Source organism: Macrosteles quadrilineatus, unplaced genomic scaffold (genome assembly GCF_028750875.1).
Source record: "Macrosteles quadrilineatus isolate MER2022 unplaced genomic scaffold, UCM_ALF_1.0 Scaffold_2__2_contigs__length_208266976, whole genome shotgun sequence".
In the NCBI taxonomy this organism is placed as follows: domain Eukaryota; kingdom Metazoa; phylum Arthropoda; class Insecta; order Hemiptera; family Cicadellidae; genus Macrosteles; species Macrosteles quadrilineatus.
Window position 1 is genome coordinate 20,200,580 of NW_026542595.1, and position 132,573 is coordinate 20,333,152.

The window sequence follows — 132,573 nt, forward strand, 5'->3', positions numbered from 1 at the left end:
AATTGGAGAAATCCAAGAACTTTCTTCAGCAGAAGACTGAAAATGGGTCCCCACAAAATTGAACCCTGCCGACTATGCAACTAGAAGCATGAAAAGGTTCAAGTCTGACATTTAAAACATATGGCTCCATGGTCCCCAATTTCTATCTTTAAACTGTGAACACTGGCCCACACAACCACCGAATCTACAAGTGAAAGAAGACCATGAAACCAAACGCCAGTTTACCGGCTTACATGCAGATGACGAAGCAAAAATAATTGACATTTCAAAGTTTTCGTTATGGGAGAAACCGACTAGAATTGTTGCTTGGATTTTGAGATATGTCAATAACTTAAAATCGAGGTGCAAATCAAACGACAAAACTCAACTTCAATTTGGACCAATAGAATCAGGCGCTAATTTAATTTCAGAATCAGATGTTAATTTTTACCAACAGCATCGTTGAGCTGGAACCTAAAGAACTGAAAGCTGCCGAAGAAATTCTTTTAAAATCTGCACAGGATGAAACCGTTGGTGAAGAAAGGAAACTTGTGATGAGAAAGAAGTCCATTCCGAAGTCAAGCCGCATTTATTCACTCTCCCCATATTTCGATTGTAACAACATTTTAAGAATGTCATCAAGAACCTCAAACTCACCCGAACTGACGGAAGATCAGAAAAATCTTATAATATTAGATGGCCGACACTTTACTTCGAGATTGATAGGACAAATGTATCATAATGAATGTTTCCATCAAGGTCTCGAGACAGTTGGGTGCAAGATAAGAGAAAAATTCTGGATAACAAATCTACGACCACTTCTAAAGAAAATTAAGAAAGAATGCATGAGGAAGAAGCCTGTTCCCCCCCACAAATGGCGCCTCTACCAGAATTCAGAGTAACAAGAACTAGCCACCCGTTCTTCTACACTGGAGTAGATTACTTCGGACCGATAGAAGTAACTGTAGGGAGGAGACACGAGAAACGTTGGGGAGTTTTGTTCACATGTTTGACAACTAGAGCTGTCCACTTGGAAGTTGCACATTCTTTGAACACAGAAAGTTGTATCATGGCAATCCAACGTTTCATTAGCCGAAGACCCTGTCCATCGGAGATGTTTTCGGACAATGGGACAAACTTTGTTGGGAGTGACAAAGAACTCAGGAATGCTACTAAGTGTTTAAACAATGTCCACATTCAGAGGGTCATATCCAGACAAGGTATCAAATGGAACTTTATTCCTCCTCGAGCCCCACATATGGGCGGATGCTGGGAGAGACTCATCAGATCAGTTAAAACCGCGTTAAAATTTGTCATGCGTTCCCAGTATCCTAAGGATGAAGAACTTCAAACCGAAAGGGAAATTGTTCGAATAGAGTTTATCATCAATTCAAGACCACTGACTAATGTACCAATTGACCCACTCGATCCAGACCCGCTCACTCCAAACCATTTCCTTAGAGACACCTTCAAAATAGATATCAATGAAGACAAACTTTGCAGAAGGCAGCTAACTCGAGTTAAGACCCTACTGGACAACTTTTGGAAAAGGTGGATTCATGAGTATTTACCCTGCTTGACAAGGAGGTGCAAATGGCATAAAAGAACTGTTCCGCCTGAAGTCGACGACATGGCAATAATCGTAGACGAAGACAATGCACGAAACACCTGGCCCTTTGGAAGAATATCTGCCCTATACCATTTACTATATAACACTACTAGATTGAAGACTATGCGGGAGGACGCGTGAACAGGAAATTTCTACAATGTACTGTGTTGTGCACGGTGGATGCACGTAGTACTGACCCCTCTACTTAGATCGCAGCACCGTCACCACGAAGTTCATGGAACCGTCGCCTGGCGCGCTGCAGTTGCTGCCAACTGGACTGGACTGAGCTAAGCGGCGGACTAGACTAGACTAAACTGTTGGACTAGACTCGGCAATGCGGAGTGAACGATTGCCCGCGCTCGCGATGTACTTGGCGGCGGCGGCGCAGCTGTGTGAATGCGATGTAGGTCATTGCTCCTGATGTAGTAGGCTACTGCTGCGCGCGCGATACCGCGTTTTGTTTACTCATTTGCACGTACCGTCCGTATGCTTGGTACGGTACGAGTTTATTCAGGAGGGTATAGCAAATCTTTGACAACTTATTTTTAATTTCTCCCCATATTAGTTAGTACATAGATAAAGTATTGTTTACCCCAAAATTTTCGAGTATGAGTTTTGAGTGGATATATCCACTGAATTGATGTCCGAAATCACCGAACGATTTTGAAAAAATAGTTCTGTAGTATGTTGTAACCCTTTAAATTCAAAACAAAATAGTATAACTCCAATTTCTGTAAAAATTACGGTTAAAATTCCATTATAAATTATGGTATTTCAACAAAATATCCCTTAATACAAGAAAAAATCTTAATTTCTAAAGAAAACCCCTGTTTTTATTGAATTAAGTACTCGTATGTGATAATCCTTTTTATTCTTAAAAACATCTAGTGCAGCCCCATATTCCAGTAAAAATTACGGTTCAAAAGTTCTTGAAACTTATTTTATTTTCCCATAAAACTATGACAAAACTGAGAAATGGATTTAAAAAAAAATAATTCTGATTGAAATTCTTCTGGGATGGTCCTTATAATTCTAAAGCAAATTGTGCAAAATGTATTCATTATAAAAATTGTCATCGTAAAAATCTTAAAAATTAACAACGCTTAGTGAAGGTTAGTAATTTCTTTACTCCAAACAAATAATCGAAAGATAAATTGAATTAACAGAAAAATGATTTCTTATTTGCTTATGTACAATACAAAAAAAACTTGTTGAGTCCAAACTGTTGTTTGGATCTCCCAGACTGTAAAAACACCCCCGCTGCATAGTCAATGCCCACAGGGACGTGACCGCGAGGATATCTCGGCTTTTGTAAGCTGGGGTACGGTGAAAGTTTACGATCCCTCGTTTATGGCCCTATGATTTAGCAAATGAAGACCCCACATCGGCAGCTACAGACAACCCAATGTATAAAAATATAAAACACCCTGGTCAAAAATTTGGTTCTGCTGTATACAAATAAATGCTTGTTAAATGCGTTAAAAGAAAATATTCTCCTGCATATGCTGGGGTTCTCGTTATTTGGTTTGAAAAATAATGTGACAAATCTGCATTGCAAAATAATTCATTACACTTTTTACAAAGTGATGTGATACTTAAATTGAAATAGTGGTAAATGAAATTAAATAAATTGTGTAAAAATAATATTTATTACGTATAACCATGAATATAATTAGTGTAAATAGTAATGAAAAAGTATAAATAATAGCATGCACAAAGAACAAAGCACATATCTACAGTTACTAAAAGCAAAAAAATAGTGAATCAACGATTGAATAATTTAAATCGAGAATATAGTTTATATTGTAGACAATTTTTTATATTTTAGGCACTGAGGAGGTTAGTTGAATTGGCTTATAATTTTTAAATAATTGTATTATTAATACCATGCATTTGTGTTTATTTAATGAAATTAAATGTGTTACCTAAAGTAAAATATGTGAATATTTTTTTAAATTAAGCCCATAAAGTTTAATACGTATACTGTAACACCTCTGAAAGATAACTGAGGCTTATAAAAAACAAAAAAAAACAAATACAGGTCTTGCCGCGATAAGAAAACGTAAAGTACAAATTATTAGATGTGTTTAGATGTGTGTTACTAAAACTTTAAAAGTAAACAAATTTTACTTAATTGCGTAGTTTTTCAAAGTGCATTCATTGAGATATAGTACGATATAAGTTGTATTTGAATATAATATTACAAGAAGTAACATTATCAACACAAGTATTGTTAATTGGCCACATAACATATATATATAAATATATGTATATAGTACTGTTTTAACCCATTAAGTCACGAATAATACAAATGTAACAACCATAATACTAAGCCTTATCTAACGGGCCAGCTTTGAAATAAGAATTTGGTTAAGAACTCAAATAATTTTAACTTAACCTCCAAACAATATTGAAACTTTAGCAATAATGTACTTTACCAATGAAATAAATAGATTTATGCTTAAGCGTTTATACTCAAAATTGTTGAAATAGTAATAATTAAAATAGTTAAACCTATTAATGAAAAAGTAATAACATTCAAAACAATCAGGAGCAACCATTAAAATACTTTTTGCAAAACAATTTAAGAAAAAAACGTTTTAACGTGGCAACAACGTTTGTCATTTTTTGTAAATACAAACGAAACGACCAAGTAACTTTATACCTTAATGGGTATACATAACAAACTACCGAGAAATGGATGCTGTTTTAATGTCCAGTGTAGTAATGGTAAGTTTTACTTTTAAATAGTTTTAAACCATAAATAAGTGCCGTATATTTTACTTTGTTAACCTACTAAATAACATCGAACTATGCTCGGTCCCCTACTGTTCAGTCTAATTACAGTACTGTCACAAATTGCAGTACTGTACCTTAATATAAATGAAAAGAACTGAACAACCTCTTAACTGAACAACAAAGTAATGCTCGGCCCCTTAACGTTAAGCCTAATCGCCGTCACAAATGGCACTACTAAACAAATTAACTAAAATAAATTAACTAAACAACCTCTTAGCTGTACAACAAAATAATATACATACATAATTTAAATAATATACATTATGTACAAGGAAAGATCATTTCAGTACAGCAGAGCCTCACGAAAATTGTCGGTTTTCATTCTATCAATATTTATTATTTAGTCTATAATAGGCTATGTATGTAAAAACACAGTCAGTCCAGCAGTTGTAAAGGTAGTGGCCAAGGATTAAGTATTTTCTTTGTTTAAATAACAAGATATTATGTAATTTTTTGTTAGTTAGTGTCTAAATATTTTAGTTAAATACAAGAACTGAAATTGTCATTTATTAAAATTACTGCCGCAAACTTATAATACTTTTACTTTATAATCACGCACGGCATTGTGACTGACTAAGCTGTTTAATGAAACCGAATAAATTATGCATTGTGTTGTGACATGTAAATAAAAATGACTGCTACTTTTTGGTATTTATTTGTTAGACAGATTCTTTACTTTTTGTGATGTGATTGATTTTCTGTAACTCTGAACTCTAAATTCGCGGGATTCCCAAAGAGTGTGCTTTAGCAGCTTCAGCCTGATTGCCCTGTCAAGGATGAACTCTCTATGGATATTACAAGGTGTGTCTGATGCGAGCCACTCTCTTTGATTCCTGTTCACGGCTGCCCTGGCCAGGTCCATCAGTGATCTCTTGATGTGGTAATTATGTTTCAACTTATAGTAATATTGTTGAAAAACTAAAAGGATATTTTCAGTGGCTGTGACCATTGCTGGAGAAGGTGCGGTTAGATGACTCAGCCCCTCTTTGGTCGCATATGTGCGGTGAAGGATGAGCAGTTCGTTTGGGTTGTCCAGCGACACATCTGTTGTCAGGAATGTCTTGCAGGTGTCACACTGATACTTCTTTAGTGCGACCATAGCTAAATATCCAGCAACATGTCTTCAGTTATATATAGATATATATGTATACTAGCTGACCCGGCGAACTTCGTATCGCCTAAGTTATAGGTTTCCCCTAAGACAGACCGATGGAAAGAAAGTACCGTTACGTTTAATTTTCAAGATGATCTCGTTCGCATCGCTCAATCACGTCCTGGTTGAAGTTCGTTCGCTACGCTCACTCACCTTTGGGTTGGAGCTCGTTCGCTACGCTCACTCACCTTTAGGTTGGAGCTCGTTCGCTGCGCTCACTTGCCTTCAGGTTAGCTCGTTCGCTACGCTAACTCGCCTCCAGGTTGAAGTTCGTTCGCTACGCTCACTCACCTTTTGGTTGCAAATTAGCTGTTATCATAAATGTAAAAGAAATAATAGTGCTGCATCCTGTTGGTAATCCTTGTAACTTTAATGCTATTGAACATCATAGAACAGAACCAACTTGTTTAATTGAAACAGCTGTTAAGATTCAATAATTCCATTTCTCATAAGGTTAACATGGGAAACTCCAGAGCCACTGGGGCGGAGCCCTTTTAAGAATTTCGAAACGGGAAATAGTTTACGTCCGATTCGCATACCTACAGAATTTACACACCAAATTTCATAACGATCGGTGAAGTCGTTCCAGAGGAGTTTGCAGACAAACACTGTGACACGAGAATTTTATATATTAGATATATATATTGTTGTAGTTATGGTGGTAATGTAAAACAGTAGTGGAGGTTAACAAAAAAGAAGAAGTTAACGAGTTATTTAGCTGTACGTAAAACGTATTGTGATGATTTTATAACATTCATCAGTAAAAAAAGGAGACTTTATGCGACTTCTCAATAACAAACATTACATGAGAAATAACAGCGGTTAGGTTCCAACAAATATATCAGCAAATTAAGAAGTAAGAAGACTCGGGATAATTTTTTGTCAAGTTTAAATGTTAATGCATTGCATTTTGATTTCATTGAACTGCTCCATATGTTTGATCAACACCTATGATAAAAAACTTAAGACGATATCTTTTGTAGTACTTTAGTAGTATTTTCTTTTACCAAACAGATAATATTACTGACAGAAGTTTGGAGGGTTTTGCTGGGGGTTGTACATTGCAGGGTGACTGTATCGACAAAAAAAGTTCGGTGGATTGAGTGACAGGGGACAGGGACGACGACACATTAGTTTAGTATCCCACATTAGTATAGTAGTAGTAAAAAATGTTATTTTAGTATCCCGGTTCACAGTTAAATCAGACTCTAAAACAAAACCAAATACAGGTACTTGATGAGTTCACAAAGTACTCGATTAGGTCACTAATCACTTGATCCGGCTCCTAATTACTTAATCCCGACACTACCTACTCGGAAAGTACACAAGGTAACCTACCGACCACAAATCGCACTCGCACCAACTCTCGATTCAAGAAACTGAACTCTCGATAATAGTGTACGATAATATGTAGTAAACGGCTCGACAACTCAAACAAAACTAAACTAATGTGTCGTCGTCCCTGTCCCCTGTCACTCAATCCACCGAACTTTTTTTGTCGATACAGTCACCCTGCAATGTACAACCCCCAGCAAAACCCTCCAAACTTCTGTCAGTAATATTATCTGTTTGGTAAAAGAAAATACTACTAAAGTACTACAAAAGATATCGTCTTAAGTTTTTTATCATAGGTGTTGATCAAACATATGTAAATATATTTAAGCATTAACTGAAAAGTTAACATTTAACAGATGCTACTTTTCTTGTACGGCAATAACAGCTGTGTTTCAAAGGTGTCTCCAGTAACTCAAGTATATACTATAGTACTTTAATACTTTTCAATCAATTAAAAAAAATAAATGTTTGTATTTTAGTCTTAAAAATGCTAATAATTATCTTATTACTAAAATATAATATGATATATTGCTGTATTGGATTTAAGAGTAAAATGAAGACGTTATGTAGTGATAATCGTGTCTGTCTAGAGTTATCAAAACATGAGATAGATGAACTATTGAGTTGTATTGTTCATTGTTCAGTATAATGACTGTTAATTGTCAAACTTATTTCGGTAATATCATTGACTATATAACACTACATTTTATATATGTAGTGTTATATAGTGAATGGTAATATGTTTTATTTTCTATTTTTTACAATATTCAGGTTTTACATTTAATTCAGGAATTTACGATAATCATTCAGCTAGGACCACTTGTCATTCAGCTAGGGCTTTTAGCAGGGTAATAAAAGTTTCTCTTCTGTGAACGCTTCCCTCGCCAGTCCTTGGAAATTTGTAATCCCAATCTTGGGTGAGCGAGGTTTCTTTTTCAAAGCGTAAAAAGATTAGCATGCAAGAATGATGCAAGTGTTTTATTTTTTATTGTTATACGAACGATGGTTAAAAAAATAAAGAATTGTAAATGTTGTTCTGCTGTATGTACACAGTGGAGAAGTATACATGCGAAATGTCAATTCTATCTCTGAAATCACCAAACAAAGGATATTGTTTAGGTAATGAACTTCAATTATGTATGAAACACACTTGTGATATAATAAATCACCATGTTGGGGGGTGAAGGTCGTTTCGGATTTTTAATAGTTTGTAATATATTCCCGCTGTTAAAAATTTCAAATAACCATTTTGGTTATTTTTTCCCATTGATTTGTGAACATTTATAAACATCTAGTATTATAAAAGGCTGTGTATTTTGAAGGCTATTTCAATTATACGCAGTGTAAATTTGATATCACAATATCAAAATCGTTCAAAACACAGAGACTTTGTACAGTTCCCTACTGGTTTCGTAAACAAATATTCACAAGACTATTGTTACACCATTATTATTATTTGAACTTCATCAATGTTTCTTGTGTTCTAAATTAAAACTGAGGCTTACCATAGGCCTATCAAATATTTAACCCCGTTTTACAGCAGCAATGTCTCATATTACAGTCCACTCTTGGTAATTCAAACACTTGATAATTCAAAACTTTCGATAATTCAAAATGAAGGCTCAGTCCCTAGAGAATCTCTCAATATTTCAAATTTTTACCATGCATTTTGATACACTCGGTATTTCAAAGTCCAAATAGAGGGCAGGTCAATTTGTAACACACAGTAATTCAAAGTTTCGTCGGAAAAACACTCTATAATTCGAAGTAACTCAGTAATTCGAAGTTTCGTCGGTTAACACTCTATAATTCGAAGTCATGCTGTAATTAGAAGTTTCGTCAAAAAACACTCTATAAATCAAAGTCACGCAGTAATTCGAAGTTTAGTCGGCAAAACACTCTATAATTCGAAGTGATCTCTTCCTGTTATAACAGGAAACTATACAGTACAGTACATCCTGTTCCCATGGTAGGCTGGTGTTGGATGTTTTGATGTTTGTTTAGTTAGAGCAGTAGTCTGAGTTAGTTCGCTGACTTGTTTTTCTAAGTTGGCAATCCGATCTCTAGATTGCGCGAAATCTCCTTGAGCACAAATGTAGTTGTCGACAGCTGATGGTTCAGCTATTGGCAAAATATATGGCGCTAAATAATAGATTTCTTTCCAACTACAGTATCTGAAAAATAAGCCGTTGATTGTGTACTAGAATACGGTATGATGTTTTATTATAACGTGCTGTACCTTTGTATGTATTAAACAAATGAACTCTCTGTAATTCGAATGGTTTATTTTTCTCCCGATAAATCGAACTCTTGATAATTCAAAACTCTTGATAATTCAAAACTCTTGATAATTCAAATTTTCATGCTTGGCCCACCAATTTCGAATTATCAAGAGTCTACTGTACTGACAAATCAACTGGTGCCTGTTTCCCTATAGCAGACAGATGTTGTAAATCATAGTGTAGCCAAGGGGTTGTCGGGTATTGTGTGAAGGCAATGCCCTTATACCCGAACTGAACGACTGCCACCCCCCATGTTCTGTCATTTCACTTTCTCTTTTCTCTGAGCACCTTTTGCAGTTTTTATTTGCTTTGGGCGTTTTGTGTGGTCTTTATTTCAAGCTCGTTCACTAGTTCCAAAGTGTTAGGTGGATGTATTCTACTATACTTAATAGATTAAAATTTAATTGTGATATGTGGATAAATCAATTTATTTATTTATTGATAAAATATCACACTTTCTTAATTCCAATTAAATATTTGATTATAAATTCTTACAACAAAACATTTACAACATGACGGGTTTGATTACGCAAATTTGTATTTAAGTTATTCTCATCGGCGTTTTAAATTTGATTAGATAGGAAATTGACACATATCTACAGGACATCTTTTTTATCATTCAAATTCACTAACCACTAAAATATCACGATAAATATTAGGATACGAGTCCCTGTCTAATATCTCAGATTCTTAGCGAAGCAGTTAAATTAATGATCAGTCGCGCTTCACCTCTAACAACACGAATTCGAGGCGAGCGGGGAGCGGATGTGCAGTTCCGGCAAGTCACGTGGGCGCGGGTAGCATGGCTCAGCTGTCGGCTGTCTGTACATTGCGTCGTAACAGCAGACAGCACTATGTTTTCATTGCCCGCCACATCGTGGCAGCACCTACTGGTCGGTGACGTCAGCGCTATGATCGCCCCTTCCCGCCAGAGTGTGCTGATTGCTTGTTCACATCCAAATGCATGGGGCTTTCAATCTAGTAGTGTTATATCGTCAATGCCTATACCCTGGTCGAGATGGACAAGTAAGAGTTGTTGACACTACAACACCAAAAGGTACTTTTCGGCATCCGATGACAAAAATTGCCATTCTACCTGAGGAGGGGAAAGATGTTAACGACTAATTTCATATATATGTATGACCATTGATTAATCCTTATATTTCTGTTGTATGATTTATTTGTGAAGATAAATTACCACATGTTTTAATAATGTTAAATAATGAGTAAATAAATAGTGATGGAAATGTTGTACTGAAATTGACTATTCTTATTAGCGAATTTCCCTATAGGGAAGTAGCTATTACCGTAGGTCTCATGGTAAGACCTAAGCCCGGGACCGATTTACTTTTTCATTTTGATGTCCCCAGAGGCCAAAAACACCATTCGTTCAAATTTTTATATATCTATATATAGATATATATATATATATATATATATATATATATATATATATATGTGTGTGTCCATCCGCACGATAACTTGAGTAATTTTTGTCCGATTTTGATAAAATTTGGTGTGAAGGTGTAAGGCGGGATAAACTTGAATGAGTTCGCGAACCAGCATGATCGGACTATGGGAACGGGGGTTTATGGGGGGTTTTATGGGGGGTTTTATGGGGTAAAAATGGGTTTTTCGCATTTTTGACCCTAAAAACACAAAATTTCACAATTTCTTTTTAAACCATTTTGTAGAGCTTAAAAAAACAAATAATTTAGTATGTTGAAGCGTTATTATGCGCCTAATTGTTACGGAGAAAATAAAAAAAAATTGTAATTTTAAAATTTCCATGTTATTCTTATGGAGAATAAAGTCAACTGTTGTAGTTTGCTTGTTTATGAACATATTTTGATCAAATTTGGAAAATTCATTAATTTCTTACTAAACCACAGTACCTTTAAACATTTTACATAAAAACAACTCTTTTACCCTCCCTGTTGCAGCAAACCTAAGTACTCATTAAACTAATTCTGTTTAAATAGGGAATAAATGTGATATTTTTAAGGAGACATTTTAGTCTAAATCCAATCAGGCAAATGGAAATTCGCTAAGTCTGCAGGTTTGCTGCGGCGGGAGTATTTTGACTTTGATAATTGACAATTTAATAAATGGTTACATAAAAACTAGATTTATTATTCTAAGTCATCTGAGAGAAATAAAACTGATGGTATCACACGATACATTATTTCACCATTTTTATAGTACAGGGCACTGACTAATAGATTATGTTAGAAGTTAATAGATTATGTCAAATTGTTTCCAAAATAACAATCAATAGATTTTGATGTTTTCAGCACAACATTATAAATTTGATTATTAGTAGTGTCAAACAATTAGTTTTTTAACTAATATAATTTATTTAAAAATACAGTCAATAATAAACTAAAATAATACAAACCCTTCAAACAAATGGCCATCAATTCTGCTAAGATGGCACATGAAATTTCTGCTACTTGTCTCAAAGATGTGTTAAAGCTGTTAAGTTCTTCTGGTACAGACCTGACAGTGTACATGCCATAATACTCTACAAAATGTGCAACAGTTGGCTGGGCCAATGCAAAGTTATGGAAAGAGAGAACCATAGCTTCAATTTTCATAAAATCATTGTTCCTGTAACGAAACCCATCAAATTTGTTTAATTCTGATATTGATGGTACCTTGTACTCAACTTCCTCAAATTTTGCTGAAACAAAAAGAAAAAATTTAAAATTCATTGAGTATAACAGAAGCAAGCAAATATGAAATATTACAGTCAGAATGGATTGAAATAAAATTAAAAATAACTAAATAAACCAATAATACAAACTTGATAAGAAATAAACATAAACAAACGGGAAATAACTGTATAAGAATAAGAATAAGAATAAGAAAGTGTATTGCCGTTGACCAGGTTGTATACAGGAATAGGCATTGTCAAATTACAAACAAAATATCAACAAGTATGTTATATCTATAGCTAACAAAGATTGAAAATTCCTAACTTACAGTGTGAATGATTCCATTGTAATTTTATGTTTCAAAAAGTCCTTGACTGAATAGAACGGATTTGCTACAAGCCAGTTGTACTAAGCTAACTAAGCTGGGCTCAACACCATATAGCCTACACAACTCATGGATAGCTGGCTCAGTGTTGGCCATGCGGTCTAGCTTCCCCCACTCATGACTGGTAGAAGCCCCTGCAGCTTATACACTCACCATTATAAAACGTACCTTTTCGCTGTTGCGTGTATGTTGAAATATATAGAAATAATATATTCTATATATTATTATATATATTTCTATATATATATTCTATATATATTCTATATATATATTCTATATATATATTCTATATATATTCTATATATTCTAACGCATGTAAAACTCTTTTTACTATTCAAAAGCTTTATGTCTGTTTTTTAAATAAGCCAATTATAACTAATACTAATATTCGGGTAGTTTATTAAAAAAGCGAGTTGAGTTGGTTTTGAAGGAGTCGCCCATTTTAGCCAGTCTATAAGGTTTTACTTTACTCGTCAATGAATACAGTTTTAACAAGGGTTTATCCATAGGAACTTACCTGCTAACATTATGCACACGAGAGCAACACATTGAAGCCGATCCGGGTCAATTGAATGATTGTCCATAAACATATCAAGTAAAAAAACTCCAAGATGGACTGTTTTGTGACTAAGTTTGATTTGTTCACAAACATGGATGAGCCACTCTATCAACTGCCTTCGACATTTGAGCTGAAATAAAAACACATGCATACCAAGAGTAGCAAAACCAATTTCAATAATGAAAACAAATTATCCTATTCCTAGTATTCTAGTAGGCCTGAAGGCTACGATTATACTAGGACGCTGGCGAAATGGGGGCGAGTAGACAAGGGATGCCAGTATTGGATGCTAAAAAAACCACCGAATGCTCCATTTTAAGCATCCCAGCTGGGACGCTGAAATTCACGTGTCCAGTGACTTTTTGTCTCCCGGGATGCATTTCGGACTCCAGCCTCCTAGTATAATCTTAGCCTATAGTTCAGGCCGCTTAGAAAGTGACCTCCTCTAGCATTGGTTAGGAGGTCGCTTTCTAAGCGGCCGAACTATAATAGCAGTACAAACTACAGTAGATAACGAGGCCAGTCCGGATAACGGGTTTTCCGGTTAAACCGACGTTCCCAAAAACTCTATAAAACGGACTGTTTACTGTGATATTCGACTTAAATTTATGAGAGCATTGTATTTACACACGTGATCACTGGTCTCAAATATTTCCCACGAGAACAGTCGTTTCAGTACTGCCCACTATCTCCCTGGCACACTTGTTCAAAGGTCGGATATCTCTGTAACATGAACTGGCGGCAACAGACTGAATTGGGTCATGACTGCTGTGAATTGTATTAGGCGTATTGGATAAAATTTCAATCAATTCGTGGTTGTTTAAATCCAGTAAACAACAATTGGAATTTTGTCTGATTGGCGATGGTTCGTGGTTGTTTGCGATCAGCAAACAACAATCGGGATTTTGTCTACTCGGTGTGACATTGTGACATTATGACATTGTGACATGATCGTTCGTAGCATTTATGTCAATTGATTGCTCTAAATTCCTTCTTTCCATTCGAACACGTCTGGCTGTCGTATTATATTCGGGCCCAAATTGTCGCGGCATTTTCTCGCTAGGTAACAATTACAATTGACGTTAAATAGATCTCTGTTTTACGAAAAATAATACTTCACGACGACGAACGACAATTGACAGTGATTCACAACACAATACACAATAACAATAACAATAAAACTTTCTAACAATTCAAACAACTTCAGTGAATCACACAGAATCAAACAATACCAGGAAATCACGCGATGATATCGTTTATTTGTAAAGAAAAATAAAAATATTTATTTGTAAAGAAAAATAAAAAGGCTCCGACTTATATATTTAAATATATATAACTCTCCTTGCAATACTCTCAATGATTAATTCTTTACAAATCTTGGTTGCCCCTGGGTTGGAAGAACAAGAGAACAATAATAAACAACAGAGCGTTGGCAGTGGAAGTTTGATGTTGATAAATATTGAGTGGGCCCTGTAGAATAAAATTATTTCCAGAGATCCTTAGGGGACGTCCCTGGTACTGTTTGAAGTTCTTCCAGATTTGGAAACAAACTTAAATATACACTGACTCTACTTTGCGCACTACCACACTAATGTTTAGTGTTGCATTTAAATGTGAATCTTTTGTAGTGGCTTCTTATATATAATAAATACCAAACTCTTTTGAATGAATTTGTTCTACCAAGAATGAAATACCAAGGTTATTGGAAACTCTGAAAATATATAACAATTTGATTTATTGCGCTGTACTACATAAATAAAAAGTACACTGGTTTCTTTATGTAATTAAAATATTTCGACAAACATTTGAAAGTAGATAAGATATTAACGATCTCTTTGAAACCTTGAATGCCATCGCTATTGATATCTTTATTTTACTAAAAATTACAGAAACAACCCCTTGAAAGGAGAAGCGTTTGACACGGTTACAATTTGATCACGGCAATGGCAATGGAGTGTGAATTAATCTAATTTTGAGATGACCAGTACTACTAATCCTTCTCGTTGGCCAACGAATATTAATTGAAGATCATAATCTCGTAGTCCAACTTGTTAGACAGTATAACTGTTTGTAACTCAGTAAAACGTGTTGAAAGATTATTTATTATTTATGGCTAAACAGTACTATGGCGGTTTATCTATTGTAAAACACACACGACCCCATGTGACACTGTCCCACCTCCTCGAACCTGCTATCTATACCTCAACTTCCAGTTAAAAATTTTCTAGACTATAACAGTTTTTGCGCCTCCCTAAGCCCTGCGGCCCAATGCTCCGCAATTGGTTGCATTGGCGTTAGTTAGGCAACTGTGCGGGAGAGTTGGAAGGTCTGGATTAAACAAGTATTCTGACTATGTACTAATTCTACACTGAACTAACAAGGTTCTCAATATTATCAGCCAACTTTTATAGATTGCATTCATCAGGTCTATTAAACTTCACCTTAAACTGATTCTAATTTTTTCAAACCAAGTATTTATTAGTGTCTGGTCTTCCAATCAGGGTGTCTAGTTTATTTCCATTATAAAATTCAAGACTAATTCCAGACTTTTCAAGACTAATTCCAAATTTTTCAAGACTAGTTTTTCAACAATTAGTGGGTGTTGATACCAAAACGTATCGATTCTCAATTCTTGGTACTGATACAAATTTTTATAGCTTAACCAAATTTTCTAAATAATACTACACCAACCCCTGCCTTTGTCATAAAGTAGTATTATGATAATGTTGTGTTTTCAAGTAAAGAAATAATGCAGCAATAAAAAATTCTAACTAGCAAATTTGGTTTTTTTATCATGAAATCTTCCACGTACCGTACGTTTAGACATCATCATTGACTGCAGCGGTTACAGAAACGTGATCGTCGTCGTACGCGATCACGGCAAAATCATGAATATTTCCCGCGGCCGAGCATATATCATCGTCGTCTCCCGCGGTCACGGAAACGTCATCGTCGTCGTCCGCGATCGCGACAAAATCAAGAACAATTCCCGCGGCCGAGCAGATATCATCGTCGTCTCCCGCGGTCACGGAAACGTCATCGTCGTCTCCCGCGGTCACGGAAACATCATCGTCATCTCCCGCGGTCACGGAAACATAATCGTCATCTCCCGCGGTCACGGAAACGTCATCGTCATCTCCCGCGGTCACGGCAAAATCATGAACATTTCCCGCGCCTGTGTAGACATCATCGTCGTCTCCCGCGGTCACAGAAACGTCATCGTCATCTCCCGCGGTCACGGAAACGTCATCACCATCGTCCGCGATAGCGACAAAATAATGAAAATTCCTTGCGGCCGTGTAGACATCATCATTGACTCCCACGGCCACGGAAACGTCATCGTCGTCCCCAGCGGTCACGGAAACGTAATCGTCGTCGTCCGCGATCGCGATAAAATCATGAACAATTCCCGCGGCCAAGCAAGATATCATCGTCGTCTCCCGCGGTCACGGAAAGGTCATCGTCGTCTCCCGCGGTCACGGAAACGTCATCGTCATCTCCCGCGGTCACGGAAACGTCATCGTCGTCGTCCGAGATCGCGGACAATTCATGAACATTTCCTGCGGCTGTTTAGACATCACCGTCATCTCTCGTGGTCACGGAAACGTTATCGTCATCGTCCGCGATCACGGCAAAATCATGAACATTTCCCGCGCCTGTGTAGACATCATCGTCGTCTCCCGCGGTCACAGAAACGTCATCGTCATCTCCCGCGGTCACGGAAACGTCATCACCGTCGTCCGCGATAGCGACAAAATAATGAAAATTCCTTGCGGCCGTGTAGACATCATCATTGACTCCCACGGCCACGGAAACGTCATCGGCGTCTCCCGCGGTCACGGTAACGTCATCGTCGTCCCCAGCGGTCACGGAAACGTAATCGTCGTCGTCCGCGATCGCGATAAAATCATGAACAATTCCCGCGGCCGAGCAGATATCATCATTGACTCCCACGGCCACGGAAACGTCATCGGCGTCTCCCGCGGTCACGGAAACGTCATTGTCATCTCCTGCGGTCACGGAAACGTCATCGTTGACTCTCGTGGTCACGGAAACGTCATCGTCATCTCCTGCGGTCACGGAAACGTCATCGTTGACTCTCGTGGTCACGGAAACGTTATCGTCGTATCCCGCGGTCTCGGTAACGTCATCGTCGTCCCCAGCGGTCACGGAAACGTTATCGTCGTCCCCAGCGGTCACGGAAACGTAATCGTCGTCGTCCGCGATCGCGATAAAATCATGAACAATTCCCGCGGCCGTGTAGACATCATCATTGACTCCCACGGCCACGGAAACGTCATCGGCGTCTCCCGCGGTCACGGAAACGTCATCGTCATCTCCCGCGGTCACGGAAACGTCATCGTCGTCGTCCACTATCGCGGCAAAATCGTGAATATTTCCCGAAGCCGTGTAGACATCATCATCGGCTTTCGCGGTTACGTAAACGTAAACGCAAGACGACGATCGCGGCAAAATCATGAAAATTCCCGACTTTGAAATCAAATTTAAGACTAAATCCCGACTTTTCAAGACCATTTTTAAATTCAATACTAATTCCCGACTTTCCCGATTTTCCCGACTACTAGACACCCTGTCCAATGTTTTTTTCTAAACAATTAAAAATGTAAGCCTAAATTACAAGGTACTATCAAAAGTGACACAATTCTCTAACAGTTCCATTTGCTTTTGGTTTAGGAATAGCACATTGTGAGAGATATGATCTGAATAAGCTACAGAATATGAAATGTACCTGTGGTGAAGCATGATTGTATTTTCGCCGTTGTATTTCCTTGCTTTTCCAATGTTCTTCTATTTCCCTGGCGTATTGGGAGAAAATTGTCTGATCAGCATCACTTCTAACTGACATCTGGAAAAGTACATTCTTTTATTAATAGCAGCCAGCAGCATCACTTCGTGACTTCAAGATCCGTGGTATATTTGAATTAATTTACAACTTTATATTGCTCTGAGTCTTCACAAAATCCTATCAAAACACTGTAGCATGGTTTGATTTCAAATAGAAATTTGAAAAGTTATTTTCTCAAATTTCTATTTGAAATTTTTAGCGAATTTCCCTATAGGGAAGTAGCTATTACCGTAGGTGGCACGGTAAGATCTAGACCCGGGACTGATTTACTTTTTCATTTTGATGTCCCCAGAGGCCAAAAACACCATTCGTTCAAATTTTTATAATTGTATATGTACGTCCTTGAACGCGATAACATGAATTAATTTTTGTCCGATTTTGATGAAGGTTTAAAGGTGTAAAGCGGGATAAACTTGAATGAGTTCAAAAAACCAGCATGATCAGACCATGGGAACGGGGCTTTACGGGGGGTTTTATGGGGTAAAAATTGGTTTTTCTCACTTTATACCCTCAAAACAAAAATCTTCCCAATTTCTCTTTAGACCTTTTTAAAGAGCTTAAAAAACTAGTAATTTAGTATATAAAATTATTTTTGTTCGGTTATTGGTAAGGGATAAAATTTAAAAAATTGTAAATTTAAAATTTCCATGTTATTCTTATGGAGAAGATTGTAAAATGTTGTAGTTTGCTTGTTTATATATATATTTTGATCACAATTGGCAAATTTTTTTTTATATTAAGCTATCAACATTTTACTAAAAAACACACACTTTATTAGTTTTCTTATGGCAGAAAACCTAGGTACTCGTTAAACCTAATGTTATTTATAATATACTAGCAGAGTACCCGTCCTTCGTACGGGGTTGGCATATAAGTTTAAATTGCTTATAGCAGTTATACTCAAGCTTTTCGTTTGCAATGGGGGAGGACAAAGTTTGATAAAATTTGCTTCTTTAAATTGACAGTATACTATGGTATTACACATCTACCATAGCCATAATGTTCTACCTCTTCACCTAAACAATAAAGAAAAATAAAGTATTACAAATTTAAAAAATCACAAATGTTTCATGACATTAAGAACATAAACATAACTGTAAACAATCCTACTTTGACAGTTCTCATTGCGTATCGCAGTCGTTTGTTGCTGCTTAGTTCAAATTAGCTGTTTACATAAATGCAAAATAAATATAGTGCTGCACCCTGTTGGGAAATCTTATAACTTTTTAATGCTTTTGTATATCATAGAACCAACTTTTTTAGTTGAAACAGCTGACTAAATTCTTTAATTTCCTTTAAATATGAATATTCATAAGGTTAACATGGGGAACTACAGAGCCACTGTGGCGGAGCCCGAAGGGATTTTTGAGATAAGAATATGCCTATATGTTACTCGGGAATGTGAGTTATCATCATGCCAAATTTCAGCCCAATCCATCCAGTGGCTTATGCGTGATTGACCCTTAAACACACAAACAAACAAACAAACACACATCCTACTAATGTTATAAATGAGAAAGTTTGGATGTATGGATGTATTTTTGTGACAAGTAAACGCAAAAAATACTGGTTGGATTGGGCTGAAATTTGGCATGATGATAGCTCACATCAGTGGCGTAACAGAAGGGCCCGCAGGGCCCGCAATGCGAGGGGGCCCGGGAGCTGAGGGGGCCCACGAATTGGTGAGTGGGATACGGTGAGCAGACATGCCCGTGAGACGAGTGGGGCCGAAAAATTGGAGTTCATTCTTATTTAAATGTATTATCATTCATTCAATAATTGTATTGAACAAGTAATAACATTGGTGTTATTAATATTATGTTGTTATCAGTAATCGTTTAATTTCGTTAGGCCTCTTCTTCAGTGATAACGAACTAGGGTAACAAATTTAACGTGTTATAACGTGGGTCTTTGATTATTATGCAATCTTACTTTCGTCGCCAAGAAATACTTTACTTCTCGGTGATTTTGTACACTGCTTAATGTCGTCTGCAAACATTCTGTTACTTTGGAGCCTGGAATCATGAACGTTGGGGCTTTTAATATTGTATCGTATCATTTTACATTTTAGTTTTGTCATGATATTGATTGCATTTTGTTAAATACGATATATACTGCTACTCTAATGACTGTGTTTGTTAGCCCGTATCTTATTTTACCTCCCAATTAACCAACGCTAAAGACATTTGTTGTAAGATAAACTCTTACAACATAATAAAACGCTTGAAATTCATACAAAGATAAAATAAAATATACCCCCGCCGCAGAAAACCTGCATACTAAGCGAATTTCCATTTGTCTGAGTTGATTTTTAATTAAATCTATTTAAATAACATAAGATTGAGTACCTAGGTTTGCTGCTACAAGGAAACTAATAAAACATATTTTTTTAGTAAAATGTACATAGCTTAGTATAAAATAAATAAATTTGCCAAGTTTGATCAAAATATATTCATAAACAAGCAAACAACAACATTTTACAATATTCTCCGGATAAAGAATAACATGGGAATTTTAAATTTACAATTTTTTGAATTTTCTCCGTTACCAATAATCGTACAAAAACACTTTAATATACTAAATTATTTGTTTTTTTAAGCTCTTTAAAAAGATCTAGAGAGAAATTGGGAAATTTTGTATTGAGAGGGTCAAAAATGAGAAAAACCATTTTTTACTTTATAAAACCCTCCGTAAAACCCCGTTCCCATGGTCCGATCATGCTGGTTCGCGAACTCATTCAAGTTTATCCGGCGTTACACCCTTAAACCAAATTTCATCAAAATCGGACAAAAATTACTCAAGTTATCACGTTCACGGACGTATATATATATATATATATATATAAATCTATATACAGGGTGTTCATTTGAACACTTTCCATATCTATTGTGTCCAAAGGTAAGGCTTTTAACTCTTGTTAGTTCTCATTTCCCCCTAATTTGGACATGCCAAATCCAATCAAATTATTTTCAATTTTGAAAAATGCCCCCATAGGGCCTAATTTGGGGGGTAGGGGTGCTTTTTGAGAAATTTTCAAATGTAAACATGGGTTGTATGATACACCAATTCAAAGGTCTAATCACCCTGATGATTTTGGTGCAAAAAAAATTTATTATCTTTAACTGTATTTACAGGTTAGGTCAAAACGTTTTAAAAAAGGACTTTGAAGTTGATTCTTTAGGATGCACCATACTACGGAGAAGATTGTATTCTTTCAAACTGTTCATCTACGGTCCTCAATTGTCCATCTAACTCACGTGATCGTCCAGACGCTAGCACAGTTACCCGTTACGGAAGGTCCATCAAGATACCGAGGCGGTACCATAAATAAAACATGTAGTAGATTTCTCATCCTTATGGAACAGCTGAAGACAATTTTATTGTTAGTTCATGTACGGTTTATGTAGAGGTTGTGTTTTGTTTACAATTTGTTTCCCGTTATTACAGCCAATTAAAACCTCGTTTAACCAAATAATACGATCTAATCATAAACAATAACTTGTCCCCTAGTTATATAACCAAACAGTAAAGCACAAATCAAGAAATTAACCCTAAAATAATGGAAACAAAGTTTCATCGACACTAGCGCCTTTGTGTTACGGACATGAACTAGACATGAAAAACGTGCTTCAAAATTTACAATGGGATGAGAAGTCTACTTGTGTTGGTTAGTCTATGGCGGTACCGAGCTTCATGAAGATGTAGACATCTTGAGGCGGGATTTTGTATTAAGTCTGTTCTTTTAGTCATATGATTTATTTGTGTTAAAATATCTTTTGTTGACAGATGATTTTTGTAAACATGTTTTTGTAAACATTGGTTTAGTTTGGAAATAGAGTTTGTTGAAACAAGATGTGTGTTTAATATTCTTAAATTAGAAATAGAACATGGTACCTTATTACCCTAACTACTGAATGGAAAAGGGCCAAATTTCTTTCCAAGCTTATTCTTGAGCTACTCTTTAAGATAAGTTGTAGTAAGGGCATTTTACATGTTATTTTCTAATTTTAAAAAATATCTCAAATTTGAAGAATAAAAGAAAGCTGAAAACTCAAAATTCTTAAATAGCAAGGTATAACAAATTTCATACCACGTGAAAGGTCCTTTTTTAACAAACATTTTATGTATTTAAGTTTTCTTTCTATCTCTTACCGTTTAAAAATTGCAGTAGAAAAACATAATTTTCTATGCTGAAATTGTAACTAGTCTATTCTATATATAATTAAAAAATCTTTGTACAACTAAATCTAGAGTTCTACTGGACCGATTTTATTAATTAATGGGTCGTTGGAAAGCTTAAGTCGTGTAGATTTGCAAATAATTAAAGTAATGAAAGTTTGTTTTTGTTATGATTTATGGTGATAAATTAAAGAAAACGTGTTTTCCATAAGAAATACATTGAAAACGGTGTTTTTCACACTTTTTATTTTGGCGCGACTTTTAGCTGCCATTTTTTTATATTTCCAAGAAGTGCATGGTATCAATTTGTAGGAAATTTTATTCTCTTTCAGAATATCACCTTCCACTTTAGTTGATTTCCTCACCATTTAAAAGTTATTTTCAAAAAAGCTAAGCAACCTCCGAATTTATAGTAATGAGAAAATATTGAGTTTGGGATATTTTTGTTAAACTTTGTACAACTAAATCTAGACTTCTGCTGGACCGATTTTGTTAACTAATGGGTCATTAGAAAGCCTAACCCATGTATATTTGCAAATAATTATAAAATCGTGATTTTATTAAATATTTGTGGTGAAAAATTAAAAATAACAAAAATACATTAAAAACTGGGTTTTTCAAGTTTCTGTTTTCAAGATTCTATTTGTAGCCAGCTTTTGGCTGCCTTTATTAAGTATTTTCAAGAATTGCATAGTAGTTATTTGTAGTAAATTGTATTCTCTTTCAGAATATTACATTCATTTTGGTCGATTTCCCCTCCATTTAAAAGATATTGGCAATAATCTAAGTGATCTCCAAATTTATAGTGGTGAGAAAATACTGAATTAGATATATTTTTGTTAAACTTTGTACAACTAAATCTAGACTTCTACCGGACCGATTTGGTTACTTAATAGGTCGTTGGAAAGCCTAATTTGTGTAGATTTGCAAATAATTATAAAAGTTTGATTTTATTAGTTATTTAAGGTAAAAAAATAAAAAATAAAAATAATACATTTAAAACTCCTTTTATTTCAGGTTTATATTTTCAATTTTATATTTGTAGCCAACTTTAGGCTGCCTTTATTGAGTATATTCGAGAAATTCTTAATAGTAATTTGTAGGAAATTTTATTCTCTTTCAGAATATGACCTTCCTTTTTGGTCGATTTCCTCGCCGTTTCAAAGTTATTTGCAAAAACGTTAAGCAGCCTCCAGGTTTATAGTAGTGAGAAAATACTGAATTAAAGATGTTGTTGTTAAATTTTGTACAATTAAATCTACAGTTCTACTGAACCGATTTTATTAATTAATAGGTCATTGGATAGCCTAATTTGTGAATATTTGCAAATAATTATGAATGTACTGTTGAGGTTGCAAGCAAGATCATTTGGCTATAAATCGATGATAAATAACTCCATTTTTTGAACAATTTGTGTTGGTCGTGATTTAGCTGCGTGCTTTAATGAAATGGAAGCTGGTATTTCAATGAGGGTTCTTAGGTCAAAAAAATAGAATAACGTAATTAGAATTAAGTAAATGTATCTAAAACTAAATTCCAAATCCAAGATATAATCAAATTTATATTTTCTGATTGAGCGATACAGTATCTTGAACTTAACTGATTAAAACTATCAATATCTCAAGTGAAAGCCTTTGAAGTATTTTAAGACCAAGACGTATGAAATAACTTAAATAAAAATAGAGTTACGTATCATTGATTGCAGATAGGTTACTAAAACTATTGTATTTATTGTTGATTCGTGATTCAGCAGTGTGCTTTAGGTAGTCCGATCTTAATAATCAATAGCTCAAATGAAAGCTGGTATTTCACTTAAGATGTTTAGACCAAAATGTATAATGTAATTAGAACTGCTGGAATACATCTTTAATTGAAGAGAAAACAAATTCTTTCGTCTATTAATACATTAGATAAATTAATGATGACGCTTGATGACAAATATGTGCTTGCATAGCATTATTTTAAGACCAAAATTATGAAAATCGGGCAGGTAGAAGAGCCCTCCTGTAAACCATCGCCCGCTTGCGAAACATTGAACTCGGAAAAACCAAAATTTAACTCCCATAAGAAATGTACAGGGAGGCAGTTTGAGCATAGCTCGAATTATACGTCAAAATGAATGCCGATGCTTGATGGTAAATCTGCGCAACGTCCATACCTTTAGTTTAAGGCCAATATTGTGAAAATCGGTCGGGTAGAAGAGCTAAACCGCCTGGGAAAAGAAAAACCAATTATTTTTATAGATGGCAATAATTGGTTTACCAGTATGCATAATCTAATCATACGAAACATGTGTTAATAATTCAACAGCTTATTGGTATATTGTTATCTAATTAATTTTTCTTTGATTAAATGTTGTTGTTAACAATTTGTATTTGTGTTTAAAGTGTGTTCCTTATGATAAATGTGTGATTCTAATGTTATGTGCTTAAACTGTACCATTAATATAAGTGAGTAAAGTGGTGTATGGATTTCATAACCATTACTTTACTAGAGAACGTTGTATTTAACCACAACGGGCACTGTTGCTAGTTTTATAATAAAACAGCCAAAATTCGTCTCTAGACACATTAAATGGTGCATTAACTGAAGTAAACAATTCATAATTATTGATAGACAGATAGAAAAACAAGTTACTACGTTTTACTTTTCGAAAAACAAGTCTTATACCTGATGAGAAAACCCCAAACGTGGGCCGCTTTCTGTAGTACCATTGACTTGTCAATGGTAGTACCTACTAATTTCAAAAGTACTATTTTCAGTAGTACCTAATCAAATATGGTGTACACTTAAAAAAATAGACTCTTTTACTTATTGGGCAGAACAAAAGTGTTCCAGGAAAACTTCAAAGTCTTTAACAATAAATATCCAGGTAAGACCTCTTGAGTCATATAGCTGTAAATGATTTAGTTAGGAAGTTTTCTGAAACTGGCTCAGTTACCAATGAGAAAAGAACAGGATGAAGGGTCCAAGATGAACTGACACAAGAAAAATTAGTTGATCAATTTGTTGAATACTACTACATCGTTGAGCAAAGTGCAATGTGTTTTATTAGAAAACTAGTTAAAATTTTACCATAGAAAATTATGTTTTTCTACTGCAATTTTTAAACGGTAAGAGATACAAAGAAAACTTAAATACGTAAAATGTTTGTTAAAAAAGGACTTTTCACAAGTTGTTATACCTTGCTATTTAAGAATTTTGAGTTTTCAGCTTTCTTTTATTCTTCAAATTTGAGATTTTTTAAAATTAGAAAATACAGTAGACCCCCCCTTAACCGACCCTAATGGGACCGGACCTAGGTCGGATGATTCAAAAGGTCGGATAAAACGGGCAATCCCTAAAATCATAACATAATAAAGTGCTATTCATTTGGAATTATATAATCATTATTTTGAAGTCATACTTGCATTATTTATAAAATAAACTACTCTTATCTCCTTTTTCATATTGATAGAAATGTCACAAATAAACACAAAACACGGTTAAATCAAATAGGCCTACTTTCAGTAGAATATATTATAATACTAGGCAAGAGTCAATAAAATTCCTATTTCAATAACTTTACTACTGTAATGTAATAATTAATGCTTTCCAAATACATCGTAATACAGTACAGAACCTTTTGTCGTCATTAAAGATACAAGCGACCATTTTGTTACAAGACAGGACGTTTATTTATAGCCTCTCACTGGAGGCTCGAGGCAAAAAAACTATCTTGACCTTGGAGTTGTTAACACCCCTTTCCTGCCCTCCCTACAAGTTGTGTTGTTTGTTTACTCCGGCGATAAGATAATCAGTAATCAGTTCTCAAAATCGTAACGCACTTTATGATGTTATAAATTTGCCGCACAGATAACAAATCAGATCAGATGTGCTCGAGCTACGTACGATGATGACAAACTGACAATAGGCTATGCTATATTTTTTGTGATCTTCACAAGATAACTTATTGTTAGTCATATCCTGTGGAGATAAGCGTATGGTTCAGTTCTCATTGCCCAGCGTGGGAGCGGAAATGCCGAGATTCCTAGAAAGCGGCGGTTAAACCGAGCTGCTCTCAAAGCAAGGTCGGTTAAAACAAACTGTATTATTTTACGATCAAAGGCGGATAATCCGATTATCGGTTAATACGAGGTCGGTTAAGAGGGGGTCTACTGTAACATGGAAAATGCCCTTACTACAACTTATCTTAAAGAGTAGCTCAAGAATAAGCTTGGAAAGAAATTTGGCCCTCTTCCATTCAGTAGTTAGGGTAATGAGGTACTTAACTTCAAAGTCCTTTTTTAAAACATTTTGACCTACCCTGTAAATAATGTTAAAGATAATTAAATTTTTTTGCACCAAAATCATCGGGGTGATTAGACCTTTAAATTGATGTATCATACAACCCATGTTTACATTTGAAAATTTCTCAAAAAGCAAACCTACCCCCCAAATTGGGCCCTTTGGGGGCATTTTTAAAAATTGAAAATAATTTTATTGGATTTGGCATGTCCAAATTAGGGGGAAATGAGAACTAACAAGTGTTAAAAGCCTTACCTTTGCACACAACAGATATGGAAAGTTTTTAAATGAACACCCTGTATATATATTACATACATATATACAAATTTTAACGAATGGTGTTTTTAGCCTCTGGGGACATCAAAATGAAAAAGTAAATCGATCCCGGGTCTAGATCTTACCGTGCCACCTACGGTAATAGCTACTTCCCTATAGGGAAATTCGCTAAAAATTTCAAATAGAAATTTGAGAAAATAACAATAGGCAATAGGCTATTTTAGCCTATGATAAAAGTATGTCAATCTATTAAATTCAGCTTAGTGTATGAGTTAATTATAACCAAAGAGTTAAACTAACCTAATAAATTAATTCTTTCTCATCCTTTCACTCATATTTGGGTTAAAATACGCACATAGTGGCGTCCCCATTTTAAATAATTGATTGATTGACTTTAATACTTTACTTTGAAATGGTGGCTATACCAAAGTAGGTACATTTTAAGCCAAGAATTAATGAAGATGAGTGTAGGATGAGTGGCCCAACCTTTTAGTTTTCAATGGGACTGAGGCCGATATATTCCTTAGACACAGATGTTAATTTTAACTAATAGCCAATACAGAAAAGGCAACCAAGGGGGTTAATAGGGGAATTCGAACCACGTCTTTGCCTTGTAATTAACGAATTAGTCCAATTATCAGAGTAACATACCAATTATCAGGATAACATGTGTGATAAATTAAATGTAAAATTTTTAACCTCCTTGATGTAAACATTCTGATAGACGGATGGAAAATAAGGTTTTTTATTTGATTTCAAAACTATTTACAAACACTAATATTGATATAATGATGTAGTGATGCACGACTGAAATACTTAACACACCCTTTTATAACCAACCCAAACCGGTAATTTAATATTTTAATTTTTAATTCAATATTTTTTCATAATTTATTTACCACTCTTTTTATGATTAATCTGTTTGATCATTGTATCGGTGTTCCAAAAATAACTCTGGGGGGGGGGGAGGGCTTTTGATTATGTTGTATCGGTGGTCTAAAAAAAACTCATAAGAGGGGGGCCCAAAAAATAGGTTTGCAGGGGGGCCCGTAAAAATTTGTTACGCCACTGGCTCACATTCCCGATTAACATATAGGCATATTCTTATTTCAAAAATCCTTTAGGGCTCCGCCCCAGTGGCTCTGCAGTTCCCCATGTTAACCTTATGAGTATTCATATTTAAAGGGAATTAAAGAATTTAGCCAGCTGATTCAACTAAAAGAGTTGGTTCTATGATATGCAAAAGCATTTCAAAGTTATAAGATTTACCTACAGGGTGCATCACTATTATTTTTTCATTATTTATGAAAACAGCTTATTTGAAATAAGCAGAAACAGTGGCGCGGTGCGGGGGGGCCCGCAAGCTAGGGGGGCCCGTGAGCATTGACCGGGATTTCGGTAACTTAAATTTTACCGGCACACGGGCCCGCAATAGTGTGACAGGCTCAGCCACACAGGTCCCCTATCATAAAAATATTTATATGAGGATTCAAATACGTTTTTTATTATGAAAATTTGTTCAAACCTATAGTTCAAGTAGTTTACAACAACTAAACTAACACTATTACTTGACCGATCGATATAGATTATCTACCAACCTAAGTAAAAGAATTGTCATCAGTCATGCGGTTGCATTAACTTTCCTCGTGGATTGTGTGAAGGTGCAGTCAAAATTGGTTGCATAATAATATAGGGCCGTATTTATAACCAATGTGGCCTCTGGCCTAGGAAGATAAAACATTAATGTTAATCCTCCTAACCCCCAGCGGGTGACACCATAGAGGATCCTCTATGCTGCTTCGACTAAATAAACTTGACAATTTAGTTACGACCAAATCGGCAAATTACCCTAGGTGGCTAGGCACTAGCTAATAAATAATTCTATTCTTTCATTGATGCTAAAGAAGGATTTTTATTTCATTTCATGTCTTACTATTAGGAGGCTGCCCTTTAGATTTTTTTACTTCGCACTTTAGATGTGTTTACATCGAGTCAGGTAAAAAATCTTACTTACAGAAGGGCCTCAGGCCAAATCAGATCGGTTCAAAATCGGGTTGCTTTGGAAACGGTTGATTTTTATAATAGGCCTATATAATGTTGATTTTCGAGCCTAGCAGAGCCTGGACTACAAGCTTGAGAGATCAAGCACAAAGTCAGAAAATCAAGCTCGAGCCGATTTTCTCAGTATTCAATACAATAATGCACAATTAAAAGTAAAAGCTCTTATATTCGTGAGGATCAAGCTCGCGTTATTGAAAGATTAGGCCTACGCTTTTGCCGCAATTGCGGATATCGACGAGAACATTTCCCCGCGGGTGACGATGACGATGTCTCTGCGGCGGCAGATGTTCAATATTTTGCCGCGATTGCGGAAGACGATAATGACGTTTCTTTTTTAGTGATAGGAGAGATATATCTAGGATTTAGCCGCGATTACGGAAAAATGACCGTCACTACTGACGGGTCGCGGGGAGATATTAGGCCGTGATTATAGATTGAGCCATGAACGCGGGAGACGATGATGCTGCTATCTAATGAATGATGCCATAGGTTTGGTTGCATTTGCAATCACGGTAAACTATGATAATGTTTCTTCCATGACTTATAACTACAGGAAGTATTTATGATTTTGCCTCGATCATGGAAGCCGATAATGACGCCTCTGGAGATGCCTTGTCAAGTTGCAAAATTACAAGTTTAGGCGGTAATACATGGGAAATGGTTTTAAAGATCATTGGGAGAGGGGGGCCCGGCGAACAAACTTGCGGGGGGGCCCGCGGGTTCTTATCGCCGCCACTGAGCAGAAATGCCACAGACCTAGTTGTCTTGGTGGGTTACCGATGCAGAAAAGGAGGTCTGTATAAGCTGAAGGTTCAAAATGTAAAACCAAGCGAGCCTATCCAAGTAAACTTACTAAGCAATAATGACAATCTTCTACAGGTGTATCATGAGCAGATGGGGCATCAAAACACGAAACATGTGAAAGCGACCATTGAGAGAGAGCTGGGAATAAAACTAACAGGAGATAAAGAGTTATGTGAAGGCTGCGTCTATGGAAAGAGTCACAGGTTGAAATTTGGCACTAGAGAACGAGCCACAACACCTGGGGAACGAATTCATACGGATGTGTGCGGACCTTTCCAGTCTTCAATGTCAGGCTACAAGTACTATGTTTTGTTTAAAGATGACTATTCCAGGTATCAAAATGTTCACTTCATGAAGGAGAAATCGGAAGTTTCTGAAAAACTGAAACTATTTCTGGCAGCAGCTAAAACTACTGGACATGTAGTTAAAGAAATGGTGAGTGACAATGGCGGAGAGTTTGATAACGGCGTAGTTAAGAGCATGTTGCAGAACAGAGGAATCAAGCACACCCTGACGATGCCCTACACACCGGAGCAGAACGGTTGCAGTGAGAAAGAAAATCTAACAATCGTGGAAACAGCTTGTGCTGTGATGCACTGCCATGAGTCCCTTCCACAAGGCTTATGGGCAGAGCTGATCAACTGTGCTGCTTACATCCTCAATCGCACCGGCCCTTCTTCAGAAGCTGACAAAACCCCGTACCGTACGAACTATGGCTTGGAAAAAGACCCAGTATCAAGCATCTAAGGATAATCGGAAGCGTCTGTTATCCGCATGTACCAAAACAAAAGAAGAAAAGATGCAGAAGAAAGCACAGAAAGGAATACTCGTTGGGTACGATGAATGTGGCTATCGTATCTGGGTCAAAGAAACTAACACACTGGTGAGATCGAGAGATGTGATTTTCAACAAAGAGCCCTTATTACAGAGAAAAGAATATCGAATCCCTTTGCCAAGTGAAACAAGTCAAGAAAACGACTGCCGAGGCTTAGAATACGACGTTGAAGATAACGTGGGGCAAGAACCGGAAGAAAATGAAGACGAGGAGGATGCTGACCTACCTGAGAGATCGAACATTTATGATCTACGAAACAGATCAGAAATCAATGTTCCGAAGAGGTTCGACGACTACATCATGACTGCAGTTACTAATGTTCAAGAACTGAATTAGCCTGAGTCATACACGGAGGCAATGAGAAGTGAAAAGGCTTCCTACCGGAAAGAAACGAAGGAAAGTGAAATGAAGTCGCACAAGGAAAACCAAACTTGGACCCTGGAGAAACTGCCTGCAGGAAAGAAATGTATAACATGCAAGTGGTTATACTACAAAGTAAAAACTAATCCTGACGGCTCAGTTGTCAGGTTTAAAGCAAGGTTGGTGGTTAGAGGTTTCTCGCAGAACAAAGGAGTGGACTTCAACCAGACTTTCAGCCCAGTAGCAAGACTCAGCACAATCAGGTCTCTACTGAGTGTAGCAGCTGTGGAACATTTGAGTTTAACACAATTTGATGTATCAACCGCATTCTTATACGGCCAAGTCGATGAAGTTATTTACATGACGCAGCCTGAAGGATACAAGGATGGTACAGATCGTGTGTGCAGGCTGAACAAGAGTCTCTACGGTTTGAAACAGGCACCTCGCTGTTGGAGTACCAGATTCAACAAATTCATGGAACTTGAAGGATTCAAGAAAGTAATGCTGATCCGTGTCTGTTCATAAAAGAAGATGGAAAAAGTAAACTGATTGTAGCGCTGTACGTAGATGACGGGCTTATAGCGACAAACAACACGGGAATGCTTCAGAACTTCATGGATCATCTGACGAAGGAGTTCAAAATCACATCCAAACCAGCATCTTCCTATTTAGGCCTAGAAATAGAACAGAAAAGTGACGGAAATGTTAGAATATCGCAGAAAACGTATACAAAGAAAATTCTTGAACGCTTTCAGATGAGTGACTGTAAACCAGCTCCAACACCCATCGTGAAAGAGAACGAAACGCAACCAGCAGGGAAAGCAGAGAGCTCAAGAGACAAGTTTTCATACACTGAAGCTGTAGGTGCTGTGATGTACCTGATGACAGCAACAAGGCCAGACATAGCCTATGCTGTGAGTAAAGCATCGCGTAATCTTGAAAACTTGTCTCACGAAGACTTCATAAGGGTGAAGAGGATACTGTGATACCTGAAAGGAACGATCGACTACAGAATAGAATACCAGTCCAAAGAAAACAACCATGTTTTGGAGTGCTTCAGCGATGCTGACCATGCTGGAGACTCATCGACCGGACATTCTACAACAGGAGTAGTCTGCAGTTTTGGAGGAGGAGTAATCGCCTGGCTTAGTCAGAAACAATCGAATGTGGCAATCTCAAGCACTGAAGCCGAAATTGTTGCAGCCAGTGAAGCCTGTCGTGAAATCGTTTGGCTGAAACGACTTTTGGAAGAGATAACTACACTGAAAAGTGTGCCAGTTCTCAACATCGACAACGAAGCAACAACACGGTTAGCTGAAAACCCTGAAAACCACAGAAGAACAAAGCAGGGTGAAGTGGGGTAAGTGTAACCACACTTTGGCATAGCTCAGCTTTGACCTCAAATTGCCATCTTGTTATACATGATATAGTTCTCAAAATTTTCATGCATAAACTTTGACTAATGGGCTTTAAAACATAATATGCATTGTAATTAAAAAATAAAATCTTTTTTTGATAAAAAAATGACTAAAAATTTTGCGTTTTGTGCCAGGGTTCGGGGCAAGTGTAACCCCTGCCTGTTAAAAATATATAAAACATTGAAAAAGAGACATGGGGCAAGTGGCCAGATTCCAAATCTTTTGCTGATTCCAAAACTTTTTAACTTATTAAAATATCTTAATTTTTACTCAAGTTACGAACTTTTTCGTGAACCTCTTCTCGCGTTTTGTGAAAAACACAAAACATGCAATTACGGAAAGATTACTGTTAAAACATAAAAAACACAACATTAAATGGTACTTATATAGTTTTTAATGTTGTTTAACATGTGTAGAATAAATCTCACAGTAATATTGTTTTTTTTTATTTACATTTGGGCAAGACAATCCTAAATTATAAAATGGGGTAAGTTTAACGTAAAAGTTATATAGCCTCATCACTTAAGCAGTTCACTCACAAACAATTATGTTTTTCTTCTCAGACCAACTTAAAACTCAGTAAAAATATGTGTAAAATTTTACCTTATCTTTTAAATTCCTATAATTTTATATTTAGGCCTACAACAAAGTTTTTTTTTTCTTTACTGGATATTATATGAATTACACCCTGGTTACACTTGCCCCGAATCCAAAAAGCCACTTGCCCCGACTGCAAAATTTCAGGGGTAAGTGTAACCACACTTGTAAAATCTAAACAATAGGAAATAGCACAGATCTGAAATTATATTCAGATTCTACATGCAAAAATTAGTTTGTAAACCAAAAACTGTCAAATTTACATTAAAAATGTGAGTATGAAAAATTGTTAAAGTTTGAGGTCGGCACTTGCCGATGGAGTGGAAATGTAAGCCTTTTTTTTAAACATTCTAAAACTATTACTTGCACATATTTTATATGCATTCAAGGCTAAATATAACAAAGGAAGGTCCAAATAACAGGATATGATAGTATTTAGGTCCAAAATTATCTTATCAGTTGAGTGATAAGCCATGGTTACACTAGCCCCCCAGTTAGGCCTACTCTTACCCCACTTCACCCCATATCAAAATTAGACATTTCTTCATCAGGGAGCTTGTAGTGGAAGGGCAAGTCAAGGTTAACCATGTACCAGCTGAGTTCCAACTGGCAGACTGTATGACCAAACCTCTCCACAAGCCAAGACTAAAGACTTTGTGGCAAGCTATGGGACTTAACTAGTGACTTTAAAAATTCTTTAAATGAGGGAAAGTGTTAAGATATGTAATTATCTGTCATTTCAATAATTTTGCTCTATGTTTTTTTTACAGCTGTGCTATTATTACTAATGCAGCTTTGTCATATAAACAAATAATATGAGTTTGTTTGATGTGAACATAACAAAAATGTCTAAATACAATTATTCTTTCCTGTATCAACAGTAGTTATTTTCTTTAATTTCAACAATATTTTACCAACTTATTGATAATAGTAGGCCTACTAAGTAATTGTGGAAATTGGAAATTTTTCAATTAAGTTAATTTATTTTTGGAAAAAAAGTTAAATTAAAATTTTACTTTATAAGTTATTTTGACAAAAACTTTTTTCATATGACCCATATTGTGTTGTATATTAACAGAAATAGCATAGAAAATACTGCAAAATGGCGCCTTTCCCAGCTCTCTATCTCATTTAGGACAGCTGTTAGAGCGATTTCAAACAAACATGGCTACCGATTTTTCACGTTTTTACGAAAGGTAACATAGCCATATTTTTAAAACCGTTTGAAAAAAAAAATTAATTTGGTATTTTTCTTTGTTTTAGTAAGTTACCCTCAGTGAGCACCAAATTTCAGCAAAATCTAAGATGGTGAGGTAAAATTGTTATCATAAGTGTGTTGATTTGACATGGAATGACCCCTCTTTCGTTAATACGACAAAGTTTTATAGTAAAATAACCAATAAAATCCATAATTAACTATCAACTCAATGTGAGATTAATAACCGACCTTGCTCTCATCTTAAATCTACACTGATAGACTGAGTAAGTTTAAAACGAGTCCGAACCAAGTCTGTCTGACTTCTGACTCGAGTAAAGACAAGATTCATTTCCAGAATTCACAGCAGAGCTTCAGTGCTATACAGGTCAGAATCGAGTCCAGTAATCACGTAGTTGCGGTATCAAGTCGAATTGACTCGAGTCAGGAGGGTACTCGACTCATCACATCACTACAAACCAGTTTCATTACCGTAAAGTTGTAACAGTTGTCATCAGCTGATCCATAACCCAAAGTTTATCTTTCACATATGCTACTTAGACCTGACTTCCCTAAATGAGTTATTGAGTTATTAAGTTATACTGTAACTTAGGTTAAAAAAGAGAGTAGGCTGACTCATGTTTTTTTTTTATGAGGAAATTACGGGTACAGTTTCTTAACTGGGCGATTGAAACTAACTTATCGATTCGATTAACTTAGTAGGCCTTCATGCAATTTTTTCACCATCAGCAAGTTTGGTTGGCTAGGTTAGGTTATGATAAATTAATTTTATAATAGATATTTTCAAAAATATTGATTATTAATCAATATTTCCAATTCGATAGTTTTAATCCATATTATTTTTTGAATTAGTTACCGCCTTTGGTCTTGCAGGATGAAGTTATAATTCTCTAATATATTTCACCACATGTGTGGCATCTTCAGGGAGTCTTGAAGTTCTATTTAGGCCTACATATTTACACAGTTTATACACGTATCACAAGATTGGCACGTTTACGTCACGGCGGCTTCGCGAAAGCCCGCGCTCGCGTTTGCGAAGCCGCCGTGACGTAAACGTGCCGATCTTGTGGTACGTGTATAATCTGTGTAAATATGTAAATAGAACTTCAAGACTCCCTGAAGATGCCACACATGTGGTGAAATATATTGGAGAATTATAACTTCATCCTGCAAGACCAAAGGCTTAAGTTAAGTTAAGGTAACTAATTCAAAAAATAAATAGGCTATTCTAGTTCTTGCCACTGGGAAAATACATAATATCATCAATCCATATTAGCAAGCCTAGCCCAGTTAAGAAACTTTACCCGAATTTACTTCTAGACGGATCTAAGTAACTTATATTTATAATCGGCCTAATTGCTATCAATGTCTTACCAAAAATAACTTAAGTCAAAAAGTGTTACCTATAGGCCTAGACCCTATGCCTAGGTTGGGAGATTAAGAAATTTCGTAAACTCTTAATTTAGGCTGGTAAGTAGAATTACGTTTTTCTACTGGAGCCTTGCTTACGCTAGGCCTATTATTTTTCCTAATGAAAGTAATATCTTTGTTTACTCAACTAACCTTTGCTTCAACGATTGTATCCAAACAATCAAAATACTGTACTGCTACTGCTTTCCCTGCTGTCCACTCACTTCCCTAACCTTGCTTCTATTACTATTACAACTTACTTTCATGGATTAGATAAGCAGGTTATTTTGCAATTTGCTGCATGTTTTGTTTGTTTACAAACAGAGAATGAGAATACAGAAATCGTCGAATTAAACCAAAATGGATCGGAAGAAAGAAGAAGAAATTAAGAATATAGAAGGAAGTTGTGTTGTAGTCGAGTACAAAACCATAGATAAAACATACTCCCTTAGGTCTATGACAAAACTTAGCGTTAAGCGGTTGGGTGTGGGGTTATGATGTAGCTTATAATCGGGAATTTGTTCCATTGCTTATAATCTTGAAAATATGGTATAACTTAGTTATAAGATTTGCCAAACTTTCACGAAAAATAATATGCTATTCCACGATTTCTCTTAAATGTTGTAAGGTATGAAATATTTACTTATAAGTTTAATGGTCAAATAGTGGCGCAGCTTTTATAATCCTGGTTTTAGCGAATTTCCCATATAGGGAATAAGCTATTTATGTTTTATCTATGGTAGTACCATAGATAAAACATACTCCCTTAGTAGATTTCCCATCCTTATGGAACAGCTGAAGCCAATTTTATTGTTAGTTCTCTACGGTTTTCTGTAGAGGTCGTGTTTTGTTTACAATTTGTTTCCCGTTATTACAGCCATTTAAAACCTCGTTTAACCAAATAATACGATCTAATCATAAACAATAAATTTTCCCCTAGTTATATAACCAAACAGTAAAGCACAAATCAAGAAATTAACCCTAAAATAATAGAAACAAAGTTTCGTCGACACTAGCGCCTTTGTGTCACGTAAATGAACTAGACACGAAAAACGTGCTTCAAAATTTACAATGGGATGAGAAGTCTACTTGTGTTGGTTAGTCTATGGTAGTACCATAGACTAACCAACACAACTATAAGGGAGTATGTTTTATCTATGGTAGTACCATGACCGCCAATAACTCCAAGCCGCGGCCATCGAAGTGGCAACGTCGCAAGGAGGGTTGTAACAGCTGTTTTGTTTTCTTTGGCAGCTAATGGTATTTTTGTGTATTTACGAAACTTTGGTTACTGGTCTATGAAAATATTGGCTACGCTCAAAATGTAAAGATATAGATATTTTATTAATATTGTTTCAGTTTTCAATTCAGTATGTTTTATTATCAATATTTTAATAAACATTTTAATCTTATGAAGTGGTAACCATTATTGAGCTAATAAATTAGCTAACTCATCAATGTTATGCTTATCTTACTTGTTCAAAGGTCAACATCAACTAAAGTTCTTATATGCAATGCAGGGTGTTTTTTTTAACTTGCTTTCTTATTTATATAAAAACTGCCAGGGATAGAAACATGCAGTTTGCTGAAATCATCTATTGACGTAGAGGCCACAATTGTTGAATTCAATGTGAAGTTCACATTCACTCCCCTTCTCCCCTACTTAAACTAAAATTTATTAATTAAACTTAAAAAATTTAAATTGCAAGGTACCCTTTTTGTTAAAAAATGAAAATGAATGGCGCAAACTAGAGGTATATACATCAATCCTATCAAAAGTTATGGCAGCTCAAAACTTTAATATCAAACCGCCACCTTTAACTTCTTCTTCTTTTTGGTGGCGGGTTGACGTGGTGCACGGTCACCTTCAACTCCAGGCCGCGGCCTGGGACCTATTGCCCATTTCATAATAAACTAAAAGTTAAAACTTGTAACTTGTAATTTCCATTAGATTTACATTGGGCAATCAGCTTATTACTAATTATATTAGTTTGTACTTTATTATGAAAAAAAACTCCTGGTGGAATTGGCTACGTCGCATGTAGGGCTTTTTATTGCCAGACGCCACATAAGATAACGTGGCAGACAGGTAGCATCAGCTCATTAATTCGCGATTTATTTATTTAAACTTAAATTTATGAACATAAATTTATTAAAATAGGTATTAAAAATAAAACATACAGAATTGAAAACTAAAACAATATGAATTGAAAATCTATATCTGTACATTTTAAAGTGGAGTTAGTTAGTCCAGTAACCAAGCTTTTGTAAATACACAAATACCATTAGCTGCTTCCCCAAACAAAAACAGCTGTTACAACCACGGCCGCCTTTAAATCCAGGCCGCGGCCTTCGAAGGGGCAACGTCGCAAGTAGGGTTGTAACAGCTGTTTTGTTTGGAAGCATCTAATAGTTTTTATGTGCTAACAAGAGCTTGGTTACTGTACTATGAAAATATTGACTCCTCTTTAAACGTACAGGTACTGTATAGATTTTCAATTCATAGTGCTTTAATTTTTAATTTGTTATGTTTTATTTTCAATATTATTTGTTTATAAATTTAAATTTAAATCAATAAAGTGTGAATTAAAGAGCTGATGTCACCTGTATGCCATTATATCTCATGGGACGTCTGACACTAAACAACCCTACTTGCGACGTTGGCAATTCTACCAGACCGCGGCCTGGAGTTAAGAGTCCTTGGAGGCTAGCGGCCATCTTGGATGATTCCAAACAGCTGCTGAAGAGTTATTTATAGTCAAAAATATTTTTTCAAACACCAAAGTAATTATAATTTAAATATCTAGTATACTGTGAGAATAGAAATGTTATTTGTAGTTTTGAATTTTTCTCCAATGGATTCCATGGAAGCTAACGGCCATCTTGGATTTGCCTGCCCTAAGAGCAATGTTAATTTCGTTACTTTCAAACAGGCGCTGAAGAGTTATTTACCGTCAAAAATATGTTTTCAAACACCAGAGTGATTGTAATTTAAATACTGTGAGATTAGAAATAGTCTTTGTAGTTATTTAATTGTTAGCGAATTTCCCATATAGGGAATAAGCTATTACCGTAGTACTCATGGTAAGACCTGGACCCGGGACCGATTTACTTTTTCGTTTTGAGGTCCCTAGAGGCCAAAAACACCATCCGTTCAAATTCATATATATATATTTATATTTATATATATATTTATATATATATATATATTTATATATGTGTCCGTTAGCGCGATAACTCGAGCAAAACTCATCCGATTTTGATGAATTTTGGTACAAACATGTAAACCCACGTTTATTTGAACGAGTTCGCGAATCAGCATGATCGGACTATGGGAACAGGTGTTTATGGGGTAAAAATTGGTTTTTCCCATTTTTAACCCTAAAAACTTAAAATTTAACATTTTCTTTCCAAACCATTTCGTAGAGCTTAAAAAAACAAATAATTTAGTATATTGAAGCGTTATTATGCGCCTATAATGGTTACGGAGAAAATTCCAAAAAACTGTAAATTTAAAATTCCCATGTTATTCTTATGGAGTAATGGAGAATAAGTAAACTGTTGTAGTTTGCTTGTTTATTAACATATTTTGATCAAATTTGGAAAATACATTCATTTCATTCTAAACTATTAACATTTTACATAAAAAAACACATTTTACCCTCCCTGTTGCAGCAAACCTAAGTACTCGTTAAATTAATGTTATTTAAATAGGGAATAAATGTGATATTTTTAAGGAGACATTTTTGTGTAAATCCAATCAAGCAAATGGAAATTCGCTTAGTCTGCAGGTTTGCTGTGGCGGGGGTATTTTATGAGTTAGAACGTCTAGGCTTCAAGGACTCTTAAAGGCGGCCGTGGTTACGACCCTACTTGCGACGTTGCCACTTCGTGGCCTGCAGTTAGAGACGGCCGTGCACCACCACGTCAACCAGCCACCACGCACGGCCGCCTTTAACTCCAGGCTGCGGCCTTCAAAGTGGCAACGTCACAAGTAGGGTTGTAACAGCTGTTTTGTTTGGATGCAGCTAATGGTATTTGTGTATTTATGAAAGCTTGGTTACTGGACTATGAAAATGTTGACACCGCTTTAAATGTACAGATATAGATTTTCAATTCTTTTTTTTTGTGTTTTAATTCTGTATGTTTTATTTTCAATATTTTAATAAACTCATCTTCATAAATTAAAATTTTAATCATTAAAGTGCGAATTAATGAGCTGATGTCACCTATCTGCCATGTTATATCAAGGGACGTCTGACACTAAACAACCCTACTTGCGACGTTGCAAATTCTACAAGGCCGTGGCCTGGGGCCCATTTCATAATGAAGTACAAACTAATATGCTAATATTATTAGTAAATCAGCTGATCGCCCAATGCAAATCTAATGGAAATTACAATAAGTTACAAGCTGTAACTTGTAATTTGTAGTTTATTATGAAATGGGCCCCTGGAGTTAAAGGTGGCCATGGATGGTGCCTTGACGTGTTCCTAAGTCAATACAGGATGTTGAACTTTTTGAACTAAGTTACCTTAAGCCTTTGTTCTAGCAGGATGAAGTTATAATTCTCCAATATATTTCACCACCGTGTGTGGCATCTTCAGGAAGTCTTGAAGTTCTATTCACATATTTATACAGTTTATACCTATCGTTATATATAGTATCACATATCACAAATTGGAACGTTTACGTCACGGCTACTTCGCGGACGCGAGCACGGGAGCGGACGTACCGGAACCACTGATCACACTAGCGCTGTCTTTGTCTTTGTTCACTGACAGTTACAGAAGACAAAAGTCCAGTGTAAACGTTCCAATTTGTGATGTATGTATAAACTGTATATAACGATAGGTATAAACTCTATAAATATGTAAATATAACTTCAAGACTCCCTGAAGATGCCACACACGGTGGTGAAATATATTGGAAAATTATATCTTCATCCTGCAAGAACAGAGACTTAAGGTATCTTAGTTCCGAAAATTAAATATTAGTTCTTGCCACTGGGAATCTCAATGGGGAAAATACATAAAATCATCGTAATAATGGATGATTATGGTATTGATTGAAAATCACCCGTAGATTATAAGTACGCCATACGAAAGGGCTTCCGCATAGGTCTCCCATGTATTCGTATAAATAATTTTATTTATTTGGTGCAACTTCTTAAAATATTCATTTTCAAACAAATGAAATCAAGAAAACTGTCCATTGTAAACTATTGCATTATTATTTCACTGCTCATGCTATGTTATACTAAATGAAATTAGAAGCTATGAACAGGCACGAAAGAAACCCTACTCCTTGCCATAAAAGGCTGGCTCGTCGTCGTCGTCTGTTCACCACTTGCTTGCAGCTTGTGTCAATGTCAATCTTTGAAGTGGTCAGAGGTAGAGTTAGTCTGTGAGTGGGTGTGGATATACATTTTTTGATTAATTCGTCAACAATGTCATATACAAACCGTGAGTATATTTTTAATTGTTTTAATATATTTTCAAAATTTATCATTTAAATATCCACATAAATATACAAATTTATGAAGTCACTTGCACTAAGTAAAATTTCGTCTCCTTATGGTGGTTGATGAACCGGCACTTGCTGGACCCAACTAGCATGACAACATGACTAAGTTTAATCATTAGATTTTTACTTGTCGAAGTTTATCATCATGCTATTGTGAAATTTTGTTAAAATTCTTAAAATACTATCCTAAGCCTCTTGTTCAGCATTGTTATTTACCTAGGCCCAGTCTAGAATATAGTTAACTTTAGGCTATCTACCCTAATAAGGTTATAGTTTGTGGAAAAGTTCAGGGCTAACTTAATATGTATTGCAAATTCGTCTACATCATGGTTCTCGCATTAACTGTCTCACATTGTCTAACCCAATGGAGAAAATGTAAAAACCATCTAATGTAGCCCTATACTGTCAAACGGGGCTAAGTTACTTGATACACAATTTTTTGAATTTTCTTAACACAGTTTTTATTTTATAAAGATGTTTTATTGGGATAAATGCTAATTGTCCGTATTTGTATAGGCTAACAAAATATGTAGGCCTAAGTGACAAAAACTCAGTGTTCATACCTACAGTAATAAAAAAAATTGAGTGTACTGTACAAAGTAAGTTACTTAGCCCAAGGATCAGGGCTACTTTGTAACAGTAAGTTTGTACAATGTTGCCCCGTTTGACAATAATTAAATCATGGACTAACTAGGCTTCCATCGCCTTTCTCCAACCTTATATAAGTTAGGTCTAAACTGACTTATCAGATGATAATAGTCTAAAAGGGAAATAAAAAGATTTTTAATTTGCATTACAACAAGATTAACCATGATCTAGGTACCTAAAAAATGTCAACAAATATTGTGGGCCAAGATGAGCTAAGGTAATTATTCAGTATCTAATAACTTACCTAACTAATGTAGGCTAACTTAAGTTATAGCCTAAACCAGGTGTAAGTTAAAGATTCAAAAAAGATTCAAAAGCTTTATTCACCATTCAATACAAAATGTACAATAGGCTTTATCTCATACATTAAATAACTTAACTGCTAAAATAAATAAATAAAATCATTCCAAATAATAAATTACAAAATGCAAACTCACACAGCAAACCATGCATAAAAAACAAATCAGCAAGCCAAGCAACACAAAAATAGAAACTTACATACCAGTTACAGGCAAAACCTTCCAGGTGAAATGGGCTTAGCCCTTATAGCCTCAAAGAAATCCTCAATTTTGTACAGAGGATTTAATACCAACCATTTTCTTATGACCGTACAAAATTTAGAGGCACACAAGGACCGTACTTCAATCGGTAGGCTGTTAAAAAATGTTATGCCTGAAACAGGAAAACATTTCTGAGTCAAACTTAGCCTATGACTAGTCAAATGTATGCTATTGGAGCTTTTTGTGTCATGTGTGTGTACCTCCTTGTTTAAAACAAAGCTAGACTCCTCAGACTTGATTGCAATTTAACATTGATAAATATACACATTTATGACTGTCATAGTCTGCAACTGTACAAACAATGGCTTACAGTGAGCATGATAGTGTGCCCCACATAGCCTATAACTCGCACTGCCTTTTTTTGCCATATCAGGATTCTCTGAACATGAGGGGAGTGACCCCAAAGCCTTGTCCCATACAAAATGTGGGACTGGAAAAAAGAGAAGAAAGCAAGTCTCACAAAATTAAGGGGAACTTCACACATGAGCCTCCTAAGCAAATAAATGACTCTACTAAGTTTTACGCAAAGGGCATCGTGGCATCGATGTGATCACTCCACCCAAGTTCAGAGTCCAAAGTGAAACCTAACAACTTTACTGTGTTCACCTCATGTACTTTCTTGCTTAGGCTAAAAAATATTCCTTGTGTTTTTCCCTCATTAAGTGCTAGCTTATTACCAGAAAACCAATCTGAGGCTGCATTAAACAGCACATCAACATTATTACACGCAATATAAGGATCAGGATGGTTCATAAACAAAGTAGTGTCATCCGCATACAACAACATGTCATGAGAAACACAATGATACAGATCATTCATGGCAACAATGAAAAGGAAGGGCCCCAACACTGAGCCCTGCGGGACTCCACATCTGACCTCAATGGCACTCGAGTTGCTACCATTCCAACTTACAATCTGAGATCTATTGTCTAGATAAGACTGCACCACCTTGAGGGCACTACCCCCAATGCTATACTTCTTGAATTTCTCAATTAAGTTGTCATGAGGAACAGAGTCAAACGCACAAGATAAATCGCACAAAAGAACGGCAGTTAACGACTTTTAATACTACTTTTACTTTTAAAGGCAGTAGGCCTACAGGTTACCTTGGTTTTTAACGAATTTAGTTAGTTTGGAAACCTCAAAATTTGGCGTAGAATTATGATTATGAATTATTAGATAGTGATTGAATGGTAATCATCCAGAGGTTTATCCAAGAAGGTGTGAAGGGATGGGTAGCAAGACCCCCTATGTAATTTTAAATCTAATATTGTTATCTGAGGTTACAACAATTCTAGGATTCGTCCCAAGCTCCCATTTAGGCTATACGATCCCATCTCTGGACACTCCAAAAACGATGCTAAGCGATTCTAGTACTAGCCTATAATAAGATATTACAACGAGAAAGATTTTATTAAATGTAGCAAAAATTATATTTTTAGCCTAATAAACGAAAGATGATAATGTGACAGATGTACATAGTCTTATTACAATTTAGCCTATTTTGAGAAAACGATTGGGAGTCCTCGTAGATTTCACCATATAAATTCTCTACTTCTCATCATTGCAATCTTAATAATAAGGATTCATTCCTTGCTCTTATTTTTCTTGTCACAAATGGTGTAATTGAGATAATAATCGTGCCCCTTGCAAGTCTTTCAGACAGTAGTGCATTCCCTGCATTTCAAAAGGAGCAAGATAATGTAAACCTTTTTTTACATGTACACAATAGTCGAGATAGGTAGACGGAGTTGTTCTTGTCGAAATGGTGGATTAGCCGTAGTGATGGGAGTTAATTGGCGTTAATTTTCCATACCCATCTCTCTGGATGGGGGCAGATTCTTCTTTAATCTTGCTTAATCTTGCCATCACAGCTCGCAATTAAGGTCACCACTTCCTTTTATTCTGCACAGTTTATGGTCATTATAGGCTTGCCTATTTCCGATTTTCTTGCAAGCTGTGCCTTTTTCACTATGCTTTGTAACAGTTGATGCTATCATATGGGATAACTCCTGAGCTGATTGACATGAGGGGACTATTTTCAGTAAATAGGTTGTGACACTGGAACCATTTGATGAATTTCTTTTTGATTCCACCGTATCCCTGGAGTTTATATTGTCAACTTGCTGATAATATGTTGAAGAGATGATCCCACACTATCCCTTAATTTGATGGGTAACATCCACTGCAATGGGCCTGCCAGCGAACCATCGGGCTAGATCCCTATCATTGATTCCCCTATCTCGGAAAAGCTCTCCACAATAAGACGTTGCTCTCATGAGCACTTACTTGTTCAATGGTCATATTACACCATAATCCGCAATTATGCTCTTTGTCTTGCTTTAATTGGTAAATATCATTGTTCAATAATACATGGATATTTAACATTAGCCAGTTTGCCATTCTAACTACAGACTGTACATTTTTTCTATAGCATGTGTTAGAAGATGTAAGCAAAAAACTGAAAGATGAACCCAGGGATAGATTGTATATAATGGGAGGTTGGGATGAATCCTAGAATTTTCGGAACCTCATACAACAATATTAGACTTAAAAAGGGGTTCTTACTCTCTTCACATCTTATTAGATAAACCTCTGGATGATCACCATGGAATAAACCACTATCTAATAATTCATAATCCATTTTAAGGACAGGATCTACATTGTTACCAATTTTAGTAAAATTTCCCAACTTTTTAACTTTAATACTTTTCTCAATGAAATGGCGACCATACAAAGTAGGTACCTAACAACCAATTGGCGTTATTGATTAATAAAGAAAAAAACATTACCTATATACGCAGAATTTTGTGTTTTCCAAACTAACTACAGGTGCATTTTTGTATAGCATGCGTCGATTTGGAGTTGTAAGCCGAAAACTGGTCAAATAATCAACTTTTTGGCCATGTTGATGAAAACGACCCAACTTTGAAAAGCTATAGCGGCCAAACGGTTTGGCTGATTTTAACGTATTTAACACCAATCGATGCAGAATTCAATGCACTTAAAGAACCCCTTAAACAACATTTTCCGTAGGATTCGTTATTTAGAAGTTATAAGCAAAAAACTGAAAAAAATTCAAAATTTTCATAGTTTTTCGACTTCCAAAACTTAAGCAGACGTTAGAATCCGTCGCAAACTCACAGGACTCTTATTAGGGACCCCCAAAAGGTATTAAAACACTTTCCAGCTTTAGAAGATTTTTTGGGGAACATATGTCTCATTTGCCTGGGCTATACTGTTATATTTTCCTGTAGATATTTTCCTGTAGGTGTGCAAAATCCCTTTAGGCCTATAAACTAAAATAGGCTCAAGAATTAGCACAACAAATTAATTTAAAATTCCCATTTTGTTGGTGGCAATATAACAACAAAATATAAACAAAAAAACAAAACAAATTGATGAAATTCCAATCACAAGTTTTATTTAGGACTATTACAGCGTGGGGTCATAATAGAGAAGTCTGCACAATTTTACCTGACCCAACAATTTACATGGGGTTAGGTACAATATTTTTCATTATCCATTTCACTCATCTTCTAACAGTAACGTTCTTTTACAAACAAAAGCTAGGTTAGGAAAATACTTTAAAGCATAACAATAACATTCAAGCGCACAGATGATTTCTAGCGTTGAACGTCGTTGGCTCCATAGAGGTATATTTTTTAAGTCAAGCACTCAATGTTATTTAAATGGGTTTCATTACCTCACCGAGTGAGTTTTTTCAACTTTACATCACTCGTGAACTAAAGAAGTTAAATACATCACGCTTGGGATAGGGAAGTTTAACATGGTGGGTTAGGTAATAGTATATTACGACTACCGGTAGTCCTGAAAATAAGTGTTTACCGGACGAGTGTGGTCGTTCCCGTGTGAGACGTAGTCGAGTACGAGATTACCATACGAGTCCGGTACACACATTTTGGACGAGTTACGTACGATAGTTTACACCATACTACTAAATCCGTACAAATCCTTTTAAACCACCAAGTTATGTTTTTTTTTATAACCACTCATTGCCACCTAAATACAGTATAATCAGCTGATTGGTGTCCGGTAAAACTCATTGCAGTACAGTAGCATAGACTAAGCAACACATGATTTATCTATGACAGTAGTACGCAATGAAACCCCATTTGAATAAGCTGGCGGCAAACAGCTGTTTTCTGGACTAAATCCTTGCGTGGGAAGTTCGTCAAAATAATGTAGTGTGGCGTAAAATACATTGATATGTTCGGTTGTTGTATGGTGTTATAAGTGGATTTTATATCATCCTAAAAACTAGAGAGTCTTTTTGTAGCTTATTAAAGAAAAGGTACGTTTAGATTTTAAAATCATAGCTTTTCCTCTTGGAAGCAAAGTGAATAACTGAACTTAAGGATTTCCTTTTAACATTTAACAAAATATAAACAATTTAACGACTCATTGAATAGGTAACTTATAGGGGGATATGGAAAATACATAATACCTTGAAAATAGCAGGTTTGTAAGATGTTAGAACCTCAAAATAAGGATGTTGAAGGTATTATGTCTAGTTTTTAACATGTCTTAATTATTTTCTGCTAGGCCTAGCTAAACGTAACTTTTGCCTACTATAAATTAAAGACCTTTTGAATTGCATTTTTTCAGAATACATCTTTGCCACTTTGCCAAGAACTCAGCGAGGACAGCCCATTGTCTTAGGAGGGGATCCTAAAGGGAAGAACTTTTTATACACTAATGGAAATAGTGTTATTATTAGAAACATTGATGTAAGTACATTGTTTTAATAGTACAATAGCCAGTTTCAATTTAAGCGTACTACTGTATTCATAATTTATATTGATGGAGAAATGTTTTTTGTGTATTATTTTTGTCTCTCGGCAAGTTAATGTGAATTGGTAATTTGAGAGATTTGGATCATATTGGATTACAGGGAACTATGGATTATTGCACTACATTCTTTAATTGTAATAGTGTTTCATAACTCAACCCTAGTCTGGAGAGAAAACCCGATGAAACTATAATACTTGGTTAAACACTGTTAAGATACCTTAAATATGCCTTTTCATGGCCATTTTTAAACTCCCTAACTCCCTACCCTGACTCATTGCATTATAGCCATAAACTTCAGTCATTTGGTGATAAATAAATAAAAATGTCTTTATGTGATGAATACTTGAAGCCAATATGTTTCTATCAATTAAAAACGTATCACTTAGGCCTACCTTATCTCGCATGTGGCAGAAGATTCAATCGGAAAAAAAAATTCAAGACACATAGCAAAGCGTATGCTTCAGCTACAAAGCTGCAAACGGCATTATTTTCTTCATAAATGATGCCATTAAGGAGCGAGCCACAACGTTGCGGGTACACAACACCCTCCACTACACCCCCACTATGCTCTTAGTTAAGAAACACCTCTTGTAATAACTCTTAAGATGGAATCACCTAGATTGATGACATATTTATGTGGCACTGTTTTGCAATATATTGCTTACACCATTTAGGTATTAATTAGCCGCTATAGTATCAGAATATGTAGTGTGTCAGCCTAAAACATATGAATCTATTGGGGTTTTCTTTACCTTGCTAAACCTTGGCTTTAAGCCCACATTGGTATGTAGTTAATAACTGCTGTCAAATTCACACAGGATCATTTGCGTACCAAGTTTTTTGTTTGTTCACATGAGACACTGGCTTGTCATGCTTTAGCAAACAATATAACCTAAAATGGTCTGTAGGAAGATTTAAACAGTGTTATTGGTTTTTTGATAAGTTTCAATGGTGTGACCCAATATTTTTCAGAATCCTGCTATCTCTGACGTATACACTGAACATTCTTGTGCTGTGAATGTTGCAAAGTACTCTCCTAGTGGTTTCTACATTGCCTCTGGAGGTAAGTTGTAGATAAGCCATACTATCATTTCACACATTTATCTGCTGGTGAAACTAGTTGTTATTTACACACATCGAAAAACAATAAACTAAGAAAGCTATTCAATAATAGAGGAACGTTCCCAATTGTCGTTGATTGCACACTTTCAATTAAGATGTACGTGTTCATCTCGCCAGTGACTGTGTCCAGCCATTACAGCGGAAGTGTTGAAGTTGTACTGTCTGTTGTTGCAATATCTGAGTAGAAAAGGTGTGCTGCAATTGAATATCTCCTTAGTGAGGTCTGTGATACAGTTTTTGTTGGCCAAGAACTTGAACAAAACCTATAGAAATTTATCGTAAAGTGTACGGAAACAACATAATAAAGGAAAGCTCTTTCTTGAAAGGGTGTGCATTCAGCAAAAAAATGACTGAATTGAAGTTGATGTCCAAAGATTGATTCTTGTATGACAATGCCTGACCTCAAAACGTAAATTGAACACAAGATCTCCTTCATTCATTTATATGGCAAATTTCCCCTCAACAACCCTTCAGTCCAGTCCTTACTCCAAGTGACTTTCACTGTTTCCAAAAATGAAGACTTTGTTACCACTTAGCAGTAGGCCTACCACACCTTGTTGACGATTAGGAGCTCCAATTGCTTGTCACTGAGTGATTAAGATTTCAGTGGGCAGAATTTTACAAAAAAATACAAAGGGGATTCAAAGCAAGTGCACCGCTACAATAAGTGCTTCAATTTGTTTGGCGACTATGTAGAAAAGTAATATTTTACATCTTTCAAAAGTATGTAATACATTTGCTGTCTTAATGTTCCTTACTTTATAAATAGGTAGCCCTCGTGCATAACTGAAGTTGCAATTGTTTCTATTTACTCTTTGTAACTTAGGAACTAGATACACTGGTAGTTAACTGGCTGTGTAGCTGGGTGTTTGTAGTGCTCCCCTAAAAATTAAAAGGTTCGACATTGATCCTGAGAAAAATCTGTAGCTTTTTGATGGTTCAAAACTAGACCCAGGTGTTCCTGATCATTGGACTTTAAATAATAAAACAGCTGATCTTAGTCGGTAACAAAGCTACAAAGATCATCTCACACCATTATTATACTCAACCTTCACTCATATATGGGTTAAATCAAGGCCCCACTAGAAAAACAGGCCATGCTGCAGGATCCATGACGTCACACTATTGGAAAGATTTATTGATAAATTCATTGCCATATCCCATATGTTTTAGGTAAATAAGCTGGCTGTTTGTCAGCTTTTAATGATAAGATTTTAGTACAACTATCCACCACTGTGACATAGTGTTGCTATGACCGCGCTGCAGCATGGCCTGTTTTTCTAGTGGGGACTTGGTCAAATGTAGGGGGAATCCCCATCTCAAAAGGATGATTGATAATTGATAAATGCAACATCTATATTTTAGTTATATATGACAATATCTTTAATATTTTTATAACTTTAACACAAATAATACAGACCTTTTCAAAACAGAACATTACTTATTCATTTGTCAATGTTAAAATAAATTATTGTATTTGAATCACAACTATAAGTTCTGAACTAATCTTGGGGTTTTCAGACCAATCAGGAAAAGTGAGGATCTGGGATACTGTCAACAAGGAACATCTTTTGAAAAATGAATTTCAACCGATTGGTGGCCCAATCAAAGACATTTCCTGGTCTATGGACAATCAGAGAATGGTTGTTGTTGGAGAGGGTAGAGAGAGGTATGGCGATAATTTACATTAACTTACTTTATATAGTATATTTTTTAGAAAGTATAAGCCTATCTTTTTTGTTATTTGTTGCAGTGGGCCAGAGGCGGATCCAGGACTTTTGTTGAGGGGGGTAGGCGCACTTAAATATTTACATATTGTGTGGACAAATTTTTGCTATAGGTATTATTGAGGGTTCAAATTAAAACCGATTTTTGAAGTTGGGTTCGATTTACTGGTATTTGTAAAAAACCTGATTTGGTGAAAAACGTTTTGGTTCGCAATAATTTTTTCAGGATCATGGAAGACGATAATGTCCCCGCGGTCGCGCGGGACGTGAAGATTTTGCCACGATTGTGAAACACAATGATGATCATTGCCACAATTGAAAAACACAATGAATATCTTTGCAAATTTGTGTGACAGTGTTTTTGGGTCGGTGTCATTTTGTTTGCACTGTCAAATAATTTCAAAGCACAGATAGTTCAATCGCTAGAAGTGGGTGAATCCAGGGTCGGTTTTTTGTGAACTTCGGAATGGTTATGGAGTTTTTGAGATGGGCTCAGTAGTGCAGCTTAAAATTACTATATCAATCTTGAGATTCCTTTATGCCCTTGCTGCTAAATCTCACATAATCCTCCCTAAGCAAAGGAATGATGTGGAAGCAATCAAGGAACAGCAAAAAGGTTGTCGACAAGGAATGGGTCGTAACTTTGCGGTACCTGTTTGGTGTCGAAAAGGATGTGATGTGAAGGTTTCCAAGGAATTGAGTGGTAACAGCCGAGGTTATATGGTAATTTTACAGGATTTATGGAAATGGTATTAGGATGGTTAGATAGGTTTAAACAACAGAATAAAGCAGTAGTTAGAATGATGCTATGTGAATACAGATTAAAATACAAACATCAAAATGCACAAGCAAGGTGGATAAGGTGTGATTATATGATCAAGATGGACATGGCAAATTTACGAATTAGCGATGCAAATAATCTGCTACTTATAAATCAAGCAATTCACAAAGCAATCAGAATTTACATGTCAACTTTTGATTAAATGCAACAATACTATAAATGTGCGATTCAAGTTTAAACCAAGCAAAATGCTACGGGATTATAATATCCAAATGATTTACAAAAGTTATTACAAAGCAATCAACGTTAAGTTAAATCAAGCAAGTATACTAGGTGACACCCGTCAAAATCGAAGCTAATTCATCTATCTACGATAAATAGAGTGAAATTATAAAAAATGGAGCATTTAGCATTTTTAAATGAGTAATAAATAAGTGTTAAAATAATAATGACTAGTTACAAAATATGGTTGATTATTCAATGAATAACATATTTCTTATACAGCACATAGGCTAATAGGAGTTATTGTTACTATTTTAGCTGGTTTCTCCTCTTTTGGAGGAATATATGAATAATGCTTTTGGAGGAATCTTTAAATAGTATTAAAATCGTATTGGTGGATCTTTTATGGTAAACACTTCCACAATTTCATCAGTGTTATGCAGATTTTTAAATCTATCCTTTTTTTCTAAAAAATATCTGTTTATTGAGAAGGCACGTTCTTAATTCAAACGGAGCCCAACCTTAAAGCTGTGTAAGTTTTATTTTTTCCTTTGTTACGTCATTCACCATATACCGTACTTCTGTGCAAATGAATAACCCTCTAGCATAATTTTGATTAATTGGTCGCTGGGTAAAACTGTTAAATCTGGAACTGCATGGCATGCGGATATCAGTTGTCTCAGCCCTATCAATTACATTAATTTTTAATTTTTCTTGAATGTTAGGTGTAGTGGAATATACTTGTAGTGAACCTGGCTTTTATTCTTGAACTGTTAGGGGTATTACAACTACACGTATCGTATATTACGTCCACTAACCTGTTACTCATTTGCTAGACTGCTTGTCTCCGACGTCGGGCTGTGACGTCAGCTGTTGTCGTCATCGGTGGTCAGTGTAGCCAATTCATAAACTTAAATTCCTCTTGCTACTTTACTTTAATAATATACTACACTCGCCCCAACTTAAAATCAAGCTCTTCCTTTAATAGGCCTAAATAATAATCCTAGGCCTAATACCAAAAATCCTTAACCAATTTCAAAGTCCATAGTTCATTGCATTTAACTTAAAACTTTTCTTCAAATAACTCAAAATAAAAATTACTTCTTCAGTTACACAGTCGACTGTTTACTTAAAGATCAAGCCTCCTCGGCTTACGAACGGCCCGTTGAGACCGTCTAAGAAGTTGCGGGCTTGACTGCACTTCATGTCTTTCTTCAAGTCTTGGTAGAGGGCTAGATGCTTCTGGCAGGCTTCGCCTCTGATGTGAGGGCGTTATCGCCGCTGGCTGAGGGCTAGGTATCTTCACTGGTGAAATAGGCCTAACCGGAGGTGATGCCTTGACTGGTGATGGCTGTGGAATTCGCCTATCCACCAAAGTCTCCTCTTCGTCTCCCAGAAGACTGGAACGCAGATGGTCCGCATGACAGAACCGGACCTTGCCTAACACACTTACAACATAAGTCGCAGGGCTTCTTTGCTCCATCACTTTTCCCGGAACCCAGGACACATGCTCCCCTCTGACCGTCTTCACCCACACCTTATCTCCTTTGCCAAAATATCTAGCACCACCTCGGATGCTGTTTGCAGCTGAACGTTGCTGTTCCTTCTTTTTATCAATCACTGACAACAAATTAGGCTTAAGTAGGGTTAATTTTGTTCTGGGTTTCCATTGGAGAAACAACTCGGCTGGTGAGAGTCCAGTTACTGTGCTGGGTGTGTTCCGGTACACAAACAGGAAGTTGTCTAATTTATGCTGTAAGGTAACACCTTCCAATTGACTTTCTATCACTTGCCTCTGCAGATTTTTCTTTACCTCTTGCACACATCTTTCGGCTGCGCCATTGGACGCAGGGTGATAGGGGGGTGACAAGGTGAATTTTATACCATTCCTACTCAGAAACTCCCTGAACTCGGCACTCGTAAAATTAGGTGCATTGTCACTTACCAGTTCTTCCGGCAACCCATAAGCAGCAAACAAGGTTCGTAATCTTTCAATGGTCTTGAATGATGTAGTTGATTTCATAAGAAATACTTCAAGCCATTTTGAAAAACTGTCAACTATAACTAACAGTTGTTGTCTAGTTTGCGGATCTTCCGCATAGTCAATATGAATTCTCTGCCATCTGTTGGTAGTTCTAGGCCATTGATACAATGGCACCTTAACGGCAGCATTTCTAGTGCACTGACAAACAGTGCAGGTAGACACTGTTTCCTCTATGTTTTTCTCAAGACCAGGCCACCAGACGTAGCTCCTGGCTAACATTTTCATACGCGATATTCCTGGATGCTGGTCATGTAGTAATCGGATTACAGCACTCCGAAGCTTTTCGGGCACGACTACTCGTGCTCCCCAAACGACACAATTGTTGTCAACCGACAGTTCATCCTTCCTTCTAAAATATGCAATTAACTCAGGTTCATCGGCCGAACGCCAACCGTGCCAAATAAAGTCCCTTACTTTTGATAACACAGGATCCCTATCAGTCAATCTAGCAATATCTTTAGCCGTAATAGGTGTGTCGTCACTCACCAATTTGTAGCAGCTAAATACTTCCACCACATTTTCCACGTGAGAGAGGTGATTGGCCTCCAATTCCATGGTCTCATCATTGGGCAGCGGCAATCTTGAAAGGGCATCAGCATGGGGGAGATCCACCCCTCGCCTGTACTTCACCTCGAAGTTATAGGCTGACAAAATCAATGCCCAGCGTTGCAGACGAGCCGCAGCTACACACGGCACTCCTCGCTTACTTCCAAAAATGGCAACCAAAGGCGCATGATCTGTCTGCAACACAACATTTGAACGACCATAAATGTATTTATGGAACTTTTTGACTCCAAACACAAGCGCCAATGCTTCTTTGTGAAGTTGAGAGTAATTCTTTTCACTTCCACTCAAAGATTTTGAGGCAAACGCAATTGGTTTTTCCACACCGTCAATGAGATGAGAAAGTACTGCTCCAACACCCCGTGGGCTCGCATCACATGTCAAAATCAAAGGTTTATGCACATCATAGTGAACCAATACATCAGTAGACAACACCCATTGTTTACTCTGCTGAAAAACCTCTGAACACCTTTTAGACCATACCCAAGGTTCGTCCTTTCTAAGTAGGTCATAGAAACAGCTTATTTTATCTGACAGGTTACAAATGAATTTACCATAATAGTTGATTAGGCCTACATAGGCCTTGAGCTCTTCCTTACACGTTGGTTCTGGAGCGTCACGGATCGCTTCCAAAATACCTTCCTGGGGACTAATTCCCTCTGAAGTCAAACAGTATCCCAGATATTGAACAGAAGGCTGTAAAAATTTACATTTGCTTTGGTTTACCTTAACTCCATAGCTTTGAAGTCGCTGCAGAACATGTTCCAATCTTGTTAGAGCCTCCTCTCGGGATGATCCACCAACCAACACATCATCCAGGTACGCCACTGTACCTGGGAGTCCTCCAATTATCTTGTCCATCGCCGCCTGGAAGAGGGCCGGGGCTGACGACAAGCCATATGGTAAGCGACGTAGCCGCACGAGACCTTTATGCGTCGCCAATGTCAAAAGTTCCTGAGACTCCTCTGCAACAGCAAGCTGGAGGTACGCCGCCTCCAAATCCAACACAGAAAAACATTTACAGCCTGCTAACGAGGCAAATATATCTTCGGGCTGCGGCAACGGATAATGTTCTGACTGTATAACCTGGTTCAGAGTAACTTTAAAGTCCCCGCACAAGCGGACGCCTTGTTTCTTTTGTATAACTACTATTGGGGTAGCCCACTGTGAGCTTGTAACAGGGTAGGCAATACCTTCGGATATCATCCGATCAATCTCTTGTTCAACAGAAGTACGCAAAGCGTACGGAACAGGTCTATATTTACAAAACTTAGGGATAGAGTTTTCTTTTAAGACTATCCTAGCCTCAACATCTTTGATCTCCCCCGGACCACCTCTAAATACAGAGACATATTTTTGTTTTAATGCCTTAACCTCATTAGGTTCTATAGAAACCTTTCCGGTTAGGTTAGGTGAAACCCCATCTTTGGCTGCCTCATTAGGCTTGGGTTCATGACTACCAGTAGCGGTTGCGCTAGCAAAATTACATGAGAAAATTGATTTCCAATCTAAATCAATGTGCTTAATCCAGTTTCTTCCTAAGAGTATTGGTTGGTTAGTACGATTTATTTGAACCACAATCGTAGGCAAACAATAAGAATGGTCCTTGTAGTCAACATTGACTTGAGCTTGCCCAGTTACTATGACTTCGTTGCCAGAATAGGTTAACAACTTAATATCTACAGATCTCAATGGAACGTGAGAAAAATATTTCTCAAATATTTCCTGAGGACACACTGACAGTGCCGAACCAGTGTCAATTTCCATAACTACAGGCACATTCTCTATAGCTAGCCTTACCTTGTAATCAGAGTTACTTGAGCATGAGCCAATATTATATAGAGACAAATTTTCCACTTCCTCATTTATGTCTAGGCTAGGCTTCCCTTTATCTTCCAGTTGATGCACCTTATACCTTCCTTTTAGCTGGCTTTTTGCGGCAGTTTCGCCTTTAGATTTGCACGCCTTGCTAAGATGGCCTACTCTTCTACACAAATTACACCTATAATTACTATAAGGACACATATGAGCCTTATGATCCCAACTTGTGCAACGATAACACTTTATCTTGCTATCATTATTTTTCTCTTCAAAAGATTTTAACTTGTACCCAACAGGATTCCCACTTTTCACAGGACCACGTGCACACTTTTTCACACTAAATTTGGAAATATCTTGCACAGGATGATTCCCGAATAAGCCTGTTTGCCTTTCAGCCTGTTCTAGCATGAGCGCTTGAGCAAAAGTTTTGCTCAAATCTAATTCTTCGGAAAGCAACTTTTGCCTTATTCCATCATTACTAATGCCTGATATTAGTTTGTCCCTCAAAGCATCATTTAAGAATGTACCGAAATTACAAGTACTGGCTAAATGTTTGATAGCGACCATAAATTCCGCTATTGACTCTGCCGGTTTTTGACAACGACTATAAAACGTATATCGTTCCGCAACAACGAGCCTTTTAGGAGCAAAATGTTCTTCCAATGTTTTACTTAGGCTTTCGTATGTTTCATCGTCAATCTTCTTAGGGGATATTAAGTCCATTAACACAGCCAAAATCTTAGGCCCAATCACTGTTATCAAGATGGAGACATGATTCGTCGACTTGACATCGTTGGCCTTGAAGTAATGCTTGAGTCGTAATAAATACGAACTGATGTCCTCTTCGTGGGGATTAAATTCCGAGACTCTACCGATACTCGACATTTCGCACTTTTGCGGTTTTAAAGAACGCACTTTACAAAACTTTCACTAGTTTTACTGCGACAAAACCAATATTTAATCCTGCGACTGCGCCATTATTACAACTACACGTATCGTATATTACGTCCACTAACCTGTTACTCATTTGCTAGACTGCTTGTCTCCGACGTCGGGCTGTGACGTCAGCTGTTGTCGTCATCGGTGGTCAGTGTAGCCAATTCATAAACTTAAATTCCTCTTGCTACTTTACTTTAATAATATACTACAAGGGGCCTTGTTCATGTTCCTGCGGCTTCATTGGCAACAAATAATGCAAATGACAAAGCAATGCTGCATTTCCAAAAAGCAAATACTTTCTGTTATTTGAATAGCGGCGTTTACATGCATTGTTGTTAATCAACGAATCTTATAAAGGATGATGAGATCTAGTTTAAAGGAAACATGACCTTCGTGTGACAGCAGCTGCCTAAATAGTAATTACTCTTAGTGTCCATTTTTTTACAGTCGTAGTGCAGTGTTATTAAAAAAAAAAAAACTCACTTAAGGGCAAGTTAAGGGGATCACGGTTTGTAATAGGCCACTGCAAATCATCTGTCAAGATATAGGTATTATTTTGGCTAAGGTTTCTGTGTTTGGATGTTATTAGACACGATAAGAGCAGAATAAACTTCTTCTGCAGGTGAATAATCCGTTGGTTAAGAGAAGATAGAAGCCGAATGAATAAATGTCACAATCCAAGCGCATTAAAATGGCTCTGGTCTGAACTTTTTTGTAGTATCGAGTTTGAGAATTTTTTTATGTTACTATTTGGGTAAGTTACATAGTAGTATTCAGGCTGCTGCTCCGTGCACTTTGAGACACTTTTTAGACATAAATTAAATGGGTTTTGTTGCTGAGTAGCGCTAGTAAACATGCACAACCATTTTCGTTAGTTTAACCCTAGGAGTGGCGAGACCGATTTTCATTATGTGCTTTGTGGAGTGGCACGCTCATTTTGGTGAATTTGTAAGGCCGGGGCCACACTCATCTTATCTCACTGAATTTTTTCCACGGGCGTTACCCGTGGGTTTGAGAGATACATTACGGTAATGGGGCAGGCCACACTTGAGTAAAAACGTCCCTGAACGCGTTTGTCAGTCTCGCTGGTAATATAAACGGAATTGCACGTGTATTCTCTACTAACATTCCACGGGCGTTGCACGTAAAACTAGTCGCGGGGCATTGCGGCTTATGGGAGTGAACACACTCATCTTATCTCACTGAATTTTTTCCACGGACGTTTCTAGTTTTAACCTGTACATTGAGCGCGGAGGGGGGGGGGTGGGGAAGCGGAACACGGACACGGACGATTTTTATTGCCAGTGTGGCATGCTCTATCAGTCTCACTGGTTTGCCCGAAAAACCTATCTCGTAAGACGAGTGTGGCCACGGTCAAACTGTTTCACGTGCGTCGCACGTGAAAACGGAAAAACAGTCTCGCTGGTTAAAAATTATAAGTGTGGCCCCGGCCTAAGGAGTTCTTCAAAAATCTGTATAAAATTCGTATGTAGAGATAAACTATTGAACCGTATATTCATTTTGTTCGTAATAGTCAGTAGAATTCAAAAATGGTAATACAAACCAATTTTAGAAAGGTAGATTTTTAGAAAAAAGTAAAAAAAAGAAAATTTATAAATTTTTAAAATTTTATTTCAAAAGCAAACACGTGTCACATGTAAAGTAATTTTTTATTGCACTATTCAAAATAAGTATTTTGTTCAGAATTTATTCCTCTACATAGACAAATCATAATATACAAAAAATAATTATATTTATAGATTTACTAGCAATAATACGGAAAAATTGGAAAACCTTGATTTCTTCAGTTGATAGATCCACAAATGCCCTCTGCTAATAAATCAATATGATAAAACCATACATTTTTTGAAGCCAATAATATCTATATATATAAAAGGCAAAGCCCTCACTGACTGACTGACTGACTGACTGACTCACTCACTCACTCATCACTAATTCTCCCACTTCCCACTTACCTAGGAGGCTGAAATTTGGTACACTGATTCTTTAGGCATTAAATAGGAAAACTAAGTGGTTTTTATTCTGATCGGACTCTTGGGCTCCGCCCCAGTGGCTCTGGAGTTTCCCATGTTAACCTAATGAGTACTCATATTTAAATGGAATTAATTAATCATAACAGCTGTTTCAATTAAACAAGTTGGTTCTGTTCTATGATGTTCAATAGCATTAAAGTTACAAGGAATACCAACAGAGTGCAGCACTATCATTTTTTTAAATATTTGACAACAGCTAATTTGAAACCAAAATGTGAGTGAGCGTAGCGAACGAACTTCAACCCGGAGGCGAGGTAGCGTAGCGAACGAGCTAACCTGAAGGCAAGTGAGCGCAGCGAACGAGCTCCAACCGTAAATGTGAGTGAGCGTAGCGAACGAACTTCAACCAGGACGTGTGAGCGCAGCGAACGAGCTCCAACCTAAAGGTGAGTGAGCGTAGTGAACGAACTTCAACCAGGACGTGATTGAGCCATGCGAACGAGCTCACGTATGAAGTTAAACGGGGCAAAGCCCGCGGTTACAGCTAGTCATTCTATATAAGAATAACTAAATAAGATAAGTAATAGAATATTTGGTTTTCACAAAAGCAAAAATGTAAACAAAACAACTGATCAGCTGATATAGCCCACAAAACTTCACTAACTTTTTATCCTATTTTGGATCACACATGTATAAATATTTATGCAAAATAATGCATAAATATTTCACCTAATACAAAATAATAAACTAAAACGAAAATTACACTGTAAAATATGGATAAAACCCACACTTCGTCTTTGTTATCGTACAAAAACTCACGACGACGCCGCCATTTTAGGTTAGACGATGACAAGTGTTCTGTTCCTTTAGCTTTAAAAAATCAAAAGCTTCTATTTGTGTGACCAGCCTAACAACATTAAATTCTACTGTCCTTCGTCTACAAGAGCGTATATAAAACAACGTTTTTGTACTTTTCACATTGTATATATATGCGATTTAGAAATCAACATTTTATGTCGATCTGCCACATGAACAATACGTAAAAATAGGCTATTTACAAAAATTTTTCATCAGCTGTTGGAATGTATTATGACGTTATACTTTATACAGAATAAAAGATTACTTCATGCTTGTTGCAGTGGTACCACTTGCTTTTGTCAGAGACAAAAATTACGTCTGCTATTTATTTTTGAAATGACTCATCTTTTACGATTGCGCAACAAAACATGGCGTTCGCGAGTTTGCGAGCATTTTTTGTTTAAATGTAACTCATAAAGATAGATATATTTATGTTATAAGGTTCATTCTTATAATAAAATAAAACTTCGGAATCTTATCTTTCCATTGGTATAAGAGTTATGTCATTTCACCGACTTTAAATGTGCTTAACATGCAACTGAAAAAAACGTTACATAAATCGACATATTCTGTCGCCCGCCACTCCAGCGGCACATTTTGAAATCGACATTTTCTGTCGATCTGCCACTCCTAGGGTTAATAACATTCAAGGGCTCTATATTATGCTTTTACTTAACTGAAAGAATACATCAAAGTAACCTCTCTGAAAAGTTTGCAGCAAATTAGAATTTTCCAGATTTATGACTTTACATAAAAATTATTACAAATTTAATGTTATATTACAAAACATGACATGATGCAGAAGAAAATCAATGTTAAAATTAGATAAAAAAAAAACATTGCTAAATACATTATTTTGACAAATTCAGTAACTCCCTATAATGATTGTGTTGATTAAAATACAATTTAAATTTTAACAGCTGTTTCATTAAAAAGCAGTGACAAATTATCCATATGAAAATAATATAAACAAATCTGGGAAAAGAACTTTAAAGACCTCTGGTGCAGAGCCCCAAGAAAATTTACTTAGATTTTCTTTTGATGGCTCATCTACAAACCGAGACCTTTATTTAGACTACTCTACCATGTTTCTACGCCCAGCCGTTCTCTCAAATTAGTGGAGACAAAATTTCAATTAAATATTTAGATTCCGCCACGTTAATCTTATAGGAGAGCACCCAACTTTGATGGAAGATCCTGCCCAAACTAAAAAAGATTTCAAAAAATAAAAACCACTTTGCAAAATTACAGATCAGGGCCATTTTTTGGACACTTTAATCATCAAAATAGGTTCAAAAGTGAGGGAGGAGCTATGTTTACAAAAATCGGCTTAGCGTATTATATATATATATATCAATGAAATTAATGTCAATGGAAGTACTAGAAACAAAATTGGAGACGTTCTCCTACCTTATTTGAAGTTCGACTAGTCGGGTCAAAGTCAAAGTCAAAGTCAAAGTCTTTATTGCCATTAAATACAACAAGTACAATAGGCTCGTCATTTAAATAAACAAAACATGCAAAATCAAATCCATCAAGAAACAATTCAAATAAATAATCTCTAGTCAAAAAACAAAACAAGAAAACATGCACAAACCATGCAGGTGTACCTGAAAATGACTCAAATGGTTACCACCAGATTGCTTTTGTCACAGTTGAAAAATTCGGATATGTGGTAAAAAGGATTAAGAGTGAGCCAATTTTTTACAAAAGTGGAGAATTTTTTTGTGTGTAAATTTCTTGTACATTGGGGCAATTTGTTGAAAAGTTTAATGCCTGAAACAGGAAAAGAACACAATGATTTTTGAAGCCTATTTCTATGTACAAAGATACTAGGTGGCGTTCGCAGAGGCATCCACAAAATTGAGCGGAGTCATCAACGGTTCATATTATATTGTTCTTTATCATATTGCAGTAAAAAAAATCGTTTTTAATGCATGCGTTGCGGGTCTAAAGTAGCATTTTTAATATTTAGGGAGTAGAAATCGTTTTTAGCCTCTATGGAGTAAAAATCAGCTGTTGTCAACTAAGTTGTAAATTTCGATTTAAACGATTGCATGTATCGAAAATATGTATCGATTCATGCTTCGTAATCATTTTAACAACAGTCTACAGTCTCTTCCCGTAGCATATTAGCATTGCAGATACATTTATCCATTCCCAAACTCAACACTGCTCACCTTTACTACTTCCTTCACCACACCCTACGTCGTGGACCTGTTTCCCTCTCTTCCCATAGCATTTTAGGATTGCAGATACATTAATGTAATTGCCAAAGACAGTTCCCACATTCTGCACTGCTAAGCCTTACTACTTTCTTCACCATTTACTACATCATAGACCTGTTTCTTTCCTTTCTCACAGCATTTAAGTATTACAGATTAATTTGATCTAACTGCCCAAACGGTCCCCCCACTCTGCACTGCCAGCCTTTACTACTTCTTTCACCACTTCCTACGTCGTGCGGCCTGTTCCCTTCCCTTCTCATAGCATTTTAGCATTGAAGATACATTAATCTAACTGCCAAAGACGGATCTCACACTATGCTGATGCTCATACTTTACTACTTCCGTGGACCTGTATTCACCACGTTCCATAGCATTTTAGTATTTCAGATACGTTAATCTAATTGTCGAAAAATTCCAAAAATCCGTACTGCTTGCCTTTACTACTACTTTCACCATTTCATATGTCGTAGGCGTGTTTCCATCCCTGCTCATAGCATTTCAGCATTGCAGATACATTAAAACTGCTACAAACAGTTTCCAGTTCCCACACTCCACACTGCTCACCTTACTACTTCTTTCACCCCTTCCTACGTCGCGGATCTGTTTCCTTCTCTTCCCATAGCATTTTAAGATTGTAGATACCTAAATCTAATCGTCATAAACAGTTTCCACACTCCGAAGTACTCGATTTTACTACTTACTTCACCACTTTCTACGTCACGACCTGTTTCCCTCGCTTTCCATAGCATTTTAGTATTGCAGATACCTCAATCTGAACGTCATAAACAGTTCCCACACTCCAGACAGCTCGCCTTGACAACTTCCTTTACCACTTCCTACGTCGGGGTCCTGTTTTCCTCCCTTCCCATGGCATTTTAGGATTGCAGATACCTTAATATAATCGTCACAAACAGTTCCCACAGTCCGGACTGCTTGCCTTTACTACTTCCTTCACCACTTCCTACGTCACGGACCTGTTTTCCTCCCTTCCCATAGCATTGTACGATTGCAGATACCTTAATCTAATGGTCACAAACAGTTCCCACAGTCCGGACTGCTCGCCTTCACTACTTCCTTCACCACTTCCTACGTCGGGGGCCTGTTTTCCTCCCTTCCCATAGCATTTTAGGATTGCAGATACCTTAATCTAATCGTCGAAAACAGTTTCCACAGTCCGGTCTGCTTGCCTTTACTACTTCCTTCACCACTTCCTACGTCACGGACCTGTTTTCCTCCCTTCCCATAGCATTGTAGGATTGCAGATACCTTAATCTAATGGTCACAAACAGTTCCCACAGTCCGGAAAGCTCGCCTTGACTACTTCCTTCACCACTTCCTACGTCTCGGACCTTTTTCCCTCCGTTCCCATAACATCATAGGATTACAAATACCTTAATCTAATGGTCACAAACAGATCCCACACCCCGAACAGCTCGCCTTTACTACTTCCTTCACGACTTCCTACGTCGCGGACCTGTTTACTCCCTTCCAATAGCATTTTAGGATTACAGGTACCTTAATCTAATCGTCATAAACAGTTATCACACTCCGGACAGCTCGCCTTGAATACCTCCCTCACCACCTCCTACGTCGCAGACCTGTTTTCCTCCCTTCCCATAGAATTTTAGGATTGCAGATACCTTAATCTAATCGTCATAAACAGTTTCCACACTCCAGACTGCTCGCCTTTACTACTTCCTTCACCATTCCCTACGTCGCGGATCTGTTTCCCTCTCTTCCCATAGCATTTTAAAATTGTAGATACGTAAATCTAATCGTCATAAACAGTTTCCACACTCCGGACAGCTCGCCTTTACTACTTCCTTCATCACTTTCCTACGTCGCTTACCTGTTTTCCTCCCTTCCCATAGAATTTTAGGAATGCAGATACCTTAATCTAATCGTCATAAACAGTTTCCACACTCCAGACTGCTCGCTTTTACTACTTCCTTTACCACTTCCTACGTCACGGACCTGTTTTCCTCCCTTCCCATAGAATTTTAGGAATGCAGATACCTTCATCTAATCGTCATAAACAGTTTCCACACTCCAGACTGCTCGCCTTTACTATTTCCTTCACCACTTACTACGTCGCGGATCCGTTTCCCTCTCTTCCCATAGTATTTTAAGATTGTAGATACGTAAATCTAATCGTCATAAACAGTTCCCACATTCCGGACAGCTCGTCTTGACTACTTCCTTCACCACTTCCTACGTAGCAGACCTGTTTTTCTCCCTTCCCATAGAATTTTAGGAATGCAGATACCTTAATCTAATCGTCATAAACTTTCTCCAAACTCCAGACTGCTCCCCTTTACTACTTCCTTCACCACTTCCTACGTCACGGACCTGTTTTCCTCCCCTCCCATAGAATTTTAGGAATGCAGATACCTTCATCTAATCGTCATAAACAGTTTTCACACTCCAGACTGCTCACCTTTACTACTTCCTTCACCACTTCATACGTCATGGACCTCAAGCTAGTGTCGTCATTTGATTATAATTTATGATCCATACCGTTTCTGTTCTAATATCTGTGGAATAATGCTATAAGCTATTTCTTTATCTACTGCATTCAAAAGTCAACAGCTGATCATATGTCTTTGTTTATGTGTCAAATACTGCTTCCATAAGGATTACATTGAAACTTTGAGACCCAGTGGGGCGGATTCCTGAGAGACTTTTTTAACGCCATATAGATGTTGGCACTCACCGATATGGTCTTTATCACCATACAAAATTTGAAAACGATTGATTCAGCCGTCTAGGAGGAGTTTGCGTATTACGAAATGCATAAAAGTCGATGTATAAGAGCTTCGCTCAATCAAACTTATTTCTAGTATCATAACTATGTACATCGCTATTTACATGAAGAGAGTCTTGTCTGGCTTTTATTGCCACCAGACACTGAAAAATGTACTCATTTACAATTGTCAAAATTTCATTTTCAACAAACAAAGGTCTGCAATGGTCAAGGTACCCAGCATTTGAAATTACTCTAACAGCTCTCTTTTGAATTAAAAGAATTCTCTGAGTACCAGTGGCATGGCCCCACAGCCTGGTTCCATAGGCTAAAATAGACTGAAAAAAAGCATGGTAGGCCTGCCTAACTGTTGGCCTTGGAAGCTCAGACATTAGCTTTCTAAGCAGGAACAACACTCTGCTAAGTCTCTTACACAGGACATCTATGTGACCTTCCCAAGACAGCTTGGGATCCAGTACAAAACCTAACAGTTTTACAGACAAACTTTCAGGTACATTAGGCAAAAGGCTGAAAGTTATTTCCTGGGTTTTCAAATCATTAAGAGCTAATTTGTTTAAAATGAACCATTGCTGAGCCAAGGCCAAAGAGTCATGCACTGCTGACTGAGCCAGGAACCAGTTTTTATCAGACGAAAATAAAGTTGTGTCGTCTGCAAATAGAATAATGTGACTATTAACATGGTAATGCAAATCATTGATGGCAATCAAAAATAAGAGGGGTCCCAAGATAGAGCCTTGGGGAACTCCATGGAGCACATCACCTTTCTCTGAAAAAGTCCCATTCCAACTAACAACTTGTTTCCTATTTGACAGGTAAGAGGAAACCACTTTGAGGGCAACATCTCCTAGACCATAGAATTTAAGTTTTACCAGAAGGGCATTGTGAGGAATGCAGTCAAAAGCACGTGACAAGTCGCAAAGAATACCGTGTGTTGACTTTTTGGACTCAAAAGACTTGATAATTTCACACACCAAGGACTCTACAGCTAATATTGTCGATTTGGCTTTCCTAAAGCCAAACTGTGAGGGAACTAGGAGATTGTTCTCCTCAAAGTAGGAATACATTTGAGAGAACATTACAGATTCCATAACTTTGGCAAAAACAGGTATGATAGACACAGGTCTGTAACTAGACAAACTTTCACGGGGACCTTTTTTATAAATTGGGACTGTTTTAGCTACTTTTAGGGCATCTGGGAAACAACCAGTTGCAAGACAGTTGTTTATCAGAATTGTGAGCTCAGGTGCAACTGTGTGTATAACTTGCTTAACAATATCTGTTGACAAATCATAAACATCCCTACTTTTAGAGGCTTTGAAGTTGTGAACAATCTTTACAATATCATTTGGTTTTGTGGGAGTGAAAGAGAAACTTGTGTTTCCCTGGGAATATTAACAGTAAAATTGGAATCTACAAAAGGTATATCAGGTATTTTCCCAACAATATCGTTGACACTTTGGATAAAAAATACATTAAAATCAGTTGCTGAGAACTTCGACTCCAAGTTCACTGTTGGTCGAGGTCTGCTGTGATTAATCAAACTCCAAGCTGCCTTACATGGGTTGGATGAGCCTGTGATGAAAGCAGCGTTTGCAGAAATTTTTGCGCTTTTAATACCGTGGCGATACTCCCTGCGCAGACTTCTTACCAAGGGCAGTAACTCAGGCTGACTCGTGGACTGCTCATGGACCAGCATGATCCAGTTCTTCAGATGAGCTAAATCCTCATTATACCAATCAATCTTGCTAGGTGTAGCGTGCAATTTAGTTTTAGGCTGTGAGATTCTTTTTTTCTTTAGAGGAAAACAGAAATCAAAAATACATTTAAAACTATTTAGGAAAAACTCAAAACAGTCTTCGGGTGAAGAAAACATAGTGTGGGCCAAGTGTAAGCCACTAACAGCCCTTGACTGCAACGATTCAGTAAAATTTAGTACTGCATCGTCATTAAAAGATCTGAAATCAACAAACTTGTCTACAGAACAAAGACTATTTTTATGTACACGGTGAAGGTTTATGTACATAAATACATGTTTGTGATCAGCCACCTGATCTCTGCTTACACCTGCTTTAAAATCAGTCTTACACATGTTAGTAAATATATTGTCTAGAGGAGCAACACCACGAGTGGCCTCGGATATCACACCGTACAAATCAAAGCTTCGCAATAGGTTCTCGAAGTCCTTGGCATCACTGGGGAAATAGACAGGGTTCACATTATGATCGGTACCTATTATCACATACCTCCCTAATGTCAACAAAAATACTAAACATTTTTCCAGTATATCAAAGAAATTACCCATTTTACCGCTTGGTGATCGGTACATAGTTACAACCACCAATGACAAGTCTGTAATAATTGAAGCAGAAAATTCAACCTCTTTATCAATTCAAAATTCAACCTCTGGGTCGGTATCAGGTATGGAAGTGACTGTCCTATGGTCGCCACGGACTCTCTGTGTAGCGAGGCAGTTGTAAGCATGCGCGACTGGCAAGCGCAGGCGCGAGAATCGGGAGCATGCGCGAGTTGCACGTGCATGTTGAGGAAGCGGGAAATTAAAATCGTATTTGCCTCAATACTTGTCTTGCTTGTCTATATTTTGTCTATTGTTGATATTTAACAAAAAAATTTTACCATTATTTTAGCATGTTACATTTGCAATCGTGGTAAGTGCTCAGGGTATTGTCCGGTTTGCAGGAAATGATAACGAGTCATGGCGTTCACAGGGATGTTCTCGAAATCACAGTAGACAATGATAATGTCTTAGCATCCACGGGGTTGTTAAGAATTTTGTCGCATACGCAAAAGTCGATGATGATGTCTTGGTGTTCACGGGTTATGCTATTAAATCCGCAACAATACAATTATGTCTTCGAAGTAGCAGGTTTGTTTAAAAATTTCCTGCAATCGTAAGAGAGGATAGCATGTCTATGCGATTGCGGGAGATGTTGAAGACAATTTTAAGGTTAGATCCTACCATTTTACGTAGAGGGCAATTTACTGATTTGTTTCCTTTTTAACTTATTCAAACTATATAAATTGGTATTAACACAAATTTATACATTCAACATAATTCGGAGGCTAATATCAAAAATGCTATTTAAACTCTTGCTTGACCAAATAAAACCATCTATTAGAAACCTAATACACTTAGGCTAGCCTGTAGTATCTTGATTAAAGAATAAAGCACAAATAATATAATTCCCCTTAAAAAGAAATTGAGAAAAATACATTTGGTAAACACTCTCAAACCTCACTAATTCGAAACCATTGACTATAAATATTGGGTACATAAATCACTTAAATGGGACACGCTTAAAACGAGCTTCAAAATTTACAATAGGATAAAAAGAAAATAAATAATACATACATATGATTTAAATTCAATGTTAGAACCATTGATTATACAACTAAAGTGTAATTTTAAGGCGGGTTGTGGAATAAAGCTTAGAATATCAGATTAAGGCCACACTGGATTCAATCTAGTTCATATGGACTGAAGTGGATCTAGTACAACACATTCTGAAGTAGACAAAATGTTCTTTATTCAGTCGAATGTGACTGCTTCCTCAAAATAAAAGTTACTAAAGTGGAATAAACTTGCAGGGTTAAGTAAGTTTAGGAAAATACATAAATTTTTCAATTTGTGTCAGTTGAGTAATTATTTTAGTAATTACTTTATTGCCTTAACTAATTATTTGGCAAGAGTGTAGGCCAAGCCCAACATTATTACATGATAGGCCTCCCCAATAGTTAAACATTTTTTATGTCCGAGGAAGGGGGGCACCCCCCATACCCCCTGGCTGGATTCGCCACTGTATTGGGCAAGTATTATCTAATGTTACATATTATAGTTTAGTTTGATAATGCAGTGACGATTTTTAATGTCTTGTGTTATAGATTTGGACATGTCTTTATGGCTGAGACTGGAACTTCAGTTGGTGAAATATCTGGGCAGTCAAAGCCCATCAATTCCTGTGACTTTAGACCTGCCAGACCATTCAGGATTGTAACTGGGAGTGAAGACAACACAATTGGTGTCTTTGAAGGACCCCCTTTCAAGTTCAAAATGACTAAACAGGTGAGTAAGTTCCTTCACTTGATCAGTTTTAGTCGTTCTGTCAGTCGGTTTTAGAACCAACTGAGAACAAAATGGCCGGCTTGGTTGGGTTTTGTTGCTACTTGTTCAGTGTCGATTGAACGGGGAATTGAGATTGGAACCGGAACTTTGGATTGACTTAAATTTGGAGGTAGGATATTGCTTAAGTTGATTAAGGTTAAAATTGGACAGCTGACACCTAAAAACTACTTGTGTACTCTGGTTTGCTGTTGACTGGTACATGTTAGGAACCTGACTATAGTAACTTATAACTTGGTGTTAGGCTTTAGGCATATTAGTGTAGGTCGCATTTGAACCCTATCTTGGCTATCAGTAAATTTAACCTTCACAGTGTGAGTTGTTACTTGTAATAGTAATACAGTGTGGCCACCTACCTGGAAAACTGGGAATTATGGGTGAGTTTCGTATTGTACCGGGAGTTTTCAATTTGCCTCAATTGCACATGAAGATGACGTTTCCGTGACCGGGGGAGACGATGATGATGTCCAAACAGCCGTGGGATTTGTTAGTGATTTTACCCTTATTGCAGGAGACAACGATTACGTTTCCGTAACCGCGGGTGACGACGAGACATGTTCAGGATTTTCAAGTTATCTCGGAAAACGATGATGGTGTCTCTACGACTGTGGTAGATGATCACGATATAACCTCGAGTTTGGCATGACCAAAAATTTCTAAATAGCACATTTAAAAAGTTGTATTTTTATGTTTTTGTAATATCTTCATTTACCTTTAATGTGGTATTTATTTAATGTGTTTCAAAGGGTTTGAAACTTGAATTGGCTGTGTGAAATTTTTGAAATTTCCAAATGAATTATTACTGTAGGCCACTGGAAAAACAACCCATAACTTCAAAATTATATACTGTATGCAAGTACATAACGACAGGGGTTGGTGTAGTAATCCTTACAGAAAATTTGGTAAAATTAAAATTATTAGTACCGGTATTAAGAATCTTTTTTCAGGTGTCTCTGTACGGGGATTCAATAAATTTTAGTCGAGACTAATATTTATTGAATTGTCGAGATCGACATATCACTATTTTTTATAAGTTATTGATACATTGCAGGTTTAAGGATTAGTTTTTAATTTTCAGATGATTTAATCAGTAATACCCTATATACAAATTTCATACTTGTAGTAATATTACAGTAATTATAAATTTTGTTTCATTAACTGAGAATGCTTTTTCTGATAACCTAAATAGCAAACGGTGTTAAGCTTTAACATACAGACAGCGTAGCGTAGTGCAGCACATGTTTTAAATCAAAACCATGCATTGAAATGAGGTATGACATACTAGTAGTGTATTTCGGGGTAGCGTAGTGCAGTGCAGCGCAGCGTACAGCCGAGGAACAAATTATTTTGTTTTTCTCAGAGCGTATTGGAGTGCATTCGACTGCAGACAATAGAAAAGTTAATACTAGTCTCTCTTCTGCACCAATAAGGTCTCCTACAATTAGTTGTCTGCTTCGGGAATGTTGCTGGAAGTCAACAGTCCCGGAAGATCAAATAATTTATACCTGTGCCGCTAGGTCAAAAACTACAATGTTTGCAGTGTCTGTAGATCAAAAGTCCCAGTAAGTCAAATAATACAGTCCGAGCTAAAAACATGGTCTATGTTAAAGCAATTGACTTATTGGGAATTTGACCTAATGCAACAGCAGTTTTAATATAACGAAATACGGTAAAATACAAGTTCAGTTTCGCTGAGTCAACAGTGCCGGAAGATCAAAAGCAATAAAAGTGAACGTCGATTCAGTGTAAAGTAGACCTCCTGCAACGCTTACTACACCAACAAAACTCGTTTTTAGTTACTTCGTGTTTTGTCATAATTAGAATAGAGCTAAAATTATCATATTTGGTACATAGCTTATCTATTAATGCTTCTTGCCAACTGTTTGGTCAACACTGTAAATAGGTATAGCCTTTCGTCAAAATTTGTGGCATAAAATACCCGCAAGGACGATCTGAAAATTTCTGGTTATTATATACGTTTGTAAAAGGAGATCCATTTAATTTTAGAACTATTTTATGAGTTATAATGTAGTCTACATATAAACTGTGTAAATGTATTACGCCTCGGAAGGGTTGAAACCTGTCCAAACTATCATATATATTATTAAAACGTAAACGGGGTTTTTTCGAGATTCTGATTCAACCAGACGATGGATTTTCATTAGTTTTGTGTTGAAAGAAAGACAATTTTGAGAACTAGGGAATTTCAAAGCCATAATTTAAAATTAGTGTCCCAGTTTTTTATAAATTAAGTTTTAGTTTTTAAAAAGTCTAGCAGCCGATGCTAACCTTCTCCAATAAGTCAATGCTTCTAGCTAGCTTTTAGTACAATATAATTTGCTTAACATAACAGCTATAACAATCAGCATTTGTGACACAAATTCAGCATTTGGAAGAAAAAAATGCAAATACATACTTATGGTTGGCTTATTTATACTATGTGTAATGCTGACCATTGATACATTTAATTCTTCGGTACGAGGATGGCAGATTAATTAAATATGTATAGTAAAATACAGTAGTAGGATGTTCAAATTATTTTTTAAAGTATCCTTATATATAATACGTGAAGGCGATTTCTACAAAACACTACTCCTCCGTTAATAATGGACGGATTTTTACAAACGACGTGTCAAAATAAAGTATTTTTTGTGTAGACGCCACCAATTCCTGTAATAAAATTCCTCGGGTTTTGCCCCACAGAACATCAAAGTTGGAGTTTCTGCCATAAGATTAACATTGGGGAATTTAAATATTTAATTGGAAACTTTGTCCCCACTAATTTGAGAGAACGGCTAGGCGTAGAAACTTGGTAGAGGTGTCCAAAGAAAGGTCTTGGTCTGTAGATGAGTTTCCAAAAGAAAAACTAAGCAAAATCCCTTAGGACTCTGCCCCAGAAGGCTTTAAAGATCCCTCCACAGAGTTGTTTACATTTTGGCCATGTGAATAATACTTTTTAATAAAACAGCTGTTCATTTTTAAATTGTATTTCAAACAACACACATTTATTGGAAGTTACTGAATTCGTCTATGATTCTACCAAATAAGTATTTGCAACGTTATTTTCTGATTTTAAAATTGATTTTCTTCTTTATCATGTTATGTTTTGCAATATTACGTTCCATTACGAAATCAGTTGAAAATCCTTTTATAACAGCAATTCTTAAATTATTAAATTATTATTATACCTATTGTACAGGTTGGTGTCTGCCCTTTTCACCACTTTTGCCTACATTTGATCATATTATTCTACACATATCAAATATTTATGTAGTTATATCTGCTCTTATCGTGTCAAATAAAATCCAAACATAGAAACCTTGCCTTAATTGGTACCCATCTAGACAAATTATTTGCACCTTCCTATATTACAGACTTTGGCGCACTGGGTTGGTAACATTATTTAAAATAACATTTTGGCTGTAAAATATGGTACAAAAAGAAAATACTATTTAACTAGCTACTGTCATGACACAAAGATCATATTCCTTTTAAACTAGATCACATAATCCTTTACTTATAAAGGATTATTTACTTAAGGATTTACTTATAAAGGAAGTTGTTAATCAACGTATCTTAATACGTTGATTAACAATATGTAAACCTTAATATATACGCAACAGCCAATTTACAGTATTTTTGCTTTTTGGAAATGTCCCATTGCTATGTCATTTGCATTATTTGTTGCCAATGAAGCCGCAAGACCATATGAACTAGGAGGCCCCTAACAGTTCAAGAATAAATGCCAACTTCACTTCAAGTATTCCACTACACCTAACATTCCGTAGAGAGATTATATTGACAACTTTATGTTATTGATAAGGCTGAGACAACTAATTGACATCCCCCATGTCAAGGAATTCCAGCTTTAACAGTAACCCACAATCAATAACTCAAAACTGTGCTAGAGGGTTTATTCATTGGCACAAAAGTACGATATGAACTGACGCGACGTGACGAAGGAAAATCAAACTTACACTGAAACGGATATACCTCCCTTTGAAATTAGAATATGTCTTCCGAAAAAATATTTTCTTTTCAAATAAAATCATATTACACTGATGAAATCATGAAAGTAGGCCTATTTAACTACAAAAGATCCACCAATACGATTTTAATACTATCTAAAGGTTCTTCCATAGGAAGAGATGCCATATAACATACTAATAATAACTCCGATGACGTATTGTATGGGGAATATTTTCATTGAATGATCAACCAAATTTGGCAACTAACACAATTAATTAATATCATTATTGTTTTACACTTATTTCTCTTTAAACAATGCTAAATGCTCAAAATATTTACCGGTATATTTCACCCAATTTATCGCAGTTAGATGAATTAACGTAAACATTGAAAGTAACCGTCGTTTTCAACGGGATTCACCTAGTTCTTTGTAATCGTCGATTTGTTTTAGTCCAATATAATTTGTTTTAACTAACAGCTGGTTGAATGTGCTATGTATACTTATAAAAGGCAAAGCCCTCACTGACACACTCACTCTGACTCACTCATCATCACTAATTCTCCCACTTCCCATTTACCTAGGAGGCTGAAATTCGATACACCGATTATTTGAGCATTAAATAGGAAAACTCAGTAATTTTTATCATGATAGGGCATTCGAGCTTCGCCCCAGTGGCTCTGGAGTTTCCCATGTTAACCTTATGATTTTTCATATTTAAAAGGAATTAATGAATCTTAACAGCTGTGTCAATTAAACAATGTATGACAACAGCTAATTTGCAACCAAAAGCTGAGTGAGCGTTTCGAACGAACTTCAACCTGGAGGCGAGTTAACCCCAAGGCAAGTGAGCTCAGCGAACGAGCTCCAACCTAAACAGGACGTGATTGAGCCATGCGAACGAGCTCATCTTGAAAATTAATTAGTTAAACGGGGCAAAGCCAACGGGTACAGCTAGTTATTCTATAGAATTATTAGGTTTTTAGCGAATTTCGCATATAGGGAATAAGCTATTACCGTAGTACTCATGGCAACACCTGGACCCGGGACCGATGTAATTTTTCGTTTTGAGTCCCTAAAGGCCAAAAACACCATCCGTTCAAATTCATATATATGTAAGTGTATAAGACATTTTGGGGACTTGACTTTTTCGGGTCTCAAGAATTTATACGAAAATACACTATTGCAATATTTTGAGGACTTGAATTTTCGTATGTGTATAAGACATTCTGGGCACTTGACTTTTTCGGGACTCGAGAATTTAGTACTTTTCGAGGACCTGTGCAAATTATTCCATTCCAAATGCAGCGCGTTATCGATCTTCACCCTTGTGTGGGCCTCCCATTCACTGACGGAATGTCTCGTGGCGTATGACGACCGGATATAAATAGTCACTTTACACTCACTTATCTCGTTATTTTTTTCAGCATATTCGTTGACCCGTCTGCAGGTCTTATGTTGACGGGCTGTCTGAGCGTCTGTTGTAATAACAGGAATTCCTTATGTATGTTTGCTGCTGATTACGGTGAAGTATTGTTAGAAATTCCACCTAATCTTTAGTTACCCATTAAATTCATAGAAATAATAATATTTAACTGTTTGACGAGTACCCCTATTGTATTCAAAATACTAAACGGCCCAACCCAATATTTAATACAAGCCAAAGGTGTCTTATAGATTCCGAGTAAATTATTATAAACTATCAAATGGAGCATGTAAAGTGCATTATAAATAATCAACAAACCCTAACATAATTGACTATTGATTCAGTTACTGATTCGGGAATTACAATTGCTGATGATAACTGAATGCTCTGACCTGAAGCAGCGTTCTTCTTTACTTCTTTACCTATAAGACACATGGGATACAGTCTTTCTTCACTGATCACGTAATGCGTGATTTTCTATAAAGTCTTGGAAAAATAAAAGGAAAATAGATAGAATACAGGTTTACTGTATGTGGTTTACACACAAATATTCATCAAACTGTGTGATAGTTTGTTATAGCAATGAACAATTTGAGAGTATAGTTTTGTTTAAGTCGATGGAAAATCTCTGTTGATCCTGTTTTACAAGCAAACCAAAAAGATACAGTAGTCACCACTCTATTCTAACCAGAAAATTGTAATCATATGATTCTATAAGCATTGGTAGGATTATAGAATAGGTAGGATTATAGCAAACTCAAACGATCATGATGATGATAACGTTAATGATGTCGCTAAAATGTATCGTTTGAAATTTAACAGCTGAAAATAAGTGAAATAGAAAAGGTTTTGGTTCAATCCATCAAATTGTAATTGGACACTAGTAAATACTAGTGCACTTGTTGCTACCTCCCCCCTTCGGTTTCATGTATTCCTCTCAATCAGTTCAAACCTAAGAGGATTAAACATTAATGTTACCTAATTAATGTTAAATCCTCCTAGATTCAAACCTGAAACACCCAGATCGAAACTCGCCTGTCATTATTTTACCATCGCCTTTTTTTTAAATATATTTTTCAAAAAAGAAAGATTATATTGATTTACTTTGGATTTTAAAAATGTTAACGTTTTATTTTGTTAAAGATTTATGGTGATACGTAAATATTGTGGTGTAGTAAAGTATATTATATTTTAGTTAAGTGTTAAATTTTGAAATTTTAGGGTGAATCGAGATGAATCTTTTTTTATAACATGGGTCTCTCCTACCTTAACATACATACCTAGTTTCATAAACATCGGTTGGAAAAGTGCAAAGATAAATATTTGTATGTAAAAAATACAAAATGGTGGATATCTGGTTAACAAAACGATTTTTGAAAAAATGTTATCCTTGATTTTCTGTTTATTTTGACCCAAGGAATTACTAGGTAAAGTATCTCCCCGCTTATTTTTAACACCCTGTTTATGATGTATTCTTATAAGTGAAAAATGTAAGCTGGTAATACAGAAAGATGTTAAAAATAATATGAATGTACTGGTGATCTGTATATTCATCTTTTTCTTGTTCTTAGAACTGTAAATTAAAAGTCCAATCAGCAGTCGCATCGTACGATGTAGTTCTTTCCATGCGTTGCGAAATGCTAAATTTGCCGTCCTCTTCAACCCAAGTTATCTATTGAACCACTGATTGTAAAAAATTCCAAAAACAATATATTTTACGCATCACACTTTTGGCTACAACTTTGCCACAGACAAAACCTCTCTAACCCAAAAACAAAAAAAATCTCGCATGCTAACTTTTTCATGTTAGAAATCACGATTTAAAACTATTTCACCATACATATCAATTTTTATTAATTAGATCGGTAAATAGTTTAAAGTTCCAACAAAATAGTCATCAAGTAGGACTAACCAAGAAGCTCTGTGCCAATTTTCAAAATTTTAGCACAACTTTAAGTACACCAAAACGCGAAATTATTGAAGTCATGCGTCGAGAGGACTATCGTTGTTTTTAACAGATTATACTTTTGACCTTCCGGCACTGTTGACTCAGCGAAACTGAACTTATATTTTATCTTATTTCGTTATATTAAAACTGCTGTTGCATTAGGTCAAATTCCCAATAAGTCAATTGCTTTAACATAGACCACGTTTTTAGCTCGGACTGTACTATTTGACTTACTGGGATTTTTGATCTACAGACACTGCAAACATTGTAGTTTTTGACCTAGCGGCACAGGTATAAATTATTTGACCTTCCGGGACTGTTGACTTTCTGCAACGCGTCCTCTGCTTCTCCAAATCAATCTTCACCAAACTAAATATGTAATCAAACGTTGTAGTCAACATTCTTGTGTAATTCATAAACCGAGACTCTTGTTTCCTAAGGAATGGAAATAGTGGTGATATTCACCATGTTTGTCCCTGCCTTTACACACTTCATGCACCCTGACATTTCTCCTTCTGATTAAAAACTGATGGCTAAAGGTATTTTCGACAAGACTAATACAAGCTGACTTTTACAGATACTGTATTTACAAATTAGTTATCGTTAGTGTTGCACCTTATTTATTACAGTAGTATTCAATTTAACAGATGTCTTACTGTATAAGTTTTGCTTTTTCTTTATATTATATTAGGTCTGAAAATATGCAAACCAACTGCTGCTCTTTATACAGTATAATAAGGTTTCAACTGACTACTATAAGATCCCCGTGCGTAGAACGGGCACACAGCTAGTTTATAATAAAATTTAAAATATTATTCTTATGGTGCACTGATATTGTGCATTTTCTATTATATTTTGTATCATTTTGTATAAGTTCAATATCAGGCATCAACGTCTTGTGCTCAAAGACACTTGAATGGTTGTCCTATTGTTTTCCTGGTATCACAGTTATTTGTTTAGACGATGACTAACCCTATCAACATCTTCGGTACTTTGGTATTATACCGACCACACCAATAAATCGACTTCCAAATAAGATTTTAATAAGTTTAAATAACAAAAACTTCTTAACCTTACCTAAAACATAGTCCACCCAAGATCTCTTTAAGTAATATGTATTACTGTACCAGCGTTTTATATATCGTAGTATATTGCACTTAAAATATATATGCAAAAGTCTAATTCATTAACCTCAAGGCACCAAGAAACAAATCTATATTTATGAAAGAGGATGTTTGTATGTTTGAACGTTATGAGCTCGGACACCGTTGGACCGATTGCCACGAAACTTGGTACATACGTGTAGAATATCATGGAATAGGTTTATACACCACCAATTTCGTGATCCGTCCAATCGGCTCCGCCCCAGTGGCTCTAGAGTTTCCCCATGTTAAGCTTATGAGTACTTGTATTTAAATGGATTCAAAGAATCTTAACAGCTGGTTCAACTAAACAATTTGATTCTGTTATGTTCAATAGCATTAAAAATTTAATAGGTTTACCAAAAGGGTGCAGCACTATTATTTTCTTTTAATTTATGACAACAGCTAATTTGCAAGCAAAAGGTGAGTGAGCCTAGCGAACGAACTTCAACCTAGAGGTGAGTTAGCTAGCGAACGAGCTAAACCTGAAGGCAAGTGAGCGCAGCGAGCGAGCTCCAACCTAAAGGCGAAAAAGCGTAGCAAACGAACTTCAACCAGGACGTGATTGGGCGATGCGAACGAGCTCATCTTGAAAATGAATGAGCAGTTGACATAAAACCACATTTGGACAGGACGATGTCTGTCGGGCCAGCTAGTATTTATATAAACAAAACAATAGCTAAACCAAACATAACATTAATTTACATCACCTGTTTTAAATTTTACTTTTATATGTTTTGTTAGTAAAAAAAACCTTACTTAAAGTCTTTCAAAATCCCTGACATGGGTATCGTGGCTCAGCTAAGCCCTGAAAGTTGATGAAATTGATGGTGTATAAACCTACCCCATGAAACATGGATGTACCAAGCTTCGTGGCCATCGATCGAGCAATATCTGAGCTCATCACTGCCAAATATATATTCCAACAAATATCCAAATATAAACTAACAGCCTCTTTTATACTATAGACGCTAAACAATTAAATACTGGATATCATCAAACAAGCAGCAAAGTGTATAAAAAAGGGTGGTAATCACAAAGGTTGATTATTAAAATTTGTTTGTCAATGCCATTAATTAAGCTAATCAATAAAGTTTGTAATAGAAAACTTACTTCATATTCCTATACTTGTTGGATGGGTTTTTATTGGGTTTTGGTTTAATGTTGCAAATTGTTTCAGGAACATTCAAGATTTGTCCAAGCAGTTCGTTACTCCCCCAATGGAAGCCATTTTGCATCTGCAGGTTTTGACGGCAAAGTGTTCATTTATGATGGAACGTCAGCTGATTTGGTTGGTGAAGTAGGCAATCCAGCTCATAAAGGAGGAGTTTATGGTGTAAGTGATTTCTGGTTGTTTGTCATTTATGACAAAAACTAATTTATAAAAATTAAAATCATTAATTAAAAATGTATAAGTGTTATAAATAAAATAAAAATAAAATTTTGCAAAGTTTCCCCGATAGTAGTTCTTGGCAGCTTTTTAAGGTAGTAGTAAGTACGTTAAATTCATCAAGTTTATTGTTCTCTGTTGATCTTTACTGTAATTAAAAATTATGTAATTTAAACTGTTAGCCTTGAATGACAAAATGTTACAGTATTTTATTTTTTCTTGATTCTGTCCAGTGATTCAGTAACAACTTCTACGGCCACATGACAATTAGTTTGGCAACTTTGTTGTCTTTTTTAGATCTTTGTCAATAATAAACAACTAGCTTCGCTGATATTCAGGTGTTCAAAATATCAAATACTTGCACACAAACATTTTAAATACTTGCACACAAACATTAAGAGATAAATTAAATACTTGACTCATGACAACTGCTGTGGCCATACGGACACATTGCTCGGATGACATGTCCGGACTCAACTATCGTTGTCAAGTTTTTAATGTTTAGTTTATGTCTCAATGTTAGAGTTTAGGTATTTTATGTTTTAATAACGTCAACATGAGAAAATATTGTTCACAAGTATTTTAAACAATCGTCTTCTACCTATAGTGGAGGTTACTGAATCACTGGGCCGAATCAAGATAATTTTTTTTTTTCAAAAATAAATAGTGTAGTCAGTTTGGCCAAGACATCTATTACTGTGTTGCAGGTTGCATGGAAACCAGATGGCACTCAGCTGTTGACAGTGTCGGGTGACAAGACTTGCAAGCTGTGGGATGTGGAGACTCGCTCTGTGGTGTCAGAGTTTGTTATGGGATCACAGGTGGAGGATCAGCAAGTGAGTTGAGGCACTGTTGTGTGTCAAATAAATGTTACGAGTTACGACGTACTTAGCCAAATAATTTTTAACCTAAGAAATTATTATGGATAACTTCTTTTGAGGTTGATAAATTAAGTTAATTTTTATTTATTTTTATTTTATCTAGTATACCTGACTAGTTTGAAACTGCCTACCCACCAGGCAATAATTAAAAAAAATCTCACTGTACTGTTTTTTTTTTACCTGTTGCAGGGTTATGAGGTAATTTTGTGGGTCGGGGGGTAGACCCAGACCCAAACCTCTAGTGGCCTGGCAAGAACATAGATATCTAATCCTAGTCTATAATCTATAATCATTGGTTATAGGTTGTAGGTTTCAAACATAACAAATTATAATAGGCCTATTACACTATTTTGATTGTGTTTGGTGGTAAACAAGTTTCAGGGAGAGTTAGCTGTTCAGTAAATGTAAGATATAATCCTTTTCCGAGGTATGGCTAGTTAACTCGTCAGCATTGGGAGTTAGAGCCTAGCCTAGCTTAATGTATTGGTGATGTTTTCTACACTTAACCCACAGATTACTTTTGGCCAATAATCCGTCTCCATGACGTGAGGAAATGTGGTGTGAGTAATATAAACCAACAACTTTATTGTTAAACTCAGTGTCTTGTAAGAACTGAATCAATATAACCCCCAATTAACAACAGTTTTAGCGGTTTTCGTCTGTTGTCGGATGATAAAATAGCTGACGGGTGGACTAAAGGATTCATGCAACCAAATCTTGATACTTGTAGGATGTTGAATAGAAATGGGAACACTATTACTGATCCAAGTGGCAGAGGAAATAATGGACATTTAGTTGTAGCATAGACTTTAAACTCAAACTCAAACTCTTTATTTGCCATAAAAAACATTACACATTTGAGCATAGCTCATGTAACAGATGACATGTCAATTATAACTAGAGTGTAAATTAGTTATTAAAATTAATTATAATTAATTAATTATTATAATTAATTGTTCAATCCCTTGGCCTACAAGCCCAAGGGATTGAATACAAAGTCGGAAAATGGAGCTCGAACGGAGCTTTTAGGATCGCAAACGTAAAACTCCTCTGCAAAGTTTGCGCAATAGAAAAATTCACACATTTTCAGCAAACCTGGAGGACTATGATGACGTTTCTATGACCGTAGGAGACGGTGATAATATTTACAAACTGTGGGAGATGTCCAGTGTTTTGTCGAAATCGCGAAATACTATGATGATTTTGGATGATGATAATGATTCAGGATTTGGTACGATCGCTGAAGTGTGACCATGATAACGTTTCTGTGACTGCGGGAGAGGTTATGGTTTACAGCTTAACATTCATGTGGAAACCTGGAAAAACTTTTAAATCCAGGAAAAAACCTGGAATTTCACTTAAAAAAAAAATAGTACACACCTCCTTGCAGCACTAATAGTAAAAGGATATACTTACAAATATCATTATAATCTCATGTTCACTTTTATTTTGAACTCAGTGGGCCTTTTCTGCATTATTTCTGCTTTGTTCTAGATTAATCATAAAGCAAAAACAAGGGAACAGCCGATAAATTACCTAACAATTTAGTATTGCATTATACTTATGTCTTCGTCGTTAAGTTTGCCAATATATTAGGCAAGCCAAAAGTAAAATTCGAGAAAGAAAGTTTAAAATATAGGGTTTGGCGCTACTTTGCTTGATTATACTTGTTTCAAATCCACTTTTTCATAATCCAGTGTGATGATAGTGTATTGAAATAATCGATCGTAATGCGAATCGTTGATATGTAGTATATCCACCATTTTTAAAGTATTTATTTGTTGATTTGATTATTTTTGACGGTGATAACGCTCTTATGAATGGTTTGTTGTTTGTCATAGACAATTGCTCGTCAACTGCTGTTACGTCGTTGGAAACATAACGTAATTTGACATCTTGGGAAAACCAATGATAATTATGAAGATTTTGTATCCATTCGAAAACATCAAAATATATAGTGTTCCCGAAAAAATCTGATATTTAACGTTTAGTGGTGATATCCACATATGCAAATCAAACCAAATGAGATCTAAATTCATTCGGATATCTGCACCCTCATTATTCAATAAAAATGTTGCTAAACAGAGTCACTAGATAGTGTGTGTGTTTGCCCACAGGTGTCGTGTTTGTGGCAAGGTCAACATCTCCTGACTGTGTCTCTCAGTGGCTTCATCTCCTACCTGGACGTCAACAACCCAGACAAACCAATCAGGGTGGTTAAGGTAAGCATTTCAAGGCACATTTTCATATTTATTACGTGAACAAACTAGTTTTAAATTTCCATTTACAGAACATAAATATTATCCAGTTACTTTAGTAAGCGAGATCATTGTACAACTAATTAGCAAATTCACACATTTTCAACTGATAAAAACTTGTTCAATTTTATCAAGTTTAAAAAAGTGAGTTATTGCGTTCATGGACACATATATATATATATATATCTATATATAGATATATATACATATATAAACATTTGAACAAATAGTGTTTTGGTCTCTGGGGACATCAAAATGACAAAAGTAAATTGGTCTCAAGCTTAAGTATTACCATGAGACCTACGGTAATAGCTACTTCCCTACAGGGAAAATCGCTAACAGAATTTTAGTGGTGAATAGTATTTTTATGAAATCACTTATTTTCAGGGACACAACAAGCCCATAACAGTGTTGACTCTGAGTCCAGATCGCAGCACAATCTACACTGGCTCTCACGATGGTTTCATAACAACCTGGGATGCTAAGACAGGTAGGTTCGTTCTTTGAATAGGATCCTGAACAAGACAAAAATGTTACTGAAATTCAATTCATAGCAAGTTATGATGAAGGTCATGGAAATTTTTTATAAATCTAAACCAAACTGTTGGATGGAGACCAAATTAAACTAGTTATATAATTCATTTTAAAACATTGTTATTTATCATGTTGATCAATAGGTGAGACGGAGAGAGTAGCAGGATTAGGCCACGGAAATCAAATAAACAGCATGAGAGCAGTGAACGGCCTGATGTACACTTGTGGCATTGATGACAGTGTGAAGCAGGTGGACACTGCTATCAAGGCGTACACCAGTGTCAACGTACAGCTGGGATCCCAACCTCGGGGCATGGATGTTAAGGGAGACGTCATAGTAGCTGCCACCATCAAGGAGGTGAACACCTCCTTATTATATGATCTAATATTATCTATATATTAATAAGCAAGCAGTTTTCTTTTCACAGTCATAACTCGATAACGGCTTGACGGATTTTAACCTTTGAGGTGTCAAATTTAAGGTATTTTTACGTATATGTATGTGCAAATACGTCAGAATATTAAGAAAGGGCATCACAGTTCAGGGATAAAGTTTGGGATTGGCGGCGTTATCTGTTGACATTAGATCAAACTCAATTCCCTTTGTTTACAACTAAACATATGGACGTAGTTTGAAATAGTTTTTAAGGTTAACCACGGACTGCAGGACTTATTTCTTCCGGACCAAAGCCGGAATTTATATTTTTATTTAAACATCTGTTAATTATCATGTTTGTTTGGTCACAGTTCGGTGTGATAAAATGAATGAAAGTGATTATTTAAATTGCAGTTACCCGTTACATTACCATATCATGTAATTTACAATGTATATCAAAATTCTGTTGCAGTGTTTTCTGTTGTTTGGTTAACTTTCATATTTGATCTAAATTTAAAATTAAATACCACTAGTAAGACAAAGAACTGTGAGTGGCTGGAGGAAACGCGAATGTGGCCGCTTCCATCAACCTCCCAATGGAATATATTTGAAGATTACAGAGTGGCAGTATCGCCACAGTGATACATCCAACCTCAGACAAATGAATGTTAAATTTTTACATTGTGGTGGCTTACATTTTAAGCAAACAAAGACTGGCCTAGACAGTTCAATTATTACTCTTTGTTTCCGTAAATGAGAGAACCGTGTACCTCATCTGCAGAACTCACCATACTTTCAGGAACTTATTGTAAACTCCCAATCTGAAAACAGGGTTGTGAGGCTTAGATCTAGAAATTATTTGGATAAAATTCTTTAATTTAATTCTGCCTTTGCCATGGTCAGCTCTGAAGCTTATTTAGATTAGAAGATCACACAGGGGATCTAAAATTTCAAGATCCATGACATGTTTTACCTCTGAGTAGGTAATATAATTCCTTAAGAAGGTCATCCTGAACACGCACAGATGTATAAGTATGACGTTGGCACTGGAACCCAACAGCGTATAAAACACAATTCAAAGAAAAAATTCAATGAAAAAATATGCGGGAAATATGGTCACATTGCCAACCCATTTGCCCAATCTTAAAAAAACTGTGGCAGAAATTTTAAAAGACAAGAGCTCCGAGGAGTCTAGTGAGATTCTTATGTACATAATAAGAAGCAAAAGAAGTGACTTCCCTCGCTACAATGATGCTACCTGTATAGATGTTGCAGCTATTTTTAAAGCTGAAAACAGAGCACCACCTGGCCAAATAAATCTTAGTTTCTTTTTCAAAAACTAATAATGTTAAACGAGAATCCGTTCTAGATCCGTCGTTAGATCCACTTGCTTACCCTCTAATGTTCTCAACCGGAGACTTTGGTCTGGGCCCCTAATTTAAACACGCCTAAAACGGAATTAATCCTAGAAATAATTTAATTTAACAATGCTATAGTATGAGTTGTACTGGTTGGCGTTAAGAGAGGGCTTGTTACATTAGGTCTGAAAAGCTCACTTTATAGTGTGTGGTTGACATCTATGTTTGTCATAGAGTTCACCCGCCTACTGTACATAAGAGATAACCAAAGCAGTATGAGAGCGGATCTATATTTAAATATTGTAGGTTACTTTTAAAATGTTTTAAAACATAGTATTTTGATATTTCTAAACAGTCATAGACTTTAGAATGACTCTTTGATTGGGGTCTTGCTGTTTAAGTTTTTGTTGTTTATTTTTTTATTACAAGTTGCAGTTTTGCTCGATTTCGAGCAACAGTTAATCTAGTGATAATTTAAGATATACTTTGTCTGATCAATTTGTTTTTCATATTCGTTCCATAAACTCTTGTTTTCTTTACAATACAAGTACAGTAGACTCCCTCTAGTTCGGCTTCGTTTGGATCGGCCGTCGGATGGTCCGGCCCGGTCTCAGGGGGACAAGTCATATCGTCACGGGCGAATGACCTTCGGCAGGATTCAACTTGAATGTTTAGTTTCCGGCCATAGTAGTAAACAATTCATGTCAGTTTATTTGACGGTTGCTTCTATGGGTGAATTATTGCATATTACCTACATAAAACTATGTTACATAACCTCAAAAATACCAAGAACATTTTTATAAATAGTTTTTGAACCACCACGGTTTATTTGACAAAAATAAATTAAAACAAAACAAAGAAATAGCCATCATTAGCTTCAAGGTCAAGCTATACGCTTGCGCTGAAAATCATCTGCTGCTCTTTACACAACTTATGTCTGATGTGCGCTTGCTATCTCACAACAGTTTGTGATTGGGTGATTAGTAACCATGGCAACTAGTTTAATGTGTTGATGAAGAGAAACCAAAGAAAGAATAAAAGAACAAAGAAGAAAGAATAAGTAGTGTTTTACATCATCCATTTCTATCTTTATCCTATTTTACGACTGTCGTTATTATCTTTATGACTAAGTACTATGATTTTATGAGTTATGTAATGTTTTTATTGACATTCTTAATGTTCTGAAACAATATGTAGTAGTGGCCTATGCTGACTACGGTAGTTGTAGCTTGCAGTACTAGACTTTCTATTGTTCTGTTCTTTACGTGATTTATTGCTGTACGTACAGTGTTGTGTAATTTTTGTTTTGCTTAAGTAAGTGTGATTTTAAACCTTATAGTTTTGATTACTGAACCAAGGTTAATGACTTAACATATTATAATTGCGCAACAATATTTAGTCCGGCCAGTGGTCCGGTCCCGAGGTGGCTGAACTAGAGGGAGTCTACTGTAGTACAAATTAAAATTCTGGTACTTATTAAAATCATTATTTGTTTACTAAAATTAGAACCTTTAAAATCTTTCACTTTATATATCTTCTAAAACAAAATTGCAATATTTACGTGATTTCAGATTTGTGTGCTACAAAATGAGCGCAAAGTGGCCAGTATTCCTGTGACGTACGAACCGTCATGTGTCTCCATTGGTGGTGATGAGCCTTTTGTGGCTGTTGGTGGGACTGTCGACAACAAGGTAACTGATATAACAACCAGTGATGTGTAAAATCCTGCTCTTAATAACTCTACTCATTCCAGGAAAAGATTTTGATTTGAGAATAAATTGGTGCTGGATCTAAATATCAAATTCATATGTGTCAAATACACTATTACAGCCCTTACATTCACAAAATGCATTGAATGTAATGAAATTTAAGAATGTTTGAGTTCCAACAATATGAAAACTATTAAATGTTTCTATTTATTTTTTCAGGCAGGACTTTGTAAAGTGAACATTTTTCTTTTGTTAATAATAGATGTATCATCATGATTGTGAGGTATAAAATCAGGGTGTTTTTGTTGCTGCAAAAATGCTCCTAATATTTCTGTGATTCTTTTGTAAATTTTTTGAATCATAGGTTTTAGAATTTATTTAACGCAAAGTTGATCATAGTAAATGTCAGAATCAATTCTCTTACAGGGTGTCTACCAACCGGGAAATCCAGGAAAACCGGGAATTGTACTTAATTTTTTACTGGCCATGAAATGTACGGGAATTGTCCTTAAATGCCAGACTATGTCCTTAAATTTTTAATGGGCCATAATTTTATTGATCGCTAGTTGGTTAGGAGCACATAAAAGGTTTATCAGATGTTTATTTACATTTTCATAATTTATTACTAGAGTATTTATGCAATAAAAATCCCATTAGCAATCTCAAACCCATTAATATTTTATCACGACAATCAAGTGTCAAGTCAAGTACTTCCAAGAACTGTTGACTCAGCAGCTAGCTCATAAAAGTTGTATCACTTTTATTCCTTTACAACTTCTTTTTTTATTACTAGGGTAATTATTATTAGATCCCAAACCTATTTTATCGTGAAAATAATAGCTTTATAATGGCTGTTAAATTTCACTTCTTACTCATACTTTAGGCTTGAAGATTCAATTTGCCGCGGCCATTGCCTAGTGCCATAAAACTGTTTATGGTTTCATATTAAACATGTAAATAATCTACAGTCTTATTTTGTAAGTTAACCCCTTTTTTATGGATATTTTATCTTTCAATTGACAAAACCACAAGCAATGTTGTTTGCATTAATGTTTTATCACTTGGTTTTTTTTTTTAGGCCTGCTTGGTTTCAAATTATGTCATTGCATTTTCTGTATCTTTGTCTTATATTGTTGGCTATTCAGGTTTCAATGTTTTTTGTTTCCCATATATTTATTTATTGAGTTGTATGCTTTAAGCAATCTAAATATTATGAACTAGAATGATGATAGTGACTTTGCTGCTATTATAACCTCATTGTTTGTTACTCAGTTTATATAGGCCCTCCTAAATAATTAGGTCTAGGCCTGGGTATTTTGATTCTTGAAAGAGCTGTAAAATATATTAAGAAAATGTAATTGAGCCCAAGATAAACAACTAATGATTGCTATGTGTCGATATTAACTTTGCAAATGAAAATACAATAATCTTACTCTGTGCTTATTGCTTATTGGTAGCCGCTTACCATACCTTGATTTTTTACTAAGAACTGAGTAACAATATGCATTAAAGATTTTTTTTTTTCAAAAGTAGTCGAGAACCTAACGTTGTGCCAGGGCGAATCATGCCAAATTAATCCGCCTGGATCGGATAAGCTATGTTATGAAGTTTACGTGACCGATGGAGATATTTGTCGCTATCGCAGGAGACAATGATTGCATTTCTCTGTTACACTATAAAAGCTTTACCTAAAGTATAGGTAGGCCTATGTTTGTTTACTTTCAATAAATTTCTATTTTGAAATTTTTAACTCTTATCTATTATTGTTTACTTTTCTCTCTGGTGCAACTACAGTGAAAAAACAAGATTAATACAGTTTGACAAATCAAAATTATTCGGTAGGCCTAATGACACCGACAAAGGTTACGGCAAAGTGTCCTTAAATGTACGGGAATTGTCCATGAATTTTTTATCCAGAATGTAGTAGACACCCTGTCTTAGTAGACGCTGATATGGACGTTGTCATAAATCTTACAAAATTATACTTTGACTCGAGATTTGTGATTCAAGACTCAAAACTTGTAAGATTTGAAATCTCTGAATTTAAACATTGTTTTACGTCAAAAATAGGGAGTACAGCCATCTGAAAGTGCTGAAAACAGATAGATATTTTTTCTAAGGATTCATAGTTTGAATTTACCATATTTGGTGTATGTCATTGTACCAGGTGCACGTGTACAAGTTGTCTGGCACCTCGCTCAGTGAACACAAGGAGTGCGATCATCTAGGACCTGTCACAGACTGCAGCTTCTCACCAGATGGACAATACTTGGTGGCGTGTGATGCTAACCGCAAAGTCATCCTTTACAAAGTTCCTGAGTTTGAGGTAATCACTTATAATCTCACCATCTGAGGCTTATTACAATAACATTTCTAATCCCACGGTGCCCTAGATATTTAAATTACAACCACTTTGGTGTAAAAAAAAAACATTTTGCGACGGTAAATAACTTTACAGTGGCTGTTTGAAATTAACAAAATGAACATTGCTCATGGTGGACAAATCCAAGATGTACTTCAGCCTCCATAGACTTCCTTGGAAAACAATTACAAAACTACAAAGACAAATTCTAATCTCACAGAGTTCTAGATATTTAAATTTCAATCAATTAAGCATTTGAAAAAAATATTTTGGGGTGATAAATAACTTTTTAGTAGCCGTTAAAAATTAACCCAAGATGGCTGCTAGCCTCCAAGTCCAAGGACTCTTAATCATACTCTACACTATTGGTTGATGAGATTTAAAAAAACGCTTCACACTAAACGCTTCATGTTGTCTTTTAAATGTTACCCTCTGAAGAAATTAAGTTAGTTGTAGATTAACATTTATTACATACATATTAGTACATGTATATCCACAAAGTTTAACCAGTTACTGTATTTAAATTAAAAACAAAGCTGTGCGTTCTGAAATACTAACTAGGGTAAACACATCCTCTCATAGACAGCTGATCCAGAAATCGGGAAAACGAGGAATTGTGAAATTTTATAACCAGGAAGAAGTTTCTGAATTTTGCATAAATTTTGTATTGAACTTTGAAATTTGGAATGACTGCTAGTAGGCTATAGCAGAGCGTCTATTCATTAACAGTATTCTGCTGGTTCTCTTTCATAGTCTTTGTTTTGTAAGAAGAACACAATAATGAGAGATGATCATAGGTATTGCTGTGATCATGGGATCATGATGTTGCCAAGATTGTGGGAGTCATATCACCACCATGAAAATGTGTTTTCATGACTGTTTAAAGTCATAATAGTACTTTTATTTTAATGCAATTTTACTACATTTCTGGCTAATTGGAATGGGGTTTTGTCCCAATTGGTGTAGATAAGCGTACGTACATAGATGGTGCATATAGCTTCTGAGAAAACTAGAAGCCCTGGGGGTTAGGGGAAAGGAAGCAGGATGGTTCAGAAGCAACCTGAAAGACAGAAAGCAGCTGGTTGAAATAAACTACATTTAAAACAACTCAAGAGGCAAAGCCCATTCATAAACTACCGATGAGGAGTGTCCCACAGGGGTCAGTACTGGGACCAGTATTGTTCGTACTCCTGACAAACGACCTGCCAGAAGATCTGCAAGGCCTGGAAAATAAAAACGAGACAAAGTACCTTGGCATGAACATTGACTCCAAACTAATATGGAAACATCACATAGACCAACTATGCAAAAAACTTTCTTCTGCCATTTTCGTCATCCGAAGGATAAAACAAATAAGTGGAACAGATGAAGCAAAGATTGCCATTTCTCTCTGTTTTAATTTCATCTGAGACATGACAGAGGTCTGGGGGGATCCACTGCGTTTAACCTAGAACACGTTCTCATCCAACAAAAGAGGGCAATCAGGTGTTTTTTTGGCATTGGACAACAAGACAGCTGCTGTGGACCGTTGAAGTGCAAAGAACAAAAAATACTCACTGTGGTGTCACTCCACATCCGTCTAACCATCCTACATGCAATAGCCACCCAACAAACCAGACATAGGGATCTACACCATCACAACACCAGACAACAGACATGCATTAAATTTCACCCTTTCAATCCACAAGCTATCACTTACTGAAAGAAAACCATCCTATAACATTTTTTTATATGCAAACATTTTGACCAACTATGAAATATGAATTGAGCCCATGGTAGGTGACTCATGGTCAAAACCCTGAGCAGCCGAGTGAGGGCTAATTTAGGGCCTGGGACATCACCCGACCGTCCTAATCCCTCAGTCGCTGCCTTGCGCAAAGTATAGCTTTATAACAGGTCTCTAATGGCAACAAATGGAGAGGGGTTGGAAATTGTATTTCTTAAGCTTACTAATGTAAGGTTTTGAATAATTTGTTGATTGTTTTGTTTTTAGACATAATGTATACCCTTCTTATATTTGTGTTTCTTATATTGTAGTTTAAACCACAATTTCTTGCCCTTCTTCCAAGTGTGTTTTGCTCTAAGCTGAGACACTGTGTAGTGTTGTGTAACATTTGAAATTATTGCTATACTGTACCAAGTTGCTATTAGTGATATAATTAATAGTAATGAGTAATAGTAACCCTTTGATGTTTTACTTTTGCCGCTTTTGGACCTATAGACTGTAAGTAAAAGTCATGCTTATTTTAAAATTACCTATTATTTAGATACCTTTACATAGTTTTATGTACAGTGTATTTTTATTGTAAAATAATAAAATTTGAATTGTAGTTTACTGTGTGTCTTTAGCATTGTTTTTATACAAAGATTAACTATAACGATAAACAGTAGTATTTGGGTAGAATTACATTAAAAAGTGACTTAAAGGTCCTTAAGAATTGCAACAGATTCTTCTTAAATCATTGACTAAAACATTTTACTTATTAATTTTTAAATGCAAACATATTTAATAGTGATGGACGAGACTAGATTTTTCACTTGGAGACGAGATTTATCAACTCCAGCAGGACGAAATTTAATGAAAAGTTATAAAAAAATTATTATCTAATTTTTAAGTTTAGAAATATTTACAAGTTTTAAAAACTTGGCAAAATATAGATAAAAATATTTAAAATCTTTTTATTTAAAAACATTAATAAAAACATCAGTATATAAAAAAATTATTAAGGCCTAACTTATTAAAAATAACTCGTTAGCATAGGAAACATGGAGATACCAGTTAGTTTATAGTTCAACTTTGAAAAATATCATAAATATATCATGTAAAAATAATAATTATCGTGCTCACAGTTGCTTTATTCCAGTCAAAAATTACAAAGTGAACTGGAAAACAATGCTACAGTTTTTGACTTTAGCAGATTAGAGGTACAGAAAAGATTTTATTTTTGACCGGGTCACAAGTAACGTTATTTTGTGTTATAGCTGGCACACAATAAAGAGTGGGGCTTCCACAACGCTAGAGTCAACTGTGTGGCTTGGTCTCCCAACTCTCAACAAGTAGCCAGTGGCAGTCTAGACACTACCATCATCATCCTGTAGAGTGGCCTTCTCTATCAAACACACTATCATCACAAGTAACATTATTTTGTGTTATAGCTGGCACACAATAAAGAGTGGGGCTTCCACAACGCTAGAGTCAACTGTGTGGCTTGGTCTCCCAACTCTCAACAAGTAGCCAGTGGCAGTCTAGACACTACCATCATCATCCTGTAGAGTGGCCTTCTCTATCAAACACACTATCATCACAAGTAACATTATTTTGTGTTATAGCTGGCACACAATAAAGAGTGGGGCTTCCACAACGCTAGAGTCAACTGTGTGGCTTGGTCTCCCAACTCTCAACAAGTAGCCAGTGGCAGTCTAGACACTACCATCATCATCCTGTAGAGTGGCCTTCTCTATCAAACACACTATCATCACAAGTAACATTATTTTGTGTTATAGCTGGCACACAATAAAGAGTGGGGCTTCCACAACGCTAGAGTCAACTGTGTGGCTTGGTCTCCCAACTCTCAACAAGTAGCCAGTGGCAGTCTAGACACTACCATCATCATCCTGTAGAGTGGCCTTCTCTATCAAACACACTATCATCACAAGTAACATTATTTTGTGTTATAGCTGGCACACAATAAAGAGTGGGGCTTCCACAACGCTAGAGTCAACTGTGTGGCTTGGTCTCCCAACTCTCAACCAGTAGCCAGTGGCAGTCTAGACACTACCATCATCATCCTGTAGAGTGGCCTTCTCTATCAAACACACTATCATCACAAGTAACATTATTTTGTGTTATAGCTGGCACACAATAAAGAGTGGGGCTTCCACAACGCTAGAGTCAACTGTGTGGCTTGGTCTCCCAACTCTCAACAAGTAGCCAGTGGCAGTCTAGACACTACCATCATCATCCTGTAGAGTGGCCTTCTCTATCAAACACACTATCATCACAAGTAACATTATTTTGTGTTATAGCTGGCACACAATAAAGAGTGGGGCTTCCACAATGCTAGAGTCAACTGTGTGGCTTGGTCTCCCAACTCTCAACAAGTAGCCAGTGGCAGTCTAGACACTACCATTATCATCTGGAGTGTGGCCTTCCCTAACAAGCACACTATCATCAAAAGTATGTATATAAATACTAGCTGAAACCCATCGAAATCGACGGTTAGGGGCCCCCTCATTTATTTGGTCGTGTGGCTTCATTGGCAACAAATAATGCGAACGAAATAGCAATGTGGCATTTCCAATGAGAATAACATACTGTAAATTGGCTGTTAATTGACGTTTACATGCATTGTTAATCAACGTATCTTATAAAGGATAATGTGATCTAGTTTAAAAGGAATATGACCTTTCTGTCATGACAGTAGCTGCTTAAATAGTATTTACTCTTACAGCCAAAATATCAAGTTACTTTCTATGATGTTACCAACCCAGTGGGCCATGGTACGTAATATCATTTTATGACAAAATTTCGGGTTGAGAGACAAAATTCTATTTTTTAATGCGTAATTGGCGTCTCACCTGAAATTCTGTCACACCTTAAATTTGTCCAGATAGCTTAGCCTACTACGAGATAGTCCAGGACTCTAACGTGTTCGTTAATTAATTATCGTTTCGAGTTTATTGGCTCAGAATATTAATTACAACAATAACGCTTACAATGTTAAGCTTACCTTTAAAAAGTGCTCATCATAGCCATTCGAAAAATATGTGAAGTTAAATTTAGAATTTTGAATAACCTATCGTGAATGCGAATAAGCCTAATTAATTAGAAACTTAACCTAAACGTGATTCGTGCGTTATACTTGGTAATCACCAAAGTAAACGTGTCGGGGAAAATTTAACTACAACTAAAATTAAGCAAAAAAAATCTGTATCGGTAGCACACAATAACTAAGGACTCCACCACCAAGGGGAAAACTATAACTAACTCACCGGGATGATTCGGAATACTCAGTGCTGGATTGCTCCAAACAGTACGTTGTTATCGGTCTCGGGCGGGTAGGTAACTGAACATGAGGTCTGCTCTTCTGGTCCTTCTTCACCATCGCCCCTGGCGGCGGGGTAGGTAATTAGCGTCCTCCTGTCTACGATGACGTAGGACTCCTGCTCCTACGATGCCGCTGCAACGCGGGCGCGGCTTACCCCGAACGTAGAAAATTATAAAACTTAAAATGAAACTTTTGAAAATCGGGTTTTTACCCCTTGACGGGTTTTGGGTCGTTACAATTTGTCAAGATAGGTACCATTTAGGCAAGGTTTTTGTGTTTTGATGTTATTAGACACGATAAGAGCACACTGAACTTCTTCTGCAGATGAATAACTGTTGGAGAAATATAAGCCGATTCGTAAATGTCACAATGCAAGTTTAAAGAGCATTTTGTAACTATATGAGGAAGTTACATAGTATTTTTTAGGCTGCTGCTCAGTGCACTTTAAGAATATATTTTTTAGAGATAAATTAAATTGTTTTTGTTGCTGAGTAGTGCTAGTAAACATGCACAACCCTTTTTCATTAGCTAAATAACATTCAAAGGTTCTCTAAGAGTTCAAGAATTTATTTTTTATTTTTTTATTTCATTTTATTTTACAATCTGTTCAGTACTGTGAACAATTAGTAAAACGGATAACATAAATAAGTGTCTTCATTGCAAATACTTCCTTTAGACAATTCAGTAACTCTCAATAAATGTGTGTTGTTTAAAATACAACTAGTGAACCTGTGCGGCTCAATGCCCCGTAAAATAGCATATGAATTAAGAAAACAAATTCATCGTGTTATATATTGACTCGACGTCGAAAATTAAATACAGTAATAATAAAGCCTTAGAAGGGAAGCAGTCCAGCCATTTTCTAGCTGTACATGTGTATTATACAGGGTGATCAACTCAAGGAGGCCACCATTGGGATATCGGAAACGGTAAGAATTAGAAAAAACTTTAAATGGGGGACATTCCTTTATTTTTTGTGGCAGTTAAAAATATGATTTTATTTTTTCGAAATTCAGCCGCCATTTTCCAAGATGGCGGCTAACTTTGAAATTTCTTACGGAACACCCTGTCGTCCTTCTTACCGCTTAAATTTGAACCGACCGATCTTATTTGATCAATGTGTCTCTCCTGTAGGTGGAATTTCCAGATTTAAGATTGTAGTGGCACGTGCCCAGTTTTCGTAGAATCCTTCCAAATCTCCACTTTTGTGGCGTTCCGTAGATTCTAAAAGAAACAGAGTCTCCAAGAAAGTTGATTTATGTTTTAATACATATTTTTATTCTGTACCAAATTATTGTAAGTTAGCTTTTTTAGTGAAACAAAACAAAACAAAATTAATGTAACAAAGTCATATGATAAATAAAAGAAATTAGGAAACAGTTGGTTGAACACAGCAGCAGGATATATTAAAAGGTTTTGCTGTGATAACGGAATACGATAATGATGTTTCTGTAAATGCGGGAGACTATGATTATGTCTACTCGACCGTGGCAGATGTTCAGGATTTAGCCACAATCACGGATTCTGTCTTCTTCAATAATGATTCTTATTACTTTAGTTTGAGTTTTGAGGTTTGGAGTTATACCAGAGATTTAGACTGGCTTTAAATACAGTTGGCTGGTAAAGAGTATCTACTGAAGAGGCCGTTGTATCACTTCATTATATAATAATAGATTTGGATTGTGTTAATTTTAAAACAAGAACCTCAATCTAAACCAACCTGTTTGTTTGTTGTAGATGCTCACCCACAGAGCCAGATCACCCGGCTAGCATGGGTGGATGACCAAACACTTGTGTCTGTTGGCCAAGATTGCAATACCAAAATATGGAACATCACTCCCATCCAATAATCATCATGATCATTTGTAAGTACATAAATTCAGTTTAAAACTTGTAGTAGAGATGTGCGAGAGTGAGACTTTTTATTGAGTCGAGCCCGAGCTGGAAAAAGCCTTGGAAAAAAGCTTCAGCCTCTAGCTTTTTTCGAGCCAACATTTTTATATCATGAATTTTATTTAATGCCATATAATTAGTTAATCTGCAAAAAAAAACTTTTTTTAAATGCAGTATAATGTTTTGGTGTAAAGTTTATTATAATCTTAATTTTGTAGGTGTTGCCTTCCAGATTACTTAACAATATTATTCTAGAGGTTAAATACCTTATTGTTGCCTCTGTAATCCTCTGTCGTCTGGATGGCGACCGGTTTCGACACTCATGGTGTCATTGTCAAGCCTTAAAGACGTGTTGTCGCTCCTAGGAGGTTGTCATAAAGTCTTGAAAACAAATACACGAGACACACACAAACATATTAACGAATAAATAACACAGTATGGCCGTACAAGAACACTAATTTTCACGGTGCGGTTGCGGGTTCAGGGTGTCCATACAGTATTATTTAATTTACAAATGAAATTGAGCATTTAAGACGGCAGACAAAACTAATATGATTTCCAAAACATCAAAGACTAAAAAATGTAATAGTAAATTCAGCATATTATTACAGTACACAGTAGTTTACAGTAGTTTCATTGCATCTCTGATTTTACTCTACAAACATATCAACAAACTACATAATATACAAATCAGTTCTTTTAATCAGCTCCATAGTCCATTGCCTTTACATTTTCACACTTAACATTAAGTAAACATAGTATCATACATTTTATTGATTTTTACAAACACAATAACATTGTGTACAGCTTAGTTTTATGATATTTTCCTTTGTTTAATTTAATCAGTGGTGTAGCAAAACACAAATACATTTATCAAATGCAATAAAAAAAATGTGAACAGCAAGCTATGTTAAGATAAAATAAGAGTGTTTTGTAATTCCATTTAATAATTAAATACCGTTACACATATACCACATATTTTAAAACCCAAAAACCAATCAATGGTGTAGAATTTAGTTATTTATTCTGTAGTTTAATTTAAGCATAGGTGTTGCAAAAGACAGTTACTAAATTTACCTAAATATAAAAAAGTCAATGTGAAGTGCAAGTTATATCAAGTTAATCCAACACATGTTGAACAGTTCAGATTTATAAAAATATAGCCTACAAATTCATACAAAACATCTAAGTTATATATTGTAATTTCCATACTGTTTCCATGAAAATATATCAATAACATTATTTTCATTACTTAGGGGGAGCGAGCTGGTCTAGTGGTTAGAGCGTGTGACTTCAGTCCAAAAGGTCCCGGGCTCAAACCCCGCCAAATCACCAATGGACTTTATCTAAGTGATAATGCCCCTAGGTCTAGCCTGAAATAATGTGAAAAACGATCCCAGGCTTGTGCCTAGCGTCCTAGGACAAAAAAAACTTACTTAGACTTTGTTAATATCAAAAGCAGAGCCCGAGTTGATACAGCAATGGTCATAGCATTTTTTTTTTATATTTCTATAATCATAGTTAAAAAAAATAAACCTGCACATAGTAGAGTAATAGCTATTTACATTACAAGTGTAGTAAGAGCGTTTTTACATCACGCAGGTGAAAGTTGTGCAACGAGCGAAGCGAGTTGCATAATTTACCTAAGTGATGTAATCACGCTCTTGCGTAACGTGTAACGTACAAGATTTTACCTGACCCGACAATATACAGGAGGTTACGAACAATATTTTTCATTACCCATTTCACTCATCTTATAACAGTAAGGTTCATTTACAAACAAAAGCTAGGTTAGGAAAATTCTCCAAAACATAACAATAACAATAAAATTCAAGCACACAGCTGATTTCTAGCGTTAAACGTCGTTGTCTCCATAGAGTTATATTTTTTAAGTTATCCACTCAATGTTATTTAAATGGGTTTCATTACATCACCGAGTGAGTTTTTTGATACTTTACATCACTCGAGAAGTAAGGAAGTTGTATACATCACGCTTAGGATAGGGAAGTTTAACATGGCGGGTTAGGTAAAATATTATATTTAATTTCTTTGGATCAGCTGTCTGAAATTGTGAAATATGCAATTTGGCAGTTCAAGCTTGTTTACATTGAAATATCAAACGAAAAGTAAACATTGTGAGTATTCACTTTCCAGCCATGGAGACCAATCAATTGTTACTTTTAAAATCCTCACCTCAGAACTTTTAAAGCCAAAGGGGCAAAGGCCAAAGTCAGTATCAAAGTGTGAATAGTCCTATTACCATTCTTGGTATGGTAGCTATATTTTTGTAAAATTTAAGCCTGGTCAGTTAAGTAGTTTTTGCGCCTATCAGTAAAACACTTGCAGACAGACACCATTAGATTTTTATATAATAGTATATAGTATATAGATATAATTTTAACCAAACTCTTGCAATATATGTTAAGATCAAAAAAGGTTTCTATTCCACGTCCTCTTCCTGTTGCAAAGCACGGGTACAACAGCTAGTTTTGTATAAATGGATTTATGAAACAAGGAGCTCAAGTTTAGAATAAATGCCACCTCATTTCTTTTCCTTAAAAAAGGGAAAGTTTTATGAAAATTAGTGTAGTCATGGACTAAGAATAATGATCAAATAGAAATATTCAAATAATTAGTATAAAAAAAAAACTTTGCATTTGTGTGGCTAAGCTAAAAGTGGATGGCAGTTTCATTTTTGAAACCTAAATAACCGACACAACCAAACCTAAACAGTTAACTAATAAATATCACTATCGACAACTAACTGACAACTACTTATTTGTGATAACTTTAGCATTTCAGTGCTCAACTTAAGTAAAGCATTAACAATTAAACTGTATAAAAAAATACATAGTTAACTTTTTTTTATTTACAAAGACAAAAGCTAAAATAAATATGCTAACAATATTTTTATTAGTTCCAGGAAAATTGTTCAGGTGAAAACTGTACTGCCTATCACAGAAATGTTCTTGAAGCAGATGTCCTCAGCTGTATCGCCAAACAATACCCAGGAAAGTCAAGATATAGAATTATCACTTCTTTGATAAAGGACACTACCAAAGTAGTTTTAAAACTTAACTTTGGAGTGTCTACATTTCAAATGTTATTTGATTTAGTAGAACTTCACTGATTTTATCTTAAATGCTTAATGTCAATACCTATATTGCAACAATTAATTGTTATCTATTACACTTTCAAGTACAAGCTTTAAACTTGCATACAACTTATTATATTGGCATGTTTTCATGTATAATTGTACTTTTGGTAAACCATATTATTTTCTAGGGTATAAAATTGAATTTTATTTTTGTTTGTATTTAACTTATAGTATTTTTATGTATAAATGAACGTAGTATATAAAATATACTGCATAAAACTGTGTTGAAATGCAATATTCCAAGTACGCTTATTGACTATTAATATTAAATCATCGAAGTTCTACTGTAGTTTCTTATGAATATTAAGTAGGCTACTGTCTTCTCTATACACTTGCAAAAAACGTCATTGTTGTAAATTTTGTAACTTTGAACCCGAACAAATAAATCAATCTGTGATAACATTTCTCTAAAAACTGTAGTAGTGGTTCACTTATTCTTCTACTAAAATAATTGAATTTATTGTTGTTGTGTTTACTGTAAATTAAGGGGTGATTATATTGCTCTCAAAACTAGTTTCTATTAGTTTTTAAGTCATTTACCTAATGGAAGATATTTGTTAATCATCAACCAAAGGGTACAGTAAGTATTTTATTTATTTTTTAAGATAAGAAACAATAAGTTTCATAATCAGCTAACTTATAGGAAGTTTGGTTTTGTTTGATAAATCTCTTTAATGAATGGTTTGTGTGAAAGATAGGACATATTTTCTTTGGCTATATTAAAAAAATAACTTAATTGGTATTTATGGTTTACCAAAGGCATTTTTAAGCTTATATCTTTGACTATTAAATAGTCAATGCTTATAATTTATCAACTGCTTGCTGACCTTATTACATGACATAATTAATAAACTATTGATGTTTGATTACTCAAAATACCAGTAAATTAGAAGCTATATCTAAAAAATTGTAAAAGTATTATTTATTTTTATTTATACCTGGCGTTTATGTATACTGACTGATAGATATGTAATTTCATGTGGCAGGTTGCCTATCCTACGTTCACATTCTCTGTTGTATAAAAATCTGTAATCTGCATAAAATGTATTAATTTATTGCATTAATGAAGTGTATTAACTTAATTAAAGTTATGCTGAGATACATATATTTCTTTCATATTTTAGTTTAGCTACAATTTAAACCTTATTGTTTAGGGGAAGAGTATGTAGTATGGGCCACTTCCTAATCTGAAACCTACGTTTTCTGTATCAGCACAGAATAAGCACAGATAAATGAAACCGGCTCAGAAGTAACTGTTATGAATTCCATAAACTATACCTCAAGATATGTAATGTAGGCGGTGAAGTCCATTCATTGGAGAAACTAAAAAAAAAATGGTGAAACATACTACCTTTCTCCATTATTTCTTTTGATAATGTTATATTTTACTTAGCTGTTTTCTGTTTTACTAAGTATTGTAATTCTATTTTGTCATAAATTCTCATCTTTCTGCAGTGTTTGGAAGTTTATTGAAATAAAAGATGAAACATAGTAATCAATCTATTTTCAATGTGTAAATAAGAATATTTTCTACAAACGTGTTTGTAATAGTTTTTATATACATAGGCTCAAGTATATTTGAGTATGTATGGGACTTGTTTTCCTCTATTGAGATGTTGTGAGAATGTTTATGTATGTTTTTATTTGAGTTGCATTTATTATAATGGCTTTTATTTATTTATATACATTTAATTGTAATTGAGTTATCATATTCATTTTAATCAAACTTTTTTAGTAATATGCCACATTTTTCAAGTTGGAGCTCATGTGTAGATAAACACTCATTATTTGTTTGATTGCTTTGTTGTTTTACAATGTGTGTAAAATAATAAATGGTTTTGGTATGTCTCTAGTATTTCAATAATCCAGAATAATTTTCCTTATAACTTTACTCCAAGCTTATAGCCGATTTCCCATGTACGGAAGAAGATATTACCATAGGTAGTACGGTAAAACCTAGACCCGAGACCAAATTACTTTTTCATGATGATGTTCCCGAAGGCGAAAAACACAAGGTACAACAAAAGGTAGTCCTATTTGTTAAAATTGTCATATATATATTGCGCTATAAGGCAAGTGAATAGTGGGATACTATCAGTTTGCACAAGGTTGTTAACGAGTGATGTTTACATTTGTGTTTTGTACTTTATTTTTATTACTGAGCTAAAATGACAAATCCAAACGATCCTAAATTGTATGAAGATGTACCAGTAATCGATATTTTAAATAAAATTATGACTGAGATATCAGTCCACCTTAAGTTTTTTTATTGGGCCTTGCAGTTTTTACTTTCTCCCCCTATACCATAGTAGCCTATAAGGAGAATGTATTGTTTTTATCAAAATTTTTGAGTTTAGAGTGGATTGTATATCCGTTTTCGGCCTTCGGTCCAGCTGAACGAAAAAAGTGGCTTTTAAAGTGATGTGTGTGTGTAGAGCTACAACCGACCACACCTGTTGTCCGATTGTGATGAAATTTGGTATGTATGTACTAATCCATGGTGTCTCCAGGTGTTTTTAAATTTTGATTTTATTGAGGACTGTACCATAATAATAAATAAATCTAATTTTCTCAAAAATGGTCCGAACGGTTTTGTTTAAATTTTAGTATGTTAGCCCTTTAAATTTTGAACAAAATGATATACTACTTCCATTACTGCAAAAATTATGGTTCAAAAGTTATAGTAACTTTTGCGATTTCCCCATAAATAACCCCTTACAATAACAGAAAATTTTCGAAAATTATTACAAATTAAAAATTATTTCCAAGTTTTAAATAAATTGTAAATTGTTTCAACATCTTTATTTCAAGTAAAATAAATACAAAATAGAACCACTTAAGTTAGTCATTTAATATTCATTATAGTAATTTAAAATAGCTCTAGAAGGGTTAAGTGTTTTTTTTTTTCAATTAGGCCTATTAAATTTTCAGGTTACAAGGGAAAATTTCAAAACCTACATTTAATTTAAAACAATAGTACAGTTAATTACTGGTGTTCTAGGATGTTTGATAAGAGTTTTTCAATTTATAAAAAGTTATCCTTACATTCAAAACCTAAAGCTTATTTTGTTTTCTAGGTTTCCAAACGGTACGGTGTATTTTTTACATTGGGCAACATTATTATGACATAGTTGAAATCAATTGGTGATTGGGGAGTTTTCAACTCAAGCCTTTAGTCAGAAGTCCCCCGCTTTGGCTACACTACATCAAAGTTGTACCCCCTTCATTTAGTAATTAATCATTACTTTTAACAGCACTTTCCACAAATTAAAACAGAATATCATGTCTAAAGATGTTACCCTCCTAGATACTTTTTTATTCATAAGTACTGCTTTATGACTTATGGTTAAAAACCTCAGAGTTTAAAATGCTAAGGTATAGTTTATTAATTACACTGATAAACTACTTGTATATAGTCATCAGTCATTTGGCATTATCAGGAAGGTCCTAGCTGAACAAGAGTTTTCTATTTGGTGTTAAGGGTTGTTGTCTGTAAATGGGACTGCTACTACAGGAGATAGTCATTAATCCTAGAAAGTGAATCAAATACAGTAATCTGAACTATCCATAATCATGTAAACCCACCCCACCCTTTTAAATCTTCGCAATTAGATTTCCTGCTTTCGAAAATAAGCTATGGACCCAACTACTATACACTCGAACATGAGTTAACCTGTCATAGCAGAGTATATAAGGACTGTTACGATTGAGCTATAAATTAGAAAATCCATTTATTGGAATTCAAATTATCTGTTATTCTGTCATATTGATTCAACAAATTAGTTCTAAGGTCGTTAAGTCAGACATTTCTTTATCTACTTAACCAGCCCATGTGTATTGATGGAATCCAGTTAGAAGTTGGCTCACGTTCTTTTGGGGTAATTACTTGGGAGTGGAGACGTTCTTGGCATATTGTCGTCTTTAGGATAGAATGAGTGGCTAAGAAAATTTTAAAGCCAGGATATTTTGTAGGCCTATAGTATTCGTTTTCCTTGAGAGTAAATTTTAATTAGCCAAAAATTAAATATGAATTCGAATTTACACATATACTCCGTTAAATCTTTCATTAAATTATCTTCAACCTAAAACGTTTAATCTATACTGACCTTTAAATCAAAAAAAGATCAAACTGTATATTTTAATGATACCTACATTGGTTTGCTGTTTTTGCAAAGAATAATGTATACCTTATATGGACAATCTATAAAAATAACTTATCCTTATCTATACATATTACAATATTTAAAAAAAATTAAACATCTTCAACACACTTAATCACAGTACCTTATGGATTAGTTTAGTCCTTTACATAAAAAATAGTACTGTATTGTCAAAAGTGCTGAACTAGGGTATCTTTTGTTGTAAATATATTTCCTCCTCAAAAGGAAGCCCCTCAAGCATTTGTTTTGATTTGTTCTGTACTTTATATGGATATTGTTTTGTAACCAAGTTTATACCTTTGTTACCATGAATATATACCGTACCTTTGTAATCATGAAAATATTAAAAAAAATATAAATAATCAATTAATTAATTTTTTTGATTATCACTGTCATAAGAACCTGAGTTACATTTTTACAATTATTAATTTATCTTTAACTAATTTCTCTATGAAAAGATCCGCTGCATTTTGTGAACGCGGTAGCCTACTGTACTTAAAAAAGAGTATTCCTTTAGTTAAATAATTACAATGAGAATGACATAAGAAGTACTTCATTGCGGGGTCCCATATGCCATTATCCTATCTGCATTATTCTAAAACAACTTACAATAATTAAAATCTGTCCACTTCTTTGATAGTGATGTACATTTATTTTGCTTATCTGTTTAACTGAATTGTGGATATTTATAGGGATGCACTGTGGATGCGATGCTCCCTGGTGTGGATTAACGTCCGCACTAGTGAGTACTACAACTATCCGCAGTACTATCCTGATAATTAGACCAATTCGTAAATTACAAGGAAAAAATGTGGTTCGGATTCCACTATAAACTGTAGGTCCCTTAGTTGCCATTAGCTGTATGGGCTATTAATTAACAGCTGTGACTAAGGAACATGTCGGCCTTAGTCACTAACAAGACTACAAGATCGCGCCACTCATCCTACACTCATCCTTCTCTCATATTTGGGTTAAAATACGCACATAGTGGCGTCCCCATCTTAAATAATTGATAATTGATAATTGATAACAGACCAATAGACCATATACATACGACTGCAAAAAACTAAACTTAAATTTAAATCCTTCTTTTCTATGTGGTTTGCTGCAAACGTTATTATCTTTTTGCATGAATGGTCACGCAGTTCTCTAATTCATAGCGAGTTGGCAATTACAATTTTAAACGCTGTTTATAAAATAATCCACTTAAGATGCAACCACTTAAGCTGGTAGTAAACATAATTACTTCAGAGTCTCTAACTTTGTAAATGTAAAGCTCATAGGTGTTACAGCCTAAAATGTACAAGTTTAAGCTGTTATATATTTCAAACCCGATTATGTAAATTGACATTTCATTTTAGGGACTGCTCTGGTCATTATATTCTGACGGTTCAGCGGAACTTAGGGTTTATAGATCATAAGTTTTATTGAGTCTGTACATAAAACCCTACATGAAACTAAGGCAGGTCGATGAATAATTTGCATACACAGCCTTAATAAAATTCCGAAGTATCATAAAACTTTATACTACTTGATACAAGTAAATTTATTTCTCAAAACGTGAGCCATCTTTGGTATATTATTTGTGATATTTCAATTGAAAATTCATTTATTTCAAGAAAAGGACATATTCTGCCTAACCAGCATCATAAAGGAAAAGAACATAATGTCTAGCATGGTAACAATCCCTATTCAGGCTACAGTAAACATGAACACATTACCTTGTTTACTTGGTAGATGTTAAACATTTGACCATCCAATTACTATAGCATCACCTAACTCGATAACAACAATAACTTAGATTACCAGGGTAACTAGGCAATCTGTTTGTATGTGCAAAAGTCGCTATTGTTCTTTCCCATAAAAGGCACCTCCAACGAGTGTTTTAACAAAAATTAACTTTCTGGTTTTTGCAGATAAAAGAGTCAAATAAATGTTAATCAATTAAAACAAATAATAAGTGTAATTAAACTAAATACCCCCGCCGCAGCAACCTGCAGACTAAGCGAATTTCCATTTAGATGGCTGGATTTCTACTAAAATATACCCTGAAAATAGTCAGATTTATTTCCTATTTAAATAACATTAATTTTAATGAGTACCTAGGGTTGCTGCTATAGGGCAATAGCTTAGTATGAAATAAACAAAATTGCCAAATTTGATTAAAATGTATCTATAAGCAAGCAAACAACAACAGTTTATTTATTCTCCGTAAGCATAACATGGGAATTTTAAATTTAATGTTTTTTTTAACTATTTCTGTAACCGTTAGGCATAGAACAACGCTTCAACATACATATTTTTTAAGCTCTACAGAATGGCCTGGAAAGAAATTGTGAAATTTTATGTGTTTTCAGTCAAAAATGGGAAAATCCAATTTTTACCCCATTAAACCCCCCATGAACCATTCCCATAGTCTGATTCGCAGGTTTACATGTTTCTACCAAATTTAATCAAAATCGGATAATTTTTGCTCAAGTTATCCCGCTAACGGACACGTATATACAGGGTGTTGAAAATGTCTGGAACCAACATTATATCTCGTGAGTGGTTAAAGAAAAACAACTGATATTTTGTGTACGGATATACTATGGTTTTACCTATCTTTTATTGCCTTATGAAAATTTCTACCACTTATAGGGAACGTCCTGTGGAGGATGCAGTAAAACGTTTTAATGGAAGCCTATGGTAAATGATACATCATTTTAAAGGCCATTTTTTTCTGAGTAAGGAGCCACAAGTTTCATCTCAAAAGGACCACCCTAGCAAAAATGGCGACTGTTTGAAATTTAAAAAACCACTTATAGGAACAGAATTTTTAAATTTCAAACAGTCGCCATTTTCGCTAGGGTGGTCCTTTTGAGATGAAACTTGTGGCTCCTTACTCAGAAAAAAATGGCCTTTAAAATGATGTATCATTTACCATAGGCTTCAATGAAAACTTTTTACTGCATCCTCCACAGAACGTTCCCTATAAGTGGTTATTTAAATTTCAAACAGTCGTCATTTTTGCTAGGGTGGTCCTTTTGAGATGAAACTTGTGGCTCCTTACTCAGAAAAAAATGGCCTTTAAAATTATGTATCATTTACCATAGGCTTCCATTTAAACTTATTACTGCATCCTCCACAGGACGTTCCCTATAAGTGGTAAAAATTTTCATAAGGCACCAAAAGATAGGTAAAACTATGTACACAAAATATCATTTGTTTTTCTTTAACCACTCACCAGATATAATGTTGGTTCCAGACATTTTCAACACCCTGTATAAAACTTAAACTTAAATTTATATATACCTATATGAATTTGAACGGAAGGGTGTTTTTGGCCTCTGGGGACCTCAAAATGAAAAAAATAAATCTGTTCCGGGTCCAGGTCTTACCATGAGTACTACGTATAGCTTATTCCCCATATGGGAAATTCGCTAAAATTATCCTTATTATGCGGCGATGGCTTTTATTAACAACACTTGTAAAATTTTACAATCCAAATAAAATTATAAAGATGTGACCACCGTATGTACCTACAGAATATATAAATATGAAACGAAAACGCTAAATTGTTATCAAAAGAGACAACTAAGGGTTAATATCTTCCCCGAAGCTCAGTACGGAATTTTATTATGTTTTCAATAGGATTCAAACCTTTATTATCTGCACAACTTATTATCGAATCATATAGACACACTGTCATATCATATTTGTCCTTCAACTTTTATTTCCTTATTTGATTCAAATACGTCTGACAGTGTAAGCTCCCTTGGACTTCAAATGATAAAAGGTCAACAGAAATCAAATTCAGTCGCGACACCTCACACTTTGAAACTGCTATCGATTAAATTATCTGTCAAGTTTATTTGATTTATTTGATACGATTTTAGTTCAAATATTTTTCTCTATCCCATCACAATGTGTAGGTTTAAATATGGGTTTATGCATGTTTATTCTCAATAACTGTACTTTTTTTCGTCGCCAACAATGATTAAAAAAATTAAAAAATTTGACACATTTTCAGCTATATTTAACATTTTACACAGTTTGTGAGTAAAAAAATAATTTCCAGGTAACTGAGTGGTTATAGTGCTCACCCTCAAATCTGAAGGTCGCTGGTTCGTTTCCAAGTGAGTTCGATAGTGAAACCAAATGACATTTGTCATTGAGCTATCCAACTGATGATGCATCAAAAATTAAGTCGACATTAAATAGTAACATTGACTAAACACAGAATTTCTGTGTATAGTCAATGCCTAACAAGGCAAGGGTCCGCAAAATGAACACGAAAAAATAAGAAATAAGAAGGAATATTCTTTAACTTTTGAATTGTTTGGATCTTAAACCAGCTAAACGATTATTTGAATTATTCAGAAAAACTCGATAGTTTATACTGCAACAGTGATAGTTTGTGTAGAGGTTTGTGAAATACAATACAAAATGTATGAGTACAATAAAAGTCAAGCGAGGTTATCAGCAGGGTGTCCCACAACTCTCTCAGCAGGGTGGCAACTGTAATGTTACATTATTGATATTAATGAGGCCACCTTCAACTTGCTGTTTAAACAATACTTACACTGTAAATATCACTTTTAAAAACAGCTGGTCGTATAGATGAGTTGCACACTTACATTGCTCATAGCCCAGTGACCATATAACGCAAAGGTAAAGCCAACGTACTTTGCACAGTATTGCAGAAATGGGAAAACAACAATGGGTTACAGAATTATAAAGTACTGCATATATACAAAAGTGGATGTTTAATTTTGTGGGTATAATCGAATATTTATTGAAGACTAGCGGTTGTACCCGTGCTTTGCAACGGGAAGAGGACACAGAATAGAAACATTTAATCTTTACATCTGTTGCATTTAATAGTTACACATCCTCCAACGCTTTTAGAAACAAAATTCAACTTTTATAGCCTTAATGGAAACGTTTAAGTTATGACTTTTAAATCTGGTAAGTAGTGGATACCACCATTTTGGTGTTGATTAATTTTAAATCTTGTGTTGGCTGATATGAGAAAAAACTGACCAAATCTTGGAATAAAACTTTGACATACATGATTTACCTTCATCTCCCTTAATTACGTATCTTTTAATTTATTATTGACATTTTAAATTTCTTTTTTGAAGTTGCAAAAATACTAATTATTAAATTTAAATGAACATTTTTTTTTTTCACTCTTCTTTAAAATAATTAAATCACAAATCCTTCCATCTTCAGTTTCTTCACTCACAATAAATCGTTAGCAAAACTAAGTCAGCTGTTATAAACTTTAGAAATATTGCTGTGCCGTATCAATACAGTCTTTTGAAATATTAAAGAAACTATATCTATAGGTACTATAACAAATTTCAAACAAATAATTTAGCATTAAAGACAGCAGGCAAAACTAATATGATTATCAAAGCATCAAGGACTAAAAAATGTAATAGCAAATACAGTATATGTTTCATTGCATCTCTGATTCTACTCTACAAAAATATCAACAAACAACTTAATATACTAACCAGTTTGTTCTTTTAATCAGTTCCATCGTCCATTGCCTTTACATTTTCACACTTACCTAAGTAAACATAGTAACAGATATTTCATTGATTATAGAAACAAAATAACACTGTTTACTGCTTAGTTTTATGATATTTTCCTTGGTTTAATTTAATCAGTGGTATGGCAAAACACAAATAATAAATGTATCAAATAAAGTAAATGTGAACTGAAAGCTATGTTAAGATAAATAAGAGTATTCTGTATTACCATTTGATAATTAAATATAGTTATACAAATACAACAGATTTTAGAAAACAAAATCAACGACGTACAATTTAGTTATTAATGATATTATTTAGTTTAATTTAAGCATAGGTTTAGCAAAACACAATAACTTAATTTACCTAAATATACATATAAAAAAAATTTAATGTGCAAGTTATGTTAAGGTAATCAAACACAAGTTAAGCAGAATTTATTTTAAGTTGCCTCCAAATTCATACAAAACATCTATATATTGTAATTTTCATACTGTTTCCATGAAAACATATCAATAAAATTATTTTCATAACTTAGACACTTTAAAAAAATCCAAAGCAGAGCCGGAGTTGATACAGCAACGGTTATAGAATCTTTTTTTTCTATAATCATTGACATAGTTTTAGAATAAATAATCCATGATAAAAGGTTAGATTAAAATAAACCTACCTCAGAGTTATGGAAAATATTATATTTAATTTCTTTGTATCAGCTGTCTTAAATTATGAAATATGCAGTTTAGCAGTTCTTCTTGTTTACATTTAAATGTCAAAGCAAATGTAAACAAACATTGTTAGTAGTGTTTTCATCGCAGCCATGGAGACCAATCAATATATACTTTTAAAAAGTTCACCTCAGAACTTTTAAAGCCAAAGGGGCAAAGCCTACAGTCAGTATCGAAATGTGAATAGTCCTATAATGGTCCTTGGTACAGTAGTTATATTTTTGTAAAATTTAAGCCCAGTTTGTTCAGTAGTTTTTGCACCTATTAGTAACACACATACAGACAGACACCATTAGATTTTTATATAATAGTATAGATTATACCACCTATAGGGTTTTTTACTTTATTTACCTAATGATTGTTAATTTCTGGTTTTATGATATTGTTGATGTATTTTCCGAAATCACTTCAATATAATCGATAAGTATAAAGTTGACTTATTGCAGTTAAACACCAAAATTTAGAAATCGCTAAAATGTCTAGTTTTTTTTTTACAGAACGAGGGTTTCATGCAGACCACTATGCTGGAATAATCTTTCCCAATATTCAGAAACAACGCATTTCAGCAACCAAAAATTAAAAAGACTAGTTTTATTGATAAGTGTATCATTTTTTTTTAATTCAGGTACAGCAAGTGATGAAAATTTACCAGGCCAACTAATGCGTTTACTTTTTACTTTTACTTTACTTTTTCAATTAAATGGTGACCATACAAAGTAGGTATTTTAAGCCACCAAGTATGAATGAAGATGGGTGTAGGATGAAGAGTATTAGAGAAGCAGCGATACACGTATAAAATAAATTATGATTAAATTTTGAAAAGTGTATTTGACTAGACAAAAAAAACTAGATTGAAAATCAGGATATAAAAACAATCTTGCTACAGGGCAATTGCTAATTACATTTTAGCTTTACGTCGTTGCTTAGGAGTTAATACTTAGTCGAGAATTCATCTTAGTAAAATTGTCTTACATATTTTTCTCGATATATTTTTTGTGCTAATAATAAGCTTATAAAGTATAGGATTACACAATTCTTGAGTTTAGAAAAATGTCTAGGTAGCTGATTGGTTATAGTGCTCACTATCAAATCTAAGGGAGATCGATAGTGAAACCAGATACATTAATTAAATAAATATACATTTACATATTAATTCTTTCGATTCTTTCAAATAAAACTTGTGCTTCGTATTCAGCGTATTATGTTACAGACCAAATAATTACTAAGCTAAAGGTAATCTAGTTCTCAAAGGGACTTTGGTCATTCGATATCGTACCGTCCAGCGTACTCGTTGATTAATTGCTCTGACATGCAAAAAAGTTCTTAGTGTATAAAAAGGTATAAAACTTCTATGAAAATATTATATCTATGAAATACTATTATAAAACATAATTAGCGTATCCATATAAAGGTGTATAAGGGCCACACTAGGCGACAATTTCAACCTTTCAGTCTACTTTTTTACCATACCAGTAAAATAGAGTTTCGAGATGTTACATTGTATTTTCAAAATCGTGTCATTTATTATGGAAATAAATAAGGATCTATGACAGTTTTGGATGTTTTTGGACTGCCTTAGAATACATAGATGTTTTGCTATTATTTGCAGTATCATACAATTCAAGAGAATCTTTCACAGATTAAATCATATAGTTACAGTATTTGCATACGTGCACTGGCGCCTCTTTATATTTTGTACTAGGTCATGTAATAGTTTTGTCAATTTACCAGCAACCAGAGAAATACAATTTTTACTAAATAAATGTGTTAAATTATGTTTCTAAAACCAATGTGGACGTCTAAATCGTCAAATCAACGGTTCCTTGCTGTTGCTATTTATTGTATATCTAAATACCCCCTCCGCAACAAACCTGCAGACTAAGCGAATTTTCATTTGTTTGACTGGATTTCCACAAAAATATTCACTTAAACTTGTCGGATTTATTTCCTATTTAAATAAGATGAATTTAAATGCTTAGGTTTGCTGGTACAGATAAGGTAACCTCTTGAGGTGTGCTTGTTACTTTAAATTTTGATACATTAATATGGCATTAACAATATTGCAAAATCTTATTAATATATAACCAAAAACAAGCAACTACAACAGTTTATTCTCCATAAAAATTAGCATTTTAAATTTACAATTGTTTAAATTTTCTCCGGGGTAACCGCTAGGCTTACAAAAAAGCTTCAATGTACAAAATTATTATTTTTTTTCTCAACAAACAGTTTGTAAGGAAATTATGAAATTTATGTTTTGGGGTCAAAAATAAGAAAAAAACTATTTTATATCCCATTAAAGCCCCTTAAACCCCCATTCCCACAGTCCGATCATTCTGATTTGCGAGCTCGTGTGAATTAACGTTAGTTTAAACATTTGTACCAAATTTCATCAAAATCTCACCATTTTAGCTCAAGTTATCGCGCTAATTGGCATAAAGACCAATTATAGATTATTTATAGATTATATAGATTATTATAGATTATAGATTATTTATGCATATAGACCTATATAAGCATTGATATATACACAGTATGTGTATATAGATACATATATAGGCTACTTACATATATGAATTTGAACGAAGGGTGTTTTTGCCTCTGGGGACCACAAATCTATTGGTCTATAGTATTAGTTTATAAATCATTAGGTTAAAATATTGCTAGAATTTTATTTATATAGCCTATTTAAAATTTTAAAATTTTGACTGTAAATTAAAAAATGTTTATTATTAATTGTCATGCTGTGTATTGTTATTGTTACTGTTGATTAAATTGGTATACGTTTTTATTTATTAGGTATTAGTTATTATTGTTATTAGTTATTAGTAATTTATTCATGTATTATTTATTTATTTATTTCCAAGTTATCCATTATTTATACTTGTTACTTATTATTCTCACTATACTAATTTAAAAACAAAACCAAAAGTAAAATGCCTGTAATCACACGTTCTAAAGACTTGTTGAATCTCACAGATGGATGATTTTTTATCGATCAGGAAGTTATTGACCTTGCTTCAGGTTTTTATGCTGAGCTGAGATCAACCATTGCTACTTTTGGTGAGGACTCGGTAGAAAAATTGATTCCGCATGTGACCAGCTTAATGGAAAAACTCAACAACGTGTGTAAGTCCAACGAAGAAGCTATCAGAGAAATTAATCAGCTACAAGATCAACTGAGCATGGCTGAAAGTCGTTGTATGGACTTAAACAAAAGTTTTAAAGAAAAATCCATGGTTTGTTGTGAGTTGGAGGATCAATTTGATGCAGACATCGGTAGTCTGACCGCTGACCTGGAGAAGATCAAGGCCGAAAATAAACAGCTGAAGAAGAGGTCAGAGTCAAATGGGACCATGAAGGCATCTTGCTGGAAAGTCAACAGAAAGTAGCTGACCTGACCGCTGACCGCCAGCGCTTGATGACTTCAATGGAAGTGTTGGAGGCAGAGATAAAATGCTTGAGGGGAGAACTGAGAAGATCTGAGAGTCGTGCAAGGCAGAGAAGATCTTCATCCGACATGAGCCTGCTAGCGGAGCTATCAGCTGCGGAGAAACAAGAGCCTTCACTCCACACTGTTACCTCAGCTTCACTCCGCACTGTTACCCCTGCTTGCTCTGCTGCTCCCTGCACACCTCCTCGGCCTACGACTCCACACTGTGACACTTCACCTGCACCTAAGTCGGAGGAGAAGCCGGACGGACAACACAAGATATTAAGAAATGTACTAGTAATTGGGGACTCACACTTAAGGTACTCAACAAATATGTGCAAAGTTTCTTACCCATTTGAAAAGCACTGTTAAAGTTACGGATGTTTTTGTCTTATAGTTTTGAAGATTGTTCTACAGTGATTTAAATCTGAATATTACTCATTTAGTATGGCTGTATTTAAAAAATACAAAATACAAACAATATTTAGTGCAGGTTCCAATAGCAATTGTTCTAAGGACACCTAGCTTATTTCTTTCTTTCTATTTATTAAAAATAAATGTTGAAAACTTTTGCATTGAAATGTCTAGGCTATCAATTATTTTAATGACAATTCGCCCCTCTTAGTTATTATGTATTACCTTTTAATATGGTGTGTCTAAAATATTGTATGCTGATTTCCCCTTCAACTTAACCAGATCCCCCTACGGAAATGAAAAATACTGTATATGGTGATTTAGAGTCCGAACATAGAGGGAAATTGGATAGCATAACGATAAGACTATTGCCCGAGATCACGGCAAGGGGAGGCCAGGGGAGGCCGTACGTCCGCGTGAAGCAACATCGTAATCACGAGATGATTTAGTTTTACGTTTACATATCACTTCCGACAGCGGGGGTTAGCTGATAGAAATGTAACTGATATTATGTGGAAATTATGTTTTAACATTTTAGGGAACCCACATTTTAACTGGGGAGATGCCCCGGTACTGTACGCATGGCTTGTATAATTGGTTAAAAAAGGAATTGGGGGGGGGGGGGTTGATTCTAAAAACATGGGCTTTGGGAGCATGGGCAACCCTATGCTCATCAGCAATATATTTTCTTCTGTAGTAAATAAGCTAAAACCAGCAACATGATTAATTATTGAACCAAAATAGTTGCCTCCCTATCTTACAAATAACTTATACGTTGTTGTATTCAATCTTTTAAACGGTCGTTTATAAAACGAGCAAAGCCATCAATAACAGCGATAGTTTTACTACATTTAGTTCAGCCAGTTTCGGACACATGAAAGTGATGTCAGTTTTAGCAACTTCGGCAATATACGAAGTTTGGGAAACTGTGGCAAATTGTATTGAGTCACGCGAATATAACTTCACGGGCTTTTTGGAATTGGCTTCGGTGGTTTGGGTTTGTACCCATATAAGTTTTGAAACTTATTTATTACATCTTGGTTATTTGCCATGTTTCAACAGCCACCTTCTTGTTTGAGTTCTACTGTCAATAAATGTTTTGTTCCTTTTTATAACGCATTCCTGTAGTACTAAAGAAAGCTTAAGAAAAGGTAAGAAATTGTAAAGATAAGATTGAAATCATTTTAACCTATCAATTAGTCTGGGGAGCTAGCTGGTCTAATTGTAGAGCACGGGGTTTCGGGGATAATTTCGAACCAATGCATAACTTTGTTTGCAATAGTATACTGTTTCAAATAACCCATCAATCATATTTCTACTGTTTATAGTTACAAAGCCTTGGCGATTCTCGTGAAAGCCTGCAGATTTCGTAAAAAGAGGGTGGGTGGTCAAAATATGGTTACAGTGTTTAAAGTAGAGTTGATATAGATATAACATTACAATTTCTCAAAATCATACTTATAACTAAAAATTTTGAATTCCAGTGGGACCTCCCCCTAGTTAATTTTCTTATAGAAAACCTCATCTATTATCGGTTCATTGTTATACAAATAATGAGTTTTTATCATGACATTTATGTGCTTGTATTTTATGGTGTTATATCAAAACCAATAAAAACAATAATAGTATACATAGTAGTACAGAACATAGTAACATGGTACCATAATAGTAATTATACATAAATACTATTATTATTCGTAACCCTGGACTAGCTTGGTTAAAAATGGCATTATTAATTCATGACCAATTTAAATCAAAACTATATTATGTTCTATACGCTTTCCCGAGCCTTGCAACGGGGTCAGGGTGTAGAAGAGACAATGATGGTTCCTTTAAAATGCCATAAACATGTTTATGTCATCCTCCATTTAATTTAGAAACTAATTTCAACTACTTGATAATGCAGTAGTCCATTTTTGCCAACTGAGGCTGAGAACACTTATTCAGGTTACCTAGAATGAAATAAAAATGGCGAAAAATGGTTTGTACTTTAAAAGTTTTGTTTGTCGATCTATATGATTTTATGTTAAAAAAAATACGCTTACCAATAAGTTAGTATATTTACTTTGAAAAAATATTGGAAGTTAAACCACAGGTAAAACGAATCGTACAACTAAGGATACACTGTGACGTATTACAAATCATTGATTGTTATAAATGTCACATAATAAAGATACAAATAACGATTATTGGAAGGCCTTTTTACATGCAGCAAGTGTCACTTAAAATTCAAAAACCTTAGATTTACACTCTTACCATTGATTATAGAAAAATAGCAGTAACACTCTTTCAAATTATTTTAGAAACAAAGGTCAACTGCAAACGCTTGGTTTTAAAATATAATTTTTGGTTTTTCTAGATAAACACTACTAAATTAATCGCAATGTAAAGGGTAGGGCAGGCAATTATTCCTAATTTTGAAGGTAAATTAAAAGAAAACTATAAATGTTAGAACTAAACTTCATATTGGGATCAAACGATTACATTTGGGAGTTTATTTTAGTATAATTTTTCATGAGTGTAAACTGCACTACAGTATATTAGTTTAAGTTCACTGTTGATGATAGTATGTTTATTTTTAAGGAATATTGTAGACGATTTCCAAACCATCAATAAAAAAAATCTAATAATTTTTTCTTACTAATCGCAATTCACAATTACCCCAATAATCCCTTAATAAAAATATAAATTTATTGTGATTGTGACATTTGAAAGTTCCATTCTCCGTTTACCCCTCAGTTATAGAATGCAACGAGCTACGTGTTTCTGAAACATAAAGCTTGTTCTAGATAATTTATTACGCAATAAAATTGAAGGGGAGGCAATACGAGTATTCATCTGCGGGGGAGTGAGGAACCGTGCGAGAATGCAATCACCCTTGTATCACACTTGACCAAGGGTGGGTCCCCAGTAGGGGCGTCTCTACGGCCGTATCATGTACAGAAACTACCCTTAATAGTAGCAACCAATCACTCATGTATATTTATTATTATTACTGTCACTGTTTTCAAGGGGATTCAGTACAAGTTCTACACTATCATTACTCTACCTTAAAAAGTGGAAACTATTATCTACTCACGTGATTGCTTATTTGCTTGTTGTGATCTGCTCACAAGCACCAGGCCCATACAGATAGGCCACCGACATAAAAAAATAGTAAAATTCTTTATTGTACACAACATTTTTACAAGATTGATAAATCTCATAAACATGAATTAAAGTACGTCCAGTGCGTGGGTTCAGGTTCATAAAAACATTTGTCTGGTAACCACATAAAAAGACTTATTTTAACATTTTGCTCAGTCATAGAAAAAGTGTGCTTAAATGAGCAATATGTTAAATAGAGGGAAGATTGTTTGAAATGATAAATGCCATAAAAGATGTGAAATAAGTTAAAATATAATTTCATTAAAATACACAACCATTAAATTCAATTTTATTGTGGAAGGTTTGAATACTTTTGTTGCTAAAGAAAACTTTTAAATATATAACTTTAAATAATTTTCAAACGATATGAGCTATTGAATAATAATACCTAGCGATATGTGAGGTCGAAATAAGACTTTTGTCCACGCTAAAGTAAATCGGCAAATACCCTTTCATGTTCAGTTAAACAGTTTATTTAGAAATGCATTTTGAATTCAGATTAAATAAAAAAAATACTCTCCGGGATTACGTTCCTCTTTTGTCCTTTGTAGAACAATGATTAAGTTTTTGCAACAATTTCTACATCACTTTTCTGACGGTCCAAAAAAGACATTTATTAATAATTATTTTTTATAAGAAAATATTGTTTGAGCTTATAACTTGAAGTTCAAAGCTATAAATTTAATCAACACATATTTAAATATTCAAGTAGTATAATGAATCTCCTTACAAATTTACAGTGTTACAATATAATTACTTTACTGATGTATACGGTTATAAAACTACCCTCAGTGTAAAAAACACAAATAAACCAATATATTTTCAGTTACGTTCAGGACGTGTAACCTGTGTACAATACCTTGACTATTGAAAAGCAAACAGACGGCATAATTCAACGATTTGCCCTTTTAGGCTGAGACGTGACAACTTTACAAAATTAACTTTATTGCGTGTACTTTCATGCATTGGTTCAGAAAGCAGTGATTTTAAAAATCTTTATTTTCTTTTCTGTACGAACAGCCTTTTACTACTATATGCCAAAGCTTAATAGTCAGTTACAATAGACTTAACTAAGTTACTCAATTAATACAAATTAATTTAGTTTAAATAACTTTTAACTCCATACCGCGACCGGTTAAACGTAGGCCTACTTGTGATGATTATTTTTGTGCATGTATAATGTGTATCTATTTGAATGTAATTAACGTATCTAATTTTGATGAACATTCTTGTCAAGAACACTTGAAATTGCCTGAATATGCGAAACATGTAGTGAATTAGGTTAATTGAGCGGAGCGAGTGAAGCTCTTATACGTCGACTTTTATGCATTTCGTAATACGCAAACTCCTCCTAGACGGCTGAATCAATCGTTTTCAAATTTTGGGTGGTGATAAAGACCGTATCGGTGAGTGCCAACATATATATGGCGTTAAAAATAACTCTCAGGAATCCGCCCCACTGGGTCTCAAAGTTTCAATGTAATCCTTATGGAAGCAGTATTTGACATATAAACAAAGACATATGATCAGCTGTTGACTTTTGAATGCAGTAGATAAAGAAATAGCTGATGGCATTATTCCACAGATATTAGAACAGACACGGTATGAATCATAAATATAGTCAAATGACGCCACTAGCTTGAGGTTTAGATTTAGGTATCTGCATTCCAAAAATTATAAGGGAAGGGAGGAAAACGGGTCCGCGACGTAGGAAGTGGTGAAGGAAGTACTAAAGGTGAGCAGTCTGGAGTGTGCAAACTGTTTATGACGTCAAATTAATCAGCCTTGACACCTTTAATATGCTATTATAGATAATATCTACTTACGTATCACGTATGCCAGTAGGTGTCAATTATTAATAATACTTGAATTATGCTGTACATGTTTCAAGCCTAAATACGGCTCATCTTCAGCAGCATTTTTCTATGTACAATTTTTCACATCGAAAGATGATTGTCGACTATATACAGACCACATATACACACAAACACAGAACGTTTTAGCATGCTATTTTTATTTACACGTGTTTTTGTAGCGTACGCTCGTTGAGATAATACCCGACCGGACGACATTTGTAGGCCTACTGAGGAACACGAACACGGGAGGGGGAGCGTGACGTCACAGTATCAGCTGACTGGTGGTTGTCATTTCCAGTTTTGTTATCTACATCGTAATACAGCTGATAGGTGATTTTGTCCGAATATTCCTCTCTTGTATTTAACATGGTTTCATTGCCGTGTTCTTTCACATGTTGGTAAATAAATAATTCCTCCCATACTTTGGCTTTGTTTTTCTGGCTACAACTTTTCAAAATACTTAATGATTTTTCAAACTCGATTTTATGACCTAAATTATCCTTAAGATGTTGTGCAACAATCGACGTAGGTTTATTCTGTTTAGAGGCATTATGTTCCTTAAACCTTTGAGAAGATGACCTATTTGTGTACCCGACATATTTTTTGTCACATTTGTCACCACCGTTGCATTGTATGAGATATACCCCTTTATCTTGCTTTTTATCAATGGATCGTTTCTGTCCTTGAAGATGGTTTCAAAATCAACAGAAACCATCTTCAAGGACAGAAACGATCCATTGATAAAAAGCAAGATAAAGGGGTATATCTCATACAATGCAACGGTGGTGACAAATGTGACAAAAAATATGTCGGGTACACAAATAGGTCATTTTCTCAAAGGTTTAAGGAACATAATGCCTCTAAACAGAATAAACCTACGTCGATTGTTGCACAACATCTTAAGGATAATTTAGGTCATAAAATCGAGTTTGAAAAATCATTAAGTATTTTGAAAAGTTGTAGCCAGAAAAACAAAGCCAAAGTATGGGAGGAATTATTTATTTACCAACATGTGAAAGAACACGGCAATGAAACCATGTTAAATACAAGAGAGGAATATTCGGACAAAATCACCTATCAGCTGTATTACGATGTAGATAACAAAACTGGAAATGACAACCACCAGTCAGCTGATACTGTGACGTCACGCTCCCCCTCCCGTGTTCGTGTTCCTCAGTAGGCCTACAAATGTCGTCCGGTCGGGTATTATCTCAACGAGCGTACGCTACAAAAACACGTGTAAATAAAAATAGCATGCTAAAACGTTCTGTGTTTGTGTGTATATGTGGTCTGTATATAGTCGACAATCATCTTTCGATGTGAAAAATTGTACATAGAAAAATGCTGCTGAAGATGAGCCGTATTTAGGCTTGAAACATGTACAGCATAATTCAAGTATTATTAATAATTGACACCTACTGGCATACGTGATACGTAAGTAGATATTATCTATAATAGCATGTTTATGACGATTAGATTTAGGTATCTGCATTCCAAAAATTATAAGGGAAGGGAGGAAAACGGGTCCGCGACGTAGGAAGTAAAGAAGGAAGTAATCGAGGCAAGCTGTCCGGAGTGTGGGAACTGCTAATGACCATTATATTAAGGTATTTGCAATCCTATGATGCTATGGGAAGGGAGGGAAACAGGTCCGTCACGTAGGAAGTGGTGAAGGAAGTAGTAAAGGCGAGTAGTCAAGAGTGTGGGAACTGTTTATGACGATTAGATTAAGATATCTGCAATCATAAAATGCTATGGAAAGGGAGGGAAACAGGTCCGTGGCGTAGGAAGTGGCGAAGGAAGTAGTAAAGGCGAGCAGTCCGGAGTGTGGGAACTGTTTATGACGATTAGATTAAGGTATCTGCAATCATAAAATGCTATGGGAAGGGAGGTAAACAGGTCCGTGACGTAGGAAGTGGTGAAGAAAGTAGTAAAGGGGAGCAGTCCGGAGTGTGGGAACTGTTTATGACGATTAGATTAAGCTATTTGAAATCCTATAATGCTATGGGAAGGGATGGAAACAGGTCCGCGAGGTAGGAAGTGGTGAAGGAAGTAGTAAAGGCGAGCAGTCCGGAGTGTGGGAACTGTTTATGACGATTAGATTCAGATATCTGCAATCATAAAATGCTATAGGAAGGGAGAATAATGGGTCCACGACATAGGAAGTTATGAAGGAAGTAGTCAAGGCAAGCTGTCCGGAGTGTGGGAAATGTTTATGACGATTAGATTAAGGTATCTGCAATCATAAAGTGCTATGGAAAGGGAGGGAAACAGGTCCGTGGCCTAGGAAGTGGCGAAGGAAGTAGTAAAGGCGAGCAGTCCGGAGTGTGGGAACTGTTTATGACGATTAAATTAAGGTATCTGCAATCATAAAATACTATGGGAAGGGAGGAAAACGGGTCCGCGAAGTAGGGAGTGATGAAGGAAGTAGTCAAGGCAAGCTGTCCGGAGTGTGGAAACTGTTTAAGACGATTACATCAAGGTATCTGCAATCCTAAAATGCTATGGAAAGGGAGGTAAACAGGTCCGTGACGTAGGAAGTGGTGAAGGAAGTAGTAAATGCGAGCAGTCTGGAGCTTGGGAACTGTTTATGTCGATTAGATTAAGGGATCTGCAATCCTAAAATGCTATGGGAAGGGAGAGAAAAGGTCCGAGACGTATGAAGTGGTGAAGGAATTAGTAAGGTAAGCAGCGTGGAGTGTGGGAACTGGAAACCGTTTGTAGCAGTTAGATTAATGTATCTGCAATGCTGAAATGCTATGAGAATGGATGGAAGCATCCCCACGACATATAAATTGGTGAAAGAAGTAGTAAAGGCTAGCAGTGCGGAGTGTAGGGAATTTTTGTGGCAATTAGTTTAACGTATCTAAAATACTAAATTGCTATGGAAAGTGATGAAAACAGGTCCACGATGTAGGAAAAGGCTTAGAAAGTAGTAAAGTATGAGCATAGTGTGAAAACCGTCTGTGGCAGTTAGATTGATGAATCTTTAATCCAAAAATGCTATGAGAAGGGAAGGAAACAAGTCTATGACGTAGGATATGGTGAAGGAAGGCTTGCAGTGCAGTAAGGCTTGCAGTGCAGAGTGTGGGAACTGTTTTTGGCAATTACATTAATGTATCTGCAATCCTAAAATGCTATTGGAAGAGAGGGAAATAGGTCCACGACGTAGGGGGTGGTGAAGGATGTAGTAAAGGTGAGCGTGTTGAGTGTGGGAATGGATTAATGTATCTGCAATGCTAAAACGCTATGGGAAGAGACTGTAGACTGTAGGTTAAAATAATTTCGAAGCACGAATCGATACATATTTCGATACATGCAATCGTTTATAATAGAAATTTACAACTGAGTTGACAACAGCTGATTATTACTCCATAGAGGATAAAAACTATTTTTACTTAATAGAGGATAAAAACTTTTAAGTTAAATTTAGACTAGCAACGCATGCATTAAAAACGACTGGTATTACTGAAACCATGACAAAAACAACAGTATGACCAAAACAATATAATATAAACCCTTGATGACTACGCTCAATTTTGTGGATGCATCTGCGAACGCCACCTAGTATAACCACTGGTTATTGAACTGTTGACGTAAGGTATGTGCCAATAATAGCCTATTTTAACAGTCCAGGGGCAACATAATGAATTTTAATAAATTTTGAATTACTCATTCTAAAGACCTTGCATTACCTTTAAGTACGGAAACAAGTCTATTTAATGAACTTTAACCATTGACTATTGGATACAGAAGCTATAACTTATCAAGAATATAAGATTACGCGGCGTAAGTTCAATCTTCCGAACAAAACGAGTTAGTGAATAACGCTGAGCTGGTAAATATAAGATTATTAAAATGAGGTTAAAACAATTGAGGCGAGATTTTGGCAAAATATTTAACAATGATTTAGCACCATTAAAAAAGATCTTTTTAAATTTCTTTTAGTACATACTTAACTTCCTATCTATTATATTTCAACAACTGGTATATTTTTATTACACCTAATACATTTTTATGATGGTCTATTAGTAAACGGAATAACTGTAACTAGAAACATTTTCTAACCCTTCTCTGTTTTATTGTAAAACATACTACTCTTTGAGTATGCAAATCTTGCAATGAAAGCAATTCAATAAATATCAACAATCATTGCCAATAAAATTGTATGTGCCAAAAAATCACTCATTATTTTATGAACATTCCTTAATATGGTAAGTGAAGAATAAAACATAAATATCGATAAGTACTTCCTCTAAAACAGCCCTACATAATGCATGACAGACACTATCATTAGTTTGGAGGGTCGGTAACTAGACAGACAGTGTAGAGCACTGTGTTATCAATCACACAGGAGACTGATGCAGTACAGCAACAACTGTAGTGGCCAGTGTGGTACTTAATTATCAATACGTAGTTCCTCTGAGAGAACAGCCCTACATAATGCATGACAGACACTCATTAGTTTGGCGGGTCGGTCACTAGACAGACAGTGTAGAGCACTGCGTTATCAATCACACAGGAGACTGATACAGTACAGCAACTGTAGTGGCCAGTGTGGTACATACATATCAATACGTAGTTCCTCTGAGAGAACAGCCCTACATAATGCATGACAGACACTCATTAGTTTGGAGGGTCGGTCACTAGACAGACAGTGTAGAGCACTGCTTATCAATCACACAGGAGACTGATACAGTACAGCAACTGTAGTGGCCAGTGTGGTACATACATATCAATACGTAGTTCCTCTGAGAGAACAGCCCTACATAATGCATGACAGACACTCATTAGTTTGGAGGGTCGGTCACTAGACAGACAGTGTAGTGCACTGCTTATCAATCACGCAGGAGACTGATACAGTACAGCAGCTGTAGGGGCCAGTGTGGTACATACATATCAATACGTAGTTCCTCTGAGAGAACAGCCCTACATAATGCATGACAGACACTCATAGGGTCGGTCACTAGACAGACAGTGTAGTGCACTGCTTATCAATCACGCAGGAGACTGATACAGTACAGCAACTGTAGTGGCCAGTGTGGTACATACATATCAATACGTAGTTCCTCTGAGAGAACAGCCCCACATAATGCATGACAGACACTCATTAGTTTGGAGGGTCGGTCACTAGACAGACAGTGTAGTGCACTGCTTATCAATCACGCAGGAGACTGATACAGTACAGCAACTGTAGCGGCCAGTGTGGTACATACATATCAATACGTAGTTCCTCTGAGAGAACAGCCCTACATAATGCATGACAGACACTCATTAGTTTGGAGGGTCGGTCACTAGACAGACAGTGTAGTGCACTGCTTATCAATCACACAGGAGACTGATACAGTACAGCAACTGTAGTGGCCAATGTGGTACATACATATCAATACGTAGTTCTTCTGAGAGAACAGCCCTACATAATGCATGACAGACACTCATTAGTTTGGAGGGTCGGTCACTAGACAGACAGTGTAGTGCACTGCTTATCAATCACGCAGGAGACTGATACAGTACAGCAACTGTAGTGGCCAGTGTGGTACATACATATCAATACGTAGTTCCTCTGAGAGAACAGCCCTACATAATGCATGACAGACACTCATTAGTTTGGAGGGTCGGTCACTAGACAGACAGTGTAGTGCACTGCTTATCAATCACGCAGGAGACTGATACAGTACAGCAACTGTAGCGGCCAGTGTGGTACATACATATCAATACGTAGTTCCTCTGAGAGAACAGCCCTACATAATGCATGACAGACACTCATTAGTTTGGAGGGTCGGTCACTAGACAGACAGTGTAGTGCACTGCTTATCAATCACGCAGGAGACTGATACAGTACAGCAGCTGTAGGGGCCAGTGTGGTACATACATATCAATACGTAGTTCCTCTGAGAGAACAGCCCTACATAATGCATGACAGACACTCATTAGTTTGGAGGGTCGGTCACTAGACAGACAGTGTAGAGCACTGCGTTATCAATCACACAGGAGACTGATACAGTACAGCAACTGTAGTGGCCAGTGTGGTACATACATATCAATACGTAGTTCCTCTGAGAGAACAGCCCTACATAATGCATGACAGACACTTATTAGTTTGGAGGGTCGGTCACTAGACAGACAGTGTAGAGCACTGCTTATCAATCACGCAGGAGATTGATACATTACAGCAGCTGTAGGGGCCAGTGTGGTACATACATATCAATACGTAGTTCCTCTGAGAGAACAGCCCTACATAATGCATGACAGACACTCATTAGTTTGGAGGGTCGGTCACTAGACAGACAGTGTAGAGCACTGCGTTATCAATCACACAGGAGACTGATACAGTACAGCAGCTGTAGGGGCCAGTGTGGTACATACATATCAATACGTAGTTCCTCTGAGAGAACAGCCCTACATAATGCATGACACACACTCATTAGTTTGGAGGGTCGGTCACTAGACAGACAGTGTAGAGCACTGCTTATCAATCACGCAGGAGACTGATACAGTACAGCAGCTGTAGTGGCCAGTGTGGTACATACATATCAATACGTAGTTGCTCTGAGAGAACAGCCCTACATAATGCATGACAGACACTCATTAGTTTGGCGGGTCGGTCACTAGACAGACAGTGTAGAGCACTGCGTTATCAATCACACAGGAGACTGATACAGTACAGCAGCTGTAGTGGCTAGTGTGGTACATACATATCAATACGTAGTTCCTCTGAGAGAACAGCCCTACATAATGCATGACAGACACTCATTAGTTTGGAGGGTCGGTCACCAGTGTGGTACATACATATCAATACGTAGTTCCTCTGAGAGAACAGCCCTACATAATGCATGACAGACACTCATTAGTTTGGCGGGTCGGTCACTAGACAGACAGTGTAGAGCACTGCGTTATCAATCACACAGGAGACTGATACAGTACAGCAACTGTAGTGGCCAGTGTGGTACATACATATCAATACGTAGTTCCTCTGAGAGAACAGCCCTACATAATGCATGACAGACACTCATTAGTTTGGAGGGTCGGTCACTAGACAGACAGTGTAGAGCACTGCTTATCAATCACGCAGGAGACTGATACAGTACAGCAGCTGTAGGGGCCAGTGTGGTACATACATATCAATACGTAGTTCCTCTGAGAGAACAGCCCTACATAATGCATGACAGACACTCATTAGTTTGGAGGGTCGGTCACTAGACAGACAGTGTAGAGCACTGCGTTATCAATCACACAGGAGACTGATACAGTACAGCAGCTGTAGGGGCCAGTGTGGTACATACATATCAATACGTAGTTCCTCTGAGAGAACAGCCCTACATAATGCATGACAGACAATCATTAGTTTGGAGGGTCGGTCACTAGACAGACAGTGTAGAGCACTGCTTATCAATCACGCAGGAGACTGATACAGTACAGCAGCTGTAGGGGCCAGTGTAATACATACATATCAATACGTAGTTCCTCGGAGAGAACTGTCCTACATAATGCATGACAGACACAATCATTAGTTTGGAGGGTCGGTCACTAGACAGACAGTGTAGTGCACTGCTTATCAATCACGCAGGAGACTGATACAGTACAGCAGCTGTAGGGGCCAGTGTGGTACATACATATCAATACGTAGTTCCTTGGAGAGAACAGTCCTACATAATGCATGGCAGACACTCATTAGTTTGGCGGGTCGGTCACTAGACAGACAGTGTAGAGCACTGCTTATCAATCACGCAGGAGACTGATACAGTACAGCAGCTGTAGGGGCCAGTGTGGTACATACATATCAATACGTAGTTCCTCGGAGAGAACGGCCCTACATAATGCATGACAGACACAATCATTAGTTTGGAGGCTCGGTCACTAGACTGACAGTGTAGTGCACTGCTTATCAATCACGCAGGAGACTGATACAGTACAGCAGCTGTAGGGGCCAGTGTGGTACATACATATCAATACGTAGTTCCTCGGAGAGAACAGTCCTACATAATGCATGACAGACACAATCATTAGTTTGGAGGGTCGGTCACTAGACAGACAGTGTAGTGCACTGCTTATCAATCACGCAGGAGACTGATACAGTACAGCAGCTGTAGGGGCCAGTGTGGTACATACATATCAATACGTAGTTCCTCGGAGAGAACAGCCCTACATAATGCATGACAGACACTCATTAGTTTGGAGGCTCGGTCACTAGACAGACAGTGTAGTGCACTGCTTATCAATCACGCAGGAGACTGATACAGTACAGCAGCTGTAGGGGCCAGTGTGGTACATACATATCAATACGTAGTTCCTCGGAGAGAACAGTCCTACATAATGCATGACAGACACAATCATTAGTTTGGAGGGTCGGTCACTAGACAGACAGTGTAGTGCACTGCTTATCGATCACGCAGGAGACTGATACAGTACAGCAGCTGTAGGGGCCAGTGTGGTACATACATATCAATACGTAGTTCCTCGGAGAGAACAGCCCTACATAATGCATGACAGACACAATCATTAGTTTGGAGGCTCGGTCACTAGACTGACAGTGTAGTGCACTGCTTATCAATCACGCAGGAGACTGATACAGTACAGCAGCTGTAGGGGCCAGTGTGGTACATACATATCAATACGTAGTTCCTCTGAGAGAACAGCCCTACATAATGCATGACAGACACTCATTAGTTTGGAGGGTCGGTCACTAGACAGACAGTGTAGAGCACTGCGTTATCAATCACACAGGAGACTGATACAGTACAGCAACTGTAGTGGCCAGTGTGGTACATACATATCAATACGTAGTTCCTCTGAGAGAACAGTCCTACATAATGCATGGCAGACACTCATTAGTTTGGCGGGTCGGTCACTAGACAGACAGTGTAGAGTACTGCTTATCAATCACGCAGGAGACTGATACAGTACAGCAGCTGTAGGGGCCAGTGTGGTACATACATATCAATACGTAGTTCCTCGGAGAGAACGGCCCTACATAATGCATGACAGACACAATCATTAGTTTGGAGGCTCGGTCACTAGACTGACAGTGTAGTGCACTGCTTATCAATCACGCAGGAGACTGATACAGTACAGCAGCTGTAGGGGCCAGTGTGGTACATACATATCAATACGTAGTTCCTCTGAGAGAACAGCCCTACATAATGCATGACAGACACTCATTAGTTTGGAGGGTCGGTCACTAGACAGACAGTGTAGTGCACTGCTTATGAATCACGCAGGAGACTGATACAGTACAGCAGCTGTAGGGGACAGTGTGGTACATACATATCAATACGTAGTTCCTCGGAGAGAACAGTCCTACATAATGCATGGCAGACACTCATTAGTTTGGCGGGTCGGTCACTAGACAGACAGTGTAGAGCACTGCTTATCAATCACGCAGGAGACTGATACAGTACAGCAGCTGTAGGGGCCAGTGTGGTACATACATATCAATACGTAGTTCCTCGGAGAGAACAGCCCTACATAATGCATGACAGACACAATCATTAGTTTGGAGGCTCGGTCACTAGACTGACAGTGTAGTGCACTGCTTATCAATCACGCAGGAGACTGATACAGTACAGCAGCTGTAGGGGCCAGTGTGGTACATACATATCAATACGTAGTTCCTCGGAGAGAACAGTCCTACATAATGCATGACAGACACAATCATTAGTTTGGAGGGTCGGTCACTAGACAGACAGTGTAGTGCACTGCTTATCAATCACGCAGGAGACTGATACAGTACAGCAGCTGTAGGGGCCAGTGTGGTACATACATATCAATACGTAGTTCCTCGGAGAGAACAGCCCTACATAATGCATGACAGACACAATCATTAGTTTGGAGGGTCGGTCACTAGACAGACAGTGTAGTGCACTGCTTATCAATCACGCAGGAGACTGATACAGTACAGCAGCTGTAGGGGCCAGTGTGGTACATACATATCAATACGTAGTTCCTCGGAGAGAACAGCCCTACATAATGCATGACAGACACAATCATTAGTTTGGAGGCTCGGTCACTAGACAGACAGTGTAGTGCACTGCTTATCAATCACGCAGGAGACTGATACAGTACAGCAGCTGTAGGGGCCAGTGTGGTACATACATATCAATACGTAGTTCCTCGGAGAGAACAGCCCTACATAATGCATGACAGACACTCATTAGTTTGGAGGGTCGGTCACTAGACAGACAGTGTAGAGCACTGCGTTATCAATCACACAGGAGACTGATACAGTACAGCAGCTGTAGGGGCCAGTGTAATACATACATATCAATACGTAGTTCCTCTGAGAGAACAGCCCTACATAATGCATGACACACACTCATTAGTTTGGAGGGTCGGTCACTAGACAGACAGTGTAGAGCACTGCTTATCAATCACGCAGGAGACTGATACAGTACAGCAGCTGTAGTGGCCAGTGTGGTACATACATATCAATACGTAGTTACTCTGAGAGAACAGCCCTACATAATGCATGACAGACACTCATTAGTTTGGCGGGTCGGTCACTAGACAGACAGTGTAGAGCACTGCGTTATCAATCACACAGGAGACTGATACAGTACAGCAGCTGTAGTGGCCAGTGTGGTACATACATATCAATACGTAGTTCCTCTGAGAGAACAGCCCTACATAATGCATGACAGACACTCATTAGTTTGGAGGGTCGGTCACCAGTGTGGTACATACATATCAATACGTAGTTCCTCTGAGAGAACAGCCCTACATAATGCATGACAGACACTCATTAGTTTGGCGGGTCGGTCACTAGACAGACAGTGTAGAGCACTGCGTTATCAATCACACAGGAGACTGATACAGTACAGCAACTGTAGTGGCCAGTGTGGTACATACATATCAATACGTAGTTCCTCTGAGACAACAGCCCTACATAATGCATGACAGACACTCATTAGTTTGGAGGGTCGGTCACTAGACAGACAGTGTAGAGCACTGCTTATCAATCACGCAGGAGACTGATACAGTACAGCAGCTGTAGGGGCCAGTGTGGTACATACATATCAATACGTAGTTCCTCTGAGAGAACAGCCCTACATAATGCATGACAGACACTCATTAGTTTGGAGGGTCGGTCACTAGACAGACAGTGTAGAGCACTGCGTTATCAATCACACAGGAGACTGATACAGTACAGCAGCTGTAGGGGCCAGTGTGGTACATACATATCAATACGTAGTTCCTCTGAGAGAACAGCCCTACATAATGCATGACAGACAATCATTAGTTTGGAGGGTCGGTCACTAGACAGACAGTGTAGAGCACTGCTTATCAATCACGCAGGAGACTGATACAGTACAGCAGCTGTAGGGGCCAGTGTAGTACATACATATCAATACGTAGTTCCTCGGAGAGAACTGTCCTACATAATGCATGACAGACACAATCATTAGTTTGGAGGGTCGGTCACTAGACAGACAGTGTAGTGCACTGCTTATCAATCACGCAGGAGACTGATACAGTACAGCAGCTGTAGGGGCCAGTGTGGTACATACATATCAATACGTAGTTCCTCGGAGAGAACAGTCCTACATAATGCATGGCAGACACTCATTAGTTTGGCGGGTCGGTCACTAGACAGACAGTGTAGAGCACTGCTTATCAATCACGCAGGAGACTGATACAGTACAGCAGCTGTAGGGGCCAGTGTGGTACATACATATCAATACGTAGTTCCTCGGAGAGAACGGCCCTACATAATGCATGACAGACACAATCATTAGTTTGGAGGCTCGATCACTAGACTGACAGTGTAGTGCACTGCTTATCAATCACGCAGGAGACTGATACAGTACAGCAGCTGTAGGGGCCAGTGTGGTACATACATATCAATACGTAGTTCCTCTGAGAGAACAGCCCTACATAATGCATGACAGACACTCATTAGTTTGGAGGGTCGGTCACTAGACAGACAGTGTAGAGCACTGCGTTATCAATCACACAGGAGACTGATACAGTACAGCAGCTGTAGGGGCCAGTGTGGTACATACATATCAATACGTAGTTCCTCTGAGAGAACAGCCCTACATAATGCATGACAGACACTCATTAGTTTGGAGGGTCGGTCACTAGACAGACAGTGTAGAGCACTGCGTTATCAATCACACAGGAGACTGATACAGTACAGCAACTGTAGTGGCCAGTGTGGTACATACATATCAATACGTAGTTCCTCTGAGAGAACAGTCCTACATAATGCATGGCAGACACTCATTAGTTTGGCGGGTCGGTCACTAGACAGACAGTGTAGAGCACTGCTTATCAATCACGCAGGAGACTGATACAGTACAGCAGCTGTAGGGGCCAGTGTGGTACATACATATCAATACGTAGTTCCTCGGAGAGAACGGCCCTACATAATGCATGACAGACACAATCATTAGTTTGGAGGCTCGGTCACTAGACTGACAGTGTAGTGCACTGCTTATCAATCACGCAGGAGACTGATACAGTACAGCAGCTGTAGGGGCCAGTGTGGTACATACATATCAATACGTAGTTCCTCTGAGAGAACAGCCCTACATAATGCATGACAGACACTCATTAGTTTGGAGGGTCGGTCACTAGACAGACAGTGTAGTGCACTGCTTATGAATCACGCAGGAGACTGATACAGTACAGCAGCTGTAGGGGACAGTGTGGTACATACATATCAATACGTAGTTCCTCGGAGAGAACAGTCCTACATAATGCATGGCAGACACTCATTAGTTTGGCGGGTCGGTCACTAGACAGACAGTGTAGAGCACTGCTTATCAATCACGCAGGAGACTGATACAGTACAGCAGCTGTAGGGGCCAGTGTGGTACATACATATCAATACGTAGTTCCTCGGAGAGAACAGCCCTACATAATGCATGACAGACACAATCATTAGTTTGGAGGCTCGGTCACTAGACTGACAGTGTAGTGCACTGCTTATCAATCACGCAGGAGACTGATACAGTACAGCAGCTGTAGGGGCCAGTGTGGTACATACATATCAATACGTAGTTCCTCGGAGAGAACAGTCCTACATAATGCATGACAGACACAATCATTAGTTTGGAGGGTCGGTCACTAGACAGACAGTGTAGTGCACTGCTTATCAATCACGCAGGAGACTGATACAGTACAGCAGCTGTAGGGGCCAGTGTGGTACATACATATCAATACGTAGTTCCTCGGAGAGAACAGCCCTACATAATGCATGACAGACACAATCATTAGTTTGGAGGGTCGGTCACTAGACAGACAGTGTAGTGCACTGCTTATCAATCACGCAGGAGACTGATACAGTACAGCAGCTGTAGGGGCCAGTGTGGTACATACATATCAATACGTAGTTCCTCGGAGAGAACAGCCCTACATAATGCATGACAGACACAATCATTAGTTTGGAGGCTCGGTCACTAGACAGACAGTGTAGTGCACTGCTTATCAATCACGCAGGAGACTGATACAGTACAGCAGCTGTAGGGGCCAGTGTGGTACATACATATCAATACGTAGTTCCTCGGAGAGAACAGCCCTACATAATGCATGACAGACACTCATTAGTTTGGAGGGTCGGTCACTAGACAGACAGTGTAGAGCACTGCGTTATCAATCACACAGGAGACTGATACAGTACAGCAGCTGTAGGGGCCAGTGTAATACATACATATCAATACGTAGTTCCTCTGAGAGAACAGCCCTACATAATGCATGACACACACTCATTAGTTTGGAGGGTCGGTCACTAGACAGACAGTGTAGAGCACTGCTTATCAATCACGCAGGAGACTGATACAGTACAGCAGCTGTAGTGGCCAGTGTGGTACATACATATCAATACGTAGTTACTCTGAGAGAACAGCCCTACATAATGCATGACAGACACTCATTAGTTTGGCGGGTCGGTCACTAGACAGACAGTGTAGAGCACTGCGTTATCAATCACACAGGAGACTGATACAGTACAGCAGCTGTAGTGGCCAGTGTGGTACATACATATCAATACGTAGTTCCTCTGAGAGAACAGCCCTACATAATGCATGACAGACACTCATTAGTTTGGAGGGTCGGTCACCAGTGTGGTACATACATATCAATACGTAGTTCCTCTGAGAGAACAGCCCTACATAATGCATGACAGACACTCATTAGTTTGGCGGGTCGGTCACTAGACAGACAGTGTAGAGCACTGCGTTATAAATCACACAGGAGACTGATACAGTACAGCAACTGTAGTGGCCAGTGTGGTACATACATATCAATACGTAGTTCCTCTGAGAGAACAGCCCTACATAATGCATGACAGACACTCATTAGTTTGGAGGGTCGGTCACTAGACAGACAGTGTAGAGCACTGCTTATCAATCACGCAGGAGACTGATACAGTACAGCAGCTGTAGGGGCCAGTGTGGTACATACATATCAATACGTAGTTCCTCTGAGAGAACAGCCCTACATAATGCATGACAGACACTCATTAGTTTGGAGGGTCGGTCACTAGACAGACAGTGTAGAGCACTGCGTTATCAATCACACAGGAGACTGATACAGTACAGCAGCTGTAGGGGCCAGTGTGGTACATACATATCAATACGTAGTTCCTCTGAGAGAACAGCCCTACATAATGCATGACAGACAATCATTAGTTTGGAGGGTCGGTCACTAGACAGACAGTGTAGAGCACTGCTTATCAATCACGCAGGAGACTGATACAGTACAGCAGCTGTAGGGGCCAGTGTAGTACATACATATCAATACGTAGTTCCTCGGAGAGAACTGTCCTACATAATGCATGACAGACACAATCATTAGTTTGGAGGGTCGGTCACTAGACAGACAGTGTAGTGCACTGCTTATCAATCACGCAGGAGACTGATACAGTACAGCAGCTGTAGGGGCCAGTGTGGTACATACATATCAATACGTAGTTCCTCGGAGAGAACAGTCCTACATAATGCATGGCAGACACTCATTAGTTTGGCGGGTCGGTCACTAGACAGACAGTGTAGAGCACTGCTTATCAATCACGCAGGAGACTGATACAGTACAGCAGCTGTAGGGGCCAGTGTGGTACATACATATCAATACGTAGTTCCTCGGAGAGAACGGCCCTACATAATGCATGACAGACACAATCATTAGTTTGGAGGCTCGGTCACTAGACTGACAGTGTAGTGCACTGCTTATCAATCACGCAGGAGACTGATACAGTACAGCAGCTGTAGGGGCCAGTGTGGTACATACATATCAATACGTAGTTCCTCTGAGAGAACAGCCCTACATAATGCATGACAGACACTTATTAGTTTGGAGGGTCGGTCACTAGACAGACAGTGTAGAGCACTGCGTTATCAATCACACAGGAGACTGATACAGTACAGCAGCTGTAGGGGCCAGTGTGGTACATACATATCAATACGTAGTTCCTCTGAGAGAACAGCCCTACATAATGCATGACAGACACTCATTAGTTTGGAGGGTCGGTCACTAGACTGACAGTGTAGTGCACTGCTTATCAATCACGCAGGAGACTGATACAGTACAGCAGCTGTAGGGGCCAGTGTGGTACATACATATCAATACGTAGTTCCTCGGAGAGAACAGTCCTACATAATGCATGACAGACACAATCATTAGTTTGGAGGGTCGGTCACTAGACAGACAGTGTAGTGCACTGCTTATCAATCACGCAGGAGACTGATACAGTACAGCAGCTGTAGGGGCCAGTGTGGTACATACATATCAATACGTAGTTCCTCGGAGAGAACAGCCCTACATAATGCATGACAGACACAATCATTAGTTTGGAGGCTCGGTCACTAGACTGACAGTGTAGTGCACTGCTTATCAATCACGCAGGAGACTGATACAGTACAGCAGCTGTAGGGGCCAGTGTGGTACATACATATCAATACGTAGTTCCTCGGAGAGAACAGCCCTACATAATGCATGACAGACACAATCATTAGTTTGGAGGGTCGGTCACTAGACAGACAGTGTAGTGCACTGCTTATCAATCACGCAGGAGACTGATACAGTACAGCAGCTGTAGGGGCCAGTGTGG

The 132,573-nt window shown here is 36.4% G+C and overlaps 2 protein-coding genes across 2 annotated transcripts; one reads left to right on the forward strand and one right to left on the reverse strand.

The window, feature by feature from the left end:
• Positions 1-10,159: 10,159 nt before the first annotated feature.
• On the reverse strand, positions 10,160-35,374 carry LOC128983984 (cyclin-J-like). Its single transcript, XM_054403265.1, has 5 exons — positions 35,222-35,374; positions 17,509-17,625; positions 12,717-12,888; positions 11,552-11,840; positions 10,160-10,199 (listed from the first exon to the last, which is right to left on the reverse strand). The coding sequence occupies exons 2-5, from the start codon at positions 17,623-17,625 to the stop codon at positions 10,160-10,162; spliced, it is 618 nt and encodes a 205-aa protein (XP_054259240.1). The 5' UTR covers positions 35,222-35,374.
• A 5,053-nt stretch (positions 35,375-40,427) lies between these two features.
• Positions 40,428-99,116, forward strand: LOC128985756 (actin-interacting protein 1-like). Its single transcript, XM_054405603.1, has 15 exons — positions 40,428-40,533; positions 46,432-46,553; positions 47,590-47,680; positions 49,261-49,408; positions 67,582-67,762; positions 77,483-77,638; positions 78,400-78,528; positions 80,691-80,795; positions 81,219-81,321; positions 81,509-81,723; positions 84,671-84,790; positions 86,976-87,134; positions 91,197-91,347; positions 93,956-94,083; positions 97,029-99,116. Exons 1-14 carry the CDS (start codon positions 40,518-40,520, stop codon positions 94,066-94,068), a joined length of 1,809 nt encoding a protein of 602 aa, XP_054261578.1. The 5' UTR covers positions 40,428-40,517; the 3' UTR covers positions 94,069-94,083; positions 97,029-99,116.
• The last annotated feature ends 33,457 nt before the right edge of the window (positions 99,117-132,573 follow it).

Excerpts from the sequence above, each read along its gene's own strand:
- LOC128983984 (XM_054403265.1), bottom strand. The coding sequence starts at position 17,625 with ATGTCAGTTAGAAGTGATGCTGATCAGACAATTTTCTCCCAATACGCC. Across the intron at positions 11,841-12,716 it reads CGTGTGCATAATGTTAGCAG|CAAAATTTGAGGAAGTTGAG; the intron begins GTAAGTTCCTAT and ends TTTTTGTTTCAG. Across the intron at positions 10,200-11,551 it reads GCCATTTGTTTGAAGGGTTT|TGTCAACAACTCTTACTTGT; the intron begins GTATTATTTTAG and ends TTGGTGTTGTAG.
- LOC128985756 (XM_054405603.1), top strand. Across the intron at positions 78,529-80,690 it reads CACAGGTGGAGGATCAGCAA|GTGTCGTGTTTGTGGCAAGG; the intron begins GTGAGTTGAGGC and ends GTTTGCCCACAG. Across the intron at positions 80,796-81,218 it reads AACCAATCAGGGTGGTTAAG|GGACACAACAAGCCCATAAC; the intron begins GTAAGCATTTCA and ends ACTTATTTTCAG.